The sequence below is a fragment of the Centropristis striata genome, chromosome 6, assembly GCF_030273125.1.
Source record: "Centropristis striata isolate RG_2023a ecotype Rhode Island chromosome 6, C.striata_1.0, whole genome shotgun sequence".
In the NCBI taxonomy this organism is placed as follows: Eukaryota; Metazoa; Chordata; class Actinopteri; order Perciformes; family Serranidae; genus Centropristis; species Centropristis striata.
This window is the reverse complement of record NC_081522.1, coordinates 2,266,506-2,410,684: the sequence shown is the minus strand read 5'-3', so window position 1 is coordinate 2,410,684 and position 144,179 is coordinate 2,266,506. Positions and strand designations below refer to the sequence as shown.

Here is a 144,179-nt window from a genome sequence, read left to right as displayed (position 1 = left end):
GTCTGCTAAAATGGTTATCCTCCCCACTTTCTGGACAGGATCTTGTAGGAGAAGTGCTTCTGTCTTTAAAGTTTCTTCCCACTTCTCAGAGACTTGAGGTTGGACTGCTTAAGGTCAGAACAGTCCTCACTGAAATGTGCTCAGATGCAGGTAAATAACAAACACCTTCATTTCATTTCATTTCATTTTTTTCATTTTATTAATTCTTCTTTTCGAACCGAAAAACAAAACAAAAAAACCCAACATAAACTACAACAGCGTAGGCTAGATGCATATACATATTCATACACATACTCACATAGACACCATTAAACAGATGTACATAAACATATAAACATTTACACACATACAGTATATAAAGCCCTATACATATACATGCATCTGCCCCGTTTAACCCATAAGAACCCAGACCTATTTATCCTTAAATGAAACTTATGGGGGATATACCACAGAACAGTGTTTATGTTTATGATATTTCTTATTTTAAAATTAAAAAACTAGACATTTTCTGCTTACAGAAACACAAATTTGCCTTTTTCTTTGCACTTCCACAACATATATCAAAATTGTGACATTAATAGTGCTGTTTAACAATACATTATTTTTCTGATTTATTTTTAAGTAACAAAATAAGAATAAATCATTAATAAAAACAAATAACTTTTTGCCTTTTTGTTTGCATCTCCACAACAAATATCAAAATTGTGACTTTAATTTGTTCAGTTCCCTATTAACAGAGTAGAATTGTTAAATGGGTTTAAACTTAGTCTTGTAACAAAAAATACGCTTTTTGAAGTTAGCTACTTTTTTCACATTCACATTCACACAGTCACATGACCACCACACCAGCGTGTTGAGTATACGTCGCTTAGGGATTTAATGAGTTAAAGGAACACTCCACCGTTTTTTCATATTAAAACATGTTATTCGGTCAAGTAAGACGAGTTGATACAGACCTCTTGCGTCTCAATGCGTGCACTCAATCGCCCTGGCGCACGGCGCCACTTGGCTAGCACTTAGCTTAGCCCAGTTCATTCATTAGGATCCAAACAGATGGACAGTTAGAAGCGACCAAACTCCTCCACATCATCACTCCTGAGGGGAGAAGATTTTTCAGGAGTGATGATATTACTGCGCCGAGTCAAAGTGCTCCCAAGTGTTATTCCGCCATACATTATAGTTATCCTTTTTATCCGCTTAGAAAAGCGCCACGTTTTATTTTGTGTCGCCATACTTGGTCGTTTAACTACTCGTGTAGCTGTATTTAAATAGGGAAAACGTGGAGGAGTTTGGTCGCTTCTAACTGTCCATCTGTTTGGATCCTAATGAATGAACTGGGCTAAGCTAAGTGCTAGCCAAGTGGCGCCGCGCGCCAGGGCGATTGAGTGCACGCATTGAGACGCAAGAGGTCTGTATCAACTCGTCTTACTTACCCGAATAACATGTTTTAATATGAAAAAACGGTGGAGTGTTCCTTTAAGGTGAAGCAAAAAAGCTGAATATGGGAGATTATAGAAGATTTAAAATGTTTGTTACAGGAACCCATGGGTGTCACCATGGGTTCTTATGGGTTAAGTAATAAGATAGAAATAAGAACCAGTTAACTTAATATTCAATACGCATTTCCTTATATCATTTTGGTTCGAAAAAAAAGGGAGTAGGCTGAAGTATAAAATACTTATCTAGGCCTCTCCCCTGATACTCAACACTTCAAAAATAAGAAATTATATCTCTATATATAGCCACTTAACCCATTGAGGCCTGAAAAATTGCTGGGCGATTTTAAAATAAGCCTCTAATTTTCTGGAAATTCTGGAAAATTCTGGGAAAAAAAGTGTCAGTTCTTCAACTAAATAATAGATTTTTCAGCCTCTGTAGCAGATAGAAATGAAATTCAAAAAGGTATTTGAGAGCTTATAAAAATACTACAAAACAACGTATCCGCTTTCCAGGCGTCAATGGGTTAATGTCAAATAAATATGTATTATTATTATTATTATTATCATTATTTATTTACTTATTTTCTTATTAGTCAACCATAGTATATCAAATGAACATATAACTGTCATACACTTCCAGTATAACACACAGTTCTGATTGTCCTTCTGTGTGTTGCACAGCCTTGTACGCCAGGATCAGTGTGCAGTGCAACCAGTGCAAGCTGAGGTACCAGAAAACCTCTGCTGTGGCCCACTGCCTGGTGACGGTCTTCAACGAGGTCCTCATGTTCTCTCTGCCTGAGTTCCCTCTGGAGCAGTGCAAAATACTGGTTTCTGTGTATCAGACTCACACGGTGAGAAAATCAGCCAAACATCTGATCGGACAGTTGACTGTGGGGAAGGAGAAGAATTCAGAAGACAAGCACTGGAGGCTAATGATGTGTTCAGTCCGCCAGCCAATAGCAAAGTGGCATGGTTTACTTATCTGACTTACAGTAGTGTTCAATATAATAGCAGTCCAATGTGACTAACCAGATTAATCCAGGTTTTTAGTATGTTTTTATTGCTACATGGCAAACAAGGTACCAGCAGGTGCAGTAGATTCTCAGAAAACCAACAAGACCCAGCATTGGTGATATGCAGCTCTTATGGCTGGGCAATTGGGCAATTAGTTGAAAAAATATAAAAATATAGCAGTGTCTGCTGTTGACTTTACAAACACACCCCTTTCAACTAATTACCTAACTCAGCTATTCTCAACCTTGGGGTCGGGACCCCAATTGGGGTTGCGAGATGATTTCTGGGGGTCGCCAAATCATTTTGGAAGTCAGCTCTGTCTCCACTGTGTTAAAGTGTTCATGTGTTAATGTGTTTTAGTCTTTTTGGTCACTTAATGTCTTTTTTTTTTGTCATTTTGTGTGTTTTTTGATCATTTTGTGGTCAATTTGTGTCTTTTTTGGTAATTTTGTTTCCTTTTTTTGGTCATTTTGTGTCTCTTTTTAGTCATTTTGTGTCTTTTTTTGTCATTTTGTGTCTTTTTTTGTCATTTTGTGTCTTTTCTGGTCATTTTGTGTCTTTTTTTGATCATTTTGTGTCTTTTTTGGTCATTTTGTTTCCTTTTTTTGGTCATTGTGTGTCTCTTTTTAGTCATTTTGTGTCTTTTTTTGGTCATTTTGTGTCTTTTTTTTGTCATTTTGTGTCTTTTTTTTTTGTCATTTTGTGTCTTTTTTTATCATTTTGTGTCTTTTTTATCATTTTGTGTCTTTTTTGATCATTTTGTTTCATTTTTTTGGTAATTTTGTTTCTTTTTTGGGTGATCTGAACTGTGTGTGTGAGATTGTGTTCAGTGAGCGGGGGTCGCGGACAACATGCATGTTAAATTGGGGGTCGCGACTCAAAAAGGTTGAGAACTACTGACCTAACTAATAGCAATAAAAAATATACTAAGAACCTGGTTTAATCTGGTTAGTCACATTGGACTGCTATTATATTGAACTCTACTGTATAAATACTGGCCTGCTCTTCTTGGCTGTGGATTGACTGACTGCCCAACTGAAACCTTGGGTTACTCAGTCTACTTATTCACTCACATCTCCTTTATTTCTTTTTCCCCCTTTTTTAAAGCTCAAAGTGTCACCATATTGAAAGAGTTCTAAATATCTGACTAACTCTTTAGTTGTGCAACCACTCAGTGCAACTGTGTTGTTTGTGTTACTGTTATATTTATCTTTAAGATGAGCTGTTTTCTTTTGTGCTTGTTTTAAAAGCTCATTCTGCATTATTAAATGTTGCAATTCTAATTGTTTTGCAATTCACTGTGAATAAGATAACTAATTAATGGCTTGTATGCAATATAAAGTAAATTATGAAATGCCAAAGAAGGGAATTTTAACTGAAAATCAAGCCGATGATAAGTAGACTCTTTCTGGAAAAAAGCTAAATAAAACCCAACACAATATTAATGCATTTAGTGGGAAATGTTTTACTTTTTAGGGGACTTAAATTTAGGGGATTTCAAGAGGCTTTTTACTGAATGCACTGATGACAGGCCTTTGCCGCCATCTATTTGTTTTGTTTGAGAAATCAGGAAACCTAAGCACTCTAATTCTGACCTGAGAGCAGACAGTACCTGTAATCAGTCACTCTGGGCTGGAACTAATAGTAATGACTGTTGTAAATTATACGTTTCATACTGTTTATTAACACATTTTCCATTTAGTGTATCAAATGTGAATACACTACTGGTCAAAAGTTTTAGAACACACCAACTTTTCCAGAATTTAATTGAAAATGATGCAGTTTAATGTCTCAGTGTACTCTGAAATTAATGCACATTTGCATCATTTAAAATTCTTTATTGAGCATGATAGTGTTTTGAAAGTAAAAAAAAAAGATTCAAAATCACATTTTATGTTGGACTAAAGGACTAAAAAAAGACACAAAATGACCAAAAAAAGACACAAAATGACCATAAAAAGACACAAAATGACAAAAAAAGACACAAAATGACTAAAAAAAGACACAAAATGACCAAAAAAGACAAAAAAAAGACACAAAGTGACTTACAAAGACATGAAAAGAATTCAAAAATGGACAAAATAGCCCAAGACTCCATAGAGTTAAGTTGTTAACCCATTTCTTGTTCCCTGAAAAAGGCCTACTTGTATAATTCTGAAATGTACATTATTTTTCAGTTTTGGTTAAGCTTACCTTTTTTTATTTACCTCTGGCAGTTCACCACTTACCTTTGTACCCTTTCAAGCTGTTCATTTGACTTGAACTGCTTGAATTTCAACAAAAAACTGGAAAAATTGGGGTGTTCTAAAACTTTTGACCGGTAGTGTATATTTGCTTCATCATCATTAATAAAGAAGTCCCACACTTTACTGCCCCTTCACTGTGCAGCTATTTGCAGGTGATGGATAGATGAAAGAACACACACCAAATGTTTTCTGTATTACATGCTCTGTAAAGTTTTATTTGATCTACTGGGTACTTTATCAAATTAAGATAAGACTGCAGAGTATACACACAGTCACTTATGTACTCAGTGTTAAATATGAAAAGGAACAAAAAGACAATTATATAAATAATATACTGCATAAGAGACCAAGGTTATAATAGTTTTGGATTTTTCATTAGTTTTAGTTTTAATTTCGTTGTGAATTTTTGTTTTCAAATTCAGTTAGTTTAAGTTAGTTTTTAGAGTGAGTTTTCTAGTTTTAGTTTAGTTTTTATTTTTCTTTTAAATGCTTGGTTTTGGTTTAGTTTTTATTAGTTTTAGTGTTAGTTTTTTGTAATGGGGTATTTGTTGGGTGCATGATTCAAAGAGGTCATAATAAATGTTTCCTTTATTTCCTTTGGTTTATCCATCTCAGCCTCAATAAGGTTATTAACTCTTACAGTTCTGGGTGTTTTGAATTTTGGTTCTAGTGTAAACATCCCAGTCTCAGTAAACATATTCACCATGTGTTGCATGTTCAAATAGAAACACTGAATTATGAATGAAAAAAGTTGACAAAAACGAAAACTAAGGACATTTTCACTATAATTTTAGTTAGTTTTAGTTAGTTTTGTAACCACACAATACAGTTTCAGTTAGTTATCGTTTTTTTAAAAACTCTCGTTTTTATTTTTATTTCAGTTAACGAAAATGTTTTTTCAATTCTAGTTTTCGTTAACTATAATAACCTTGTAAGAGACATATCCTAGGTATACTCGATATTTCAGTAAATTCAAATCAGTCATCCATCTCTGAGGCTCACAGGTCTGTGTACAAAATAAATGTGTTTTCTCCTTTTGTGACTACAAATTGAAAACACAAATAAACTTTGTACACAGACCCTCATAGCAGTTGTGAGACAAATTATTTAATGCATAATTTTACACCTCAAAGAAATGGAGATAGCTGGATGAGTAGTTTATATGCTCCAATCAAAATGATTACATTTGGTTTGTGTGAATGCACTGTGGTCATATTTGGACAAAGAATTTGTCACTAGAGAGATGACAACACCACCATAATATGTCAGACCTCCAAGGAACAGCAGGCTGTAACATTTCCATACTAGGTCATCATAAGATAGATAGATAGATAGATGGATAGATGGATAGATGGATGGATGGATGGATGGATGGATAGATAGATAGATAGATTACTTTATTCATCCCCGAAGGGAAATTCGGTTGTCACAGCAGTCCGGTATTCAAGTACAATAAAATACAATAGAATAACATACTGAGGTAGCATAAATAAAAACAACAATAGAAAAAAACACAGAATAGAACAAGGACACTTAATAAGTTAAAAAAAGAACATCAGTTGGTAGGATGGTTGACAAGATGATGGTAATAATTAAACTGGTGATATGATGGCAACAATGCTATAGTAACTAGACGGTATATAACAATAATAATAATAATAATAATAATAATAGAACAGTATATAATATGTAATAATAGATAACAATATAAAAATAAAATGAAAAATATAAATAAAGTAATAAGTAAAATAATATGATATATAATAATAATAATAATAGTAATAATAATAATAATAATAATAATATATGAATAAGGCCGGTATAATAATAATAATAGTAGTATATTACAGTATATAGTAATAATAGTAATGGCAGCAACAGTATATATAATAATAACAGTAATAATGTTGTCATTGAGACCAGGGGCTGGATTCACAAAGCATTCTTAGGAAGAAAATGCCAAAGTGCCACTTTTTTCTTAACTTTGCTCTTAAGACAAAATTTAAGATTTGGTATTCATGAAGAAATTCTTATCTTTTATTTAGTTTTTTTTTTCTTAAGTTTTTTTTCCTGAGATGGAGCTTGAGAACAAATGAGATTCTTGAAAACAAAGTTCTTATATTTATTTTTATATTTCTAAATAACTTTAAGAGAAGCCCCCATCAGTGAAAAGGTAAGTCTTGATATGGATTTATTTACACATTTGTATGACAATTATTTGATTTCTTTAATATTTAGTACAACCCTGGACAATGTAACAAATTTTGTTCATTGAAGTTGGTCAGTGAATGTATCACATAAAGCTTATTCTGGCAGTTGATATATAATAGAAATGTCCTTTAAGTCTGTGTGACATGTATGCCTGTTCCTAGATTACACTACGATATACTCTTAGTAAATGACAGAGGCAGCTGTTGTGTTTCATACTACTTAATTTTGTGTGCTTGCTTGCAAAAGCACACTAACTACTCTTCACCGGGCTTATTTTGTGTGCTTGCTTGCAAAAGCACACTAACTACTATTCACCGGGACTATTTTTATTATTATTTTGTGTGCTTGCTTGCAAAAGCACACTAACTACTATTCACCGGGACTATTTTTATTATTCTTCCGTTTCTTCCGTGTCATTTTTCGGTCGACTACTCCTCCCAGAGTTTTGCTCGCACATACACAAAAAAGGTATCAAATCGACCGGCTCGCCCATGACAAGTGTGCTATGACTTTTATAAGGGTTCCGACAAACGGTTTTCAAATTATTGGGCAAAAACACGTCAAAAAATCCCCCCAATGTAACCCTATGGAGAGTCTAGAGTGGGGATGTCATCAAACAGAGTGTAGAGGGAGAGAAGGAATTGTCAAAAAATAAATTTGAAAACTGCGCTCCAGGCCGCAAATTTCACTCTACAGAAATAATTTATACATAGAAACGTAGGAAAATTTGTCCTCTCACTCACAATCCTCTGGTAAAGCTGTTAGAGTTATAGTTTTGGCGCAGGACTCACAGATGCACAAACAAAACGCACCAACTGCCTCATTGGCTCCCATATTAAAAACGCAGGAAGATTTCATAAAAAAGTAGATGTAATTGTTTTTTTAAATCGCTCTAACAAAGCTATTTTTTCATTTTTCTTAAAAAAAAATATATGTAGACGTTGAGGAAGAACTCAGGATGCTCAAAGTGAAGTCGGATCAATGATAGGTATTATGGTTTTGCCAAAAATGCTTTCTGTTCGAGGCCAGAATTTTCAGTTTGTCCACCTCTGTCTGCGGAACTTTCTCCAACAGCAGTTAATTTCAGTTGATTGCTCTGCTCTTATTGGTCGACTCCACCTGGCCACCTGGTTGCTTAGCTACCAAAGCCTCCCCCCTCCCTCCAACACAGACATTCTAACTGATAACTGTCAGTTTACTCTAAGTAAACAGACTTCATAAAACATGAGACCTTATAACTTGACCATACATTGTCCAATCTTCCTCAAACTTGCCAAGCATGATGATGGTTCATCACTGACCACTTATACATAACAATGTTTCATAAATTCCCGCCCTTTTTGATTAGCCACGCCCCCTTTCATAACTAATGAACCGTTTCTCCTAGATACTTGTATGAGGTGTCTGTGAACTCAGGACAGAGTCCCTGTTTAACTGCTGATTCAAGCCACGCCCCCTTTGAGTGACCACGCCCCCTTTTACTAACTTGTGAACCGTTTGTCCTACAGACTTGTATGAGGTGTCTGTGAACTCAGGACAGAGTCCCTGTTTGACTGTTGATTTGAGCCACGAGAATGATGGTCCAGAGGCAAGCACACAATCAAAATTTCTTTAGAAATTTTCTAGTTATTTTTAATCTTCCGTTTCTTCCGTGTCATTTTTCGGTCGACTACTCCTCCCAGAGTTTTGGCCGCACATACACAAAAAAGGTATCAAACCGACCGGCTCGCCCATGACAAGTGTGCTATGACTTTTCTAAGGGTTTCGACATACGGTTTTCAAATTATTGGGCAAAAACACGTCAAAAAATCCCCCCAATGTAACCCTATGGAGAGTCTAGAGTGGGGAAGTCATCAAACAGAGTGTAGAGGGAGAGAAAGAATTGTCAAAAAATAAATTTGAAAACTGCGCTCCAGGCCGCAAATTTCACTCTACAGAAATAATTTATACATAGAAACGTAGGAAAATTTGTCCTCTCACTCACAATCCTCTGGTAAAGCTGTCAGAGTTATAGTTTTGGCGCAGGACGCACAGATGCTCAAACAAAATGCACCAACTGCCGCATCGGCTCCCATATTAAAAATGAAGGAAGATTTCTCAAAAAAAAAATTTAACAGTTTTTTAAAATCGCTCTAACAAAGCCATTTTTTCATTTTTCTTAAAAAAAAACATATGTAGACGTTGAGGAAGAACTCAGGACGCTCAAAGTGAAGTCGGATCAATGATAGGTATTATGGTTTTGCCGAAAATGCTTTCTGTTCGAGGCCAGAATTTCAAGTTTGTCCACCTCTGTCTACAGAACTGTCTCCAACAGCAGTTAATTTCAGTTGATTGCTCTGCTCTTATTGGTCGACTCCACCTGGCCACGTGGTTGCTTAGCTACCAAAGCCCCCCCTCCCCCCTCCCTCCTCCAACACAGACATTCTAACTGATAACTGTCAGTTTACTCTAAGTAAACAGACTTCATAAAACATGAGACCTTATAACTTGACCATACATTGTCCAATCTTCCTCAAACTTGCCAAGCATGATGATGGTTCATCACTGACCACTTATACATAACAATATTTCATAAATTCCCGCCCTTTTTGATTAGCCACGCCCCCTTTCATAACTAATGAACCGTTTGTCCTAGATACTTGTATGAGGTGTCTGTGAACTCAGGACAGAGTCCCTGTTTAACTGCTGATTCAAGCCACGCCCCCTTTGAGTGACCACGTCCCCTTTTACTAACTTGTGAACCGTTTGTCCTACAGACTTGTATGAGGTGTCTGTGAACTCAGGACAGAGTCCTAGTTTGAGTGTTGATTTGAGCCACGAGAATGATGGTCCAGAGGCAAGCACACAATCAAAATTTCTTTAGACATTTTCTAGTTCTTCTTCCGTTTCTTCCGTGTTGTTTTTCCGTCGACTACTCCTCCCAGAGTTTTGGTCGCACATACACAAAAATGGTATCAAATCGACCGGCTCACCCATGACCAGTGTGCTATGACTTTTATAAGGGTTTCGACAAACGGTTTTCAAATTATTGGGCAAAAACACGTCAAAAAATCCCCCCAATGTAACCCTATGGAGAGTCCAGAGTGGGGATGTCAGCAAACAGAGTGTAGAGGGAGAGAAGGAATTGTCAAAAAATAAATTTGAAAACTGCGCTCCAGGCCGCAAATTTCACTCTACAGAAATAATTTATACATAGAAACGTAGGAAAATGTGTCCTCTCACTCACAATCCTCTGGTAAAGCTGTCAGAGTTATAGTTTTGGCACAGGACGCACAGATGCACAAACAAAACGCACCAACTGCCTCATCGGCTCCCATATTAAAAATGCAGGAAGATTTCTCAAAAAAAAAAATTTAACCGTTTTTTAAAATCGCTCTAACAAAGCTATTTTTTCATCTTTCTTAAAAAAAAACATATGTAGATGTTCAGGAAGAACTCAGGACGCTCAAAGTGAAGTCGGATCAATGATAGGTATTATGGTTTTGTCAAAAATGCTTTCTGTTCGAGGCCAGGAATTTCAGTTTTTCCACCTCTGGCCACTCTTCCGGAACATTCCGTTGATTGCTCTGCTCTGATTGGTCGACCCCACCTGGCCACCGGGTTGCTTAGCTACCAAAGCCTCCCCCAGCCCCCCACTCCCCCCCCCCTCCTCCAACACAGACATTTTAACTGAAAACAGTTAACTCTAACTGTCACAGACATGGCATTTTTGAGACCTTATAACTTGACCATACATTGTCCAATCTGCCTCAAACTTGTTATGCATGATGATGGCTCATCACTGACCATTTCTACATAACAATATTTCATAAATTCCCGCCCTTTTGATTAGCCACGCCCCCTTTCATAACCAATGAACCGTTTGTCCTAGAAACTTGTATAAGGTGTCAGATTACTCGGCATTGAGTCCTTGTTTAACTGTTCATTTGAGCCACGAGGATGATGGTCCAGAGGCAAGCACACAATCAAAATTTCTTTAGAAATTTTCTAGTTAATCATTATGAACATATAATTTAAGTAGGCCAAGTTACTGAAACCACTCAAGTGATCTTAAGTTAAAAATTTAAGAACTTCCTAAGTGAGAAAACTAAGAAGTTCCTAAGACATACGACAATTCTTAACAAAAATAAATGGTGAATAGGATTTAAGAACGATTTAGGAACATCCTATTTTTTTTCTTCTTAATTTTTAACTTAAGAACTTTTTTTTTTTTATGAATCTGGCCCCTGGCCACCAACTTGAGGGTTTTTCTTAACGGTCTCAAAGTGTAAGTAAATGGACAAATAACCTGTATGACGGTGGATAAAAACATTTAGATAGATATAGATAGATAGATTACTTTATTCATCCCCGAAGGGAAATTCGGTTGTCACAGTAGTCCGGTATTCAAGTACAATAAAATACAATAGAATAAAATACTGAGGTAGCATGAATAAAAACAACAATAGAAAAAAACACAGAACAGAACAAGAACACTTAAGAAGTTAAGAAAAGAACATCATCAGTTGGTAGGGTGGTTGGCAAGATGATGGTAATAATTAAACTGGTGATATGATGGTAACAATGCTATAGTGACTAGACGGTATATAATAATAATAATAATAATAGTACAGTATATAATATATATATATAATATAATATAATATGTAATAGTAGATAATAAACAATATAAAAGTAAAATGAAAAAATATAAATAGAGTAATTACAAGTAAAGTAATATAATATATAATAATAATAATAATAATGATAATAAATAAGGCCTGTAAGGCCGATATAATAATAATAGTAGTATATTACAGTATATAGTAATAATAGTAATAATAATGGCAGCAACAGTATATATAATAATAATAATAGTAATAATATTAATAACATAGCAAAGTGTCGTGCATAGATTTAGTGAAACTAAAAAACTTGCCCTGTAGCCTGCAGGTCTTTATCTAACATCTTTCTGCGGCTGTTTCTGCTTATTTCTCCCTGCAGTTTTAGTAGACTTGATTTTACTGAAACAAAGCTGACAAAGTTTCACTTTGTTAAGAAAGATTTAATTTCTATAAACCTTTCACATTAAAACCCTCCCGTTATTTTATTATTTAGATGTTTTCTTTCGCGACAGCGCCACCTGCTATGCTATACTATAGCAATAACAATAATAATATGTGGATATAAATATGGATACATTGTGTTAATATATGGTTATATCTACAAGTATTAACAGATGAAATGAAGTGATGTATCGTTTTATTTATGTTTTACTAGTTAGTTGGTAGTTCCATTTATTATTAGCATAATTACATCATATTCTGGTACAATAAAGATGAAATAATATGCTATGGCCTTTGGTTTGCGAGATCTCCACTAGATATTTGAACAGAGGGAGAAAAGGGAGACACACATTCATGTCACCAATCTATCGTTTCCTCTTTTAGCGACTTCTTTTTAAAAATTGTAACCGAGCGTTTTGCCTATACTTCTATATAACAAATTGGAGGTGAATGTGCAGCCAAAATACCCTTTATTCCGCTCACCGTCAACAGTTTACCAATACACTTCCGGATGTTTGCCCTTCAAAATAAAAAAAAAAGGACTTAACCCTATAAAGCCAAGTGTATCATATTTGATACACAAGTTTTTGAGACCTATACATCATCAGTGTGATATTTTTTTCCTGAAAAACCTGATGTATACATGTGTTGAAGAAAAAAAATGAGCAACAAATTGCACAAAAATACAAGATATAGCAAAATGTATATGCAGGTTCCACTGGTGGATCAGTCATTGCTGCGTGAAAACTTCATATCAGCAGATGTTTGATGTTGTGTTATATGGAAAAAAATATTTTGCATGTTTGAGGAAAATGTTAAAAGAAAGTAAAGCCTTAAAAGGTTAAAAATGTTGGGTTTTATATGTTTTTGTTAGTTCAAGAAAAACAAACTGTGAGCAACAAATTGCACAAAAAGACCTGATGTATCAAATATGATACAAATTAGAATCATATATCCCTATTGTTTTTGGATTTTTTTTTTAAATTATCTGTCAGCAGGTTCAATAAACACTCCAGTTTAAAAAAAAAGAAGAATTTTCTGGAAATTATTTAATGGTTCAGGCTTTATAGGGTTAAATGTCCCGGACCGATATAATTCAGTCCATTTGATAAAAAATGGTAACAAAACCGCCCAAACACTGAAAGTAAAAGTTATAATCTTTGTTTAAAAAAACAACAAAATTCCTGCTGGCGTTTTTCACATACCGGTGTCGTGCCAAAAAGTGATTGCCTGCCAGAATCTGATTTCTGGCCGCGGGAGCGCGCACGGCAGCCCGTTGAGCGGTAGCGTAAACACGTCTGCTTTTCTCTGGATTAAACGGTCTTAATATGCAGATACACACAACTGTATTATAATGTAATTATAGCAAAGGCATGTGGCTTCCAAAGTTTAACGTTTGTTGTTGCGTAATTATTACAACTGTGGCCAAAAGAAGTGTAGTTTGTAGCGAAATCAGACATGGCAACTACGTGATAGACACGTCTATTTCAGTTTTCACCTCGCAAAAACTGATTGAAGGCATAGTATATTTACTGAGAGGTTATTTCTGCCTAAATATGACTTGATCTCATTCATGAGCTTCATAATGTAAACACTAGAGCTCACAGGACAGCTTGGAATCCCTTTAAAGCACCATTACAACACAAAATAGGCATTTTCACCTGCCAAAAATTGATTGAAGGCCAGATACAGTTACTCAAAGGTTATTTCTGCCTAAATATGACTTGATCTCATTCATGAACTTCATAATGTAAAGATCTGACCGCTCAACGGGCTGCTGTGCGCGCTCCCGCGGCCAGAAATAAGATTCTGGCAGGCAATCACTTTTTGGCACGACACCGGTATACCTCTTTTGTGTTAAAGGGGAAGGTTATTCTTTAACAAAATTGTCTACTTTCGCATATCTAACATTAATTTTACTGTGCAATTCAAGACACTATATTTTTTAGCATTTAAAAATACAACTCAATTCACCTTGACTCGCCGTTTGAATTTCAGCCCTTTTTTCTGGAGAAATGCAATTGTATCCCATCCTCCAAACTACGAGGCGCTGTCGCGAAAGAATGAGGGTACTGAATCTGCGGTCCTGAAACTGCAGCTCTCTGGTTGTCCAGGATCCCCAACTTTTTTTTTTTTTTTTTTTTTTTTTTTTAAATAAACTTTATTAAGGCAGTTGGGTGGGGTGTAATACAAAAAAATACATCAGAACGTCGCCAGGGGGTTTCAATAAATCATAAAGAGGTTGTCATACAAAAATATTATAAAAATTACAAATATTCAGAGTTTTAGCAGCTTTCAAATTAGTAGAGTCTTTAATAGAATTAATATACTGCCTGGTTTCACTTATAAATATAGAAAAGAGGGGATTTTTTTTTGTGTATCGAGATTTATGTATGTGATATTTTGCCAATAGTATAATTAGATTTATAATGTAATATTGATTTTTTTTTGTGTATGGGAAGTCAGTGAAACCAAACAGTATATTTTCAAAACAAAGGGACAAATTAGGTTCAATTGAAAAAAAAAGGAAGTTACAAATATCTTTCCAGAACTTAGACGAAAAAGGGCAAGACCAAAATAAATGAAAAATACTTTCAGGGTGCCCTTCACAAAAAAAGCAATTCAAATCTAAATCTTTTTTAAAACGTTGAAATAAAATTTTAGTGGGGTAGACCAGGATCCCCAACTCACGCTGTGCAGTGGAGGTATCACAGAGGGCGCATGCGTGCCAGACTTCCAGTTTGTACATACACCAGGAAATGCATAAAGCCTGCAAGTCACCGAAAATTCCAGTAGAGGGTGCTAAGTTTGGCTGCAAAATAAATCTGCCCATTCATTTCAGTGCTAAATTTGAAAACTTCTCACTTGATTTATTACCTCAGAAAAAAAATTTCAGGGACAACATTATGGTCTCAATCGCTAGTAAAAAATCTTCTTCAAGACAATTTGATGTCAATAGTTCTAATAATGGCCCCATTTAGAAGAAAATAGAAGATAAAGAATCGTATGATTTGGGGGCGGGGCTACCTTTGATTGACAGGTCACTGACTAGGCGAGCCGTCACCAGGAGAGAAGCAGAGCAATGCGTATCCATGGAAACGTGTCAATAAAGTTATATATAACGTTATATAGATAGAAAAGAGGACGTTTAGCGGTTTGGTCTCATAACTTTGACCCTTTCACACTGTATTTTCACTTAATGACAGTTTATTTGAATGTTTTGTTCATTAAATGTCTTGTTCAGTGTTTGGTTGGACTAACAGACACTCCAAGGAGTCGATGCTCAGTTTTCTGAGGTGAAAAAAAAAGGATGAATGAATCCTCTCAGTCAGGTTGAGGTGTAGAGAGGCTGTAGTCAGTGTCATCAGATCCCTCGCGCTCCGCCACAGTCCAATTATGGTCCGCTCCGCGTATCGGAAACAAGATGGCGACGAGTGTAACGCTGAACTCGAGGCTTCCAACGGGCAGTCCACAAACTAATGGGTGACGTCACGGTGACTACGTCCATTATTTCTGCACGCGGCAGAGGCGCCAACAGGCAAAGAACATTCCAGAACTTCCAGCTAATATTCGTCAAAGCCAAGAAAACAGACTGTTAAGTTTCAGACATTCCTATTTTACCTACTTAATGTCAGTATCATTAAGTTGTTTCTTTCAATACTCTTTTTCTATTTTCGTTTTGGCTAGCAAGTAAAGATGCTAATGTTAACTAAGCTTTGCTTAACTTAGCCAGCTGTTAGCTAACAGACAAGCATTAACATTGTAAAATATGTTGCTATGCTAATTAGAAAGTAAGCTAAACAAAGGCATAAGATTGAGTCAGTGTTAACCTTTTTAATTGAACTTGTTCTTAAAACTCATTAGTGCAACTCACATTGTTTTTAATTTAAAATTGAAAAAAGTGTGTATGTGTGTGTGTCTAGGGCAGCGGTTCCCAAACTTTTTTAGCCGTGCACCCCCTTCTATGTCCCAACTGGGTTGACGCACCCCCAATCGCCCACACCTTCAAAAAAAACAAAATGCAATAAGAGTTTTTATAGCCATATTAAAGGTGGAGGATGATGACAGGCTCAGGATCAGAGGTAGAAAGCTGATCAGTTGGGAAAATGTGATAATATTTGAGCTGCGTTGAACAAAAATTGCAGCAAATTTAAATGAGCGTGGAGTGAACACAACCCAGTCATCATAACACAGGTTGGAAAAATGATACAAGAACAAGAAGATAACTTCTATGCTTCATTATAAGATCAAAAACAGCCAAAAATAGATGCAAAAATGACCAAAGATGACACAAAATTATCAAAATAGACACAAATTGACCAAAAATACATGTAGAAATTACCAAACAACCAAAAAATAGATGCAAAAATGACCAAAATAGATGCAAAAATGAAATGTAATTGTGTCATTATCAGACCGCCATTACATTTTTCATCTCGCGCACCCCCTAGCAGCAGCTCACGCACCCCCAGGGGTGCACGCACCACACTTTGGGAATCCCTGGTCTAGGGTATATCTCGCTGACCGTCAGATTGACCTAAGATTTGTATGTGGCTTGCGCATGGCACGAAGGTGTGCATTCTCGATGTAGAAGATTTTTGAATGAATTTGAATTTCATTTTTCTCATCTCATCTGTAAGAATTTTTAGCCTACCTAACTTTCAGAGTTTTAAAGTGCGCTTCAAGGGTCGATTTGGCCATAATTGAAAAATCTACTTAATCTCCTACTATACTAATACATACTTCCTACGGGCACTCCACTAGTTACTATCTATTTACTTATTTATTTTACATATCTGATTCATGAATGCAAATTTCCTTGCCTAACACCCATCTCTTGGATGAACTAATACAATTAATACATAAAAAGAAATGGAAAAAAAACCCCAAGCAAACAACAATTTTAGAGTATCAAGAAAAACATTTATTTTCAAAGCATATTTCACTTCATATTGTATGATTAGAAATAGCTGATCAGGTGGTGTGCATTACTCGGCTGCTTCTTTTCCCTAAAAAGGCACAAAAGATTTAATTAGGTTGTATTACATTTAACTGACAATTACTTTCTGTCAGATTCATTTTACTGAAGTTTAAGGTAAATCTGATTAGTTTTTCATTGAAGAGAATTGGATATTTACCTTGCCAGAGTCACGGCTCTTGGCTCTCAGCTTGTTGACCTGGGACTCTGCAATGTCAGCACGCTCCTCAGCCTCCTCCAGCTCATGCTGGACCTTCCTGCACTTGGACAGGTGAGTATTGGCCTGCTCCTCCTGGAAAATTACATACATAGTTTATGTACATGGGATGCATTTTTGTTCATTATGTGTACAACATTTTGAAGTGTTTATTTTGACAAAATTACAAATTTTTAATGATTGCTCTCTACCTTTATGACAATATAGATATTGCAGGATAGCTTGTTGTCTTTTGTTCCTATCATTCTAGTAAACCTAATTTAATACTATGTTTATGTATACAGTATGTAATTGTGAATTGTAATATTGGTTAATTGGTTAATATCTTTTGTTTTTGAGAATCCATTTTAGTTATTCGTAATAATAAAAACAAAAACACCGGACCAAATAAAATGAATCTTCAACCTCACTTTAATAACACTTATTTTAGTTTCAGATGGCTCAAATTTGGCAGATAGCATGATACTCATTAATAACTAAAGTAAACAATTAATAAAATAATGAACTTTGCCCCTTCATTCATTTGAACAAATAAATCTATGCAAATGTAACTGTTTTGACATTATCTATCCATCAGTATGGAAAATATAATATGTCCTTACCGCCTCCTCAGCCTGCCTCTTGTAAGACTTGACCTTCAACTGCAGCTTGTCAACCAGATCCTGCAGCCTTGCAACGTTTTTCTTGTCCTCCTCAGTCTGTGATAGTAAGTACATTACATTAAATAGTAAATTTGCATCTTGAAATTGTTTATGTCCAAGATATTTTATATGGATCTGTACATGTAAACCAAAGTGACTGTACCTGATAGGTGAGTTCCTTCACCCTCCTCTCATATTTGCGGACACCCTTAACAGCATCTGCTCCACGTCTCTGCTCACCCTCAACCTCAGCCTCCAGCTCACGCACCTTAAAAAATCAGAGATACATATTGTTTGGATTTATGTTTTCCTACATTTATTCGAATGTGTAAATCTGAACATAACTTTCTTACCCTAGACTCAAGTTTCTGCAGCTGCTTCTTGCCACCCTTCATGGCCAGGTTCTCAGCCTCATCCAGACGATGCTGCAGGTCCTTGACAGTGATCTCAAGGTTCTTCTTCATCCTCTCCAGGTGAGAGCTGGTATCCTGCTCCTTCTTCAGCTCCTCAGCCATCATAGCAGCCTAAAGGAGACGAGTATGAAATGTTAATTAGAAGTATCTTGAAAAGACACATTAGAGATAAATTAAAAAGTAAAATTTCAACCCACATCGGTGATGGCCTTCTTGGCCTTATCCTCTGCATTTCTTGCTTCCTGAACAGTGTCATCCACCTCACCCTGGACCTGGACCAGGTCAGCCTCAAGCTTCTTCTTGGTGTTCAGAAGGCTTGTGTTCTAAAAGGTAAAAAGATTTAGACACTTAAGTCGTCATAGACGATTTTCACTTTTTAAGATCTCATTTGATTTTTGGAATTATTAAAGAAAATATTGGGTTTGTTCACCTGAGAGTGCAGAAGTCCAACACGCTCACTGGCGTCCACCAGCTCCTGCTCAGCGATTTTGCGGCTTCTCTCTGTCTGTTCCAGAGCAGTTCTAAGTTCCTCAATTTCAGCAACCATGAGACCGTTCCTGCGTTCCACCATAGCAGCTTGTTCCTTGAAGTCTTCCTGAGCTCTGACAGCATCGTCAAGGTGCAGTTGTGCATCCTAGTGAAATGATCAGGAAATGTTCAAATTAATTTCAAAATGTAAATGCACTGCCCATAGGCTGTGCAACAATTCTGCGCCGTGCAATACCTTCAGCTGTGACTGCACATTCCTGAGCTGCTTCTGGGACTCAGCAGCCTGGCGATTGGCGTGGCTCAGCTGAATCTCCATCTCATTCAGGTCTCCCTCCATCTTCTTCTTGATTCTCAGGGCATCATTCCTGCTCCTGACCTCGGAATCAAGGGTGTTCTGCATGGAGTCAATCACCCTCTGGCTGTTCCTCTTGATCTGCTCCATCTCCTCATCTTTCTCTGCCAGCTTCCTGTCCACCTCACCCTTAATCTGGTTGAGCTCCAGCTGGACACGCAGGATCTTAGACTCCTCGTGCTCCAGAGTTCCCTAATGATATCAAATAATGAAATATTAATCTCTGCCTTTAAACTTTTTATGATATATTTGTCCATGATTTGGTGTTGTTTTCTTTCAGAACATCTTCCTAGAAAAAAATGTACCTCAGCCTCCTCAAGAGCTGTCTGGATCTCAGACTTCTCTGTCTCCACCTGCTTCTTGGACTTCTCCAGCTCATGGATGCTCTTGCCAGTCTCACCAATCTGTTCAGTCAGATCTGAGATCTCCTCTGTAGAAAATACGTTTCATATTGTTTGGTGTTAAAATGTGAAATATAAAGAATTTAATCCGACACACACAATGTAGGAAATACATGTGTTTAATATAATGTAACTGTTGCATAATGTAGCACTCACGCTGCAGGTTCTTGTTTTCACGCTTCATGGTCTCCAGCTGATCCAGAGCTTCCTCATAAGAGTTCTTCATCTTGAACAGCTCAGTGCTGAGAGAACGAGCCTCCTTCTGTGCTCCCTCAAGCTCTGCCTGACCCTCCTCAAACTTCTGCTTCCACTCTGCCAACACCTGAATGATTATTAATGACAATTAATACAGTTCAGTTGGTTGTGTAGTGATGTAAAGACATAAAAATTTATATTTTGTAATTTGTATGGTTTGGCCACATAAAGTGAACAATGCTACCTTGTCAAAGTTCCTCTGCTTCTTGTCCAGGTTAGCAGCCAGTGCATTGGCCCTCTCCACATCAATCATGAGGTCCTCCACCTCACTGTGGAGCCTCTGTTTGGTCTTCTCAAGAGAAGCACACTTGGAATTCGTAGCCTCAATCTGCTCCTCAGCCTCCTGAAGGCGCTGAGCAAGCTTTTTCCTGTTTGAAAAAGACACAATTTGTTACTCTAAGAATCTTAAAGTTGCACATATTATTTTCAAGATATGTTTGCATGTATGAGATAGGAACCTAGATAAACATATGTAATTAGTATTGATACAAGAAAGGCAGTTCTCATTTGAGTTTTACTAAAAAGCAACACTTCTGACCTGGAAGTTAATTTTTTTGAATGTTACTCACTTGGCTTCCTCAAGCTCCTCAGTGCGCTGGATAGCATCAGTTTCATACTTGGATCTCCACTGAGCTACCTCACTGTTGGCCTTGGACATTCCACGCTGCAGCTCAGCCTTGGCCTCCTGCTCCTCCTCAAACTGCTCCCTCAGCAGGTCACAGTCATGGCGGGCTGATTGCAGTCCATGGGCAAGAGCATTCTTGGCCTGGAGAAAGAGATATTATTACATTTACAAAATTCCTAAATTTCCAACAAATATTCCCAATACACACTAATTGATATCTTACCTTAACCTCCTCTTCAATCTGTCTCTTGAGCTCCTCAATCTGCTGTGTGAAGGCCTGTTTGCCTCTGGTCAGCTGGGAGACAAGAGCTTCTTTCTCCTCAATTTGACGGCCGAACTCACCTTGTGGGAAGATGTTATGGTATATTAGTAGGTGTTACATTTCATAATAAAATACACAACATATTGTTCACTGATAGCTTGTAGATACCATTTTCTGTCAGGAGACGTGCTCTATGTGCACTTGTGTCATTGATTTGACGGACATTTTCATCATTCTTGGACTTCAGTTCGCTAAGTTGGTCCTCAAGAGTACGGCACATCTTTTCCAGATTTCCCTAAAGAGGAAAAGTCGTCAGACCTTATTTATCATGTGAATGTTCTTATGTACTATGCAATTTTGGGGATGTAAATAGCATTTAAAGTATTGTGCACCTTTGCTTTAGCAACAGCCTCCATGTTGCTGGAGAGGTCATCAATCTCCATCTTGTATTCACTCTTCTCCTTCTCAAGCTTCTGCTTGACACGCTGGAGGTTGTCGATCTGCTCTCCGAGTTCAGCAACGCTGTCAGCCTGCTTCTTGCGAAGAGCAGCAGCAGTGGCTTCATGCTGCAGAGTGGACTCCTCGAGGTCACGACGGAGCTTCTGGAACTCAGCTTCACGCTTCTTGTTCATCTCAATCTGAGCAGCAGTGGCGCCGCCAGCTTCCTCCAGCCTCTCGCTGATCTCCTCAAGTTCCCTGGAGAGGTCAGCTCTCTGCTTCTCAACCTTGGCACGAGCAGCGCGCTCAGCCTCAATCTCCTCCTCCAGTTCCTCAATACGGGCCTGTTGAATGTAGGTGTAACATCTTTCAGTAAACTTCCACCAAAACTAGGACATGTATGCAGCAATGTTTTGTGTAATACAATATGTCACCTGGAGCTCCTTGATCTTCTTCTGAAGCTGAGCACCCAATGACTGCTCATCTTCAATCTTGCTAAGGAGCTGACTGGTTTCAAAGTCCTTCCTGTAGGAATCAGAAAAAGTACATGGACATTTTACAATTGACCACATTTAAAAATAATGAATGGTTGTAGGGGAAATTAATAAGCTATTTTACTTCTTAATTTTCTCATCAGACTGCTGCTTGTCATTCTCAAGATCCATGATGGATTCCTGAGCCAGTTTGAGATCACCCTCCAGCTTTCTCTTGGCTCTCTCAAGGTCCATACGCAGCTTCTTCTCTTGCTCCAGGGATCCCTCAAGCTGAACATCAGTAAGAATTTTTAGTTATCATGTTTAAGAAGTATTTTTCCTGTCAATCAAAGTATTTGCAAACTTACATCATCCACTTGCTGCTCAAGCTTGGTCTTTGCTTTGGTCAGAGTATTGACTTTGTCTTCCTCTGCCTGCAGGTCATCAAGAGTCTGCTGGTGAGCCTCCTGAAGGGCCTTCTTTTCCTTGGTCAGCTTAGCAATGCTCTCATCCTGAGAGGCCATCTCCTCAGTCAGGTTCTTCACCTATGTGTGCAAGAAAGATGTTGTCATTAAAGGGTTATCATCATAATCTTACTTGATCTGCTGGGCAGATTATCATTTACAAACCTTGTTCTCAGTGGCATGTTTCTCCTTCTCCACTTTGGCCAAGGTAAGCTCCAGGTCATCAATATCCTTCTTGAGCTCAGAGCATTCATCCTCCAGCTTTCTCTTCTTGGCAGTGAGCTCAGCATTGATTTCCTCTTCATCCTCTAGTCTCTCATTTGTCTCTTTGAGTTTGGCCTCCATCTGAATCTTGCTCTTGATAAGTCCCTCACATCTCTCCTCAGCATCTGACAGATTCTCTCCTTCCTAATGGAATTAATGGAAATAGGTGTCAGCGCATCAACATTGAAACAGTCGAAACAGCACAACTTTGTGTTGATGTGTACTTACAGATGCTACTTGCAGCTGCAGATCATTCTTCTCCTGCAGAAGGGAGACCATCTTCTCCTCCAGTTCCTTCTTCTTGGCCAGGGCAGTAGCCAAGTCAGTTTTCATTTTCTCGTAGTTCTCCTTCATATTTTGCAGTTCCTTCTCAGTCTCAGCACTCTTCAGCAGAGGCTTGATCTTGTAGTACACCTTCATCCATGGCCAGTGTTTGACATTCATGAATGAGCGGACATTGTACTGGATGGTGTAAATGGATTCCCTGGTGAGAAGAAGGAGCTGTTATGGACAGTGTTATTTTTTATTTTTCATACCATCTTTCGGAACCAGATGTTTACAAACGTACCTCCTCTCCATCATCTTCACAAACACCTTTCTCATGACATATCCACGGCATAAAGCTTGAGTCATAGTGACCAGAGAAGCGAGTTTTTCATCTCTCATCTCCTCCAGGACACCCAGCAGGCCGGCCTTGAAGAACACCTAAATGAAAAACAAGCAAAAATTCATGTAGGACAAACTCAGATAGTGAAAACTTTACACCCTGTAAAACAGGTGTTTCATAAGTGACAAAATGTTGGCTACACTGGTTCTATACTAAACACGTTTTTCTTGGTACCAAGATAATTACAATCATGTCAGTAGTTTTTTAACAACGGATACATTTCTTCACCTCTTTGGTCATTATTTTTTAACCAAATAAGTAAATTAAGCTGCTTACCTTGGTGTGTCCGAATTTGTACTCATCATGGGGCACATCAATTGACCCAAGCAGCTTCTCTGAAGCCTTCTTGTTGTCAATGAACTGGCCCTCAGGGATGACACTGGCATTCAGTACCTTGTACCTGTTGTGATCGAGTGAATGGTCAGTGTGAGCATTTTCTTTTAAAAATCTGCTTCAAAATCCTATTAAAATATCCATTGATACCTCTGCTTGAAGTCACCATAGAGGATTCTGCTGGGGAAACCTTTCCTGCAGATTCTGATACCCTCCAGCACACCGTTACACCTGAGCTGGTGGATGACCAGGAAGTTCTCCATCAGACCTGTGAAAATGAAATTTATCCATTACTTCTACTTTGTTGAACCATCCAAAAATAAGTAAACAGTAACAACTAACACAACAAAACTATTGAGTTCATCTTCTTTGTGTACCTGGAGTCTTTGACTCATTGGGAATCAGGCAGCGCACAAAGTGAGGATGGGTGCTCCTCAAGTTGGTCATCAGCTTGCCCAAGTTCTCCTGTAGATCCAAAATGGTAGGTTTTATCATATGGGACCATTGTGAGTTTGAGTTGCAATGGGGACATGTAATACAAGTTTGCAAAGTTAAGCCTTACCCTAAACTGTGAAGACACAGTCTGCATAGAACCACCCTTCTTCTTGCCTCCCTTCTTGCCAGCCTCTGTTGATAATTTTAAAGTAAACATGCTTTGTTAGAACGATACTTAAAAGTTACATGAACAAATGCTAAAATATATAGCACTGACAACAAAGTGTGTTTAAGTTTGCTGTAGTTACTGACATACCTTCAACAACAGGGGGATACAGACTAGCCAGCAGTTTCACTGAGGACTTCTGGTACAGCTGAATAACAGAGTCATTCAGTGGGTCCTTGTTCTTGTCCAGCCAGCCAGCGATATTGTAGTCCACGGTACCAGCATAGTGGACCAGGGAGAAGTGAGCCTCAGCCTTGCCCTTGGCGGGCTTGGGCTTCTCAAATGCTTTGTTTTTGCCAAGATGCTGGTCATACAGCTTGTTCTTGAAGGATGTGTCTGTGGCCTTGGGGAACATGCACTCCTCTTCAAGGATGGAGAAGATGCCCATGGGCTTTAAAAAGTGAGAAGAAGTGTGTCATTGAGTGATTCGTTAAGTCAATGTCAGAACAATAAGAAATGATCCCAAAATGAAGTAATTACCTTCTCAATCAGCTCAATGCAGGCAGCCAAGTCCATGCCAAAGTCAATGAACTCCCAGATAATACCCTCCTTCTTGTACTCCTCTTGCTCCAGGACGAACATGTGGTGGTTGAAGAACTGTTGCAGTTTCTCATTGGTGAAGTTGATGCACAGCTGCTCCAAGGTGTTGAACTGTGAGGGGATGAATAAGTGGCATAATCTCTTGCAGGCAAGACAAAGGATTCTGTCATGGAAAGTATTGGCCGCTGAATTTAAAACATATATATGTAAAGCTTACATCAAAGATCTCAAAGCCAGCAATATCCAGCACACCAATGAAGTACTGCCTTGGCTGCTTGGTGTCCAACATCTGGTTGATACGGACGACCATCCACAAGAACATCCTCTCATAGATAGACTTGGCCAGGGCAGTCACTGAGTTCATAACCTGAATAAAAACAATAATACAATTTTAATAAAGTCAGTAAACAAGTATTTTTTTTAATTATTTTTTTTACCCCTCATGCATTACTGGTATTTTCAAGTTTTTATGAAATAATAACTGTATGTGACTCCTGGAAACAAAATAAGGGTGTGATTTGATTAAAGTTAAGCCAAAATAAAGTACATCTAAAATATCCTTGACTGATTTAGCATTATGCATTTAGCATTCACTCTATAAAACTAATCAAATGTAGTAATAAACATGAACTTCATTTCTAAATTAACCCTACACTACATCACTTTCGTAGAACTAACAGTAAATAACTAGTGAATAACTCGGATATACCTGAGGTACAGTCTGTCCCTTGGTGACATACTCATTTCCGACCTTCACTCTGGGATAGCACAGAGCCTTCAGCATGTCAGCGGAGTTCAGACCCAGCAAGTAAGCAACCTTGTCAGCCTCTGAAAAATAGTTTTGTGGTTTCTATCATGATTTGAACAGGATCCAGTGTGATTCAGAACTTTATTACTGTTGTTTTCCAGGTAATGACTTTGAGGTGACATTACTTACCATCTGAGCCATCTGGCTCAGCCTGCTCCTCACGCTGCTTCTGCTTGAACTTCATGTTACCATGGTGGAGCACAGCACCAGTATTCTTGTAAATGCTGTTCTTCTCCTCACCAGTGAAGCCCAGGATGTCAATGGCGTTCTGAGTTCAAAAGAGGTGTCCACACAAAACATTATCACTTCAAGAGATGTATCTGAGAGAACAGTTTTGACTCTTCTGAACCCCAAAAACATGACGGCGGGTAAGAAAATTATGCTTTCTTTAAAATATTACCAGAAATACACCTTTATCAGAAAAAGGTGTATTTCCCCCAACATTCATGACACCTGCACTTTTCCTTTTTATGTTTCATGGCAATATTACTGTGAGTTCTTCCAGTTTTAGCCATGATTGTGGTGATTTCATAGAGGTATTGCAGTGAAAAATTAGGCCATAGTGAGGAAAATGTGACAGGATAAAAAAAAACACCTCGAAAGTGCTTGGGTTTCAGAAGGTTAAAAGAGCAGTTTTGATATTGCATTTAATTCCTAATTTGTAGTGAAGAACACTCACATCAGTGGCTTCCAGCTCAACTTTGTCATCAATGCTGGCCACAGTGATCTGTCCCATGCTGCACATGGGGAAGTCGTAGGGGTTGGTTGTGATGAGTGACATTTCTGGGGGGAAAAAGGGTTAAAACATCTATGACTTTCTTTCATGTAGAAATTGTTAGTAGGTTAAACATGCAAATCCAGAATCTGCTTACCAATCAGCTCGGGTTTGTGGTTGGTCATCATCTGGTAGAAGATGTGGTAGCCTCTCTCATCAGGAAGCTGGAATGTCACTCTAGACTTCTCCAGCAGATCTACAAATATTGTTCATAAGTCACAGCATGGCCAATTCTATATTACAGTTATTTGTTTGTACTATAAGGATTCGTACTTACAAGTCTCAATATCAGCACTAGCCAGTTTACCAGTTGTACCGAAATGGATTCTGATGAATTTACCCTGTTTGGGACAAAGGACATTTTAATGTCTCTCGCCATTGGCAATTTTTAATAAGACTTCTCTTGTGTAGAAATTTCCCATACTTACGAAACGTGAAGAGTTGTCATTCCTCACAGTTTTGGCGTTACCATAGGCCTCCAGCAGGGGATTGGCTGCAATAATCTGATCCTCAAGGGATCCCTATAATCCAGGTTTAGAATTGATGTCAGAAAATGACTTTGTTTTTCCCCCTTGAACAATATACCACGGGTAAAAAACCCTGAATTTTAATAATAATAAATAACATACCTTTGAGGTGTCCCTCTTCTTGTCTCCACCAACTGAGATTGTTGCGAAGTACTGGATGACACGCTTTGTGTTCACAGTCTTTCCAGCACCAGATTCTCCACTAGGTATAGACAAAGACTTTTATCAATATCTATATCAATATTTATTTGACTATGTTAAACAAAGTCAACACATTTATATGTCACAAACTTACGTGATCAAGACGGACTGGTTCTCCCTGTCTGTAAAATAAAAAACAAAATAATTTACTATGTCTTACTGCAACAGAAACCTAATATACTGATATGTTCTCTGTTGCTATAGTAATGACTTACCAGTCAGCATGAACTGATAAGCGTTGTCAGAGACGGAGAAGATATGGGGTGGAGCCTCCATACGCTTCTTGCCTCTGTAGGCAGCTACACATTCAGAATCGTACACTGGGAGCCACTTGTAGGGGTTCACAGTTGCACAGAACAACCCAGAGTAGGTCTGAAAGTGAACATAGAGATTCAACAGTTTATGCTATGACTCCAATATGTGCAGCCATTTTCAATAGTATCTGTTCTTGGTGGACAGGTTAGCTTACGTAGATCATCCATGCTGCATAACGCTCTTTGAGGTTATACAGCACAGAGGCTTCATTGAGATGGGTCATCATGGCCATGTCCTCAATCTTGTCATACTTGGGGGGGTTCATTGGAAATACTTCTGTTTCTTTAACTGTCCTCTCCTGGAACAGGACATTTTTGACAATCAGAACTGATCAAAATGAATTCCCAGTTAAGTCTGCCTTTGCGATACGAACCTCAGAAGTTTCCAGGAGTTTGACGGTGACTTTGTCACCCTCTTTCTTCGTGATTGTGCCCTTCAGGTACAGCTCCTTAGTATCACACACGTAGCAGGCACTCTTGGCATCAAATGGTTTGCTTTGAGCCTCAATCCTCTCCCTCTCTGGCTTACGAAGGTAAATGGCAGCCTTGCCATAAGTGGCCATCTCCGCGTCGGTACTCATGGTGGCGGCTGTTGTCTGTCAGATAATTACAAACTGCCATCTTAGACTTATATTTTAAGTCTTTATAATTTAACAGCACTTAAAGTCCGGGTAAAGCATATATATATATATATATTTTTATATATATACTGTATATATATATATAGTTTTCCACACCATAGATTATTGTGCTTTTAAACACCAAGCCAAAATCTAAATCAGAAAAAAAAATCGCCATGTATTAAAAATATGGTTTTAAAATACTGAAAGAATGAGCAGTATTCTCTGCTCTGAAACACTGGGGACGTGTCTGCTGAAGGCAGGCACTGAAACCTGATATCAAATATCCAACTTCTCCGAAGACTTTCTGCATGCTGTCATATTGGCTCTCTAACTCTCTCAAAATGTCCATGCAAAACAAACTACGGAGAAGAAATCTTGTGTTTCACTTAGGGTGTTCTGCAGTGCAGAGATCTGACACTCTGCTCTAATGTTGAGTCTCTGTGCCTCTGTTGGCAGTCAGCCAAGAGAGGCGACCTCTGTAGACAATAACGGTTATCTTTAGGTTCATAAAATGCCCTGATTTAGCGCCTATGTGAGATATTACTTCAGACATTGTAATCTTCCGTCGGTATGACAGCTGACAGGAGTTAACGTTAGCTTCAGCAAACTAATGTACTAACTAACTTCAGCAAATGTATCAATGTTAGCCACTGTTGGTAAAAATACTTATAGTGTTAGGGGCAGATTTATGATAAGGACTTTCTAGTCCAAAATTCAGTCACATATAGTTATAAGTCTTTCTACATTATTTTGTACCTTGTAAAATATGTTTTCATACAAATCTCTGATTTGAACTTACCCGGACTTTAAACTTACATACTGCTGAATAGTAAACATAACCACACTGAAACCATGTCTATGTGTTGTTACAGGTGGGCTTCAACTTTAATCTAGACTAACTTGTTACAAAGATCAAATACTAATGTATGGTTCAGTACTGTCAGAATGAGTTAACTACTGTGGATATTCAATTAATGAGAAACATTTTGCAAATGTATCAAATGATAAAGAAAAGTTAAACATTTAAAAGTTGTCCTTACCTGAACACCCCCCTGTCAACAGTATTTCCAATCCTGTTAAAGAACAGCAAAAACAAGACTCACTAACAAATATTAACATAACTTATTTCATAAATGAAGAATACATTTGAATTGTCTCAAGCTTAAGAAAACACAGTCTTACCACAAGCAGGAACTCACAGGTCTTCTGTGTCGCACTGTCTTCACAAGAAGCCCTTTATATTGTATTGAGTTATGATGACATGGCAAAGTTAAATATGGTATACACTCCAAATGTGGAAAGGGGGATAGGCAGACATAAAACATATGTTGTAATTATATATCGTCTAATGTTTCAGGTTTCACTTTTTATGGCCAGGTCCTTACTTTTGCTCCAGCATTACTTCAATTAAAGTTTATTTTAGGCTCTAGAGCACCCTCCTCATTTTACAGCAGGTATACTATTTTAAAAATACATAAGTGTTCTATTTTTCCTAACCTGTGTCATTTATTATTTGATGAAATCAAGTGATTATGTTAAGAATACGTTTTTTGCAATCATGTCAGTTAACTAAATCAATCTTTTTAAATTTTGCTAGTGACATTATTGAGTCTTTCAGTTTCTTTGTAGCATGAGGTCATAGCACTAAACAAGCTCAGCAAGAAACCATATATAATACAATATAAACCAATAAGGAAAAAGAGATGTATCAACTAAATATGACAAAACAAACTTAAACAGTGTTAGTTAGTCATCTTCAGGCCAGCCCTCTTTCTTATCTGGAAGAAAAATATCCCTCTCTGAATGTCAAAGTTAATTTTTTTGATGAGAGCCAAAATTGAACCCTCAAAATGTGTTTTCTGGGATGACAGAGTTCATTGAGTTGTTGGCCACCAAAGAAAGACAGTGAACGAGAAGTTATCTTGAATGAGCCACATAATTATTCAGGCTCATGCATACTCATTTTTCATGCTGGGATTACAGTGACAGTAGTGCAACCCCCTTTCCCTCCTCATGGCATCTCCTCTGAGGTTCAAAAGTGCTCTCAGACATTCTTCATAATGAAGTCTTGGCTCTCTCTTATAAATGCTTGTGCTCGGGGCCTATAAATGTACTTTGGTGTCACATTCACACTAGTTTTCCATACAACAGACCTAAATGTTGAGTGTAACATGAGGTATATATTTTTGCTCAGTGTTAACTTTAAAACAGCTCATATCTGTACATCAAAAGGTATGCAGCATACTTTTTTATAGGATTAAATAGTCAGAAGATTGTTAAATGTTGTTTAGCTTTGTCACCAATGATTCAATTATCACTATTGCTCTCTCTAGAGGAGGACATGATTGGATCAAAAAACAAACAAATACAAACTATGCCGTTTTACAACAAACGATTTTATTGTGATATATTTCAAATCATGTTATATGATTAGAAATATCTCATTTAACAAAGTGTTTTACTGTGTTGTATCTTTTCTATACTAATAACAATAATTCACATCATACTGTCCTCTGAAAAGGTTTTCTCTAGCCCTAATTTTATAAAGCTTCAGGCATTAATGGTATTTTTTTCCAGGCATGAGGTATTTTTTTAATATAAGGTTGTGTTCATATGTTGTGGAATCAAAATCCACACACTACATATATCACATGACATGAACTTTAGTTCTGCTCTGTAAGGAATGCAACCGTGGGTGTGACCAGCGGCTCGTTTGTAACACAAGACACAATGTTTACTGCGTAGGTTTTACAGCACAGACTTATTATGTTTGTCCTCTGTTTGCATGCAATGTTTTGGCTATTGCTCTGTGTTCTGTCTGAAGTCTTTAATTTATATTCTAAATTCGATTAGTGTTGTAAAGTATTTCTACAGCTTCCATCATTAAATCATTTGCCAATTTTGTTATAATAATATAATTATGATTTATATATTATGTGATTACATTCTGGGTATGAAATTAGCATAAAACAGTTGCTTGACTGCATTATTGTTTATTAGCCACCAAAAGTATTTGTTTACTGGTCATTTTTAGTTGTGTTACAACTGTACAGACTCACATGTACTTCAATTTTAACACTGGGCAGCATCTACCTTTAGTTTAATTCCCCACATGTTGTTTTCTCTTTTGAAAAACTTTAAGTAGCGTATGGAAAAAGACACATGTAGGTTGTTTGCCTGAAAATTTTAGATATGTCGGTGAGAAAATATCTGAATAAAGGAGTGATAAGTGAAAAATCTTTCAATTGTGGGGACTCTCCCCTATCTTAAATTTATTTGTATTTCAAATATCAAAAGTGACTGTTCACTCATCTTTGGATAACAATAAGGCAACTAGAATCCATCTTTTTTAATAACTCTTTCTTCTGCTGTGCAAATATTTTACATTACTTTTTTACCCTTGACTCAAGTTTCTTGCCACCATTCGTGGCGAGATTCTCAGACTCATCCAGACGATGCTGCAGGTCCTTAACAGCAACATCCATGTTCTTCTTCATCCTCTCCAGATGAGCGCTGAATCCTGCTCCTTCTTTAGCTTCTCAGCCACTTGAAATATCTTTCCATCAGTGATGGTCTTCTTGGCCTCCTCAGCATTTCTTCCTTCCTGAATAGTCTCATCCACCCTGGACCTGGACCAGGTCAGCCTCAAGCCTTCTTGCCTGATTTTCCCATGTTATATAAAATTTCATTAGATTTTAGGGTTTGTTCACCTGACAGTGCCAGAAGTCCAATGTGCGCCCTGGCGTCCTCAGCGATTTTGCAACTTCTCCCTGTTCCAGAGGATTTCTCTGTTTCATCCAATATGAGATTGTTCCTGCCTTCCACCAGAGCAGCTATTTCCTTGATGTCATCCTGGGCTCTGACATAATCATTAACTTGCAATTGATTGTGAAACAAGTACAAATTCACAAAAGCTGCGGCCACGTACTGGCATTCATCCACGTTCACCTCACCTCGCACTGGACACTTGACCTCCAAGCAAATTTTTAGCATGTTGATAACTGTGGACGGACCAACTGACAGAGAAAACCATAGAAACATTTTTGTTCACACCTGATGAACCATCCTAACAAATCTGAATCTATTTCCACACAATAAGTCTGTGCTGTTGTTGCTTCGGCTTACTGAATACAGTTAGCTTTTGTTTACTAAAAAGTAAAGCTTTGCGTCCACCAGGAATCTCTGTAAATCCCTGAGCATGTGATATTATTTCATTATTGCTAAAAGTTATATATTTCTGAACCATCAAACACTGTTGTGTCCTTAAAAAGTCTTTCGAATGTCTCTTTGGATTGGATTGTATACAGTCCACGTAAGTCGGTGCTGACCTGCCGCCTCTGAGTATTGCTGTTTTATCTCACTGAGGTGGCTGGATGGATGGATTTAAATCTTGTGGTTGGTAAAGATGGAGTTTGTTTTACTTGTTTTTTCTATAAAATGCTTGTTGGCTTATTGTACATAATTATAAATAACTACAAATTTAGATTGCCTCTGGTATGTAGTGGACAAGCAGTATAAGGTAACATGAAATGGAAATACTACTAAGTAAATTACAAGTACCTAGAAATGGTACTTAAGCACAGTACTTGAGGAAATGCAGTTACTGAACATTGGTTGCATTCCACCATTGAAAATCTAGTTTTTAGGGTTAACTTATTCTGATGTGTCTGTCTGTTAGGTCAACGCCATCTCATGGTAACACTCTGCAATTACATGGATGGGTGTATTTACTGTGGAATCTTGGTATGCCACCAATAAACTGGTCGCCAGTTGGCTGGCAGCTGAAAGACCTTTGGCTGGGAGGGGAAATTCTTGGGGTAATTTCTCTAACTTCAATTGTGTTCAGGACCTACAAATGCACACTGTGGGCATGCGTACTAGTTTTCTGTACAACAGATCTCAGACAATAAATTTTGCAGCATTATATTATATACCAGTCATTCCAATATAAATCAGAGAAGTTTCTTTAGCCATGTGTTTTTGACACAGCCAAACAGTCAGGGAAACATTCAGGTCAAAATAACGAAGACAATGCAAATTAAATTCAAAAAATATTTTATTGTGGTTATTTCACATCATATTATATGATTGGAAACATCCCGTCTGCCGAACAGCTTTACTCAGCTGCCTCTTTTCCCTGGAAAAAAAAGTGGATATGAGAATTAATACTATGTACAAGTTTTGTGTGTCACAAATTTTATGGCGCTTCAGTCTTTTTTTTTTGAGAAATGAATAAAGTAGTGCGTGACATAAATTAGAGTAGGAAGGAATTACGTTTGATTTAATTTTCATGAAGCCAGAATGCGTATATATTTACCTTGCCAGTGTCACGGCTCTTGGCTCTCATCTTGTTGACCTGGGACTCTGCAATGTCAGCGCGCTCCTCAGCCTCCTCCAGCTCATGCTGGACCTTCCTGCACTTGGACAGATGAACGTTGGCCTGCTCCTCCTGAAATACAAGACATAGAAAAGTGTTTAAATGTTCAAAAATGTCCATAGGCCTACTGTAGATAAAATAACTTTGACATAGTAAAAAAGTGAATATGTTGTCCTTACCGCCTCCTCAGCCTGCCTCTTGTAGGCCTTCACCTTAAGCTGCAGCTTGTCAACCAGATCCTGCAGCCTGGTGACATTTTTCTTGTCCTCCTCAGTCTGTGATAGTTAATTTAAAAGTAAAGTCAAAGGCAAATGAACATGTTAACATGTTTGTTATGAAAATACTTTTGAGTTGATTTGTATGTGAACAGTTAAGGGAACTGTACCTGATAGGTGAGTTCCTTCACCCTCCTCTCGTATTTGCGGACACCCTTAACAGCATCTGCTCCACGTCTCTGCTCAGCCTCAACCTCAGTCTCCAGCTCACGCACCTTCAAAAAACAATAATACAATAAGTATCTGTCTTTCACTGTTGATTCAGCGGTAAAAAAAGAAGTTGACATGACTTTTTTACCCTAGACTCAAGTTTCTGCAGCTGCTTCTTGCCACCCTTCATGGCCAGGTTCTCAGCCTCATCCAGACGATGCTGCAGGTCCTTGACTGCGACCTCAAGGTTCTTCTTCATCCTCTCCAGGTGAGCGCTGGTATCCTGCTCCTTCTTCAGCTCCTCAGCCATCATAGCAGCCTAATGGAGACAATATAAAGTGTTAATTAGAAAATCTTGAAAAAACACACAAGTCAAAGTAAAAAGTAAAATTTCAACCCACATCGGTGATGGCCTTCTTGGCCTTATCCTCTGCATTTCTTGCTTCCTGAACAGTGTCATCCACCTCACCCTGGACCTGGACCAGGTCAGTCTCAAGCTTCTTCTTGGTGTTCAGAAGGCTTGTGTTCTAAAAGGTAAAAAGATTTAGACACTTAAGACACCAAATGCTTGATTTTCACTTGTTCAAAAAAAAAATCTCATTTGATTTTTGGAATTATTGAAGAAAATATTGGGTTTGTTCACCTGAGAGTGCAGAAGTCCAACACGCTCGCTGGCGTCCACCAGCTCCTGCTCAGCGATTTTGCGGCTTCTCTCTGTCTGTTCCAGAGCAGCTCTAAGTTCCTCAATTTCAGCAACCATGAGACCGTTCCTGCGTTCCACCATAGCAGCTTGTTCCTTGAGGTCTTCCTGAGCTCTGACAGCATCGTCAAGGTGCAGTTGTGCATCCTAGTGAAATGATCAGGAAATGTTCAAATTAATTTCAAAATGTAGGCACACTGCCCATAGACTGTGCAACAATTCTGCGCCGTGCAATACCTTCAGCTGTGCCTGCACATTCCTGAGCTGCTTCTGGGACTCAGCAGCCTGGCGATTGGCGTGGCTCAGCTGAATCTCCATCTCATTCAGGTCTCCCTCCATCTTCTTCTTGATTCTCAGGGCATCATTCCTGCTCCTGACCTCGGAATCAAGGGTGCTCTGCATGGAGTCAATCACCCTCTGGCTGTTCCTCTTGATCTGCTCCATCTCCTCATCTTTCTCTGCCAGCTTCCTGTCCACCTCACCCTTAATCTGGTTGAGCTCCAGCTGGACACGCAGGATCTTAGACTCCTCGTGCTCCAGAGTTCCCTAATGATATCAAATAATGAAATATTAATCTCTGCCTTTAAACTTTTTATGATATATTTGTCCATGATTTGGTGTTGTTTTCTTTCAGAACATCTTCCTAGAGAAAAATGTACCTCAGCCTCCTCAAGAGCTGTCTGGATCTCAGACTTCTCTGTCTCCACCTGCTTCTTGGACTTCTCCAGCTCATGGATGCTCTTGCCAGTCTCACCAATCTGTTCAGTCAGATCTGAGATCTCCTCTGTAGAAAATACATGTTTCATATTGTTAGGTGTTAAAATGTAAAATAAAAAGAATTTAATCCGACACACACAATGTAGGAAATACATGTGTTTAATATAATGTAACTGTTGCATAATGTAGCACTCACGCTGCAGGTTCTTGTTTTCACGCTTCATGGTCTCCAGCTGATCCAGAGCTTCCTCATAAGAGTTCTTCATCTTGAACAGCTCAGTGCTGAGAGAACGAGCCTCCTTCTGTGCTCCCTCAAGCTCTGCCTGACCCTCCTCAAACTTCTGCTTCCACTCTGCCAACACCTGAATGATACAATTAATACAGTTCAGTTGGTTGTGTAGTGATGTAAAGACACAAAAATATATATTTTGTAATTTGTATGGTTTGACCACGTAAAGTGAACAATACTACCTTGTCAAAGTTCCTCTGCTTCTTGTCCAGGTTAGCAGCCAGTGCATTGGCCCTCTCCACATCAATCATGAGGTCCTCCACCTCACTCTGGAGCCTCTGTTTGGTCTTCTCAAGAGAAGCACACTTGGAATTCACGGCCTCAATCTGCTCCTCAGCCTCCTGAAGGCGCTGAGCAAGCTTTTTCCTGTTTGAAAAAGACACAATTTGTTACTCTAAGAATCTTAAAGTTGCACATATTATTTTCAAGATATGTTTACTTGTATGAAATAGGAACATAGATAAAGATATGTAATTTGTATTGATGAAAGAAAGGCAGTTCTCATTTGAGTTTTACTAAAAAGCAACACTTCTGACCTGGAAGTTAATTTTTTTGAATGTTACTCACTTGGCTTCCTCAAGCTCCTCAGTGCGCTGGATAGCATCAGTTTCATACTTGGATCTCCACTGAGCCACCTCACTGTTGGCCTTGGACATTCCACGCTGCAGCTCAGCCTTGGCCTCCTGCTCCTCCTCAAACTGCTCCCTCAGCAGGTCACAGTCGTGGCGGGCTGATTGCAGTCCATGGGCAAGAGCATTCTTGGCCTGGAGAAAGAGATATTATTACATTTACAAAATTCCTAAATCTCCAACAAATATTACCAATACACACTAATTGATTTCTTACCTTAACCTCCTCTTCAATCTGTCTCTTGAGCTCCTCAATCTGCTGTGTGAAGGCCTGTTTGCCTCTGGTCAGCTGGGAGACAAGAGCTTCTTTCTCCTCAATTTGACGGCCGAACTCACCTTGTGGGAAAGATGTTATGGTATATTAGTAGGTGTTACATTTCATAATAAAATACACAACATATTGTTCACTGATAGCTTGTAGATACCATTTTCTGTCAGGAGACGTGCTTTCTGTGCACTTGTGTCATTGATTTGACGGACATTTTCATCATTCTTGGTCTTCAGTTCGCTAAGTTGGTCCTCAAGAGTACGGCACATCTTTTCCAGATTTCCCTAAAGAGGAAAAGTCGTAGACCTTATTTATCATGTGAATGTTCTTATGTACTATGCAATTTTGGGGATGTAAATAGCATTTAAAGTATTGTGCACCTTTGCTTTAGCAACAGCCTCCATGTTGCTGGAGAGGTCATCAATCTCCATCTTGTATTCACTCTTCTCCTTCTCAAGCTTCTGCTTGACACGCTGGAGGTTGTCGATCTGCTCTCCGAGTTCAGCAACGCTGTCAGCCTGCTTCTTGCGAAGAGCAGCAGCAGTGGCTTCATGCTGCAGAGTGGACTCCTCGAGGTCACGACGGAGCTTCTGGAACTCAGCTTCACGCTTCTTGTTCATCTCAATCTGAGCAGCAGTGGCGCCGCCAGCCTCCTCCAGCCTCTCGCTGATCTCCTCAAGTTCCCTGGAGAGGTCAGCTCTCTGCTTCTCAACCTTGGCACGAGCAGCGCGCTCAGCCTCAATCTCCTCCTCCAGTTCCTCAATACGGGCCTGTTGAATGTAGGTGTAACATCTTTCAGTAAACTTCCACCAAAACTAGGACATGTATGCAGCAATGTTTTGTGTAATACAATATGTCACCTGGAGCTCCTTGATCTTCTTCTGAAGCTGAGCACCCATTGACTGCTCATCTTCAATCTTGCTAAGGAGCTGACTGACTTCAAAGTCCTTCCTGTAGGAATCAAATGAAGTACATGGACATTTTACAATTGACCACATTTTAAAAAAATGGTTATAGAGGAAATGAGTAAGCTATTTTACTTCTTAATCTTCTCATCAGACTGCTGCTTGTCATTCTCAAGATCCATGATGGATTCCTGAGCCAGTTTGAGATCACCCTCCAGCTTTCTCTTGGCTCTCTCAAGGTCCATACGCAGCTTCTTCTCTTGCTCCAGGGATCCCTCAAGCTGAACATCAATAAGAATTTTTAGTTATCATGTTTAAGAAGTATTTTTCCTGTCAATCCAAGTCTTTGCGAACTTACATCATCCACTTGCTGCTCAAGCTTGGTCTTTGCTTTGGTCAGAGTATTGACTTTGTCTTCCTCAGCCTGCAGGTCATCAAGAGTCTGCTGGTGAGCCTCCTGAAGGGCCTTCTTTTCCTTGGTCAGCTTAGCAATGCTCTCATCCTGAGAGGCCATCTCCTCAGTCAGGTTCTTCACCTATGTGTGCAAGAAAGATGTTGTCATTAAGGGTTATCATCATAATCTTACTTGATCCGCTGGGCAGATTATCATTTACAAACCTTGTTCTCAGTGGCATGTTTCTCCTTCTCCACTTTGGCCAAGGTAAGCTCCAGGTCATCAATATCCTTCTTGAGCTCAGAACATTCATCCTCCAGCTTTCTCTTCTTGGCAGTGAGCTCAGCATTGATTTCCTCTTCATCCTCCAGTCTCTCAGTTGTCTCTTTGAGTTTGGCTTCCAGCTGAATCTTGCTCTTGATAAGTCCCTCACATCTCTCCTCAGCATCTGACAGATTCTCTCCTTCCTAATGGAATTAATGGAAATAGGTGTCAGCGCATCAACATTGAAACAGTCGAAACAGCACAGCTTTGTGTTGATGTGTACTTACAGATGCTACTTGCAGCTGCAGATCATTCTTCTCCTGCAGAAGGGAGACCATCTTCTCCTCCAGTTCCTTCTTCTTGGCCAGGGCAGTAGCCAAGTCAGTTGACATTTTCTCGTAGTTCTCCTTCATATTTTGCAGCTCCTTCTCAGTCTCAGCACTCTTCAGCAGCGGCTTGATCTTGTAGTACACCTTCATCCATGGCCAGTGTTTGACATTCATGAATGAGCGGACATTGTACTGGATGGTATAGATGGCTTCCCTGTGGACAAGAAGGAGCTGTTACGGCCAATTTGTTCATTATTTAAAATTCATCATTCCGAAAGAACTGCTTTAGACCTACCTCCTCTCCATCATCTTCACAAACTCCTTTCTCATGAGGTAAGCACGGCACAAAGCCTGAGTCATGGTGACCAGAGAAGCAAGTTTTTCATCTCTCATCTCCTCAAGGGTACCCAGCAGACCGGCCTTGAAGAACACCTGAATAAACAAAAGACATTATATTAATGTAGCGTGAACTTAGGTATTGAACAATATACACTGTAAAATAAAATAGCATCAAAGAGTGTTTTATAAATATATAAAAATGCGAAACGAAATATATATATCGTATATAACTAACAGAAAAACAATTTAAACACACTGGACTCAACAACCTCCTTGATTATTTTTCTTTAATAAAATAAGTAAAACAAGCTGCTTACCTTGGTGTGTCCGAATTTGTACTCATCGTGGGGCACATCAATTGAGCCGAGCAGCTTCTCTGAAGCCTTCTTGTTGTCAATGAACTGGCCCTCAGGGATGACACTGGCATTCAGTACCTTGTATCTGTTGTGATAGAGTGAATGGTCAGTGTGAGCATTTTCTTTTAAAAATCTGCTTCAAAGTTATATTGAATATCCATCGATACCTCTGCTTGAAGTCAGCATAGAGGATTCTGCTGGGGAAACCTTTCCTGCAGATTCTGATACCCTCCAGCACACCGTTACACCTGAGCTGGTGGATGACCAGGAAGTTCTCCATCAGACCTGTGAAAATGAAATTTATCCATTACTTCTACTTCGTTGAACAATCCAAAAATGAGTAAACAGTAACAACTAACACAACAAAACTATTGAGTTCATCTTCTTTGTGTACCTGGAGTCTTTGACTCATTGGGAATCAGGCAGCGCACAAAGTGAGGATGGGTGCTCCTCAAGTTGGTCATCAGCTTGCCCAAGTTCTCCTGTAGATCCAAAATGGTAGGTTTTATCATATGGGACCATTGTGAGTTTGAGTTGCAATGGGGACATGTAATACAAGTTTGCAAAGTTAAGCCTTACCCTAAACTGTGAAGACACAGTCTGCATAGAACCACCCTTCTTCTTGCCTCCCTTCTTGCCTCCAGTCTCTGTTGATAATTTTAAGTAAACATGCTTTGTTAGAACAATACTTAAAAGTTACATGAACAAATGCTAAAAAAAACTTTGAAGTATGTTTTAGTTTACAGCAGTTACTATCTTACCTTCAACAACTGGGGGATACAGAAGATTCAGCAGCTTCACTGAGGACTTCTGGTACAGCTGAATAACAGACTCGTTCAGTGGGTCCTTGTTCTTGTCCAGCCAGCCAGAGATATTGTAGTCCACGGTACCAGCATAGTGGACCAGGGAGAAGTGAGCCTCAGCCTTGCCCTTGGCGGGCTTGGGCTTCTCAAATGCTTTGTTTTTGCCAAGATGCTGGTCATACAGCTTGTTCTTGAAGGATGTGTCTGTGGCCTTGGGGAACATGCACTCCTCTTCAAGGATGGAGAAGATGCCCATGGGCTTTAAAAAGTGAGAAGAAGTGTGTCATTGAGTGACTCATTAAGTCAATGTCAGAACAATAAGAAATGATCCCAAAATGAAGTAATTACCTTCTCAATCAGCTCAATGCAGGCAGCCAAGTCCATGCCAAAGTCAATGAACTCCCAGATAATACCCTCCTTCTTGTACTCCTCTTGCTCCAGGACGAACATGTGGTGGTTGAAGAACTGTTGCAGTTTCTCATTGGTGAAGTTGATGCACAGCTGCTCCAAGGTGTTGAACTGTGAGGGGATGAATAAGTGGCATAATCTCTTGCAGGCAAGACAAATGATTCTGTCATGGAAAGTATAGGCCGCTCAAGTTAATACATATATATGTAAAACTTACATCAAAGATCTCAAAGCCAGCAATATCCAGCACACCAATGAAGTACTGCCTTGGCTGCTTGGTGTCCAACATCTGGTTGATACGGATGACCATCCACAAGAACATCCTCTCATAGATAGACTTGGCCAGGGCAGGCACTGAGTTCATAACCTGAATAAAAACAATAATACAATTTTTATAAAGTCAGTAAACAAGTATTTTTTTTTTTTTTTTTTTTTTACCCCTCATGCATTACTGGTATTTTCAAGTTTTTATGAAATAATAACTGTATGTGACTCCCTCTGCATCATGTATTCATTGTATAAGTAGTACAACTAATATAACCAATTTTCTTTCTTTTTCTTGATATAAATACACATATACTACATTTAAACTAAACAAAAAGATTGATACCAGTATATCTCCTTTACCTGAGGTACAGTCTGTCCCTTGGTGACAAACTCATTTCCGACCTTCACTCTGGGATAGCACAGAGCCTTCAGCATGTCAGCGGAGTTCAGACCCAGCAAGTAAGCAACCTTGTCAGCATCTGAAAAATAGTTTAGTGATTTCCATCATGATGTAAACAGAAACCAGTGTGATTAGGAACTTTATTACTGTTGTTTTCCAGCTAATGACTTTGAGGTGACATAACTTACCCTCTGTGCCATCTGGCTCAGCCTGCTCCTCACGCTGCTTCTGCTTGAACTTCATGTTACCATGGTGGAGCACAGCACCAGTCATCTTGTAGATGCTCATCTTCTCCTCTCCGGTGAAGCCCAGGATGTCAATGGCATTCTGAGTTCAAAAGAGGTGTCCACACAAAACATTATCACTTGAGAAAATACATCTGAAAGAATAGGTGTGACTTTGCATATTTACTTTATATAGTTAAATATTATGAAGTTAAGATAACTCACATCAGTGGCTTCCAGCTCAACCTTGTCATCAATACTGGCCACAGTGATCTGACCCATGCTGCACATGGGGAAGTCGTAGGGGTTGGTTGTGATGAGAGACAGTTCTGAAGATTAAAAAAGGATGAAAACGTAAGTACATTTGTTCAATATTAAAACTGTAATCAGGTGAAGTTTGTGCAGTTTCTCAACTTTCTTACCAATCAGCTCGGGTTTGTGGTTGGTCATCATCTGGTAGAAGATGTGGTAGCCTCTCTCATCGGGAAGCTGGAATGTCACTCTAGACTTCTCCAGCAGATCTACAAATATTGTTCATAAGTCACAGCATGGCCAATTCTCAATTACAGTTATTTGTTTGTACTATAAGGATTCGTACTTACAAGTCTCAATATCAGCACTAGCCAGTTTACCAGTTGTACCGAAATGGATTCTGATGAATTTACCCTGTTTGGAACAAAATAAGTTTTCATTTTAAGGCAACATTGGCAATCTGTGAGAAGACTTGTGTCATGTAGAAGTCGTTTCATACTTACGAAACGAGAGGAGTTGTCATTCCTCACAGTTTTGGCGTTACCATAGGCCTCCAGAAGGGGATTGGCTGCAATAATCTGATCCTCAAGGGATCCCTATAATCCAGGTTTAGAATTGATGTCAGAAAATGACTTTGTTTTTCCCCCTTGAACAATATTCCACGGGTACAAAACCTTGAATTGTAATAACAATACAATAACACACCTTTGAGGTGTCCCTCTTCTTTTCTCCACCAACTGAGATTGTTGCGAAGTACTGGATGACACGCTTTGTGTTCACAGTCTTTCCAGCACCAGACTCTCCACTAGGTATAGACAAAGACTTTTATCAACATCTATATCAAGGTACTTGAATATGTTACACAAAGTCAACACATGTAAATGTGCCAAACTTACGTGATCAAGACAGACTGGTTCTCCCTGTCTGTAAAGTAAAAGAAAATTAATGGACTATGTTTTCCTGTTACAGAGACCTCATATACTCATAATTTTTTTACATTGTTTTTTTTTTGTCATTAAAGTTTTTATTTAGTTATTCACACACACCTAAACATACAGTCAAACTAGAAAACAAACAGCCACCAACATCGACAGACAGTATATCCAGCTTACAGCCATGTACACAAAGACCTCCTGTATATCAATATTTCCTCTACAAAAAAATAAGTTCCCAGGCCCTCCTAACCTGTTCCTTTTCATTGTTAATTCTAGCCAACATGTGTTCATATGATGCAACTTCTGACATCATTTCCATCCAATTTTTAACATCTGGGGCGACTGTACTCTTCCATACTCTGAGGATCGTTCGAGCAGCTGTGATCATTCCAACTTTCAAAACCCCCCTTTCATGTTTAGGTATATTTAGCATTTCTGTTTGGTCCCCTAACAAACACAATCTTGGTGATACAGGTACCGCCACACCCAGCCACTTACTTACATGGTTCAGTACTTTCTCCCAAAACGGGTACACTAGTTTACATCCCCAAATCACATGTAAAAAAGTCCCTATTTCACTCTGACATTTCCAACATAAATTATTTCCTATTAAGCCCATTCGATGTAGCCTTGAAGGAGTGAAATAAAATCTATGGATTATCTTATACTGAATAAATTTCCCTTTCGCCTCTCTCATGTGTTTCCCTGTATTTGATAATATATTTAACCAGTCCTGTTCACTTAAATCACACCCTAGGTCTCTCTTCTACATTGTTGTAGTAATGACTTACCAGTCAGCATGAACTGGAAAGCGTTGTCAGAGACGGAGAAGATATGGGGTGGAGCCTCCATACGCTTCTTGCCTCTGTAGGCAGCTACACATTCAGCATCGTACACTGGGAGCCACTTGTAGGGGTTCACAGTTGCACAGAACAACCCAGAGTAGGTCTGAAAGTGATCACAGAGATTCAACAGTTAACTCTCTTGATAAAAGGTAGTTGCAGGAAACATAGTTTTCTTTTGTCATTAGCCAGGTTGTCTTACGTAGATCATCCATGCTGCATAACGCTCTTTGAGGTTATACAGCACAGAGGCTTCATTGAGATGGGTCATCATGGCCATGTCCTCAATCTTGTCGTACTTGGGAGGGTTCATTGGAGAGACGTCATCTTCTTTAACTGTCCTCTCCTATAACAGGACATTTTTGACGATTAGAACTGATCAAATTTTATTACCAGATAACTCTGACTTTGTGATACCAACCTCCTGAGTGTCCAGGACTTTGACAGTGACTTTGCCACCATCTTTCTTGATGATTGTGCCCTTCAGGTACAGCTCCTTGGCATCGGCCACGTAGCAGGCACTCTTGGCATCAAAAGGTTTGTTTTGAGCCTCAATCCTCTCCTTCTCTGGCTTACGAAGGTAAATGGCAGCCTTGCCATACATGGCCATCTCCGCGTCGGTACTCATGGTGGCGGCTTATGTCTGTGTAGTAAGTCAAACAATAGTTATCTTAATGTTTTCTGTCCATACCATTGGACACTGCCCAAATACTTGATGTTGTGATACCTGATACGACATTTGTCCATTTTTACAAATGGCCTTTTGCTTAGTTAACGCTTTTCAATCGGCCATACTTATTGTCTATACTATAACTGCATTATATGTCTCTATTTTGTACACACAACATCTATTGCGTGACCCCTCTAGTTGCTGTTCCTCGAGCTCCTTTCCTTTTCCCACATTAAAGCAGTCCAAATTAAGGCTCCAGGGTTTGTGGGTGTTATATGCTGTACAAATGCGAAAGTGCCTCGAGGCAAATTTAGGATTTGTGATGTTAGACTTTATCAATTAAATTGACTTGACTTAAGTAGACTAATAACCATTACTATTAACACTAATTGCTATTTTAATCAAATCGAACTGAATGCATAACACCTAAGGTCACTGATTAAACACACAAAACATATTTACAGTTTACTTCTGTCAGGGAGTCATAAATAAGAGTAATCTCATTTATATTTTTTAAAACTTTAAAAGTTTTATCAGCATGTGACTGAGCAGCCCAGAATTACAGGGCAATTAAAATAACACCACATTAAATTGATGTGAGTGCATCATCACAAGTGAGTTTACCTTCTTTAAACAAATGATATTTTCTACACTTAGGTGATAGTGATATTTTACAAAATTGGATGAATAAAAACTTTGCAACTAATCAAAGTTTCACATAAGATATATACAAATTAAAGATAATTTAAAAAAGAGTTCATACCTGTCCCTCTCTCTTCCAGAAGTCTGATATATTCAACAATCCTGTTGAGAACATATCACATGTTTTAATTACTGGTTAAGGTGTGAAAGCAAAGATTTGTTGAACAAATATTGTGATAATTGATTAATTAATTAAACCAATTCCTCAATTAATGAATACACTGAATTGCTCTAAAGGATGTAGAGGATAAGCTCACCACGAACAGAAGTCTCCGGAGTCTGCTACCACACACTGCTTTGTCCCGGTGGACTGCTTATATTGAATCTGCCTTGCTTACGCAGCAAAGGTTAAACATGGGCACATGCCAAATGTGGAGTGGACAGCAGACATCGATATGAACAGGTGGTCCCAGGACATATATCTTGTGGTTTGGATCTAAGCCAGTTCCCTTAAATTCCCTTTCTAAATGTTTTTGATCATTTTAAAACCTACTTATTTGTCTTTTTTAACATGGAAGGCAACATTTTTTACATTTTTTATCATTGTTGATGAGAAATTTTATATGAGGTATCTCCAAATTGCTTCTGACCACGTCCCAGTAATCAACACTGTATCACCCCAGTGAGCTTTCAGGCACTTTTTTCAGTTGCCCATCTGATGCACAGATGATGACACAGATATGCTTTCAATTTAATCAATGTAAATGTCTACAAATGGTGCAAGGCATCTCTCATTTCACTCATGCTGAAAGAATGCCAAGTCTACTTTCTGTCTCTCTAGGAGCATAACTTTGCTTCAATGTATTACTCCTCCGGTCGGAGGGCAGCCCAAATACAGGTTTATAATTATTATTCATCATTGTTGCCAGTAGTGTATATGTAGTATATATGTATGATTTAGAATAAATGATCCTTCTTCAAATGCTGAAATAAAATCCTTGACTAGTAACGATTCCATTCAAGAGAGTCCAAAATATGTTGGACACATTCATTATGAAGATGATTTGTAACTCTTTCGACCACCTTGAATGTCAGCCTCATTCCAGTTGATAAGCAATATCATTTTTAAATGACACAAGAAGTGTTGATCTTGCTGTGTGAAAAACACTTAGACAATTTCTACTTTAAATTATCACCCAATGAATTGACAAGTACATGTACCCAATCATCACTCACATCACTTCCAATCGATCCATCATTTCCTTTGATTACACATGGGCACATTCATTAAAAATGTGAAGAGGATTTGTAACTCTTCTAAACAGAATGGAGAATAAATTAGAATAGCTGCTATTATATGTGCAAACCTGATCAGCCAATTCAGTTCTGATATCTTACCTATACCCTTCAGAGACTGATGGAGGGTCATTCATTATATTGATAGAGATGTATTTTATAATACTGGGCCAACCTGGGCCAAATAGTTGCACTGAAATAGTTTTACTCTAAATAGTAAATGAAAGCTAAGAGTAGTAATTGGTGTTAAAGTATGACAATTCTTTAACACATACTAATCAAAAATAATCCACACATATAGAAGTGGATTATGGTGCAGGAATGCTTTGAAACAGTTAGGAACTGTGAACATTTTGATATATTTAGAAAATCTTTTTTTTCCTGTGACTCAGGGTCGCGTTTGGAATCTATTGCAGCTGCCGTGAATCCAAGTTGACTACAGCTGTCGTGAGTAGTAAATGAGTGGGATTTAAAAGTTTCAAAGGGAGCTTGGTAGAGCACAAGCCACTAAGGAGTCCCAGCAGATCCCGGTTCCAATCTGGACCTCGGTTCTTAGCTGCATTTCTTCCCCTCTGTCACTATCAATGAAGCATGAAAAAGCCTAACAAAAAACCCTGCATCTTTAAATCCTACAGATGGTCAGTATAGTGTGGGGAGTGCAGTGACACTCGGCTGGGATGCCAAGCATAGACACCCCAAAATATTTGGATACTGGGAACATACTCACTTTTTTTGTTCAGCACCAGTATTTCTGATGTTACTGATGACAGATTAGGATTTTTGGTTATTGTTTGTCTCTAAATTGTATAAGGAATAAACGTCACTTTTGACACTTGATGCAAGCTTTAAGAGAACTCATATGCTCTACAAAAACAGAGCAATATGAAACCCAACGAACCATACTTCTATTCTTCAAAACAACATTTCACTATAATACTAATATAAATTCCAATCTGTTTATCAGGGGAAAGTGTGATAAAAAAAAAACACAGGTATTCATCCATTACAACCGTCTTTTTTTGGTCATTTTATGTCTTTTTTTGGTCATTTTGTGTCTTTTAAAACTAATTATTTTGTGGTCAATTTGTGTCTTTTTTGGTCATTTTGTCTCTTTTTTTAGTCATTTTGTCTCTTTTTTTAGTCATTTTGTCTCTTTTGGGTTGAGAACTACTGCATTACAAGATCAGGTTTTATCTTGTCATTTTATTATTTGTGTTTAAAGTCAATGTGAACAAAATCCTTTATGAATGTACTGATTGCTGCTATTTACTTCTCAGTCTCACTCAGGTAGTGCTTGATGTACTTAGCAGCAACTTCCAGATTGCTTACATTCATTTTAATCATCACATGCCTGATGGGAACACATAATTTGATTTATGAATCACTTAATTTCTTTATGCACTCTCCAGCATCACCAGCTGCTCAAAGACTTTGCAACCACTTCTCTCACTCTCTCTCTCTCTGTCTATTTTAGAGGATCCCTTAGATCTTCAATTTCTGCCACCTGTTTACTGACTCTGCTCATGGGGGGATGTTAAATATCTGTTTTAATTGCACTATTACCATTAGTCAATGTAATTGAGAAGTACTAAACAGGAAACAGATTCACAATACTATGTGCATGTTCAATTTCAATAGTTATATTTCAAAGCAATTTATTGAGCCAAGACTCTAGTAACAACTTTCCACATATACTCAAAAATACCTCAATTCAATATTTACTTAATATGTCAATTTTGTGAAATTATTTAAACATTTGATGTGCATACCTATTTTTAAGTTATTGCAGGAAAAATACTTGATTAAGTAAATTTATTGAATAATACTAAACCAAATAACTCTTATACATCGTAGTGTATAACCGTGCTGTATATTTTGACTACTGTGATATAAAGCATCACAGTAAATCATTTCAAACCCCAAACATGAGTTTAATAGGTCTTCTAACACTCTTGCAGACTTTAATTGCAATCCTTGTCGTGAATGTATTTTTGTTTACACAGCAGAAGTTAAATCTGGGACTCATGCCAAATATGGTTAGGGTGGCAGCTGTTGCTTGTAAGTGACACTTGTTGCTGGCACATGCGTCTTAAATTTCAGGTTTCCATCAGCCTAGGTACATCCTGATTTAGTGATAATCTCTACTGGAAATAGGTAACTTTAATTTGAGGTGAACATGCATTCTAACCCATCTCCATTGAATTAAAATAGTTTCACAAGAGATAAATCACAAAAAAATATAGTACTACTCATATAACTGCTCCTTGTGAAAATGTAAGAGATCTGTCTTTGGTATTCACACTCATATGTCAAGCTATTAACACTTCAACTGACTCTGCAGACAGAAGTCCATTTGTGGCTCCTTGCAGTGCACCTTGAATGTCGGCCACATTCCAGTTGTTGAGCAATATCATTTCTAAACGTCACAAGCAATAGTGTTGATCTTGCAGTGTGAAAAACACTTTGAAAATTTCCACTTTAAATTATCACCCAATAAAGTGACACAATTTTTAAATTTGCAATCTGAAAAATCTCCTGTGATGAAGAATTACTTATATTCAGAAACACTGAATTAGCTTTGATAAGTACATGAATCCAATAATCACTCACATCATTTCCAATTGATCCATCATTTCCTTTGATTATATGTTTAAATGTGTTTGCATGTATGCACTGTTTGGAGGGTCAGGACACGTCCAAACAGCTGTTATAGAGCAACTGCCACAATGTCATATTTGATTAGCTCTTTTACCATGTAATACAGACATATTAAGTCAGGTTCATTCAATGCTTGGCTTTGTGGTGTGCTCAGTTCATACAAATGCTATTAGTATGGCCTGCCTGTTTTTACTCAATATATAATTTGATTGAATATATGGGGACATTTGTTGATTTTGACTGCTTTCTGATCTGGGACAAAAAAAAAATATATATATATAGAGTATACAAGTTGTGGTTCTGGGGTGCCACAGTTTTTGTGCTGTCTCAATCCCTGCATGTGACTTAGAAAGATAGCTCACAAGCGAGATCTCGACTTGGATTAGGTAATTCATTTAACGACTTTAATGCCTGTTTTGAAAGTGATGTTGAAAAGTGACTTTTAGTTACTTTTTTGCCCGTGTTTCCTTGTTCGCCACTAATTACCACTCTACCAACCCTCAAATGTTTAGGATAGCTTTAGCATTTTTAGTCACATGTTGGCTGAAAATCTGGTAATATACTATTGTAACCGTGATCTCATCTCAGGAGTTGTAACTAAGTATTACCAGGTTATGAATTGTTTCACTGACAAAACTAGTCTTCTTTAACTACTTATTAAAAAAGTGGGTTTTTGGGTTTTTTTAACATGATATTCATGCAAACAAACTGTTATTAAAATCTCACATCAATTACCCTTCATGGAAAACAAAGAGATGAAAGTATTACAGACAGAATGTTTAAGATCAACAGTTTAGGCTTTATTGTTTCAGCAAGAATTAGATCATATTATATGATTCAACACAGTGAAGCACAAGTGTGCTTTACTCAGCTGCTTCTTTTCCCTGTAAAAAACAGAGAAATGTTTTGTGAGTTTTAATAAACGTAAGATTACAATAATTTTGATTAGTTAAATTTTGCAGTATATAAACCTAGTGCTTTCTTAGGTTAATGTTATACTTCTTGAACATATTGACAGATATATATCAAAGGATAATGATTGCCATCTTGGTTATTTTTCACAACACTGATGCGTACTTACCTTGCCAGCATCACGGCTCTTGGCTCTCATCTTGTTGACCTGGGACTCTGCAATGTCAGCGCGCTCCTCAGCCTCCTCCAGCTCATGCTGGACCTTCCTGCACTTGGACAGATGAACGTTGGCCTGCTCCTCCTGAAATACAAGACATAGAAAAGTGTTTAAATGTTCAAAAATGTCCATAGGCCTACTGTAGATAAAATAACTTTGACATAGTAAAAAAGTGAATATGTTGTCCTTACCGCCTCCTCAGCCTGCCTCTTGTAGGCCTTCACCTTAAGCTGCAGCTTGTCAACCAGATCCTGCAGCCTGGTGACATTTTTCTTGTCCTCCTCAGTCTTTGATAGTTAATTTAAAAGTAAAATCAAAGGCAAATGAACATGTTAACATGTTTGTTATAAAAATATTTTTGAGTTGATTTGTATGTGAACAGTCAAGGGAACTGTACCTGATAGGTGAGTTCCTTCACCCTCCTCTCGTATTTGCGGACACCCTTAACAGCATCTGCTCCACGTCTCTGCTCAGCCTCAACCTCAGTCTCCAGCTCACGCACCTTCAAAAAACAATAAGATAAGTAGTCATAATCCATATTTTATTCAAAGTCCTGCTTCAGCTCTGCAAACTTTTACCATAACTTTCTTACCCTTGTCTCAAGTTTCTGCAGCTGCTTCTTGCCACCCTTCATGGCCAGGTTCTCAGCCTCATCCAGACGATGCTGCAGGTCCTTGACTGCGACCTCAAGGTTCTTCTTCATCCTCTCCAGGTGAGCGCTGGTATCCTGCTCCTTCTTCAGCTCCTCAGCCATCATAGCAGCCTAGAGGAGACAAGTGTGAAATGTTAATTAGAAGTATCTTGAAAAAACACAAGAGTCAAAGTAAAAAGTAAAATTTCAACCCACATCGGTGATGGCCTTCTTGGCCTTATCCTCTGCATTTCTTGCTTCCTGAACAGTGTCATCCACCTCACCCTGGACCTGGACCAGGTCAGTCTCAAGCTTCTTCTTGGTGTTCAGAAGGCTTGTGTTCTAAAAGGTAAAAAGATTTAGACACTTAAGACACCAAATGCTTGATTTTCACTTGTTCAAAAAAAAAATCTCATTTGATTTTTGGAATTATTGAAGAAAATATTGGGTTTGTTCACCTGAGAGTGCAGAAGTCCAACACGCTCACTGGCGTCCACCAGCTCCTGCTCAGCGATTTTGCGGCTTCTCTCTGTCTGTTCCAGAGCAGCTCTAAGTTCCTCAATTTCAGCAACCATGAGACCGTTCCTGCGTTCCACCATAGCAGCTTGTTCCTTCACGTCTTCCTGAGCTCTGACAGCATCGTCAAGGTGCAGTTGGGCATCCTAGGAAAATTATATCAGGAAATGTTCAAATTAATTTCAAAATGTAGGCACACTGCCCATAGACTGTTCAACAATTCTGCGCCGTGCAATACCTTCAGCTGTGCCTGCACATTCCTGAGCTGCTTCTGGGACTCAGCAGCCTGGCGATTGGCGTGGCTCAGCTGAATCTCCATCTCATTCAGGTCTCCCTCCATCTTCTTCTTGATTCTCAGGGCATCATTCCTGCTCCTGACCTCGGAATCAAGGGTGCTCTGCATGGAGTCAATCACCCTCTGGCTGTTCCTCTTGATCTGCTCCATCTCCTCATCTTTCTCTGCCAGCTTCCTGTCCACCTCACCCTTAATCTGGTTGAGCTCCAGCTGGACACGCAGGATCTTAGACTCCTCGTGCTCCAGAGTTCCCTAATGATATCAAATAATGAAATATTAATCTCTGCCTTTAAACTTTTTATGATATATTTGTCCATGATTTGGTGTTGTTTTTTTTCAGAACATCTTCCTAGAGAAAAATGTACCTCAGCCTCCTCAAGAGCTGTCTGGATCTCAGACTTCTCTGTCTCCACCTGCTTCTTGGACTTCTCCAGCTCATGGATGCTCTTGCCAGTCTCACCAATCTGTTCAGTCAGATCTGAGATCTCCTCTGTAGAAAATACATGTTTCATATTGTTAGGTGTTAAAATGTAAAATATAAAGAATGTAATCCGACACACACAATGTAGTAAATATATGTGTTTAATATAATGTAACTGCTGCATAATGTAGCACTCACGCTGCAGGTTCTTGTTTTCACGCTTCATGGTCTCCAGCTGATCCAGAGCTTCCTCATAAGAGTTCTTCATCTTGAACAGCTCAGTGCTGAGAGTACGAGCCTCCTTCTGTGCTCCCTCAAGCTCTGCCTGACCCTCCTCAAACTTCTGCTTCCACTCTGCCAACACCTGAATGATACAATTAATACAGTTCAGTTGGTTGTGTAGTGATGTAAAGACATAAAAATATATATTTTGTAGTTTGTATGGTTTGGCCACGTAAAGTGAACAATGCTACCTTGTCAAAGTTCCTCTGCTTCTTGTCCAGGTTAGCAGCCAGTCCATTGGCCCTCTCCACATCAATCATGAGGTCCTCCACCTCACTCTGGAGCCTCTGTTTGGTCTTCTCAAGAGAAGCACACTTGGAATTCACGGCCTCAATCTGCTCCTCAGCCTCCTGAAGGCGCTGAGCAAGCTTTTTCCTGTTGGAAAAAGACACAACTTGTTACTCTAAGAATCTTAAAGTTGTCCATACTTTTCTCAAGATATGTTTACTTGTATGAAATAGGAACATAGATAAACATTGAGTTTTGCTAAAAAGCAACACTTCTGACCTGGAAGTTAATTATTCTGAATGTTACTCACTTGGCTTCCTCAAGCTCCTCAGTGCGCTGGATAGCATCAGTTTCATACTTGGATCTCCACTGAGCCACCTCACTGTTGGCCTTGGACATTCCACGCTGCAGCTCAGCCTTGGCCTCCTGCTCCTCCTCAAACTGCTCCCTCAGCAGGTCACAGTCGTGGCGGGCTGATTGCAGTCCATGAGCAAGAGCATTCTTGGCCTGGAGAAAGAGATATCATTACATTTACAAAATTCCTAAATCTCCAACAAATATTCCCAATACACACTGATTGATATCTTACCTTAACCTCCTCTTCAATCTGTCTCTTGAGCTCCTCAATCTGCTGTGTGAAGGCCTGTTTGCCTCTGGTCAGCTGGGAGACAAGAGCTTCTTTCTCCTCAATTTGACGGCCGAACTCACCTTGTGGGAAAGATGTTATGGTATATTAGTAGGTGTTACATTTCATAATAAAATACAAAACATATTGTTCACTCATAGCTTGTAGATACCATTTTCTGTCAGGAGACGGGCTTTCTGTGCACTTGTGTCATTGATTTGACGGACATTTTCATCATTCTTGGTCTTCAGTTCGCTAAGTTGGTCCTCAAGAGTACGGCACATCTTTTCCAGATTTCCCTAAAGAGGAAAAGTCGTAGACCTTATTTATCATGTGAATGTTCTTATGTACTATGCAATTTTGGGGACGTAAATAGCATTTAAAGTATTGTGCACCTTTGCTTTAGCAACAGCCTCCATGTTGCTGGAGAGGTCATCAATCTCCATCTTGTATTCACTCTTCTCCTTCTCAAGCTTCTGCTTGACACGCTGGAGGTTGTCGATCTGCTCTCCGAGTTCAGCAACGCTGTCAGCCTGCTTCTTGCGAAGAGCAGCAGCAGTGGCTTCATGCTGCAGAGTGGACTCCTCGAGGTCACGACGGAGCTTCTGGAACTCAGCTTCACGCTTCTTGTTCATCTCAATCTGAGCAGCAGTGGCGCCGCCAGCCTCCTCCAGCCTCTCGCTGATCTCCTCAAGTTCCCTGGAGAGGTCAGCTCTCTGCTTCTCAACCTTGGCACGAGCAGCGCGCTCAGCCTCAATCTCCTCCTCCAGTTCCTCAATACGGGCCTGTTGAATGTAGGTGTAACATCTTTCAGTAAACTTCCACCAAAACTAGGACATGTATGCATCAATGTTTTGTGTAATACAATATGTCACCTGGAGCTCCTTGATCTTCTTCTGAAGCTGAGCACCCATTGACTGCTCATCTTCAATCTTGCTAAGGAGCTGACTGACTTCAAAGTCCTTCCTATAAGAACAAGATAAAGTACATGTAAATTTTGCAATTGACCACATTTTTTTCTCAAATGAATCGTTGTGGGGGAAATTAATGAGGTATTTTACTTCTTAAGTTTCTCATCAGACTGCTGCTTGTCATTCTCAAGATCCATGATGGATTCCTGAGCCAGTTTGAGATCACCCTCCAGCTTTCTCTTGGCTCTCTCAAGGTCCATACGCAGCTTCTTCTCTTGCTCCAGGGATCCCTCAAGCTGAACATCAATAAGAATTTTTAGTTATCATGTTTAAGAAGTATTTTCCCTGTCAATCCAAGTCTTTGCGAACTTACATCATCCACTTGCTGCTCAAGCTTGGTCTTTGCTTTGGTCAGAGTATTGACTTTGTCTTCCTCAGCCTGCAGGTCATCAAGAGTCTGCTGGTGAGCCTCCTGAAGGGCCTTCTTTTCCTTGGTCAGCTTAGCAATGCTCTCATCCTGAGAGGCCATCTCCTCAGTCAGGTTCTTCACCTATGTGTGCAAGAAAGATGTTGTCATTAAAGGGTTATCATCATAATCTTACTTGATCCGCTGGGCAGATTATCATTTACAAACCTTGTTCTCAGTGGCATGTTTCTCCTTCTCCACTTTGGCCAAGGTAAGCTCCAGGTCATCAATATCCTTCTTGAGCTCAGAGCATTCATCCTCCAGCTTTCTCTTCTTGGCAGTGAGCTCAGAATTGATTTCCTCTTCATCCTCCAGTCTCTCAGTTGTCTCTTTGAGTTTGGCTTCCAGCTGAATCTTGCTCTTGATAAGTCCCTCACATCTCTCCTCAGCATCTGACAGATTCTCTCCTTCCTAATGGAATTAATGGAAATAGGTGTCAGCGCATCAACATTGAAACAGTCGAAATAACACAACTTTGTGTTGACGTGTACTTACAGATGCTACTTGCAGCTGCAGATCATTCTTCTCCTGCAGAAGGGAGACCATCTTCTCCTCCAGTTCCTTCTTCTTGGCCAGGGCAGTAGCCAAGTCAGATGCCATTTTCTCGTAGTTCTCCTTCATAGCTGCCAGCTCCTTCTCAGTCTCAGCACTCTTCAGCAGAGGCTTGATCTTGTAGTACACCTTCATCCATGGCCAGTGTTTGACATTCATGAATGAGCGAACATTGTACTGGATGGTATAGATGGCTTCCCTGTAGAAAAGCAAAGATGTTACTGACAAAGTATTTTTTAATATTCAGTATAAATAATATTTGCTCCAAATAAGCTGTTTCCACATACTTCCTCTCCATCATCTTCACAAACTCTCTCCTCATGAGGAAACCACGGCACATAGCTTGAGTCATGGTGACCAGAGAAGCAAGTTTTTCATCTCTCATCTCCTCAAGGGTACCCAGCAGACCAGCCTTGAAGAACACCTGAATAAAGAAAAACATCAAATTTCAAGGTATGTCTGGAATAAAAATGTGTTTATACTAAATGTCAAAATACAAAGGATTTTTGAGCATGTGCATGGTACATGGCATGTAAAAAAACTGTAGACTGTGAAAGCCAATAATTCTTGATTGCTGACGGCACCTGTCTTTTTCTTCACTTGCCACATGGTGGCACAATTTCTCTACTTCTATCCCTTTTCTTGTTCCTTGGCCAATTATATCAGTAATCAATATCAATGCCATCAGTAATTTAAATTTGGTAATGTTTTTTTTTAAATGTACTCTGTTTATAATTTACTAGTACTGAGCATATCTTCTTAGCCCTCTTAAAATGTAATGCAAATTAATGCAATTGAGCGGCTTACCTTGGTGTGTCCGAATCTGTACTCATCATGGGGCACATCAATTGACCCAAGCAGCTTCTCTGAAGCCTTCTTGTTGTCAATGAACTGGCCCTCAGGGATGACACTGGCATTCAGTACCTTGTACCTGTTGTGATAGAGTGAATGGTCAGTGTGAGCATTTTCTTTTAAAAATCTGCTTCAAACTTATATTGAAATATCCATTGATACCTCTGTTTGAAGTCAGCATAGAGGATTCTGCTGGGGAAACCTTTCCTGCAGATTCTGATACCCTCCAGCACACCGTTACACCTGAGCTGGTGGATGACCAGGAAGTTCTCCATCAGACCTGTAAAAAAGACATTTCTACATTATTTATTTGAATAAACAACATCTTTGTTGAACCAGCCAAAAATTGTTAACCATAACAACAAACCCAACAAGACTATTGAGTTCATGTTCTTTGTGTACCTGGAGTCTTTGACTCATTGGGAATCAGGCAGCGCACAAAGTGAGGATGGGTGCTCCTCAAGTTGGTCATCAGCTTGCCCAAGTTCTCCTGTAGATCAAAAATGGTAAGTTTTATCATGATAGGTAACCATTGTGAGTCTGAATATAAACTTACAAGATAGCAATGTTAAGCCTTACCCTAAACTGTGAAGACACAGTCTGCATAGAACCACCCTTCTTCTTGCCTCCCTTCTTGCTGGCGCTAGCCTCTGTTGGAAATTTAAAGTTGACATGTTTTTTTAAAATGTTACGTTGAATGTCCAGTATATTATATGCTTTATGTTTTCTGTAGTTACTGACATACCTTCAACAACAGGGGGATACAGAAGATTCAGCAGTTTCACTGAGGACTTCTGGTACAGCTGAATAACAGACTCGTTCAGTGGGTCCTTGTTCTTGTCCAGCCAGCCAGAGATATTGTAGTCCACGGTACCAGCATAGTGGACCAGGGAGAAGTGAGCCTCAACCTTGCCCTTGGCGGGCTTGGGCTTCTCAAATGCTCTGTTTTTGCCAAGATGCTGGTCATACAGCTTGTTCTTGAAGGATGTGTCTGTGGCCTTGGGGAACATGCACTCCTCTTCAAGGATGGAGAAGATGCCCATGGGCTTTAAAAAGTGAGAAGAAGTGTGTCATTGAGTGATTCATTACATCAATGCCAGAACAATAAGAAATGATCACAAAATGAAGTAATTACCTTCTCAATCAGCTCAATGCAGGCAGCCAAGTCCATGCCAAAGTCAATGAACTCCCAGATAATACCCTCCTTCTTGTACTCCTCTTGCTCCAGGACGAACATGTGGTGGTTGAAGAACTGTTGCAGTTTCTCATTGGTGAAGTTGATGCACAGCTGCTCCATGCTGTTATACTGTGAGGGGATGAATAAGTGACATGAAGTTCTGGCAGGCAATAATTATTATTTTCTCATAAACAAACTGTTGGTTGTGGAATTATTGGAAATTAAACTTACATCAAAGATCTCAAAGCCAGCAATATCCAGCACACCAATGAAGTACTGCCTTGGCTGCTTGGTGTCCAACATCTGGTTGATACGGATGACCATCCACAAGAACATCCTCTCATAGATAGACTTGGCCAGGGCAGGCACAGCGTTATTCACCTGAATAAAAACAAGGATGTGATTTGATTAACATAAGTCAACCATTTTGTACAGTAACATTACAGAAATATCTTCCAATGAGGTTAATTACTTAACACTTTCATATTTTGTACTAGATTTATTAGTTCTTATATAAGGAGAACCACAAAAGTACAGTTAACTTGCTCACTGAACTGAATGTTATAAACCTATAAGAGACCAACAGTTAGGTGGAAGCTCACTTTTTTTCTAATATAAATACACATATACTACATTTAAACTAAACAAAAAGATTGATACCAGTATATCTCCTTTACCTGAGGTACAGTCTGTCCCTTGGTGACAAACTCATTTCCGACCTTCACTCTGGGATAGCACAGAGCCTTCAGCATGTCAGCGGAGTTCAGACCCAGCAAGTAAGCAACCTTGTCAGCATCTGAAAAATAGTTTAGTGATTTCCATCATGATATAAACAGAAACCAGTGTGATTAGGAACTTTATTACTGTTGTTTTCCAGCTAATGACTTTGAGGTGACATTACTTACCCTCTGTGCCATCTGGCTCAGCCTGCTCCTCACGCTGCTTCTGCTTGAACTTCATGTTACCATGGTGGAGCACAGCACCAGTCATCTTGTAGATGCTCATCTTCTCCTCTCCGGTGAAGCCCAGGATGTCAATGGCATTCTGAGTTCAAAAGAGGTGTCCACACAAAACATTATCGCTTGAGAAAATACATCTGAAAGAATAGGTTTGACTTTGCATATTTACTTTATATAGTTAAATATTATGAAGTTAAGATAACTCACATCAGTGGCTTCCAGCTCAACCTTGTCATCAATACTGGCCACAGTGATCTGACCCTGACTGCACATGGGGAAGTCGTAGGGGTTGGTTGTGATGAGAGACAGTTCTGAAGATCAAAAAAGGAAGAAAACGTAAGTACATTTGTTTCATATTAAAACTTTAAGGAGGTAGAATTTGTGCAATATCTCAACTTTCTTACCAATCAGCTCGGGTTTGTGGTTGGTCATCATCTGGTAGAAGATGTGGTAGCCTCTCTCATCGGGAAGCTGGAATGTCACTCTAGACTTCTCCAGCAGATCTACAAACATTGTTCATAAGTCACAGCATGGCCAATTCTCAATTACAGTCATTTGTTTGTACTATAAGGATTCATACTTACAAGTCTCAATATCAGCACTAGACAGTTTACCACTTGCACCGAAATGGATTCTGATGAATTTACCCTGTTTGGAACAAAATAAGTTTTCATTTTAAGCCACATTTGCAATCTGTGAGAAGACTTGTGTCATGTAGAAGTCGTTTCATACTTACGAAACGAGAGGAGTTGTCATTCCTCACAGTTTTGGCGTTACCATAGGCCTCCAGCAGGGGATTGGCTGCAATAATCTGATCCTCAAGGGATCCCTATAATCCAGGTTTAGAATTGATGTCAGAAAATTACTTTGTTCCCCCCCCCCCAATATTCCACGGGAAAAAATCCTGAATTGTAATAACAATACAATAACACACCTTTGAGGTGTCCCTCTTCTTTTCTCCACCAACTGAGATTGTTGCGAAGTACTGGATGACACGCTTTGTGTTCACAGTCTTTCCAGCACCAGACTCTCCACTAGGTATAGACAAAGACTTTTATCAACATCTATATCAAGATATATTTGACTATGTTAAACAAAGTCAACACATTTATATGTCACAAACTTACGTGATCAAGACGGACTGGTTCTCCCTGTCTGTAAAGTAAAAGAAAATTAATGGACTATGTTACAGAGACCTCATATACTCAGAATTTTTCTACATTGTTGTAGTAATGACTTACCACACAGCATGAACTGGAAAGCGTTGTCAGAGACGGAGAAGATATGGGGTGGAGCCTCCATACGCTTCTTGCCTCTGTAGGCACTGACAACTTCAGCATCGTACACTGGGAGCCACTTGTAGGGGTTCACAGTTGCACAGAACAACCCAGAGTAGGTCTGAAAGTGATCACAGAGATTCAACAGTTAACTCTCTTGATAAAAGGTATTTGTAGGAAACATAGTTTTCTTTTGTCATTAGCCAGGTTGTCTTACGTAGATCATCCATGCTGCATAACGCTCTTTGAGGTTATACAGCACAGAGGCTTCATTGAGATGGGTCATCATGGCCATGTCCTCAATCTTGTCGTACTTGGGAGGGTTCATTGGAGAGACGTCATCTTCTTTAACTGTCCTCTCCTATAATAGGACATTTTTGACGATTAGAACTGATCAAATTTTATTACCAGATAACTCTGACTTTGTGATACCAACCTCCTCAGAGCCCAGGAGTTTGACGGTGACTTTGCCACCATCTTTCTTGGTGATTGTGCCCTTCAGGTACAGCTCCTTGGCATCGGCCACGTAGCAGGCACTCTTGGCATCAAAAGGTTTGTTTTGAGCCTCAATCCTCTCCTTCTCTGGCTTACGAAGGTAAATGGCAGCCTTGCCGTAAACGGCCATCTCCGCGTCGGTACTCATGGTGGCGGCTTATGTCTGTGTAGTAAGTCAAACAATAGTTATCTCAATGTTTTCTGTCCATACCATTGAAAACTGCCCAATGCCTGATGTTATACAGTCAATACATCCACCCCACAATACTTATCCTTTGTGCGTTATTACAAATGGCCTTTGGCTTAGTTAACACTTTTCAATCGGCCATGCTAATTGTCTATACTATAACTGCATTATGTGTGTCTATTTTGTACACACAACATCTATTGCATGTCTGTCTGTTTAGGGCCAGAGACCCCTCTAGTTGCTCTTTCTGGAGCTCTTTTCATTTTTCTTGAATAAAGCGGACCAAATTAAGGCTCCAGGGTTTGAGGGTGTTATATGCAGTACAGATGCGAAAGTGCCCCGAGGCAAATTTAGGATTTGTGATGTTAGACTTTATTAACTTAATTGACTTGACGAAAGTAGACTAATTACCATTACAAATAATACTAGTGGTTATTTTAAGTGTGTCTAAATTAAATGCATAACACCAAAGGTCACACACAAACACACAAATACATACATGTTTAAAAATTAGTGTTTTATAGTAGTTTTTAGCGTTCACCGAGTTGTACATACCTGACTGTGACCCCTTGTGAAAATAATTATTTATTCCACAGACCTATTGAAAAAATATGAGTTTGTTAGTGCAGGAAACAACCAAAAATAAACGGCAAAAATTGCACACACCTACACATATTATATTATGAAGAAAATATTTTATAAATATAAGTTTCATCTTGAGTCAAATGAAAGCACAGAGTGCATTCAACAATAATACATAAATTACTCTGACATGACATTATGTTTTATAAAGAATTTTTAAAATGAGCACTGCATCTAAATGGTGCAATGCATAAGAGTAGACCACCTCACCACAAGCAGGAACTCCACTGAACTGGTCTTCCACCACACTCTCTCTGGCTGTCTTGGGGCCCCTTATATTCGGTCTGGTTTGCTTGCAAAGCAAAGGTTCAAGCTGACCAACATTCCAAATATGGTAAGGATGACAGTCGAGTCATGAAGCATTTGGAATATTTTGCCTGTACTAAATTTGGGAGAATCCTTTTCTTCGGTAAGCAGTTTTTAACTTTTACTTTTTCAAGAAATAAAAAAGATAAAATATTATTACCTCCAGCAGGAAAATGGTATTAACACCCATCTTTTAAGGTATACACACCTTTATGATGTTTGATGATAATGGTTTTTTTTAATCAAATATTCTTTAATTTGCGATTATTTTGTAAGATTTTAACATATTTATTACAAATTTAAATTGTGACAGTGAGACAACACAAACATGAGATGTAAATGACAATTGACATCGTGGTCTCATTTTTTTGTACTTATATAATTTCTTGCTTCCAAATAAACCTGCTTCTGCTAAGGTGAGTAGAGATGAGTAGATAGTTGTACAATTTAGTTTAGGATTCAGAGATTAGGGACACAGTAGATTGGTTACTTGTTTTAACACGATGTTACTCTTAATTTTCCAAGCAAATGGCAACCTTTATTAAAAGTAGACGAGTACAGAGAAAAAAAATCATGTTAACATTACATTTATTTTCTTAAATTGCTCCTATCCAACCTATATACAAAAGTTTAGTAAAGCAAGCATCTTAAGAAAGCATACTGAGCTCCACGACAATTATTTTCTTTTGAATAATCATGTAAAAAATGTTCACGTACATTGGAATTTCAAGGTATAATTTGTCATGTTCATGTACAGATACCTAAATATGACAGATATATATATACTTAATTTAATCAATAAATGTGCAAAAAAATATTTCATGTATTTATCTTTTAAGTAACAACTTTTTTTCAACTAGCAACATGATTTCCCATGAATGTCACTGTGTCCTCACATACATTCCAAGCTTTATAATGTCTTCTTGAGGAAATCCAGTCTGTTATTGAGTAAGTTTGATTTAGTGGCCAAAGTGAGCCAGTTGTCAGCTAAGTTGGGGGTGCAGTGAGGAACACAGCTCTCTGTGCGTCACATTTGTTAGGGGTCTCCTATCATCCTCCATCATGTAATCTGAGTAGTTTTGAAAGCTGCTGTGTGGAGGTGAAGGAAGTGGGCATGTCATCGGTGCACGAGATGTTGCAAGGCTTGCCCTGGATTGCTCAAGTGTATATTGAATAATCATAAAGAATGTTTCAACTGGAACAGCGTTAAACATTAGGGGACGCACTGTACTTGTTGCTTTGAGATTTACCTTGGATGTCACAAAATGTCATTCCGTGGTGTATTGACAACGTATGAAGCTCTGTCATGCAAAAGAAAAACACATAACTGAGTGAAATTATTTAATCACATCAAGTGTGAAGTACTGTAGAGTGAAATTACATCACAAGTCTGCTGAGATCTCATTGAATAGTTTAATGACAAAATGTTTTGTTTGATAAAAACACGTTTCTATCGCATTGGTCAACCCATTATTTAATTCAATGTGAGTATTAATTATTTTTTGATGTTCAGGTAACGACCAGTGAGCATGCAGCTGAGTGGTGGGCCATAGCCCTTCCTCTCCAGGGTTTACCTCACTTGGTCAGATGCTAGAGTCATGCTGTTTTAGCTTGTTCTAAAAAAAAAAAAAAAAATGCTCAGGTCTACTATTTTGTTTATCAATTCATGCATGCTCACTGAAGAACATGATTACTTGACAGAATTCTGAATTACTAGACTGAATTACGACTACATTCAAAAAAGAAGTTAACTTTTCAAAACCCAGTGATACCTGACAGAATTAGTTAATCAATTATTTGATTCAATTAAACATCTCTGGTGGCTCCTAGTGGTGTCCCACTAAGGGGGTAGCAGAGAACACTGTTATTACATGTTTGTGCTCATTTTATACAGCAGTGCCTACGCGGGAACAAGACTGCCACTCATTTTAGTAGTAAAAGCTTGTGTTGATGGTTTTTTTTATCATGTTTTCTTTCAAGCTCACTTAACCCTTCGTGTAGTGCATCTCTCATTACGCCAGCTCAATGTAATCGGATAGCTGTAGGACTACTGAGAAGGAAAAGAGAGAGTGGGAGGTCAGAGGTTATGCTGTGTGGTGGGGGTGGCCCTGGTGAGGCGCAAAGCAGTTGTTGGAGCTTCTGTAAAAAGGAAGTCTGCTGACTAATTACCAAAGTGAGATACTGTAGAAACACTTTGACCATTCATGGTATAAGCTATTTGTGTCTAAAATATGAGGATAAAAGGGTCTGTAGCCCTCCAAGGGTAGTAATGGTTAGTTAGGGCATCTTGTTTGTCTGGGCTCCCAGAGAGCACTTACAAATCATCTTTGTGGATGAGACGTCTGTTGGGATCCATTTTTGTTGTTGAGCAAATCAGGTCATAGATGCAAGAATTTATTAATATGGGTAGATTGAAGTCCAACTGCATAGCTGCACAATTTGAGCTAGAGCTCAAGAGTCTCCTCTGCTTCTTGCAGTGGATCCTGAGTCGACTGGCTTTTCAGCAAAACAGCACAAGGCACATTGCTGACTGTCAGCCTGTGCTTGAACATGTGCTTGGTTCTGTATGCCTGTCCCATTGGCTTTTTGCAGCAAGCTGTAAGCCTAATGAATAAAGGTAATGCTTAACATTCAATTATCGTTAAAGAAACATTTTGGTCCTAACTTAAGCTCAGGGTGAGAGGATCGATACTAAAGTAGATTGATAGATAGATAGATAGATAGATAGATAGATAGATAGATAGATAGATAGATAGATAGATAGATAGATAGATAGAGAGATAGAGAGATAGATAGAGAGATAGAGAGATAGATAGATGACTTTATTCATCCCCGAAGGGAAATTCGGTTGTCACAGCAGTCCGGTATTCAAGTACAATAAAACACAATAGAATAAAATACTGAGGTAGCATAAATAAAAACAACAATAGAAAAAAAACACAGAATAGAACAAGGACACTTAAGAGTTAAAAAAAAGAAGATCAGTTGGTAAGTTGGCAAGATGATGGTAATAATTAAACTGGTGATATGATGGCAACAATGCTATAGTGACTAGACGGTATATAATAATAATAGTACAGTATATATTATATAATATGTAATAATAAATAAATAGTAACAAAATAAAATAAAATAATTATAAATAAAAAATAAATAAATAAAATAATATGATATGTAAGTATCATCTCCAGATACTAGATTTTTATTTTAAAGATAGATTCTTGCATCAATAGGATCAATACCAAAAAAGGAATCGATTTCTCTTTTCTGAACATCAACGGTGGCAAAACTACAAATAACAAAAAAACAAGAGAAAGAGTTTTTGGAGCATCAAACATTTGTTTCAGAGGCTAAGGCGAAGAAGATCCAGATATATAATAATTTAGTTAAATCAGATCGTCAGCATTGGCTAATCCTTTGTCAAATTGTCAAATTTGTATTGGTCATTATCATCTGTTGCTACAGCAGACTCATTTTAATATAGTCTGCTGTAGTAACGGATGATAATTACCCATTTTAATTGCCTGCAAATTGTCAACCTGTTACCTAAATTATTTTTAATGGAATCGTGGGGGGGGGGATAAAAAACTATATGTAAATGAAACCTATAGCCATAGTGTGGTTATCATACTGGACTCTCTCTCTCTCTCTCTCTCTCTCTCTCTCTGCCTGCTGACTAAACATCCCCGACAGAATCTCACATTTTCATCAAAATAATTTTCCAGCTATGCAGCTCATAAAAAATAATATAATTCCCCACTGTATCTGTCTGTCACAGACCATAACTGCCTTGTCGCGATTATTTGAATCGCAGCAGCTGCGTAAAAACGAAACCAAAACTACCACATGCTCTTAGTTTCGTTTTTAAATAATAGATACTCTGGCTGCAGAGAGATGCAGTCTACGACAACAGTTGTTGGTGAGTGCTTATTTTGTTTAATAGTAGGCTATATGTTAACTTTATGGCGAATAATAGGAATTGCACCGTTTAGTGCAGCCTAAAAGCTGCGTCACTAAGATTGAGATAGATATAAAGGCGCACTGGGAGGGTGTCACCTTAAATGACCTCGGTTAGAATATAATTTTTCAGATAAAATTCTAGGACTGACTGAAGGATATCAGTCTGTCCTTACGGATGTTTTTTCTGAGATAATACATTTACATTGAAGGCATCAAACCCTAATTAATCCACACCAAACAACAAACAACGCACGCGCTGTTATGATGTGGGACATAGTTTTGCACAACTATATCGGTGTGCGGTTTCTTATTATTAACCCCTGAATGTACCTTAATTATAACTGAATTAACTAAATCACCTTAACAAATTAATAAAATGAAAAATAAAAAACAGAAGCAAATGTTCATTAATAGAAGTTATTTTGTTACTTATATGTGGGTTATACATGGAACTAAACATGCTCATTAACTGGATGAAGAAGAATATAGGCAAGAAAGAAAATATGGTCTAATAATGAATAATCCATTCAGTTATTATCAACTTGCACTGTGTCTAGTTCCTGCATATGAAATGGAATAGCCAACTTTGCAAACTGTGGCTTTCCTGTGTCATGATAATGTGGTGGTGAATAAGTTGCATTTTATTCCATAATTGTATTGTTAAGGCTGCTCCCTCTCAGTTGATTAGTCAAATATTTTTTCATTTTGGTCTGAATCAACTCATTATTCATGCTTTATACATGCAAAATCAATTATTGGCAAGTCATTTATGAGCACATCTCTGGTAAGTACAAGATTTGAAGGAATTTTTGCATAATTCTTCATGGAAAATCTTTATTGAGATCATTATTGTTGTTTGGGTTTTGTTACTCCATAACCACATTAAGAAACGTTTTATTTATTATTTGGGAAGTTTTTGGGTTAATAGCCCTCTGAGCAGTATAGTTTGTATTTTTGCTGACTAAAACAATAAGACATGTCCAGGTGCATCTCGATAAATTATAAAATATAAAAGTTTATGTCAGTAATTCTCTGCTCCCTTGCTCTGGAATTCCCCTTTCCCTTCGCAACATCACATCTCTCAATCAGTTCAAATCACAACTCAAGACTTACCTGTTCAGACTCGCTCACTCCATCTGATCCTGCGCACAAACTCCCCTCCTTTATTGTAATTTATTCTTAAATGTTCTGATTTGTTTAGATTGTATGATGTTCTGCATTGTTTATTGTGTTTTGTTTTTTTCCCATGTTGTAAGGCGACCTTGAGTGCCTTGGAAGGCGCCCTATTAAATAAAATGAATTATTATTATTGTTAATTCAATTAAAAAAGTGGAAATAACACATTATATATATAACACAAATATTACAATGATCATGGTTTACATTTAATGAAGACCTACAATTCAGTGTCTCAAATTTTTTTTAATATTACAAAAGACCAATTTTAAGAAGTATCTTTGATATGTAAATGTTGGCCTTTGAAAAGTAAGTCCATCTATATGACTCAATACTTGGTTGGGGCTGTTTGACTTGGACTATTGGATATGGACTTTTCCATAATATTCTAATATATTGATATGCATCTGTATGTGGCTCCCAATTACTAAATATGGGTTATTTAGTTTTGTTGCATATTTCTCCCAGTAAAGCTATCTTTGAGATATCAGATTGTGTGTAAAGTAATATATTTCTGTGCATTTATTTACATTTGATATTTTGTTTATCAGCTGATGGAGTCTGATCATGGATGAGGAGGTTGACCCTGACAACGAAAATGTGAACACTGTCTTGGTTCAGGAATCCTCAGAACTGTTTCAAGTCCTTAGCAATCAGACACCTGAACTCATAATGAATTTGTGCCAAATGATGCCCAGTGAATCTAGTCGCTCTGCAGCAGCACCACCAACAGAACACATCCAAGCCATGTTGGAGTATTTCACGGTGGCCAACGCTGAAGTTTGCCGCAACTTCCTTCAGAGCTTGTGTATGTTGTGTGAGAACATCCCCATGCGCCTGGAGTCAAGGCTCATGTCAGTTGCCGGATATGCAAATAGTGAGTATAAGATAACGAATGCTAACAAATGATGCCTCAGTTCACTGTACATGCCTTCATATTAACAATCATATACACAGACAGCATGTCTGAGTCATACATACAGCCAGTGGCGGTTCTAGACCAGTTTTACTGTGGGGGCCAAGGAGGGGTCAGTGTTTAATCAGAGGGGCACATTAGCACATGAAAAAATGGCAAAGATGATATTTAAGCATTCAAAATCTTTGAATGTTTTGAAAAAGACACAAAATGACCAAAAAAGACACAAAATGACCAAAAAAAGACACAAAATAACTAAAACAGACACAAAAAAGACACATAAATGACACCAATGACAAAAACACACAAAATGACAAAAAAAAGGACACAAAATAACCAAAAAAGACACAACAACAGACACAAAATGACTTACAAAGACACGTAAAGACATGAAAAGGATTCAAAAATAGACAAAATAGCCCAATAAGACTCCATAGAGTTAAACTATTATACAATGTTCACATTCTGGGTTCCTTTTGTGTACAATGAGATATTGTTTGAACAAAAAGGTTAGAATTGTTCCATTGTTCATTGTTATAAATCGATCATTTTATTATTAATTTGACACAGGGGCCACAGCAGGGGCCAAAGGCTTCTTCACAGGGGCAGTGGCCCCTGGAGGCCCCTGTGTAGAACCGCCACTGCATACAGCTCAGGGTTAAGGGGAAAGGAGAGCTCAGTCTGTTAAAGATAGTCTATTAAAGGCAGCAATGATGTAAAATGGGTAATTTGCTAAAATCTCTCTGGCTGCACTTTTGATTTCTGTGTGTTTTTCTGCACTATAGATGTTTGTGAAACCAGTCCCAGTGTAACAGATAAGAAGTCGCCATCGCCGCATTTAGAGCATCAAGTGCCCATCAAGCGTCCAAGGATTGGTAAAACATACACACCACACTTTAACCTTGTTACAGTGCAGCTACAAACTAACCTGGCAAATGGTCATTCCCTGGTTAAAGACCATGGATTTATTAAGAGAACTGGATACAGTTTGGTAGAGCCAGCTTGGCTTCCTGTACGTCTAACTGATGACTGCAGTACTGTTGAAATAACCGAAAATGACTCTGTGGGTTGAGAGGGATGTGTGAAATAGAAAGCAGTAACTTTGGTGTGGTCTTAGTATTTCACCAGTGCTACATTAACACCATCCTGTAACTACAACAAACAAACTAAGAAACCCAATCAGAATAAGATGTGTAACCAATTTGAACATAAAAAAAGCTTTCAGTTCTTTCGTTTAATTGCGTGTATGACTGCTCACAGGATTAGAACATAACAATTACCGTTTTTATGTCTGGCTGCACTGGCTTGCCTAAGTATGCCACCTACTTTTAACCACACACACAGTCATGCACAGTCTGACTGTGTGTGTGGTTGCATATTTGCAAATTTGCTTATGTTGCATATTTGCATATTGAGCAAAGCAGCTTCCAAAAAAGGTGTAGCTTACCATGAAGATTACAAATATTCAACACATTGTAAGTCAAGTGATCCAGTGGTCTGTTGAAATGTGAAATGTTTTTTGTTTTACTTTGTGTTTCTTCATAAAGCTCCCTTGGCAGATGCCAGATGTCTTTTTGAAAAAATGAAAGTAAAAGTCAGCAGCAACGATCAGCAGTTGTTTAGTAATCATATGACTTTTTTCACTTTGGGAATCCCCAAAATTTCTTTAGATTCTTTAAAAAAATGTTATCTCTAGATGATTAAGAAATTAAAAGTGAGAGCCTACGAATAGTGTGCAACACATTCTTGCAGTGCACTTGATAACTGATTAATCTTTTTTGGAAATTTTTGTAGTATTCCCTGGTATTTTTTATGAACTGTATGATTTCTGTGTGTTTTTCTGCACTATAGATGTTTGTGAAACCAGTCCCAGTGTAACAGATAAGAAGTCGCCATCGCCGCATTTAGAGCATCAAGTGCCCATCAAGCGCCCAAGGATCGGTAAAACATGCACACCACGCTTTAACCTTGTTACAGTGCAGCTACAAACTAACCTGGCAAATGGTCATTCCCTGGTTAAAGACCATGGATTTATTAGGAGAACTGGATACAGTTCGGTAGAGCCAGCTTGGCTTCCTGTACTGTTGTAATAACAGAAAATTATTCTACTGTTGTGTGTCCTTTGACCTCCTTAGTTCAGAGAAAACATTCTTAATGTGTTTTTGTTTTTTTCCAAAATATTTTTATTGTCAATTTTCAGAGTGACAAATAACATACATACACAAATAATAAAGATATTAATAAAAGGCAAATAAATAAAAATTAGACACAAACTATGACATATCAAAACAAAGTATACACAATATAATGTCAGAGTCGAATGTCCACTTAAGTGTATCAAATGTCACAATAGGTACATTTCAAGAACACACGATAATAATAATAATAATAATAATAATAATAATAATAATAATAATAATAATAATAATAAATAAATAAAATAGAAATATAGGTGAATAAATAAATGAGACAAAAACATTCTTAATGTGTTTGACATTTTTAAAAAAAATTATGAAAATATTAATAATAGTAACACATTTATTTGTAAAGCATCTTTCAGAACAATGTTACAAAGTGCTCGGCAATGGCAATAATAATAATAAAAACAGAATCCAATAAAATAACAATAAAATCAAGTATAATAAAATAACTTTAAAATAATAGTAAATTGCACTTGGTTATCAACTCATTATAATGACTGGGTACCATTTCTTAGCATTGTATCCATTTCTCATTTCTCATTATACAACCCTAACCCTAACCTAAAATCTCATTTATCTTTGCACATGTACATTTCAAACACTATAACACACTGTTCCTGATGCCTGAATATAAAACCCTTGTTCTGCTTAGACAGAGAGTAAGTAAGTGTTTCCTGCTACCAACATCAAGACGTAACCATAAAACTCCTTGTAAAATCACAAAATTCCACAGTAATTTGTTTGTCTTGGAACTAAACCAGGCATGCTGACTATGTTACTTCTGCTGAGTGTCATGTTAACAGGCTTAACCAGTTCTCATGTTCACAGGTGCTGAACCAAACCAGCTTACTTGAATGACCATGAGCCTAATCCCTCTGCACCAGTTGTAAATACACAGAATTTTGACTTTAGTTTGTGAGAGTTTTAAAAAAAATGTATTTGACAGACACACCGACTATCTCAAACCAAATTCTTGTGCTGTGCTTTTTCTAAATGATAATCTTAAGTGTTAGTACTAAAATAACTTTTGTGTGTGTGTATTTACATTTCAACAAAATGTTTCTATTGATATATTAGTTAACCCTCTATGGTACGGTGTTGCCCTCAGGCAACATATCAATTTTTGCATGTTTTTGAGTGATGCGATACTTTAAAAAAGAGGGAAGAGTATAGGGAACCAATAGCAATGCTTTACTTTGTCACATGACCTCCAGGAGGCCATATTGAAACCTTTTTTTGCAGACTTTTCCAAAGGAAACAACTTTGCCATTTTGCGCGGCAAAAAATTGCTCAAAACGTAATTTCCAATTTTCCATCTGGAAAAAATATATTCCTACTGATAGGTGAGTTAAATCTTCATTTTTGATAGTTTCATACACTTAGACTATTAAAGACAATCATTCCAATGGGTCGTTGGTTCAATGGTACAATGTTGCCTGCAGGCAACATTCAGACAGGAAACCGGTTAAAAAAGTTCCTTTTATAATGTTTTTAAATTCAAAATGTTATGTAGCCCTGTTGAAGCTACTGAATCTTTTACACATGTTTGTTAGGTAAATTATGTTAATATTACTTGTGGTACAATGTTGCCTACGGGCAACAAACCCCAAAAACTTCCAAAAGAAAAAAAGAATTATACAATTTCTTCAGATTATGTTTATTTAGTCTATTTTAAGACAAAAAAACCTAACTTTTTCCTAACTGGCATCATAATGCGTGCCATAGAGGGTTAAGAAAAAAAAAATTGAAGCAGAGAAACTGCCCTCTACAAATAATGTGTTCTACCCACAGATTACTGGGAGCAGTACATTACTGCAGTGATGCGTTTACTGCAGAGGAGGTGGAAGCAACTCAGTGAGTGCCTGGTAAAAGAGGTCGAGCTGGAGAATGTGTGGGTCAGCCTGAGAACGGCAAACAGAGGCAGGGACAGACCGGATCAAACCCCTGGACCAGCAGACAAAGGGGGCAGAACACCAGGTTAGCATGACTTCCTCTTCTTCTCATTGTGGATCAAGTATCTGCTGAGTTTATTTGAAAATCTAATCTTCATGCGCTACATGCCTTTGAAACCAAAATATTACAAAGGTAAACTAGAAAATTTCCTCTGGGGAAATTCTGAAAGGGCCACGGGGGCTACTGCCGGTGTGTGTACACTATGATGAGATTCTTCAGAGATTTCAAACTATTCCCTTTAACCTCAAAATGTGTGTCTGTGTGTGTGTGCGTGTGTGTAATTAAAATCACATAAAGTTACCTGTGTGTGTGTGTGTGTGTGTGTGTGTGTGTGTGTGTGTGTGTGTGTGCGTGTGCGTGTGTTTGAAGCATGTGTATGCATGTGTGAGGAGTGTGCGTGCTTACACGCTGTTCATTATTGTGCGGCTTGTTCAAAGACACAACACTGTCTAACTCATACATAATCACAGTCTAGTCTACATTGACCAATTATTTTCCCCAAACTCAGAGTCTGGTGGGGATTATGGGTCCATGGATTCAAGAATGACGTTGGAGACCTTCCTCCAGGGATGTGCAGGGAAGGTGACAGTTCTTGTTGGCCAGGCTGGATCAGGAAAAACTCTGCTGATGTCTCTATTAGGACAGCAGTGGGCACATGGACTAGTGAGTTTACATTTTCCTCACACTTGATTCGTTTTTTTAAAATATATATTTGCATCATTATAGGGGATGTTCTATGTCAGCTGGAATGGTGTTAGGGCTAATCATATTTTTACGGAGAATGATTGGAGGGGTTTTCTAGAAATGGTGCTAAACTTTCTAAAATGCATACTCTAATCAAGGTAGCATAACAAAAGTTTCAGACTTCTCTAATCAGGATTGGGATCCGTACATTTTTTTTTTTAAGAGTCAGAATCTTTGAGTCAGATAGCACAAAAAATGGTAAATGGCAAAATGATCTCAGTGGTGGAGTCTAACTAAGTACATTTACTTTAGTACGGTACTTATACCGTATACTTCTAGTCCACTACATTTAACAGGCAAATATTGTACTTTTTACTCCACCACATTTACCTGCCAACTTTAGTTACTTTTTTAGGTCAAGATCTAAAAGGAAAAATGTGATCAATTTAAAGTGACAAAATCAAACCACATAAAGTATATTACGTAGTTAAAATTAGCCCTAACAGTAAAATGCTGCTGAAAAAAGTGCAACAGCTGATACTTGTATTGGAGTCATTTTGTGTGCTATTAGTAATTTTTACTTCAGTAATGGATCGGAATACTTTTTCCGCCACTGCTGACACAAAACCGTTGTGAACCATTGATCCGTGCACCACATAGCTTCAGCTGTAGTGTAAACAGACTTTGATTTATAAAAATAGTGTCTGGAGTTCCCCTCCAACGGTTCATTCTTTAAATGTGCTTTGGCACCAGCAAAGCTGTGAATGGAGTAGTCAAATTATGTAGTCAAGTTTTCTGTCAATATTTTTGGCACAAATGTCCAATTGAACCGAAGGATGACCTGATTCGATTTTGGAGGTCAAAGGTCAAACACATTGTAATCTCCAAAATATGTTTTTGGTCAGAACGCAATAATTCATGTACTGATTATTTCACAATTGCCCACATATGTCTAATTAATAGGATACAATGAGTTGTAATTTTCTACCCAAGAGGTCAAATGTCAACTTCACTGTGACATCTTTATGTTGTGCAAAGACTTCTAATTCTAGTTTTGTCTTTATTTTATTCTCTCACTGTTTCTGTCCCCTTCATTCTCGTATCTCCAAGGGCCCCATCCCTTCATCCTTCCTGTTTGTCCTGCTAGAGTTCCGTCAGCTCAACGTACTGTCCCGCCCCCTCACCATGTCAGAGCTGCTTTTCCGACACTACCTACCTCTGAAAGGGGGCGATGATGAAAAGGTATGCAGCTAGCAGTACTAGACATTGCCTTATAAATCAGGATAGTTTCTGATGTTAAATATGAAAGGAGCACTTGAAATGGCAGATTATATTTATAGTCCGGCGGTTTAGGACCAGATTTGGGAAGAAAGGGGACACGTCGGACAAAAGCACCACATTTTTTCCACATGCTCTCTATCACTATAGGTTTCAATTTTTGGTAGGAGCCACTTCATCAAGATTGCAGATCGGAGATGGCAGCCATATAAAATCTATGAGAACCAGTATATCTTCTAAGCCACTTAGAAGATCAATCTTAGTGTCAAAATATACATTTTCTGGGTCAAAGAATAATTTAAAGCTACTGAGAATATCACTAGATGATCAAATAGATATGTTCATTTTGGCCATGTATTTACATAATTATTAGATTCCAAACATTTTCAGCTCAGGATTCCCTGCTGCAGCACTTGAAGCGAGTTGCCTACCAGTCTGGGTGAAAATGAACATTTCTATTTGATCAAATAATCATCTAGTGATATTCCCAACAGCTTTAAATAATTCCTTGACCCAGAAAATGTAGATTTTGACACCAAGATTGACCTTCTGAGTGGCTTGGAAGATGTATTGGTTCTCATAGACTTTATATGGGTGCCATCTCGGATCGGCCATCTTGATGAAGTGGCTCCTACCAAAAATTTAAACCTATGATGACAGAGAGCACGTGGAAAAAATGTGGTGCTTTTGTCCAGCGTGTCCCCTTTATTTAGCTAAGCCGCCTGACTATTAGCATGAGAGCAACAGCACTTCTGTACTGAAATCAATATTCAGACTGCTCTCAGGTTGATTGACAGGTCATTAGGGGCTGGTCGTATAGATACTTAACATGTCCACCAATCAAAGGCTGTATTTGAAACCACTTGTGACTTTATAAGGCGAATAAACCACACATGTTTTCAAACATAGACACTTTATTTCAACTTGATGAACTAATACATGACTGTTGTTGTTCTAACATCCTCATATATTCTGTGTTGTAAGCAGAGAGCTATTGTGGATTACCTCCTTTCCAATCCAACGCAAATCTGTTGGGTGCTGGATGGCTACAATGACTTTCATAGCAAAGTCACCCAACGAGAGATGCAGAGAGAGCTATTTGATCCAGAAAAGCCTCTGCCTGTTGCAGACCTCATTTCAGGGCTGATAAATCGTCAGCTTCTTCCAGGATGTACTGTGGTGGTCACCTGCCGGGTACGCAGTGCCATCGATTTGGAAGGAATATCAGATAAAGTGGGGCAGCTGATAGGGTGGGACCGCCATGAGATCAAAGAGTATGTGGACAGCTTCTTTGAAATAAAAGGTAAAAACGTGCATCATTTTACATTCACATTGTGGTATTTGTCAGGGCAGCTGGACCATTTCAGTGGTTTATTGATGAGATATTGCTTACAGGGAGGAAAGGCAGATTTGATCAGGCAAAAGGCAAAAGGCACACTGCAAAAAAAGAAAAGTTGGGTGAACTCAAAATTTCAAGGCAACAAACTTCGATAAAATTTTAAGTTGGACAATTAAACTAAATATTTTAAGTTTTGTTTTTGAGTTTGCTCAACTCTGAATTTCTCTGGCACGATTGTAACGCCGCTATGAATGTCAGCTAATGTTGTAACCACAATTTTGAGTTAGCATTGATACGCTAATGGCTACTCTTGTAGCTGTAACAAGCAGGGCCGCTAGCATCAGTTAGCCGCTAGCGCCAGTTAGCCGCTAGCGTCAGTTAGCCACTAGCTTTCGCTAATGACCAAATTTCACAAGAGAGAAATAAGAGTTCGCAGAACTTTTGTCCCTTGTTTTGAACCCCAACTTAAAGATATAAGTAACAACAACTCACCAACTTGTTTTTGAGCAGACAACTGGCTTCCTTTGTTGTGCTAACTTACATTATTGCCCTAAATGTCAGTAATTTATATTTCCAAGTTTTACCAACTTAAATCACTGTTTTAGGCCAAAAAATACAAGTTGGCTTTTTTGCAGTGCAGGAGTCCAGATCAGACAGGTAGATCAGGCAGGTGACAGAAACTCAAAAGCAATGATCGAAAAACACTTTGCAATTCAAATGGAGTGACAGTGGAACAATGATCTGGGCTGGTTTATGGAGAGTTGTTGATGAGGGAATGAGATGCAGTTAAGAAGGTTTGCAGGTAAGGCTAGGCTGAGCAGACAGGGAAGTGGGAACAGGTGAGGAGATGTATAGGTGGAACACCTAATGGCACCTGGTGGATGGATGGATAATGGCAATAACGAAGGGGCCTGCAGAGGAGACACAGAGAATAATATATCTGCATTGATCTATCTCAATGCTTAACTTATAGAGATAGATCAATGTACACTACCGGTCAAAAGTTTTAGAACACCCCAATTTTTCCAGTTTTTTATTGAAATTCAAGCAGTTCAAGTCAAATGAACAGCTTGAAAGGGTACAAAGGTAAGTGGTGAACTGCCAGAGGTAAATAAAAAAAGGTAAGCTTAACCAAAACTGAAAAATAATGTACATTTCAGAATTATACAAGTAGGCCTTTTTCAGGGAACAAGAAATGGGTTAACAACTTAACTCTATGGAGTCTTGGGCTATTTTGTCCATTTTTGAATTCTTTTCATGTCTTTGTAAGTCATTTTGTGTCTTTTTGTGTCTTTTTTTGTCATTTTGTGTCTTTTTTTAGTAATTTTGTGTCTTTTGGTGTCTTTTTTTTTGTCATTTTGTGTCTTTTTTTTGTCATTTTGTGTCTTTTGGTGTCTTTTTTTGGTCATTTTATATATTTTTTTAGTCATTTTGTGTCCTTTTGTGTCATTTTTGGTCATTTTGTGTCTTGTTTTAGTCATTTTGTGTCTTTTTGTGTCTTTTTGGTCATTTTGTGTCTTTTTTTAGTCATTTTGTGTTTTTTGGTGTATTTTTTTGGTCATTTTGTGTCTTTTTTTTAGGCCTTTAGTCCAACATAAAATGTGATTTTGAATCTTTTTTTTTACTTTCAAAACACTATCATGCTCAATAAAGAATTTTAAATGTTGCAAATGTGCATTAATTTCAGAGTACACTGAGACATTAAACTGCATCATTTTCAATTAAATTCTGGAAAAGTTGGTGTGTTCTAAAACTTTTGACCAGTAGTGTATATATAATATTACCTGCAATTTATTTGTGTGCAAGTCAGTTTGTTTGCCATCCATCCATCCATCCATCCATCCATCCGTCCTGCAGGTTGAAGGGGGTTGGAGCTGATCCCAGCTGACATTGGGCAAGGTTGTCAGTCAATCATAGAGCTGACACATGAATGCAGCCCCTCATGCTCACATTTACACCTACAGGCTATTCAGAGGCACCACTTTAACTAACCTGCATGTCTTTGTGCTGTGGGAGGAAACTGGAAACCCACACTGACACAGAAACATACACACTTGATGTAAAGTGACAGTGCTAATTACTGTAGCTTGATAATGTCACCCCATACCACATGCTGACTTGTATATGTATGAAGGGGAATTCCACAAACTGTACTTGTCATTGGGAGTCCTAGTTAGCCTTTGAGAACCGTTTTGAAATGTGTTCTGTTGCTTGCTAAAGCCCCTCATGATGGTATCATGGAGACTTTAAAATATTAAGCTGCATTATGCATTATGGAAGGTGTAACAGTCGATGTATTCAGAAGGAAATTGCTGAAAACATTGTCAAGAGAATGTGAGGACAGTGACAGCATTAACATTATGTCTATGACTTATGTATGGTGTTGAAGAGGCAACTACTGAAATTAGACCCTGATGTCACACAAAAACTCAGATTTTTTGTTAAAGCGGCTTTTGCAATGTTTAAGTTCCCATAGTTTTTAGCTCCCCCTCATTAAACCATTTAGGCCTAAAACGCCTGGAAAAATGCCTGTAAAACCTTTGGGGGATTTTAAAATGAGCCTCTAAAACCTGAAGTTTTTTTTAGTAACTATGTCTTTTTTTTGGTAATTCTGTGTCTTTTTTGGTAATTATGTGTCTTTTTTTGATAATTTTGTGTCTTTTTTGGTAATTCGGTATCTTTTTTTGGTAATTATGTATCTTTTTTTGGTAATTTTTGTGTCTTTTTTGGTAATTCTGTATCTTTTTTTGGTAATTATGTATCTTTTTTTGGTAATTTTGTGTCTTTTTTTTGGTAATTTTGTGTCTTTTTTTGGTAATTATGTGTCTTTTTTAAATTATTGTGTCTTTTTTTTGGTAATTCTGTGTCTTTTGGTAATTATTTGTCTTTTTTGGTAATTTTTTGTCTTCTTTTGGTAATTCTGTGTCTCTTTAAAATAATTTTGTGTCTTTTTTTTTGGTAATTCTGTGTCCATTTTGGTCATTTTGTGTCTTTTTTTGGTGATGATTTCAAAGTTCTGGAAAAGTCCCATGGGGCATTGCAACACTCCCACATGTATTATGATGCATTTTATTGGCCAAGAGACTGAAAATAGCTGGGAAAAAAACTACAAATACTACAAAACGACGTATCCGCTTTCCCGGCTTAAATGGCTTAAGCAGAGCATAAAAACTCTCATAAAAACCTGCTGTGCAGCATCTTTCTGCATTGACTTTGACCGTGCAAGTGTGCAGCACCAAATTGCCAGTGTACCCCTTTAAGACTGTAGGGGTACTAGAGTAAAATTAGCTTTTAGAACAAATTGCAAATGTTAAATTCGTTTTTAAAAGAGTTAATTTTGGGTTGAACTCAAACAATGAAATTCCCAGTGTGTTTTGAACATGTCTTTGCACACCTCACAAGTTATTCTTGTTATTTCTGCCCAGCTTGAGGTTAAAAGAGCTACAGAATACTGCGTATACTGGACATTAGATCACTAGACTTCATGTATTAAGAATGAACAGGTAGAATAAAGCATGGGAGTAACGATATGTCAATCAAGCCCCATCTGAACACGGCTACAGTCATTGTAGAGATCTGATCAGAAAAAATCAACACCTATGTCTGTCTCTCTTTAATTTCTGTGGGCTTAAACTGATTTTTTTGATTTTTATTACTTTATTGCAGGTTATGAAATTACAAATATTAATTCATCCTGCCACATTTATGCATTTTTTACAAGAGGCAATGCCAAAAGAATAAATAAATAAGTAAATAAGATATTCATTTTTAATTGTTTGCTTATTCAATGAATTGTTTCGTTAAGGAAAAGAAAGAGAAGAAGAAAAAGAAAAAGTACAAAAAAAACAATTATAAACGGCGGTTTCCATTACCATTTACTCTAGTTTCTTTTAAATTCTTCTTCTCTGTTTCTTAACTTGTAGGTGATTCTTTCCATTTCCTTAATCTCTTCTACTGTTATTTTCCATTTGTTGATGCATGGTGAATTAACGTCCAACCAATTGCGTGTGATCTGTTTTAATGCAGCTATACGTATCACTGTATACAGATATTTATCTCCTTCTTTCTCAATTTCGGATGGAATAATACCTAAAAGAATATTAAGTGGTTTTAATGGCTTCTTTAACCCTCTATGGTACAGTGTTGCCCTCAGACAACATACCCACTTTTGGCCTGTCAAATTTCAACAATGCATGTTTTTGAGTGATGCAATACTTTAAAAAAAGAGAGAAGAGTATAGGGAACCAATAGCAATGCTTTAATTTGTCACATGACCTCCAGGAGGCCATATTGAAATTCTATTCTGCAGACTTTTCAAAAGGAAACCGATTTGCCATTTTGCGCCACAAAAAAATCACTCGAAACGTCGAAACATCATTTCCTGTCTCTTTTCCATCTTGAAAAAAAATATATTAAACATTTATGATAGTTTCATCCACTTAAACTGTTGAAGACATTCATTTCAATGGGTCGTTGGTTCAGTGGTACAATGTTTCCTACAGGCAACATTCAGAGAAAGAGAACGGTTAAAAAAGTTCCTTTCATGATGTTTTTAAATTTAAAATGTTATGTATTATACCCTGTTGGTGCTACTGAATCTTTTACACATGTTTATTAAATAAATTATGTTAAAATTTATTTTTAAAACTCTCTTTTTTCACTTGCCTACGGGCAACAAACCCCAAACACTTCCAAAATTTAAGAAGAATTATAAAATGTCTTCAGATTATGTTTATTTAGTCTATTTTAAGACAAAAAAAAGCATTTTGTTCCTAACTGGCATCATAATGCGTACCATAGAGGGTTAAATAAAATGTACTGATGATTTTCTCCTGAACTGCCCTCCAGAATGTTAAGTTTAATGGCTTAAAGGAACACTCCACCGTTTTTTCATATTAAAACATGTTATTCGGTCAAGTAAGACGAGTTGATACAGACCTCTTGTGTCTCAATGCGTGCACTCAATCGCCCTGGCGCGCGGCGCCACTTGGCTAGCATTTAGCTTAGCCCAGTTCATTCATTAGGACCCAAACAGATGGACAGTTAGAAGCGACCAAACTCCTCCACGTTTTCCCTATTTAAATACAGCTACACGAGTAGTTAAACGACCAAGTATGGCGACACAAAATAAAACGTGGCGCTTTTCTAAGCGGATAAAAAGGATAACTATAATGTATGGCGGAATAGCACTTGGGAGCACTTCGACTCGGCGCAGTAATATCATCACTCCTGACGGAAGAAGATTTTTCAGGAGTGATGATATTACTGCGCCGAGTCGAAGTGCTTTAACTACTCGTGTAGCTGTATTTAAATAGGGAAAACGTGGAGGAGTTTGGTCGCTTCTAACTGTCCATCTGTTTGGATCCTAATGAATGAACTGGGCTAAGCTAAGTGCTAGCCAAGTAGCTCCGCGCGCCAGGGCGATTGAGTGCACGCATTGAGACGCAAGAGGTCTGTATCAACTCGTCTTACTTGACCGAATAACATGTTTTAATATGAAAAAACGGTGGAGTGTTCCTTTAAACTGATTTATGTCTCAACTGTGAAGGCAACGCAGCCAACAGAGCTCTTGGGATGGAGGCAACAGATCTCCTTCTTTCCAGTCAACATCTTCTCGCCATGTCATCCATTCCTGCCCTCTGCAACATCTGCTGCATCTGTCTGAAGCATCTACTGCTGGAAGGGAGAGACCCAGGAAAGACGCAGATACCGGAAGAAAGAGGAAGTGAGACGAGGAGAAAAGCGAGAGAAAAAAGAGTTAATATTCCAGGAGGAGGAGGAAGAAGAGAGGGTGAAGACATATTGATGGATGGGACAAATGGTGGAGCTCTGCTGACACAAGCTGAGATCCCCTCCACCCTCAGCCAGGTCTACCTCACTGTTCTTGGTGCCTTTCTGAGCTGTGACCCCAATACAAGTGGGAGCAATGACGAGCCAGAGACCACCACACTTCCACAGAGGTGAAGACTAAATAGAGCATTAAACACAACATACAAACACCATTTAACACCTCACAATTCACAGACCTTGTTGTGAGCAAGGTTATAATAGTTTTGGATTTTTCATTAGTTTTAGTTTTAATTTCGTTGTGAATTTTTGTTTTCAAATTCAGTTAGTTTTTAGAGTGAGTCTTCTAGTTTTAGTTTGGTTTTTATTTTTTGAAAATGCTTAGTTTTAGTTTAGTTTTTATTAGTTTTAGTTTTTTTTTGTAATGGGCTATGTGTTGGGTGCGAGATTCAAAGAAGTCATAATAAATTTTGCCTTTATTTCCTTTGGTTTATCATCTCAGCCCCAATAAGGTTATTAACTCTTACAGTTCTGGGTGTTTTGAATTTTGGTTCTAGTGTAAACATCCCAGTCTCAGTAAACATATTCACCATGTGTTGCATGTTCAAATAGAAACACTGAATTATGAATGAAAAAAGTTGACAAAAACGAAAACTAAGGACATTTTCACTACAATTTTAGTTAGTTTTAGTTAGTTTTGTAACCACACAATACAGTTTCAGTTAGTTTTTTTCAGTTAGTTTTTATTTTTATTTCAGTTAACGAAAATGTTTTTTCAATTCTAGTTTTGGTGTCATTATTCTATCAACATTTACTTCATAATGACAAGTTAAAGCAAAAAACTTGTCTGTTGTCACTTTAAAGGTATATATGCAGATTTTTCCTTAAAAAAAAAAACAATATTTAGATTTAGACAAAAATAACCTCTCTCAGTCATCACTTATGACCTGCTAGGAGCATGTAGAATGTGTCTGTATCTGCAGAAACCCTGTTCTCTAACTGTATTAATACAACATATACATCCCCGAAAAACATGAAGATGGTGAAGTGACACAACCAAGTGTGAGGGGCCAAGTTTGTATGTTGTGCTTACAAACATTAAGCAACACTTCCTGCATAGTATGCCTTTAATGATAGACTTGTTTAACCCATAAGAACCCAGACCTAGTTATCCTTAAAGGATGTGTTCTATAAGTGGACCACATAGAACACATTTCTGATGTTTTTAAAAAAAAAATACTACCTCTAAATGTCAAATATCTGTGATGTGCCATATACGTTACAGTGGGCGTTGGTGTTTATGTTTATGATTTTCTTATATTAAAATGTTATTTTAAAACTAGACACATTTTCTGCTTACAGAGACACAAATTTGCCTTTTTCTTTTGCATCTCCATAACATATATCAAAATTTTGGTAACACTTTACAATAACCATCATTTATAAATGATAAACAGATTATTAATGTTTAATCATCATTTATAAACTGTTTATAGACCATTTAGAATGGTAAATACGTAATTTATTCATGTTTAACTTACTTAATCATGTATAAATGGCAAATAGATGTATATTCATTTATAAACATGTCTATTAATGTAAGTTTATAGTTACTTTACCATTAACAAACAATAAAATTATAATGAATTGTTTATAAATAGTTTTAGTTGCATGTTTAACTTCATATTAAGTATGTTAATGATTTTGAAATGATTCCTATACCTTTAAGAAATTGGTTGAAAACATTTAACGATTAAATATGTAAAGCACTTTGTAAATGGTTAATAATTGGTTTATAAACCATCTATAAACATTATTTAGTTGGTTATTGTAAAGTGTTACCAAAATTTTGACTTTAATTTGTTCAAGAAATATGGTCAGAACAAGTTAAATGCAATACAGGACACCCTATTAACGGAATAGAATTGTTATATTGGTTTAAACTTAGCCTAGTAACGAGAAATAAGCTTTTTGAAAATTTTCACATTTCTGTTTCCAGTCACAGCCACATTTTGGAGAAGTCACTTCTTGTCAAAGTCACATGACTGTCACCACACGAGGGTTTTGAGTATGTGTCGCTTAGGGATTTAATGAGTTAATGTGAAGCATAAAGCTGAATATGGGAGATTCTAGATTTAAAGTGTTTGTTACACAGGTGTCACCATGGGTTCTTATGGGTTAACTGTTTATTTTTTACAGTTTCTACTTTCACATGATCTTCGATTATATAAAGAACCAATGCAGCAAATGCTTGTTGTTTGTTATTTGTCATTATTTTATTATTTCTGGGGGTTTTTTCCACAGTATTGTGCGCACGTTGACCACTCTGAGTCAATATGGATCTGAGTTGTGTGAGCTGAGTCAGCTGGCTTGGAAAGGCTTAGAGGACAGCAGGATCCTCTTCATGGAAGAAGACATTCCTCAAACTGTGCTGGAGTTCTGTGTGAAGACAGGGCTCTTCTCACAGGTCAGACTTGGCTCTTCACCATGTGTGAATGTTCTCTAAATATCTGTGACTGTGCAGGCCTTTGAAACTAGAGGGCGATATTAGTTGTGGTGGGAGGTGGGGGGGTGGTAATATGTGTTCAGAGGGCTGTGGGCTTTGATCCATAATTAGGTATGCTCAGTGTGCCAAACTAAGAATTTAGGACAGTTGTTGCTAAGCATTAAACATTTAATTACTAAAGACCTTAGCAATTAAATGTTCAATGCTTAGTAACTACTAAAGCAGCGGATCCCAAACTTTTTCAGCCGTGCATCCTCTTCTATGTCCCAACTGGGTTGACGCACCCCCAATCCCCCACACCTTCAAAAAAAAACAAAATGCAATAAGAGTTTTTATGGCCATATTAAAGGTGGAGGATGAAAGGCTCAGGATCAGAGGCAGAAAGCAGATGAGTTGGGAAAATGTTGAACAAAGCTGCGTTGAACAAAAATTGCAGCAAATTTAAATGAGCGTGGAGTGAACACAACCCCGTCGTCATAACACAGGTTGGAAAAATGATACAAGAACAAGAAGATAACTTCTACTACGCTTCATTAGAAGATCAAAAACAACCAAAAATACATGCAAAAATGACCAAAGATGACACAAAATTATCAAAATAGACACAAATTGACCAAAAATACATGTAAAAATTACCAAACAACCAAAATAGATGCAAAAATGAACGAGAAATGACACAAAATTGAATAGCCTGTATTTATTAATTAATTAATAACATGTCTTTATTGTGTGGGGGGAAAAATGTATAACATGAACCCCAACTTAAAGATATAAGTAACAACAACTCACCAACTTGTTTTTGAGCAGACAACTGGCTTCCTTTGTTGTGCTAACTTACATTATTGCCCTAAATGTCAGTAATTTATATTTCCAAGTTGTACCAACTTACATCACTGTTTTAGGCCAAAAAATACGAGTCGGCTTTTTTGCAGTGTGGTTAGTGACATAATAAATAATATGTTTATGCATATCTTCCTGTCAGGTGGCGCTCAGACGTGAGGATGGGATGCTCGTCAACGGCTACTGCTTCATTCATCTGACGTTACAGGAGTTTTTGGCTGCACTCAGAATCATGACCAGCGCTGATGTTAGTGACACACAGCTCAAGCAGAGGTAGGGAACTGAATCCAGAGAAGCCAAATGGAACTAAAAAAAAAACAACCTGGTCTCACAGGAATCCGTGAAATAGCCACGGATTTCGCTTAACTCAAAATCCGTGGAATAGCCACGGAATCACTCAAATTTCCGTGAAACTGACACGGATTTCGCTACAATGCAAGTTAATGACAGTCATATCCCGTGGCTATTCCAACATACAAAGTGATTATGTACATTCACTGAGTGAATATTTAGAAAATAAAACATATATTTCTCACTAGAAATGTGATCAAAATCCATTTTTATGCAGAAACTAAGTCAAAATATTGATTTTTTTCACAAAAAATGAGAGAACTGTCCGCCATGTTTTTTGTTCTGACCGCCGGGACCTTGAAAGTCACGTGACTTGGAACAAACCAATAGGAACAAATATCCATGGAATAGACACGGGATATGACTTGCATTAACTTGCATTGTAGCGAAATCCGTGTCAGTTTCACGGAAATTTGAGTGATTCCGTGGCTATTCCACGGATTTTGAGTTAAGCAAATCCGTGGCTATTTCACGGATTCCTGTGAGACCAGGTTCAAAAAGAAATATTAAATTTTTGAGCCAATTGTAGTCTTCCTCCAACTGTCGGCTCTATCTCATGTGTAATGATTAACTACATCTTTTGCTTTGACATTATAAATCATTATTAGTGGAGCAACTATTGAGTGATATTGTGATATGAGGCTAGATATCTTTATTGTTTTCTTTTCATGGTTTTAAAGGTTGTATTACAGTAAAATTATGTAGTTTTCTGAACTTTACAGACTGCTGCAGCTGTTCTATTATTTACCTTTACCTACTTAGTATATCCAAATAACTGAGGATTATTTATCAAAACTTCATTTTGTAAATTTTGTGAAAGCACCAATTGTCCACCGCACAATACCATCCTAATATTGATATTTAGGTATTTGGTTAAACATACTGTAATGTTATATAGCCCTATAACTAACCGAACAGTTAGCCACCCGTCTGGTTACAGGAGAAGCTCTTGTTTTTGAAGTGCTTCAGTGATGAAGTGTCAAGTCTGTATTCACTGATAAGTGAAGTTCTAAAACCTGTGTGATGATATGGTGGCTGGCTACACTGTAAAAAAAAATCTGTTTAATTTACGGTAAAACACCGGCAGCTTTGGTTGCCAGAACTTCACTGTAAAAAATACAGTGAGCGTATGTAAATGTAAATATCAGCAAAAACTGTAATTTATACTGAATAATCCCATTACTTTTAAGATAATTGTGTCATCATGGTATTTCTCCATTAATTTTACATCAAAATTTTACATTTTTACACTAAAAATGTGTGTTTTCTGCAGTTTATGGCAGTTGAATTTAAAGTTTTATGATATTCTTTGATTTACAGTAATTAAAAGTATTCACTACGGTGATGTACAATGTAAAAAATGTCTGTAGATTTTACGGTGAAAAACTGCTAAACCATGACAGTAAAAGACGTAAAATGATAAATGGGTTAATTCAGTTTCAGTAACAATGAAACACTGTAAATGTATATATCAGCCAAAACAGTATTTTTTACTCTTTAAAAAAAAAAAAAAAAAAAAAAAAAAACACACATTACTCCACTGTAAAATACACTGGCACCATGTTTGTAGCTAAAAGAAAATACTGTAATATATATACAATCCATAATTTTTGCATTTATCGCTTGTAAAAAAAATACTTTTTCTCACTGTTGAGAAAATGTACTAAACACCATATCTCTAACAAAAATTTACTGTAATATTTAATGGTAAAATCTTTAATTTATGCAGCATTTATAAAGTATTTTCTTGTCAATTATATGGCAGAACAGCGTTTCTTTGGATGGAAAAACTTTTTATTTTTTACAGTAAAATATGGAATAAAATGGCAATCTTTAATGTGAAATCAACAGTGCTAATATCATTTTACTGTGATATTAGAAAAAGTTGCACCATATTTATTTCGGTAAAGTTCTGGCAACCACAGCTGCCAGTTTTTTACCGTAAAAACAACAGGTTTTTTTTACAGTGTACAATGTTTAATTTGACAACCTATTTCTGATGCAATTTGACAGTGTTTTACTGTAATTTCTACAAAGATTTTTTTTACAGTGTATGGCTTCCTGGCATGCCTGTCCCGAGCATACAAGCATGCAAACAGCAAAAGTTATGTAATTTCCTTGCCCCCCTTGCGTGATTAGACATGTGTTGCACCTGTGCCCCATATAGATTCCACCTGCCACACTAATTTACACTGTGGTAAACTTGATGTAGGCTACAAACATAAACAGTTGTAAATACACAGATTTAATTAGGTTCCTATAATTAGTTTGCTCTGCATTTACTCGCTTTCCTGCAGGGTCAGCCCTATGTTAACCTCTTGATACCCAAGCTTTTGTTTGGTATGTATTGTTAGTTTCTCCTAGATATTTGATATTTTGGATTTGTAGGACATGATAAGTACAAAGACTAAGCAATGTCTTTGAACAGGAAGTAGTTTTTGAAAAAAAAAACCCAAATCGGATAATTTTACTGTATAATACAATTAATTCACCAGTGTATAAAACTTTTATTTCCTTACATTTACTCCCTCTCTTTGGAAGGATAGTAAAAGTCTATTCGTTCTCAGATGAATACTTCCTGATTAGCAGTCGTAGCTTGTTGCTATTGCTAAAAATAGTCAAACTTGCACAGAATATCAAGCTACAAACATTATTAAGCACAAATGAACAAGTTTTAACCATAAAATCTGATCAGATTTTGTACCTGGTCCACTTTTGTCTGGGGATAAGCTGTTGATTGACTTTAGCAAGGTGCTGCCATCTGATTTTTACACTAATTGATGTATTGTGATTTTTCTAGAGTGTGTACTACTGAGGACAACATGTTATAGTTAAGCAGAATTAAGTATCAGGTCCATAAAACCTAAAATGAAATGTCCACATATGAGGACGCAGGGTCACAGGAGGTTAAGGTAATGGTTAGGACAATGCCATTGGATTTTGTCACCCTTTGTTTGGTCCCAGTGAAACCGGAAGTTGTGAACAACTAAAATCTCCCACGGTTTCCAGGTATCAAGCTCCCTTGAATAGCAGCCATTTTTTCTAAAGGAGGACTGGACAATTTAAAGCTGCTAAGAATAATAATAGTCATTTTTCTAAGCTATTTTTTTCATCTGTGAAAACACATAAAAGAAAGGTGAAATTCTTTATTTTTGTTATTAATCTGGGCAAATGTAGGGCTGAGGGAGCATAGATACACATCTGTACCAGCAGACCCCAGAGGTTTACTTTTCATCATTCCAATTTTCATGGTTTTGTTGTCATCAGTACTAACATTCAGCAAGTTGTTGTTGTCATCAGTACAACATTTAAAAATACTAGAATTATGCCTAAGCAGTTTTCAGTACAGCACTTTCCTGAAATAATAATAACCTTTTTTTGTCTTCAGATTACATTAATTTAATAAATATAAAACATTCTGGAAAAAAAATAAGTAGACATCTTGCTGATAATGGATGTTTCTTTCAGTGGTTTATTCTCGGGGGTCCCCAGAGTCCCCAGTCAGAAGTTCTTATAGCCTCCTGTGACCCTGCGTCCTCATATGTGGACATTTAATTTTAGGTTTTATGGACCTTATACGTAATTCTGCTTAACTATAACATGTTGTCCTCAGTAGTACACACTCTAGAAAAAGAACAATACATCAATTAGTGTAAAAACCAGATGGCAGCACCTTGCTGAAGTCAATCAACAGCTTATCTCCAGACAAAAGTGGACCAGGTACAAAATCTGATCAGATTTTATGGTTAAAACTTGTTCATTTGTGCTTAATAATGTTTGCAGCTTGATATTCTGTGCAAGTTTGACTATTTTTAGCAATAGCAACAAGCTACGACTGCTAATCAGGAAGTACTCCTTTGAGAACGAATAGACTTTTACTATCGCTCTTCCAAAGAGAGGGAGTAAATGTAAGGAAATAAAAGTTTTATACACTGGTGAATTAATTGTGTTATACAGTAAAATTAACCGATTTGGGTTTTTTTTCAAAAACTACTTCCTGTTCAAAGACATTGCTTAGTTTTTGTACTTATCATGTCCTACAAATCCAAAATATCAAATATCTAGGAGAAACTAACAATCACCCCAAACAAAAGCTTGGCTCTCAGGAGGTTAGGTTCGATATGTTTGTAGGTTGAAGTTGCTCAGAACACCATTTTCTTTTTTTTATTAACATTTTTATTATTATACAACATAAGATAGACACAATAAAACCACAAACAACCACAGTATAATAGATCAGACATAACAAACCACAAGACACGCATACATACACATACACTCCCATAATTCCCAAAACTTGTTCCCAATTTATTCCAAAATTATCACCATTCATCAAATCGGTCATTCGCTCCATTCCAAGGAGATCAAAAAATTCAAGTAACCATTATTCTTTTGAAAAACAATTTCTCTTACGTGTCTTCCAATTCATCAAAATCATTCTTTTGGCAACCAAAAAGCCTCGGCCTGCTATGTTCCTATCTCTCTTTGACCTGAGTTGTGCAGCCCTGTACCCCCAACAAACAAATGAGAGAACTCAGAACACCATTTTCTACATTTTCTGAATTTCAACACCTTGCTCTGCACTTCCCTATTTGTATCAAAGCACTGGATGCATTTCAAAAGTGTGTGTGTGGGGGGGAGGGGTGCGGGTCATGGATGTGTGTATGTGACACTGTACATTTAATAACACAAGCCAACTTTAGCATTCATTTTTTCCTTCATATCAGCCCATCTAGGCAGTTTACACTTTGTTTTCTTCATTTACTCACGTTTCCAATGTGGAATGGAAATTGTCCGGTAACTTGTTGCAGTGTGTGCACTATGCCACCAAACTAGAACGTAATTTTTAAATAATTTATACGCAGGATAAAGCTTATATTTAAACTATATACTCTAAATTATTTATATATTATTTCCCTTTAATCATTAAAGAAAGAGAGTGAAGTACTTTTGGACACAAGGGTCAGAGTACTATAGAATTTCAGCTTATACTGTAACACTTTACCGGGAACATACCAGGAATAACCTCGCCACAGGACAAGATGAGCCGTGTAAGTTGAGCAGGCCAAGAGATCTCGGCCCTAAAAAGGACCGAAGAAATTTACTGATGTCGGCACAAAGCAGATGGTCCAATCACAGTCGAGGAGGCTCGGGGGGCCACAGCAGGTCACACAGCAGACGCCACGAAGCACGTGGCAGCCTCAATCAGGTCGTGTAGCTTAAGCCTTCTCATTTATGGTCACATTATAAATTAGAGTCTGCACTTTATTTAACCCATAAGAACCCACGGTGACACTTTAAATCTTCTAGAATCTCCCATATTCAGCTTTATTTGATTTGATTTGATTTTGATTTGATTTAAGTTTATTTCGAATATGAAAACAAATAATAATAAAATAAAAAAAGAGTCAGACAAAACATTTAACATGACAGAATACATATTCGAAAAGGAGTGAGAAGAAGTAAAACTTATAAACTCCCACCCCCTCTCCTTAAATATGACGAGTTAACATCCTTGTCTAAACATGTCTTGTATTACATAAACATAAATATAATTTACCTATACAGCGAAATTATACATACATACATACATACACGTGCCCACATTTGGATACATACCCAAACACACACACACATACCTATGAAAGGAGAAGAAACAAGAACACAAGGAAAAGAAACAACAACACAAGGAAAAGAAACAACAACACAAGGAAAAGAACAACAACACAAATGCTTCATCTTAACTCATTAAATCCCTTAGTAAGACTGTGTCACTGTGTGACTGTGACAAGAAGTGACTTCTCCAAAATATGTGTGACTGGAAACAGAAATGTGGAAAAGTAGCTAATTTCAAAAAGCTTTTTTTTGTTACTAGGCTAAGTTTAAACCCATTTAACAATTCTAATTCTAATATAAGTACATTTGACCAAATATAAACAAAAAATAATCTTATCCTATCCTGTCACAATTTCAATATATGTTGTGGAGATGCAAAGAAAAAGGCAAATTTGTGTTCATGTGAGCAGAAAAGGTGTCTAGTTTATTTATTTGAAAATAAGAAATATGTCTTTTTTTGGTAATTTTGTTTCCTTTTTTTGGTCAATTTGTGTCTTTTTGGTCATTTTGTGTCTTTCTTGGTCATTTTGTATCTTTTTTTGGTTATTTTGTGTATTTTTTGGTTATTTAGTGTCTTTTTTTAGTCATTTTGTGTCTTTTTATAGTCATTTTGTGTCTTTTTTTATCATTTTGTGGTCAATTTGTGTCTTTTTTTGTTATCTTGTGTCTTTTTTAGTTATTTTGTGTCTTTTTTGGTCATTTTGTGTCTTTTTTTGTCATTTTTTGTCTTTCTTGGTCATTTTGTGTCTTTTTTGTCATTTTGTGTCTTTTTTTGTCATTTTGTGTCTTTTTTATCATTTTGTGTCTTTTTATAGTCATTTTGTGTCTTTTTTTGTTATTTTGTATCTTGTTTTGGTTATTTTGTGTATTTTTTGGTTATTTTGTGTCTTTTTTAGTCATTTTGTGTCTTTTTTATCATTTTGTGGTCAATTTGTGTCTTTTTTGTTATCTTGTGTCTTTTTTAGTTATTTTGTGTCTTTTTTGTCATTTTGTGTCTTTTTTTGTCATTTTGTGTCTTTTTTTGTCATTTTGTGTCTTTTTTTGGTTATTTTGTGTATTTCTTGGTCAATTTGTGTCATTTTGTGTCTTTTTTTAGTCATTTTGTATCTTTTTTTGGTTATTTTGTGTATTTTTTGGTTATTTTGTGTCTTTTTTGTCATTTTGTGTCTTTTTTTGGTCATTGTGTGTCTTTTTTTGAACACTGTGTCTTTTTTTAGTCATTTTGTATCTTTTTTTGGTTATTTTGTGTATTTTTTGGTTATTTTGTGTCTTCTTTTGTTATTTTGTCTTTTTTGTCATTTTGTGTCTTTTTTTGGTAATTTTGTGTATTTCTTGGTCAATTTGTGTCTTTTTTTAGTAATTTTTTTTTTTTTTTTAGTCATTTTGTGTCTTTTTTTGGTCAATTTGTGTCTTTTTTAGTCATTTTGTTTCTTTTTTTGGTCATTTTGTTTCTTTTTTGGGTGATCTGAACTGTGCGTGTGAGATTGTGTTCAGTGAGCGGGGGTCGCGGACAACATGCATGTTAAATTGGGGGTCGCGACTCAAAAAGGTTGAGAACTACTGGTCTATACAGCTACATAATGAGAGTGTCCCTTTATCTTCATCTCAATAAATGATTGACTTTGCTCTATAAATTCTCTCTCAGATTCAGTCTAAAAACTCGCTGGACAACCAAGGCAGACCAGAGGACGGTCTTTACTGACTCCCTGCACCTGTTTGTATGTGGCCTGGCGTCCCCACAATGCACCTCAGCCTTAGTTCAATTATCCAGGACCTCTGATGGAACAGGAAGCCAAAGTTGGGTCCAAAAACGACAATCCCTTGTTCTGAAACTGCTAAAACAGCTTTGTAACAGCAACACCCTGACTGGACCAAAGGTAGAATATCAACTGAGAAATGCATAATATTTGATTTACCTTTAAATCATTCTCTTTTTTCCCCTCACTGATTCTTCCTTGTCACATCTTTCCAGATATTGGAGCTCTGCCGTTGTGTCCAGGAAAGCCAGGATCAGCAACTTGCCAAGCAGGTTGTGGGTACGAGACCCACGCTGGAGCTGCGTAACATTCGGCTGTTACCTACTGATATCGATGCTCTGGCGTTTGTAGTGAACTCAGTCGGTGATAATGGCATTGGACTGGACTTTGGGTCGTGCTCAATGGAATTGGAGTGTTTAGATGTCTTGCACAAGTGTCAGTACATCCACAACCTCAGGTAAGTCCACACAAATGCTGACACAAGCAAAACATACGTATAGGTATATGTCAACACACATATAAACCAACCTGGTCTCACAGAAATCCGTGAAATAGCCACGGATTTCCTTAACTCAAAATCCGTGGAATAGCCACGGAATCACTCAAATTTCCGTGAAACTGACACGGATTTCGATACAATGCAAATTTCATTAATTTCAATGTCATATTTTTCTGGCGAGATCTTCGCCACAAAGTGATTATGTACATTCACTGAGTGAATATTTAGAAAATAAAACATATATTTCTCGCTAGAAATGTGATCAAAATCCATTTTTATGCAGAAACTAAGTCAAAATATAGATTTTTTTCACTAAAAATGAGAGAACTGTCCGCCATGTTTTTTGTTCTGACCGCCGGGACCTTGAAAGTCACGTGACTTGGAACAAACCAATAGCCACGGGATATAAGTATCATTAAGTTGCATTGTAGAGAAATCCGTGTCAGTTTCACGGAAATTTGAGTGATTCCGTGGCTATTCCACGGATTTTGAGTTAAGCGAATCCGTGGCTATTCCTGTGAGACCAGGTTCATATAAACACTTATCTATTTACTGAAATAAACCCTTGTATCCCTTTAATAGGTTCCTCTTGTTAAACCAACTTTAATCCATCACTGCCAAATATTCATTCATTTAATTAAAAAAAACATCCACTTGTTATACCAATACCTTGGACGTCAAAAATGTCCCCTTCCTTAAATTACTGTACCAAAAAAAGGCTATATATTAATATTATTTGCCTTGATTGTAACTATCAAAGAATCATTAATTTGCAGATTTTAACCGCTTAAATGCTTGTTTGTTCACATAATGCCTTTTATTTTTTTCATAAAAAACTAAATTGCAATTATTTTATCTATACTTAATACTGGAGTTTATTTTTTAATGAAAAACAACATTGATTTTAATACTGCAGTGCTTCATAATACAGCAGTATGGCCCATTGTGGGTAATGGCCATTTAATTTAAAAAAATGGGGCTTTAATAGGTTTCAATGGGGAATTGTGTCTGTAGGTTTATTTTTGACTTATTGCAAGAGCTGAGGGGAAACTCCTAAAGCAAAATAGGCCCTATAATTGCATTGCTTCTTAAAATCAGAAGAAGAAATTAAAATGTAATATTTTAGATAGCTTTTTAAGCTAAATTTGTTCTACATTCCATATTATAATCATGTTTGGTGGTTTTTCTCTGCCATTAGTTATGTAAAGCGTTACATTTATCATGCTAGCAGCTAGTTGTAGGTCGTGCAAGGCTTAAAGCCATATAATAGGTGTATTGCCCTTGAGAAGTTGGAAACTTGTGTTGTAACACATGAACGGTAGAGGAAGACACACAGTGTTGAGCTGTGGAGAGTCTGAAACCTGTGTTTAAGCCAGCGGATGTTTAGAGAGCTGTTGGTCGTGTCTCTGGAAAGAGTTGCTGCTTTGCCTCCAGCATTCCTCAGCTGATTGGCCACCTGTTCCACAGCCTGTAAATCTGACTAAAGCTCTTTGTTTCCTGCTGTGTTCCTGTGGTCGGCTCAGTCTCTCAGTCACAAGAAGACATACAGTAGCCTGGATTCAAGAGCAAAAAGACCACAACTGAAAAACACCCTAGATCAGCTATTCTCAATCTTGGGGTTGTGTTACTGTGTTTTAGTCTTTTTTGTCATTTTGTGTGTTTTTTTTTTTGTCATTTTGTGTCTCTTTTTGATCATTTTGTGGTCAATCTGTGTATTTTTTTGTCATTTTGTTTCCTTTTTTTGGTCATTTTGTGTGTTTTTTGTCATTTTGTGTGATTTTTTTGTCATTTTGTGTCTTTTTTGGTCATTTTGTGTATTTTTTGGTCATTTTGTTTCCTTTTTTTGGTCATTTTGTGTCTTTTTTTGTCATTTTGTGGGTTTTTTTTGTCATTTTGTGTGTGTTTTTTGGTCATTTTGTGTCTTTTTGATCATTTTGTGGTCAATTTGTGTCTTTTCTGGTCATTTTGTGTCTTTTTTTAGTCATTTTGTGTCTTTTTTTTGTCATTTTGTGTCTTTTTGGTCAATTTGTTTCTTATTTGGGTAATTTTGTGTCTTTTTTTAGTCATTTTGTGTCTTTTTTTGATCATTTTGTGGTCAATTTGTGTATTTTTTGGTCATTTTGTTTCCCTTTTTTTGGTCATTTTGTGTCTTTTTTTAGTCATTTTGTGTCTTTTTGGTCATTTTGTTTCTTATTTGGGTAATTTTGTGTCTTTTTTGGTCATTTTGTGTCTTTTGTGGTCAATTTGTGTCTTTTTTTTGTCATTTTGTGTCTTTTTTTGATCATTTTGTGGTCAATTTGTGTATTTTTTGGTCATTTTGTTTCCCTTTTTTTGGTCATTTTGTGTCTTTTTTTAGTCATTTTGTGTCTTTTTGGTCATTTTGTTTCTTATTTGGGTAATTTTGTGTCTTTTGTGGTCAATTTGTGTCTTTTTTGGTCATTATGTTTCCTTTTTTTCGTCATTTTGTTTCTTTTTTGGGTGATCTGAACTGTGTGTGTGAGATTGTGTTCAGTGAGTGGGGGTCGCAGACAACATGCATGTTAAATTGGGGGTCGCGACTCAAAAAGGTTGAGAACTACTGCTCTAGAGGAATATTTTATCCAAAAGTAAAACCAAAAGTAGATTAAACTGAAACTTACCAGAGTGATGTTTCACAAAATGTTGATTACCAGCTGATCCTGGCTGAACTTGATTTCATAAAAGCAGTGTGGCATAAGTTATCATGGCTAACAGCCAGGCATGATTAATCCTTTAGTTCTTCTGTGTGTATTTTGCTTTTTTCTTAAATCAGCCATTCAGTTAAGTACTGGTATTATTTCAACATTGCTGCCATTCTTTAAAAAAAAAAAATACTTATTCATGTGATTATCATTACTACAGAAGAATGACTGGTAAGAGATCAATACCAAAAGATATATGATAGTTATAGAATTGTTTATTTTTTTACTCAATGTGTATTTTTACTTGGCATTGGTGATTATGAGGTTTTATAATTGTATAATCCTCCCAAATTGTAGTCTGAGTTCACTTCTTATTACTATGTGTCATGAAACAACAGATAGAAGACAACTCAATGACTGGATTTTTGACCTTTTATTTATCTTGAATCACTTGTCTGCTGGAAGCTTGCATTGAAAATATAGTTTCTGGATTTCCATGTCCAATTTCCCAAATGTTTATAAAAAGGAGACACAGCTGCTGTAATAAAACAGTGAGAGAGCGTGTCAGATAGTAGTGGAACGACTGAATGCCCAAGTGGCCTACAAATATGTCTGGCAGACCTATCGTAGTCATAAATACACCATGCAAGGAGTTACTTATCATTTGCAAAACAGTGGTATGTTAAGTTACTTGGGGAAATGTACCATAAAGATTCATTCCAAACACTTAATTCACTGTGCTAAAATATATGTGGTTATAATTAATCCCTATTGCAAATTTCCTGAGTAACATTAACATTTACTGTTCACTTTTAAGACAAAGTAACTCCTTGTCAGTATAATTATATACTAAATATATATATATATATATTTTAAAAAAGTCTATCTATCTATCTATCTATCTATCTATCTATCTATCTATCTATCTATCTATCTATCTATCTATATGATTATCTAATTATCTATCTAATTATCTATCTATCTATCCATCTATCCATCTATCTATCTATCTATCTATCTATCTATCTATCTATCTATCTATCTATCTATCCATCCATCCATCCATCCATCCATCCATCCATCCATCCATCCATCCATCTATCTATCTATCTATCTATCTATCTATCTATCTATCTATCTATCTATCTATCCATCTATCCATCTATCCATCTATCTATCTATCTATCTATCTACGGTATCTATCTATCTATCTATCTATCTATCTATCTATCCATCCATCCATCCATCCATCTATCCATCTATCCATCTATCTATCTATCTATCTATCTATCTATCTATCTATCTATGGCTGTCACACTTTACCTTGCTGTTTTATTACAGCGGCTGTGTTTCCCTTTAAAAAAAAAAAAAAATTACATCCTTTACTTCCTCATAAGGTTCCAAAAGAAGATGTTCCTTACTGGGTTTGAAGCAGAAAGCCTTTAATCCATTTCAACATCAATAAATCTGTCATCGACCTCATGGTCTGTTAAAGAAAGCCATCTTTATCCTGATTACTGTCACCTGCTCTGACCCAGTCACGCCGCCTCAGTCTGGATTGGCAAAATGAATCAGATGAAGCCAGGATAAGATCTCTGGATACACATTAAACTGCAATAATAACCGATTGTATTTGAAAAACAAACACAGCTTGACAGACAATTAAAAAAAACATGGATGTCTGCACACTAGACTTTGTGAACCTAAACAGCAGCATGTAAAGTTGTGCAATTTTCCAAGTGAAAGCAGTCAGTAGCAGCAGCAAGTGTTGCCAGAAGCACCAAAGCCCTCTGAGCCGTTGATGCCACTATCAGTATCACACAGAGCTGCTGTATCATCATGCTGCCTGCAGTAAACTTGTCTAGGAGATTAACATTTGCCAAGAGGGGGTGGAGCTCTCTTTAGGGGCCACTCTTAACCAATAATTAGCTTTTAGCTGCCTGCTTAAGGGCACTTTAGCACTTTAGGCCTGTCAGATTCAAACCGGTGACCCTCCGGTTACAAGCCCTATTTCTAACCTCTAGGCCAGGGGTGTCAAACTCAAATACACAATGGGCCAAAATTTAAAACTTGAATAAAATCGCGGGCCAATATTGAACAAATAAACCATTTAATATACACTACCGGTCAAAAGTTTTAGAACACCCCAATTTTTCCAGTTTTTTATTGAAATTCAAGCAGTTCAAGTCAAATGAACAGCTTGAAAGGGTACAAAGGTAAGTGGTGAACTGCCAGAGGTAAATAAAAAAAGGTAAGCTTAACCAAAACTGAAAAATAATGTACATTTCAGAATTATACAAGTAGGCCTTTTTCAGGGAACAAGAAATGGGTTAACAACTTAACTCTATGGAGTCTTGGGCTATTTTGTCCATTTTTGAATTCTTTTCATGTCTTTGTAAGTTTTTTTGTCATTTTGTGTCTTTTTTTAGTCCTTTAGTCCAACATAAAATATGATTTTGAATCTTTTTTTACTTTCAAAACACTATCATGCTCAATCAAGAATTTTAAATGTTGCTAATGTGCATTCATTTCAGAGTACACTGAGACATTAAACTGCATCATTTTCAATTAAATTCTGGAAAAGTTGGTGTGTTCTAAAACTTTTGACCAGTAGTGTATACCAAACATGTTTAGCTTTAACATTAAATATGGAACCATCAACGCTTATAAACATACAATATATAACTAAATAGTGCAGACATGCAAAATCAAATTTCAAATAAAAAACACATCAATGTCATTAATTTATTAAATAAAAATTAAATACAAATCGTATGCCTCTTTTCTATTTGCATCCTTCTGATTTAAATATCAAAATAAACTTTTTCAACAGGTTAATAAATTCTGCCTTTCTTTTCTCCATTTTTGGGAAGGGGTAGCTGGGAGACAGCTCTAGCTTGAGGTTGCTATGGCGACTGTCACAGAGGAGCGTTTCTGGGTCCTGTCCTGATTGACGCGCCAAAACAACAGCAGGGCATTGTGGGATTTGTAGTATTAGCTGTAAATGCGCCGTATAATACCGGCGGGTCAGTTTTTATAATACAATAATAAGATAATAATTTGGTATTGCCTCGCAATGTAAATAAAATTACACTGCGGGCCAAATTTGGCCCGCGGGCCAGAGTTTGACACCCCTGCTCTAGGCCATGGACTGCCATATATGATAAAATACAGAAAATAAAAAAAATTGTGAATGTTGCTGAAACTGAAATAAATACGTGAAAGTAAAAAAAACAGTTGCCAAGTGTTAGAGATATCTGCCCTCTCTCAAATATAATGGTATTAGAGGGCATTTTGCTTTTTTGATTTGTAATATTATATATTTGAGGAAAAAAACAACAATGTCTCCTTTCAGAAATCATGATAGATAAATTGATAAATACCAAGAAAAATGTGTATTTCTGATTTGGGGGTGAACTGTCCCTTTTAATTGTTCATTTCATTATTTGTGTCTCTTCAGTTTCCACAGCCGCAAATATGGTGACAAGTTGGCTGAGAAGTTGTCCTCCATTTTGCCAAAATTCACAAGCCTGAGAAAACTGGAGTAAGATTCAGATTTTACTTCTTCTTCCCGCTCTTTTTTCCCCCACAGTCTTTTGAATCTCCCTCCAGGTCATATCTAGCTTTTCAATAGTAGATTAGCCCATAAGAACCCATGGTGACACCCGTGTAACAAACACGTTAAATCTTCTATTTTTTGTTTGTTTGTAAATTTAAACCCATTTAATAATTCTAATCCGTTAATACGGTGTCCTGTATTGCATTTAACTTGTTTTGACCATATTTCCTGAACAAATTAAAGTCACAATTTAGATAAACAAAAAGACACATGGTTATTTGTATTTATTTATTATTGGTTTATTATTATTATGCTACTTAAAAACAAATCTAAAAAAATAATTTGTTGTTAAACAGAACTAATAATGTCACAATTTTGATGGATGTTGTGGAGATGCAAAGAAAAAGGAAAATTTGTGTCTATTTTTTTACATTTTAAAATACGAAATATTACACTGCAAAAAAAGAAAAGTTGGGTGAACTCAAAATTTCAAGGCAACAAACTTCGATAAAATTTTAAGTTGGACAATTAAACTAAATATTTTAAGTTTTGTTTTTGAGTTTGCTCAACTCTGAATTTCTCTGGCACGATTGTAACGCCGCTATGAAATGTCAGCTAATGTTGTGACCACAATTTCGAGTTAGCATTGATACGCTAATGGCTACTCTTGTAGCTGTAACAAGCAGCGCCGCTAGCATCAGTTAGCCGCCAGCATCAGTTAGCCGCTAGCATCAGTTAGCCACTAGCTTTCGCTAATGACCAAATTTCACAACAAAGAAATAAGAGTTATCAGAACTATTGTCCCTTGTTGTGAACCCCAACTTAAAGATATAAGTAACAACAACTCACCAACTTGTTTTTGAGCAGACAACTGGCTTCCTTTGTTGTGCTAACTTACATTATTGCCCTAAATGTCAGTAATTTATATTTCCAAGTTTTACCAACTTAAATCACTGTTTTAGGCCAAAAAATACAAGTTGGCTTTTTTGCAGTGCAGACTATACTCACAGATCAAGGTAATTGTCTTTGAAATACTGTAAGGAATGTAGTCGAGGCAGTCAGATCTTTAACACCTCCACAACAGCGATTGGCTGATTTGTTTATGTCTCTTTAAGGTTTTGTGTTACCAGTCTGACTGCCACAGGAGCGGCAAGTTTGGCCTCTGCTCTACCAAACTGTCCAGACATCACTGAAATCAAGTACGGTATATCTGCTACGACATAATTTCACTATTACATCTAATAGCACATCCTCTGAAATCACTCATTTCACTGAAAATGTGTAAATAGATTGTTGTGTTTCTGATACCTAATATAATAGTCTAGACGGATTTCAGAATAAAGGCCTCCTATAAGAAGTGAGGAGCATTTATGGGTACAAGTCAGGAACCGGCCTACCTTACATATCTCAAGGGTGCTGAGTCCAAAAAAAATGGTTCCCAAGCGAAATTTTGAGTTTTTGACCTTCTAATTTGTATCAAATGGCCACCAAATTGCCCATCTTGCACAGTCATTGGACCATTTCCCCTTAGTTTTATTGTAAGTAGGCAATCAATATGAGGAAATTAAATTTCTAGATCTATAGTCTAGAGTCAGAGCAAGGATATAGTGGAGGCTCAGTGTCTTTTTTATGCATATATATATATATATATATATATATATATATTTATATATATATATATATATATATATGCAAATTACCAACTGGAACATTTAAAAGTAAAATTGATTGAATATATATATAATACATATATATATATATATGTATTATATGTATGTATATATATGTATATATATAATACATATATATATATATATATATATATATATATATATGCAAATTACCAACTGGAACATTTAAAAGTAAAATTGATTGAATATTTATGTCGGCCTTAAAAAAATGACACAAATAATGCTTAATTTCACCTTAAAAGTTGGTATTTTGCATATATATATATATATATATATATATATATATATATATATATATATACATATACATAAAAAAGACACTGAGCCTCCACTATATCCTTGCTCTGACTCTAGACTATAGATCCAGAAACTTAATTTCCTCATCTTTGATTGCCTACTCACAAAAAAACTTAGGGGAAATGGTCCAACGGCCGCCATTTTGATATGCAAATGAGAAGGTCAAAAACTCAAAATTTCGCTTGGGAACCATTTTTTTGGGACTCAGCACCCTTGAAATAAGTAAAGTAGGCCGATTCCCGACTTGTACCCATAAATGCTCCTCACTTTCACTTTTTGGACAATTCCGTCTAGACTGTAATGGTGAAAGCTTTAAAAACTTTAAAACCAATTTTTTTCTTTTTGTGCTGCAGTCTGAGTGCCAACAATCTGAAAGATGAAGGTATCAAACACATTGCTGATAGTTTTACCAAACAACCAAAACTGATGTCGGTAATGTAAGTACACAAGAGATGCTATCTTTCAGTCACCACAGTATGTCAAGCTGACTTTGTTTATAAGAGATCTATGTGTGTGTGTGTGTGTGCAGGCTGGGTCAGAACAACAGCTCTCTGGAAGCAGTGAACTATGTCATCAGGAAAATGTCTTCATGTTCCAACATTCAACACATTCATGCAGAGTATGACCACACACATGCACACAAACCCAGTGTCAAATAGTTGTTGTTTTTGCATGAACACAGAAGCCATACACTGCAAGGTTATAATAGTTTTGGATTTTTCATTAGTTTTAGTTTTAATTTCATTGTGAATTTTTGTTTTCAAATTCAGTTAGTTTTAGTTAGTTTTTAGAGTGAGTTTGCTAGTTTTGGTTTAGTTTTTATTTTTTGAAAATGCTTAGTTTTAGTTTAGTTTTTATTAGTTTTAGTGTTAGTTTTAGTTTTTTTGTAATGGGCTATGTGTTGGGTGCCAGATTCAAATAGATCATAATGAATTTTGCCTTTTTTTCCTTTGGTTTATCATCTCAGCCCCAATAAGGTTATTAACTCTTACAGTTCTGGGTGTTTTGAATTTTGGTTCTAGTGTAAACATCCCAGTCTCAGTAAACATATTCACCATGTGTTGCATGTTCAAATAGAAACACTGAATTATGAATGAAAAAAGTTGACAAAAATGAAAACTAAGGACATTTTCACTTTAATTTTAGTTTGTTTTAGTTAGTTTTGTAACCACACAATACAGTTTCAGTTAGTTATCGTTTTTTGAAAAACTCTAGTTTTTATTTTTATTTCAGTTAACGAAAATATTTTTTCAATTCTACTTTTTCGTTATTTCGTTAGTTTTCGTTAACTATAATAACCTTGATACACTGTCATGCTTTCAACATTTGACTGCAATGTATTTACTGCATTTAGTTTGGTGCTCACAGCATTTCTGCAGCCAAACAATCTTCACAGTCACTTGCAACCTTGAGCTACTTAACCCATAAGAACCTATGGTGACACCCGTGTAACAAACACTTTAAATCTTCTATAATCTCCCATATTCAGCTTTATGCTTCACATTAACTCATTCAATCCCTAAGTGACGTATACTCAACACCCTGGTGTGGTGGTCAAGAAGTGACTTCTCCAAAATATATGTGTGACTGGAAACAGAAATGTGAAAAAGTAGCTTATTTTAAAAAGCTTATTTTTTGTGACGAGGCTAAATTTAACCCCATTTAACAATTCTAATCTGTTAATAGTTTGTCCTGTATTGCAATTAACTTGTTCTGACCATATTTCTTGAACAAATTAAAGTCACAATTTTGATAAATGCTATGGAGATGCAAAAGAAAAAGGTAAATTTGTGTCTCTGTAAGCAGAAAATGTGTCTAGTTTTTTTCTATTTTAAAATATTATAAACATAACTAACCATAAACGTCCATTGAAACGTTTATGTCACATCACAAATCTTTGACATTTAGGGGTAGAATTAAAAAAACAAAAACATCAGAAATGTGTTCTATGTGGTCCACTTTTAGAACACATCCTTTAAGGATAACTGGGTCTGGGTTCTTATGGGTTAAAGACCTCAGACCAATTAATTTAAAGGACGTCAAAAAGTAAGCGAGTAAACATAACTGTTTTGTTTTAGTATTGATTTTGTTTTGTTTTTGCAGTAAGAAGAAGGAATTGACAGTAACTTTCTACCCAAACTCAGACTCTGACAGGTAAGTTTATTGGTTAGATAAAGAGAATCAGTAAAAACAAAGCACTAATTAACTCTCAGGTGTAGCTCATCAAATGAATACTGCAAATACTAAAACTCTTGTTTATGAATTCCCCTCTGCAGCCATAAAACCAAGTCCGAACCAACAATCAGGTGAGACAATACACAATAAAACACTTATCTGATGTTGACCACTTTCCAGATCTTTACTAGCGTAGCCAGTTTCCTTGAAGAACTTTGCTCCCTTTTGAACAAGGTACTTATACCTTGGCTGTTTTATTTTTTTATTTTAACAATCATGACCAGAAATGGACTCTGAATCTGTTACAGAACTACTGCTGGAAGGCAGGATAATGTGTCAGTCTTATAAATGTGCAAAATGAACTGAATTTGATTCATATTAAGTTTTTTAGTTTTGATGTGTATGTTGTGTTCTTTTCATTTTTTTTAACATGTTTTTATTTGAAGAAATGAGTATTGACCACAGATATTCAACATACATCATTTTTCTTATTTCCCCCCCACCCATCCCCATCCTGCTGATGTTCTTTTCATTTTGATATGTTTTAATCTTGTGCTACAATCTGTTCTGCAGCTTGTTGAACCAGAAATGGAGTAAGCCCGAGATGCAAAAACTTGCAAAGTCGTTGTCACGTTGCCCCACCTTGTCTGTCCTGGAGTAAGTAGCACTAAATACAGTTCAAATTTAGGTAACCCCCTACGCCCTGGTTACTTAACACAGTGTAAGTAGATGAAAGAATACAGGATTAGATTATGCAAGCCATCACTTCCTCTTTTGGCCATCAGAGCAGGCTTCACCACAACTTTAGCACGACAGCTAGCATGTTAGCATCACATAAGTAGATCTAAAATATGGAACTGCTAGTCAGAGTAGACGATGGCTGCTCTGACTAGCAGTGCAAAATTGGGTCATTTGTAATAGCACCACACTGTGTTCCACTGAAACATATTGTGCATGTAGTCAAATAACATGCAAATAAAGTTCTCTCTCTCTCCCTCTGTGTGTGTGTGTGTGTGTGTGTGTGTATGCTAGTGTTTCTGGAGGCCATTTGGATGTTGAAACTCTGAGGGCACTGACTCAATGTTTGCCCAGATTCAGTGCCAACAAGATCATGTAAGACTGGTTTCACATCAAATTATCCACCACAAAGCACAGTAGTCTGCATCAGCTATTCTCAACCTTTTTTGACCCCCGCTCACTGAACACAATCTCACACGCACAGTTCAGATCACTCAAAAAAAGAAACAAAATGACCAAAAAAGTAAACAAAATGACTAAAAAAGACACAAAATGACCAAAAAAAGACACAAATTGACCAAAGAAAGAAACAAGATAACCCAAAAAAGAAAAGAAATACAAAAAAAAATGCAAATTGACCACAAAATGACCAGAAAATACACAAACCGACTAAAAAAAGATACAAAATGACTAAAAGAAACCCAAAAAATGACCAAAAAAAGACATTAAGTGACCAAAAAGACTAAAACACATGAACTCTTTAACTCAGTGGAGACAGAGCTGACTTCCAAAATGATTTGGCGACCCCCAGAAATCATCTCGCGACCCCAATTGGGGTCCCGACCCCAAGGTTGAGAACTGCTGGTCTACATAAACTACATACATAAACACATTCTACATAATACTGATTTTTACTTTGCTTTTTTTAAAGTTTTAGTTATCCAAAAAGTAGCATGAAGACATTAACCCATAAGAACCCATGGTGACACCTGTGTAACAAACATGTTGAATCTTCTATTTTTTGTTACTAGGCTAAGTTTAAACCCATTTAACAATTCTAATCCGTTAATAGGGTGTCCTGTATTGCATTTAACTTGTTCTGACCATATTTCCTGAACAAATTAAAGTCACAATTTTGATATATGTGATGGAGATGCAAGCAAAAAGACACATGGTTATTTGTATTTATTTATTTATTTATTATTGATTCATTGTTATTATGCTATTTAAAAACAAATCTGAAAAATAATTGATAAATGTTGTTAAACAGAACAAATAATGTCACAATTTTGATAGATGTTGTGGAGATGCAGAGAAAAAGGAAAATTTGTGTCTAGTTTTTTTTAAATTTTAAAATACAAAATATTAAAAAACACAAATACTATAAACATAAATACTATAAGCGCCCAATGTAACGTTTATGTCACATCACAGATCTTTTTAGGGATATTGTTTTTGAAAACACATCAGAAATGCTGGAATACCCCCCATAACTTTTCTTTAAGGATAACTGGGTCTGGGTTCTTATGGGTTAAATGCACTTTTTTAGTTTGTAGTGGTTAATGATGGCAAGGACAGAAAACAATGCTCAGCATCCATAAGAACTGAACAGCAGCAGTTTATTGAAGTGATGATTCTTGACTCTTCTCAGTGTGAATGACAGCTGCTCTTCAGTGGAGGGTTTGGTGATCCTGACTGCTTTGCTGTCTGAGTGTCCTGCTGTGGTGGAGCTTCATATCAGGTACAGACCAAGCTCAAAGTTCTGTCATGAAGGGGGGGATTAGCTATCAACAGGTTACAGAGGATATGCACAAAACTCCAACCCCCACAACTCATATTCCCTCACATAGGGTAAATCAAAATAGCTCTAATAATATGCACAGAAACACGAGCTTGCCAAAGTCAAAAAACGTGTTACAGAAAGCGAGATACCTTCCAATCTTAAGCGGGGGGCTGGTCCCTTTCACACCACTCAGAAAACCAAAATAATATCCAAACCTATACCCTCAACACACAACAGACATTGTTACACAGCATAAATAAGGAACAAATAAAACAGATGAGAAAAAAAAAAAAAAAAAAAACACATGAGGAAACAAACAGATGAGAAAAACAATCAAACAAAAAAGAACAGACAAACAAAACAAGCAAAAAAAAAAAACAAACACTCTCAGGTCTTTCCATTTTTACTATGCCTTATATTGACCCAAAGTGCTCTTAAAGTCAAATTCCATATGAGCTTGCCAAATTTTTAAAAAGTCTGAGGATCTGCCTTTACTCCTATAATATATATTACCCAGTGTAAGATAGCTAACATGTTTATTTCTGCTGTGAAGTTGGTCATTTGAATGTGTGGGTCAGTGGGGATTGACTTGCTTTTGGAGCCAGCCTCAAGTGCAAAAAAAGTTTTGCCACCTCTGCACTGGCTTCATTTTCAGCCGTGGAGGAATGCTTGTTACATGCACACTTGTGCAAACATACTGCACTAACATATGCATGACTATCATTACTCTTATCAGACAAGACGGTCATGCCATTCTTCTGCACCAGTCATACACTTAAATTTTTTTCCTTAGCCGAAATGTTCATGTTTTAATAATTTAATTATTCACAAATTAATATTTCTCTGGACTCTGGAACTGCCTCCCCCTCCACATCCGTGCAGCGCAGTCACTAAATGTTTTTAAATCCCACTTAAAAACCCACCTCTTTTCTCTTGCCTTCTATTAAAGTTTTTTTTCCCTCCGGCAAGTGCTAGGGAATAGTGTCCCCTAGTAATCCCACAGTGCTTTAAAAAAATATCCCATCTTCTTTTAATTTATTTTAAATTAAATTTTGTTTTGTTTTTTGTTTTCTTTGTTACCTTTGTCAATTCTGTATTTTATTGCACTTTCTTGCACTTTTATGTGAAGCACTTTGGTGCGGCTCAGCCGTCTGTAAATGCGTTATATAAATAAATCTGACTTGACTTGAATATTTAATGCTTAAATTAATTCTTAAATAGTGGGGTCACCACTGCCACACTAAATGTATTTCTTATGTTTTAGTCTCAAGAGTCCTATCCAGGTGTCCATAGTGTTTCCTGGAGGGAGAGAAAAACCTACAAATGAAGTTTCTAAAAAGCTCTGGTATGTATTATGTTATTGTCACTGTGTCACTGTGTAATGCCTCAGTATTTCCAGGTGTTAACCAGACAGGTTTTTGGTAAAAGTTCAGCTTTGCTCATGGGCAGAAACTGATAAAAGTCAACACTGGACAGCAAGGCAAGGGAGGGAAAATCCATCCAGTTGGGGAGCAGACAGGAGTTTATAGAGGAATCAACCAGCAGGGATGAAAGCTGGACACAAAGTGACACACAAAGTGGCCACAAAAACACAAAACGATGCAAAATGACTACAAAAAGACACAATAAGACAACAACACTTAAGTCTATCTCTGCCTCTATGTATCATATATGCTGGGTCCTTTTGCGTATCTGTGCCAAGGGGCCCATTGTCTCATAATGACTGTACACCTGCACAATCTGAACATTTTTGCATATAATCTGCACTCTGCACATTCTCCACTTAATTTGCACTAAATTGTATATAGTATATTATTAATATTTTTTTGTATATTTTGTATATTGTTAAATGTCTTTTCTTAGATTGTTTTTTTATCTTATCTTAAAATTGTGTGATTTTCTGCGGCTGTAACAAAGACATTTCCCCGCTGTGGGATTAATAAAGTCAAATATAATCTAATCTAGCCTTCTAAGGTTACTGCAGGGCAGGAGGGAGGGGCAGGATCTGAAATGACAAGATAACTGCTGTAGGAAAGGAAAAGGCATGCTGTAACAACTCATAATGAAACAGCCATTTCAGAACATCCTGTTGCAACAGGATGTTGTACTGGTATTTAATATCAAAATATCATTCAGTATAGCAATGCAGTATATGGAAGAAAAGGCTGTTTGGCTTGTTTGTTTTAGTCTTGTTTAGGTTTCTTTGTAATTCAACTATAGTTAAGAGATGGTAGCGACAAATAGCATGTGAAGGATCACCATCATTTAAACCTCTATGGCACGCATTATGATGCCAGTTAGGAAAAAGTTATTTTTTTTTGTCTTAAAATAGACTAAATAAACATAATCTGAAGAAATTTTATAATTCTTTTTTTCTTTTGGAAGTTTTTGGGGTTTGTTGCCCGTAGGCAACATTGTACCACAAGTAATATTAACATAATTTACCTACTAAACATGTGTAAAAGATTCAGTAGCTTCAACAGGGCTACATAACATTTTGAATTTAAAAACATTATAAAAGGAACTTTTTTAACCGGTTTCCTGTCTGAATGTTGCCTGTAGGCACCATTGTACCATTGAACCAACGACCCATTGAAATGATTGTCTTTAATAGTCTAAGTGTATGAAACTATCAAAAATGAAGGTTTAACTCACCTATCAGTAGGAATATATTTTTCCCAGATGGAAAAGGGACAGGAAATTACGTTTTGAGCAATTTTTTGTCGTGCAAAATGGCAAAGTTGTTTCCTTTTGAAAAGTCTGCAAAAAAAGGTTTCAATATGGCCTCCTGGAGGTCATGTGACAAAGTAAAGCATTGCTATTGGTTCCCTATACTCTTCCCTCTTTTTTAAAGTATCGCATCACTCAAAAACATGCAAAAATTGATATGTTGCCTGAGGGCAACACCGTACCATAGAGGGTTAAGTTTAAAGACATAAAGGTACCTAATATTAGTATTTGTGGTGGTATTTATGATGATGATGATGATGTTAATCCTGAAACCGTTGTCTCCGTCAGTCTCAGCTTCTGTGATCTGATGCCTGCTGATCTGGACAGAGTGTGGAGCAGCTTGGGAACCTCCTCTGATCTCACTTTGCTGGAGTAAGATGCACAAAAACACAATTTAACCCATAAGAACCCATGGTGACACCCTTGTAACAAACACTTTAAATCTTCTAGAATCTAAGATTAAACCCATTTAACAATTCTAACCCATTCATAAGGTGTCCTGTATTGCATTTAACTTGTTCTGACCATATTTCCTGTCACAATTTTGATATATGTTATGGAGATGCACAAAAACAACAAAAAGGCAAATGGTTATTTGTTTTTATTTATTATTAATGTGTTACTCAAAAACAAATCTGACAAATAATTAGTTGTTAAACAGCACTATTAATGCCACAATTTTGTTGTGGAGATGCAAAGAAAAAGTCAAATTTGTGTTTCTGTAAGCAGAAAATGTCTAGTTTATTCATTTTGAAATAATAAATATTATGAACACAAATACCATAAACGCCCAATGTAACGTTTATGTCACATCACAGATCTTTGACATTTAGGGGTAGTATTTTCTCAAAAACATCATAAATGTGTTCTATGTGGTCCACTTGGTCTGTGGTATATCCCCCATCATTTTCCTTTAAGGATATTTGTGTCTGGGTTCTTATGGGTTAAAAACACTTGTCATTAGTCTCTGCAGGCTAACGCCCATGCAGGATATATCATGGTAAATTCAGATATGGCCATAAATCATAATGCACTAATATTTTTATGATCTTTTTCATTGTGTTTTTATTTTCTGCACTTATGTGCTTAACCCATAAGAACCCACGGTGACATGCGTGTATCAAACACTTTAAATGTTCTAGAATCTCCCATATTCAGCTTTATGCTTCACCTTAACTCATTAAGACTGTGTGACTGTGACAGGAAGTGACTTCTCCAAAATAAAGGTGTGACTGGTAACGGAAATGTGAAAAAGTAGCTAATTTCAAAAAGCTTATTTTTTGTTACTAGTCTAAGTTTAAACCCATTTAAAAATTCTAATCCGTTACTGTCCTGTATTGCATTTAACCTGTTTTGACCATATTAATATATAGCTGTGACGTATGTGTCAGAAAAAGGCAAATTTGTGTTTCTGTAAGCAGAAAATGTGTCTAGTTTATTTATTTTAAAATAAAAAATATCATAAACATAAATTCAAACAAAATGAACGCCCAATGTAACGTTTATGTCACATTACAGATCTTTGACATTTAGGGGTAGAATTTTTTTTTAAAACATCATAAATGTGTTCTATGTGGTCCACTTGGTCTGTGGTATATCCCCCATAATTTTCCTTCAAGGATAAATTGGTCTGGGTTCTTATGGGTTAATGTATTTCGGCAGCTAGCCATGTTGTACTTTTTCTTGTCTCTGACATCATTATAAGCCCACATCGTTGTCTATCAGTCTGTCCAGTAACAGTTTAGGTAACAAAGGTCTGAAGACACTGTTGGACTTCCTACCTCGCCTTCGTAGCATCCAGGAAATAAAGTAAGACTCACACACAAACTGACATAAAAGACACATGGTGATCTTTATTGCAAACCCCCAATATAAAGTTGAATGAGTGACTTTTTTATTGAGGTAGGAGGAGCATTTTAAATGAAACATGACACACTGTTGTAGGATACACAGACCGGATCTACTCTTTGTGTTTGGCAAAAGCCAGGCTGTTATTATCTCACCAAACAGGTTCCAAACAAAGTGTGTCGGCACTGGCAGCTACTCCACTTGCCCCAGGGCATTATGTGCTATAAATGGCTCATTTACAGCTAAATGATGTCCTTCCGCCTGGCTCACTGTTTTTGTTAATGTTTTTCAGTGCCAGCAACAATGGGATTGGCATGGAGGGAGTGGTAATGCTGGCCGGTTCTTTGTGCTCCCACAACAACCTAACACAGATTCACATCAGGTACTCTTTGTTGTTCATTTTAGGCATTTCATGGTTATATTAGAGCAGCAGAGTGAGCTCCTGTTTGGCGAGCTGCCAGTTAGAACTGCAACAGCTAATGAATGCTGCTTAACCCTCTATGGCAGTAGTTCTCAACCTTTTTGAGTCGCGACCCCCAATTTAACATGCATGTTGTCCGTCACACGCACAGTTCAGATCACCCAAAAAAGAAACAAAGACACAAACTGACCACAAAATGATCAAAAAAGCCACAAAATGACCGAAAGAGACACAAAATGACCAGAAAAGACACAAAATGACCCAAAAAAGAAACAAAATTACCGAAAAGACACAAAATGACTAAAAAAAGACACAAAATTACCAAAAAAGGAAACAAAATGACCAAAAAAGGCACAAATTGACTACAAAAGAATCATAAAAGACACAAATTGACCACAAAATGATCAAAAAAGCCACAAAATGACCAAAAGAGACACAAAATGATCAGAAAAGACACAAAATGACACAAAAAAGACACAAAATTACCAAAAAAGGAAACAAAATGACCAAAAAAGACACAAATTGACCACAAAATTATCAAAAAAAGACACCAAATAACAAAAAAAACACACAAAATGACAAAAAAAAAAGAAATTAAGTGACCAAAAAGACTAAAACACATGAACACTTTAACACAGTGGAGACAGAGCTGACTTCCAAAATGATTTGGCGACCCCCAGAAATCATCTCGCGACCCCAATTGGGGTCCCGACCCCAAGGTTGAGAATAGCTGCTCTATGGTACGCATTATGATGCCAGTTAGGAAAAAAAGGTGTTTTTTGTCTTAAAATAGACTAAATAAACATAATCTGAAGACATTTTATAATTCTTCTTAAATTTTTGGAAGTTTTTGGGGTTTGTTGCCCGTAGGCAAGTGAAAAAAGAGAGTTTTAAAAATGAATTCTAACATAATTTATTTAATAAACATGTGTAAAAGATTCAGTAGCATCAACAGGGTACAATACATAACATTTTAAATTTAAAAACATTATAAAAGGAACTTTTTTAACCGTTCTCTTTCTCTGAATGTTGCCTGTAGGAAACATTGTACCACTGAACCAACGACCCATTGAAATGAATGTCTTCAACAGTTTAAGTGGATGAAACTGTCATAAATGTTTAATATATTTTTTTCAAGATGGAAAAGAGACAGGAAATTATGTTTCGACGTTTCGAGTGATTTTTTTGTGGCGCAAAATGGCAAATCGGTTTCCTTTTGAAAAGTCTGCAGAATAGAATTTCAATGTGGCCTCCTGGAGGTCATGTGACAAATAAAAGCGTTGCTATTGGTTCCCTATACTCTTCCCTCTTTTTTTAAAGTATCACATCACTCAAAAAGATGCATTGTAGAAATTTGACAGGCCAAAAGTGGGGATGTTGCCTGAAGGCAACTGTTCCATAGAGCAGCTATTCTCAACCTTGGGGTTGGGACCCCAATTGGGGTCGCGAGATGCTTTCTGGGGGTCGGCAAATCATTTTGGAAGTCAGCTCTGTCTCCACTGTGTTAAAGTGTTCATGTGTTTTAGTCTTTTTGGTCACTTAATGTCTTTTTTTTTGGTCATTTTGTGTCTTTTTTTGATCATTTTGTGGTCAATTTGTGTCTTTTTTCGTCATTTTATTTCTTTTTTGGGGTAATTTTGTGTCTTTTTTTAGGAATTTTGTGTCTTTTTTTAGTAATTTTGTGTCTTTTTTTGGTCATTTTGTTTCTTTTTTGGGTCATTTTGTGTCTTTTTTGGTCATTTTGTGTCTTTTTTGATCATTTTGTGGTCAATTTGTGACTTTTTTAGTCATTTTATTTCTTTTTTTGGGTAATTTTGTGTCTTTTTTTAGTAATTTTGTGTCTTTTTTTGGTAATTTTGTTTCTTTTTTGGGTCATTTTGTGTCTTTTTTGGTCATTTTGTTTCCTTTTTGGGTGATCTGAACTGTGCATGTGAGATTCTGTTCAGTGAGCGGGGGTCGCGGACAACATGCATGTTAAATTGGGGGTCGCGACTCAAAAAGGTTGAGAACTACTGCCATAGAGGGTTAACAGCTATTTTTTTCTTTTTTTTTGCATAAAAATGAATTGATTTGGAAGACAATAGTCTTGTTTTCCTATCAACTGGTGCTAAATGTGCAGATTGTTAGTCTGATAGTGCCCTGTTGGTTTTTCAGTGGTGTAGACAGAGAGAAGGTGATCCTGAAGTTCTGCCCCAACAAATGGTAAAAAAAAAAACTGCATCTGTAAAATCCTCCACACATCCTGATACTGCTGTCTGCATTTTCATGCAAATAAGCTAATTCTGTGCTCTTTTTTAGGGATGACAAACAGCTGCTAAAGATGTTCAGGTACAGTTAGCAGACACACATTTGACTTTATTTTTAATACGAACTCTCCGCCACATTTCATTATGTCAAAAGTTTTTTAAAAAAAGCATCCTCTCCTCTTTAATGCTGCAGGATAAACAACAGCCGCCTCCTGCCATCCAATATCACCAAACTCTGCAAACAATTGGTCGAGTGTCGCACCCATTTGGAGTTGGAGTAAGTTTTATTATTGTATATTGTATACACATTATGCAGTCATGATTAGGACAGAACAGGAAGACATTAATATACTGTTATGTTGTGACAGTTTGTCTCACAGCTCATTGACAGACAAGGCGATCGAGAGTCTGCTGAAGTTCCTGCCGAAGATGACGTCATTGAAAACACTCAAGTAAGACACACACAGATGCTTACATTAATTTGTGTGTATGGTTCTGGGTGTCTGTAAAGATTTCTCTCGTTGTGTGCAAGGTTATAATAGTTTGGGATTTTTCATTAGTTTTAGTTTTAATTTCGTTGTGAATTTCGTTTGGTCATTTTGTGTCTTTTTTTTTTGTCATTTTGTGGTTTTTTTTTGTCATTTTGTGTCTTTTTTTGGTCATTTTGTGGGGTTTTTTGGTCATTTTGTGTCTTTTTTTTGGGTCATTTTGTGTCCTTTCTGGTCATTGTGTGTCTTTTTTGGTCATTTTGTGTCTTTTTTTGGTCATTTTGTTTCCTTTTAGAGCCATTTTGTTTCTTTTTGTTCGGTCATATTGTGTCTTTTTTGGTCAATTTGTGTCTTTTTGTGGTCATTTGTTGTCATTTTGTGGTCAATTTGAGTCCTTTTTTGCTTAATTTTATGTAACTTTTTGGTCAGAGAGATGTTTTAGTTGTTGTCTGCTTCATTATTTGTCCAAAATTCATTGTATCAACTGAGTTTGTATGATCTGAACTGTGCATGTGAACCCAGTATTTATGTGTTGCTTTATTATCTTTAATAACCAGCTCCTCTTTTTAATTTGAGTCAGTCCTATCTTTTTGTCTTTAGTGTCAGCCACAGCATCACATCCACAGCTGAAGCACTGATGTTGGCCAGATGTTTGACTGCCAGTCAGAGAGTCACATTAGTGGAGCTCAGGTAAGATTTATTTTTTATTTGTTCTGTGTCCAGGTTGTACGCAAGAGGATTAGGGCCACACATTAAATAAAGAAAAATTTGAGTTCTGACTTTAAACTCAGAATTCTGTGAATAAAGTAAGAACTCAAATATTTTTTTCATGTGTGGCCCTAATCCTCTTCCGTAAGGTTGTCTGCCTTTTTTTGGCTATAATTGCTAGGAGCAGTGTTTCCCACACATAGACCATTCTGTGGCGCACCCCCACATAATGGAGACCGACCGCCACAAAATGATTCTGTTATTTTTTTCTCCTCTCTAGGACATTAAAAAAACTGTAACGTCTATAACGTTAGCCTACGCACAGAAGACACCGCATTCACATCAATAAATAAATGTTTTACAATGAACCGGGCCGATCTCAGAGCTGTCAAGACTCTCCGGTAACGTTAAGGCATATTGAATGGTTTCCTTAAATGCCGTTAACGGGACGAGAGCAGTCAAAGCGGCTGCTTCAAGCTAGCTACATCGAGGGTAGGTTCACTTCCTGTTTTCAAAGTAAAAGCACAAATTCTATCGTTGTAAAAGGCAACGGCCGTTTTATTTTTGTAAATGTAACCGGAAGTGCGTTGCTCACGATGGCTAGCTTGAGTAGCCTAACAAAAGTAAGTAATATATACATTGTTACGTCATGCCAATAAAGCCAATTGAATTGAATTGAATTGAATCAAAAGTGTAAACAGCTGGTATTTAGACAAATTAACGACGCACTGGGGATCGAAGTGGCTACTTTCTCGCCTAAAAATGTTTGAAATGTCAATAAAGTGATATATTTAAAGAATTTAGGACTTTACCGGTGTCAGTGGAGCACCACAAATTGCTATCTGGTCTGTGGGAAACACTGCTAGGAGTTAATTATATTAAATATTTCACTACAGTAATACTAGATATTTTGGTAAATGCTGATTCAAACTCCTTTCCAGGCCTAAAGCTGAATCCTTCATCCAGTTTGACAGTGTGAAAGCAGAACAAGCCAGCTGCAGGTCTGTGATCAGGAACTGTCGTTTTGTTTAGAGTGCACTGTCTCCTGGTATAAACAATAAGTACTAAAAATCCTGGTTGTGTGTACAGGTTAACTCATTGCAGCCTGAACACTGACGACTTGGAGAAACTGCTTGAGATCCTACAGCAGGGTCCCCAACTGTCTCACCTGGAGTATGTGCAAACCTAGCCCATGTACTGTACACCAGCTGTTCTCAACCTTGGGGTCGGGACCCCAATTGGGGTCGCGAGATGATTTCTGGGGGTCGCCAAATCATTTTGGAAGTCAGCTCTGTCTCCACTGTGTTAAAGTGTTCATGTGTTAATGTGTTTAAGTCTTTTTGGTCACTTAATTTCTTTTCTTTTTTGTCATTTTGTGTGTTTTTTTTTTTCATTTTGTGTCTTTTTTTGATCATTTTGTGGTCAATTTGTGTCTTTTTTGGTAATTTTGTTTCCTTTTTTGGTAATTTTGTGTCTTTTTTTGGGTCATTTTGTGGCTTTTTTGGTCATTCTGTTGCTTTTTTGATCATTTTTTGGTCTTTTTGTTTCCTTTTTGGGTCATTTTGGGTCTTTTTTGGTCATTTTGTTGCTTTTTTGATCATTTTGTGGTCAATTTGTGTCTTTTTTGGTCATTTTGTTTCCTTTTTTGGTCATTTTGTGTCATTTTGTGTCTTTTTTGGTCATTTTGTGGCTTTTTTGATCATTTTGTGGTCAATTTGTGTCTTTTTTGGTCATTTTGTTTCCTTTTTTTGGTCATTTTGTTTCCTTTTTTGGTCATTTTGTGTCTTTTTTGATCATTTTGTGGTCAATTTGCGTCTTTTTTGGTCATTTTGTTTCCTTTTTTTCGTCATTTTGTTTATTTTCTGGGTGATCTGAACTGTGCGTGTGAGATTCTGTTCAGTGAGCCGGGGTCGGTGACAACATGCATGTTAAATTGGGGGTCGCGACTCAAAAAGGTTGAGAACTACTGGTGTACACAACAATACTTACTTACACTCTGTTGGTACGGATGCTGAGTTATTCTTTCTTTTTCTTTGGACTGCAGTATATCAAGTAACCAACTGGAAGATGAAGCAGTGAAACATCTTTTGGACTCCCTAGAAAAACTTAAAATCTCCAACTACATGAAGTAAGATACAATTCCTGGAATATTGATGTTTTTGTCAGTCTTCATTTGTACCGGCTGTGTAAAACAAAACAAACAGCAAAACTGACTTTTTATTAACGGGTTGTTAAACACAAGATTTAATGTTGTACTGTAGACACATGCAGCTTGGCCTGTGGTATGGAATACTTCAAAATTACTTCAAAATTATTTAATAGATGTTTTAATACGACAATAGGTCACACACACTGTAAAAACGCATTTAGTAGATGATAGATGATGTCACATATTCAAGGCTGTCTGTCCAAAAAAGTTCTTAATCGACTGACTCTTGATTTTATCTGCTCATTGATTTGTTGATTTCACCAACAGATCTCTAAATATGGGGTGCTGTAGAGGTTAGCACACAAAAAATCTGCACTTCGGTTTAATTGGTGACTCTAAATTGCCCGTAGGTGTGAATGAGAGCGAGATTGGTAAATATATATATTTCTATATAAAAAGTGCTTTTATCCAAAGAGCTTTACACTCCAGACTGTGTTCATTCACACACACATTCATACTGGTGGCAGAGGCTACCGGGGCACGCTGGTGCCACCTGCCACCATTGGGAATTCATTCATACACTGATGAACGCTAGCCTGGGTATACCCATACTGCCTTGCGCACTCGAATTTCATTTCGAACCTCCATCCAGTCTGGCAACCAGGGAGGTTTCTTAGCCCTGTTTTAGGGATCCAATCACAGAGCGGGGAGGGACGGCAAGACGATGACGCGTACTAACCGGCAGACGGAAGCTTGTAGTTTTCTTACGGATCCAACATGGCTGCTGCAGACGCAAAACTCTCTTTAGCTGTAGATGGTGTTTTAAATAGTTTAGAGTGAAAGTTGGAAGGCGAAAGGTCTCTCAGCGGCTCCGCTGTCCCCCGGCTCGATCACCGGCGTTACGGTAGCGGGGCTATTAGCTATTAGCCCCGCTACCGTAACGCCAGTGATCTGGCTCCAGGAGGCCATATTGAAACCCTATATTGCAGACTTTTCCAAAGGAAACAGCTTTTCCATTTTGCGCCACAAAAAATCACTCAAAACGTCATTTCCTGGCCCTTTCCATCTGGCAAAATTATATAAACCTTCATTTTTGATGGTTTCATGCGCTTAGACTGTTCAAGAAATTCATTTCAATCATTGGTTCAATGGTAAGCCTACAATGTTGCCTACAGGCAACATTCAGACAAGAAATTGCTTTAAAAAGTTCCTTTTATAATGTTTTTAAATGTTATGTATTGTACCCTGTTGAAGCTACTGAATCTTTTTCACATGTTTATTAAATAAATTATGTTAACACGTTATGGTTCAATGTTGCCTACGGGCAACAACCCCCCCCCAAAAAAAAATATTCTAAAATTTCTTCAGATTATGTTTATTTAGTCTATTTTAAGACAAAAAAACACTCCAAACATTTTTTTCCTAACTGGCATCATAATGCGTACCATAGAGGGTTAAATTTATTTTTTTTTAAAGCCAACTTACTATTAGATGTTTTTCTTTTTAGTGTATTTCTCAAATATCAATATGGTAATTAACATGGACAGCATGTAGTTTGCACAATTGTTAACAGTGATATCACACATGATAATTAATGGGTTAAATATTGTAACACTTTTCTCATCTTCATCCACAGTTTGAGCAACAATGGCCTGACCCAGCAGGGACTAATGTATGTGGCCAGCACACTGAGTACCTGCAACATCTCAGGTGTTGAAGTCAGGTAAGTCTGTGCATTGTGGAAATGATTGAAAAGAGGCAAACAAGAAAGCAATTGAAATGTAACAATTATCAAAGTGTTCATCCCTGTTTACCTCTTTGTCGACGCACTCAACTTTTTGTCTCCTGGTAGTTTGGGAGCGGAGGAGAAGTGTCTCATCTGGTTTACACAATATGAAAGTTGTGTAAAAACGCTAAGGTAAGGACATCGTTTCACAATTACCTTACTTAAAACTTAAACTTAAAAACTTAAACAAATACATTTTAGTAAACTTTGAATTAATGAATTTTACATGAAATTACCATTTTAAACTGCTATGAATTACAGCTCTTATTAAATAAAATTAATGACAGTTTCTCTTTGTTTTAAATAAAATAAACCACTCTTTTTACAATGAATGCACCGTCTCCTCCTACCTCCTTCTGCTTCCAAGGGCGCTAAGTTTGAGCTCAGCCTGCTAGCAGCCCATCTTCCTCTCACACACACCTCGCAGTAACAGGATACGACATGTAAATAGTTAGTTTGCATGTTTTACCAACTCTGTAGCATCATTATCGTGCTGTTTTTTGCCGCGGCGAGAGCAGGAAGTTTAGTGTCTTTGATAACAGGAAGTAACAAAATAAGAGTGGTGCTCTTCAAAATAAAAGCACAAAAAATAAAGTGGCATAGAAATTATAGATGAAATTAACTGCCATTTACAGGAGGTATTTATCAAGTCAGTTTAAAACCTACAGTAGACTGCAGTCGGCACATCCCCAGTTTGGAGAAGCAGGCAGGCAATTCAACAAGACCACAAGCTAGGTGATGTTCTGCTATGGACGGAGGCAGCAGTAAAACCGTTTTTGGCCACCTAAAAACCTATATCCGTTCGAATAAGTGTACACTTTATTAAGAGTATTTTCACCACTTTGCCCCTTCTGATGGGGAACTGAAGCCACTCCATCCACCTAGGATTTCTTCAAACCAACCAGACTCCTTTGACAAAATGGTACTTTTTACCTTGCAGAACACTGGAGTTGCTGGTCTAGTATTGTCTCAATCAAGTTGTTTCATTGTTATATTGCGTTACTTTGGTCCAAACTAACACCAAAGAGAAACAATTGTACAAATAATCCAACCTTTGCACTACAAAAAAAGAAAAGTTGGGTGAACTCAAAATTTCAAGGCAACAAACTTTGATAAAATTTTAAGTTGGACAATTAAACTAAATATTTTAAGTTTTGTTTTTGAGTTTGCTCAACTCTGAATTCAGATTTTTGTCAACTCAACACGATTGTAACGCCGCTTTGAAATGTCAGCTAATGTTGCGACCACAATTTTGAGTTAGCATAGATATGCTAATGGCTACTCTATTCCGCTAGCATCAGTTAGCCGCTAGCTTTCGCTTCACCGATTTCCTGCATTTCACAACAAAGAAATAAGAGTTATCAGAACTATTGTCCCTTGTTGTGAACCCCAACTTAAAGATATAAGTAACAACAACTCACCAACTTGTTTTTGAGCAGACAACTGGCTTCCTTTGTTGTGCTAACTTACATTATTACCCTAAATGTCAATCATTTATATTTCCAAGTTTTACTAACTTAAATCACTGTTTTAGGCCAAAAAATACAAGTTAGCTTTTTTGCAGTGTGGAGGCTCCAGTAGACCAGCAGCTCTCCTGTTATGCAAGCTAAAAAGTACAGTTTTTTAAAGGAGTTTGGTGGCTTTAAAGTAAGCATAAATAACAATTTCAATTCCCCATCAGAAACGGCTAAGTTGGCCTTTATTTAGGAGGATAAAATGGGTTTTCCTGCTTCCCTCATCAGCAGTACATTGCATGGCTTCCATGCTGTTAGTCCTTCCTTCTACTCCAAACTGGGTGCATGCCGACTGCCATCTGCTGCAGGTAAAACACTTCTAATGGACAGGAACATCATACAAGCATACTTCAAATACAAACTACTACTACTATTCCTTATTTAGTAGCCAATTTAACTGATTACATCACTATAACTGTATAACAGTACAGGTTTACCATGGCTTTTCTACGTGGTTTAAACCTTGATAACTTTTATTTCTGCATGAGGCACGTCAGAGCTATCACCGAAGCACCTTACCCGCTTCCAAAGTAGCGAGCACTGACAGATGGAAACAGACAGGAAGTTACAAAGTTCACCGTCAGCCAAGAAAAGCATAAAATGTCACCATATGTTATCATCACATGGTGGCACATTGATGCAACAATAGGTCAGAGCACCACTTGTGTTTGATTTTTAGTTATTTATAGTCAGTTGTAGTTGTAGGTTTCCCTAACGATGTACTTTCAGGTTTCAGTGCAGATTGCATTATTCAGTTAGGCAGTATATGTATATATATATGTAAGTTTCCATGTATTGAGTGATTCATTGTCTCTTCTCTCCTCTATTCTTCCCTTCCTGCCAGTGTCAGAGACAGTAGTTTGCAACATGACCATCTGGTCAGACTAGCAGAGATTGTGTGTGTCTGTCCCAGTCTGACCAAACTGGAGTAAGTACTCCTCTATCTTCAGACCATTTTATACTGTAGCTGAAGTTTTTTTTTTTTTTTGGAATTTAGCTCATTTAGGCCCCGTTCACACGAGGACGCTTGCGGGTAAAAACGACTAAATATTTTATCGGAAGTGCCTTTCGTTTAGACGGTGACGGCGTTTTGGGGCTTAAAAACGCAAAAATCTGAAACCACCCTCCAAAGTGGAAAAGTTGAATCCTCTCCTCCGTAGCGTGTCGTCTACACTGACAAGACACAAAACTCTGATCTGATCTGCTCACGTCACGTATGTGTTTACGTCACATACATGCTCCAGTACAGGAAATAAAGAAACGTGGGATTATTTCCATGGTGGGACCTTCAAGCTGCTCTGGCAGCTCTAATAAACTTACAGGAGTCTTTCCACCAAATGTCCAGGATATGTACAGATAGTATTAGTGAACAGAGAAGGATCTGGAATTACCTCCATCACATTCTGGATGCAGCAATTGGTGGGAGGAGCCAGACGGCTGTGAACGAGACCTGGGAGATCTAGTGATGGAGGAGAACTTTGTGGAAGGAGTAGCTGATGAAAATGTGTGGCGTGAAAACTTCTGCATGCCCAAAGATGCTCTTATGGCTTTAAGTGATGCCGCCTGGCTGCATACAATCACATTTCACACACTTTTGCGTCAGATTTCCTCCTGAAAATGCTCGTCCAAACGAGGAATAAAAAGTGAAGACGCGACGCCACTTTTGCGTCTTCTGTTCAGACCGTCCTTGTGTAAACGGGGCCTTAGTTTAGATTTTTTTTTGTCTCATGAAACCCTTCAAAAATCTCCCTAACAAAGCCATTTTAAGCAGATTTAAGCAGACATGAGCAGTTTTTGATCGAAGAGACAAAGAAAATATATATTTTTATGCATTATTTATGTTTTCCCTGGAAATTGATTGATCAGAAGGACATCTGCTGTGAGTCTGTAATGTGATGCAGTTTGTGTTGAGGTGTCTCAGATTGTCCAGTGTTTCAATTATTACTCTAACTCCCCAGGTTGAAGAACAATTGGCTGAATTTGGATTGGATAGAAGACTTTGTGAAACGGCTAAACCGCAGTCAGAGAGGATTTAGTGTCAGGTGAGAAATAATACAGCAGATTTTTCATATTCCACTTCAATTTAAGTGATTTATTGATCTGAAAGTAAGTTGTGTGAGTATTCCTTCTGAAGCAGTGATGGTTGAAGAACATTTAGCTTTGCTCCTTTCTCAGTAAATAGTCCATATTGTGTTTAAGCTATATATGCACTACCGGTCAAAAGTTTTAGAACACCCCAATTTTTCCATTTTTTATTGAAATTCAAGCAGTTCAAGTCAAATGAACAGCTTGAAAGGGTACAAAGGTAAGTGGTGAACTGCCAGAGGTAAATAAAAAAAGGTAAGGTTAACCAAAACTGAAAAATAATGTACATTTCAGAATTATACAAGTACGCCTTTTTCAGGGAACAAGAAATGGGTTAACAACTTAACTCTATGGAGTCTTGGGCTATTTTGTCCATTTTTTTATTCTTTTCATGTCTTTGTGAGTCATTTTGTGTCTTTTTTTGTCATTTTGTGTCTTTTTTTGTCATTTTGTGTCTTTTTTTTGTCATTTTATGTCTTTTTTTGGTCATTTTGTGTCTTTTTTTAGTCCTTTAGTCCAACATAAAATGTGATTTTGAATCTTTTTTTAATTTTCAAAACACTCATGCTCAATAAAGAATTTTAAATTGCAAATGTGCATTAATTTCAGAGTACACTGAGACATTAAACTGCATCATTTTCAATTAAATTCTGGAAAAGTTGGTGTGTTCTAAAACTTTTGACCAGTAGTGTATATTGTTGAATACTGAGTTGTATCCCCCTGTTTTCCAGTATTGAGGAGTCTTGGATCAGATCTGAGGAAGCTGTTAGTTTGGTGTGTCGCTGTCTGAACCTCAGCAGCAACATACACACTATCAGGTGAGATATGCAAATGCATGCACGCTAGTTGAAAGATTGTCAGATTGTCAGATTGTCATTGTTGACTCAATGTAGAATTTCCAGCTTCACTTTATGTCTGTTCTGTCTAACGTTACTATACTGATTGCTTTGCAGGGTTCACCACACCACACTGCACCTGTCTTTGAAGAAGTCTGCTGTACTGACCTCAGTCAGGTGATATATTTAGGCTGCACATGTAAATTCAATTCCCCCTCCACTCAAAAACAGGTTGATGCTATTACACTTTTATCAATCAATCAATCAAATTTTTATTCAAGACTCAGGGTCCATAGGAGACAGATATTAAAAACAGGAACAATACAAATAAATAAATTACACAGCAGACAAAAATATGACAGAAACCAAAAAAATCTTATCTTTTGTTGTGGGAAGGAAGAGCTTTGTATGACAACATATTTTACAAGGTACAAAATAATTGCTGAAAACATGTAGAAATACTTATAACTATATGTGACTGAGACCATAAAACAGTTTTTCTCAGTTTATGGGGGATCAGAATTTTTTGGGCATGTCTAAAATCATGGCTCAATGATGCACTGGAGCTTCCTTATCATAACTCCATCCTACCAACTGATGTACTTTTTTTTAACTTCTTAAGTGTCCTTGTTCTATTCTGTGTTTTTTTTCTATTGTTGTTTTTATTTATGCTACCTCAGTATTTTATTCTATTGTTTTTTATTGTACTTGAATACCGGACTGCTGTGACAACCGAATTTCCCTTCGGGGATGAATGAAGTAATCTATCTATCTATCTATCTATCTATCTATCTATCTATCTATCTATCTATCTATCTATCTATCTATCTATCTATCTATCTATCTATCTATCTATCTATCTATCTATCTATCTATCTATCTATCTATCTATCTATCTATCTATCTATCTATCTATCTACCTACCTACCCTACCTACCTACCTACCTACCTACCTACCTACCTACCTACCTACCTACCTACCCTACCTACCTACCTACCTACCTACCCTACCTACCTACCTACCTACCTACCTACCTACCTACCTACCTACCTACCTACCTACCAACCAACCAACCAACCAACCAACCAACCAACCAACCAACCAACCTACCTACCTACCTACCTACCTACCTACCTACCTACCAACCAAGCAACCAACCAACCTACCTACCTACCAACCTACCTACCCACCCACCCACCCACCCACCCACCCACCCACCCACCCACCTACCTACCTACCAACCAACCAACCAACCAACCAACCAACCAACCAACCTACCTACCTACCCACCCACCCACCCACCTACCCTACCTACCTACCTACCTACCTACCTACCTACCTACCTACCTACCTACCTACCTACCTACCTACCAACCAACCAACCAACCAACCTACCTACCTACCTACCCACCCACCCACCCACCTACCCTACCTACCTACCTACCTACCTACCTACCTACCTACCTACCTACCTACCTACCTACCTACCTACCTACCTACCTACCTACCTACCTACCTACCAACCAACCAACCAACCAACCAACCAACCAACCAACCAACCAACCAACCAACCAACCAACCAACCAACCTACCTACCTACCTACCTACCTACCTACCTACCTACCTACCTACCTACCTACCTACCTACCTACCTACCTACCCTACCTACCTACCTACCTACCTACCTACCTACCTACCTACCTACCTACCTACCTACCTACCTACCTACCTACCTACCTACCTACCTACCTACCTACCAACCAACCAACCAACCAACCTACCTACCTACCTACCCTACCTACCCCACCTACCCACCTACCTACCTACCAACCCACCTACCCACCTACCTACCAACCTACCTACCTACCTACCTACCCTACCTACCTACCTACCAACCCACCTACCCACCTACCTACCAACCTACCTACCTACCTACCTACCCTACCTACCTACCTACCTACCAACCTACCTACCTACCTACCTACCTACCTACCTACCTATCTATAACAATTTAAGTTATAAGTATCTTCACCAAAGGTGGCTATCATTGATTCATCTACTTATTACGTTTGCTGAAGCTAACGTTAACTCACGTCAGTGGTCATAGCGACGGAAGATTGCAATGAAGTAATATCCCACATAAACGCTAATTCAGGAGCATTTTATTAACCTAAAAACGAAAGGCAACGGGTTTTCTTTTTTTGACACCTTTGGCCAACATAGAGACCCAACAAGAGAGCAGATCTCTGCAGAGCAGTACAACCGAACACAAAGACAGCATGACCATTTAGAGAGAGACGGAGAGCCAGTGTGGCAGGAAGTCACCGGAGAAGTTTGGATATCAGATATCAGGTTTCAGTAGCTGATAACAGCAGGAAATAAAATGATAGCACACAACCTGCTGGCAGTGGTCCAGGTCATGCAGGGAGTACTGTAGGTTTTAATCTCTCCTCTCCTCTCCTCTCCTCTCCTCTAGTGGCTGCACGTATTAAAATAGAGTTTGTGTATTATAAAACGGTGTCAGAAGTAGAAGAATTTATTTCTGTTTGGGGTATTGGAGGTGTTTTGTGCAGTATTTCGCTGGAATCACTCATCCTCAGTTTCTAAAAAAAAAAAAAAAAAAAAAAAAAGTGTGTATATGTATGTAAGTGTGGGTGTGTATATATATATGTATGATATATATGTATGTATATGTGGTGTATGTATGTGTGATATGTGTATGTATATATCTAGTATATATATATATGTATGTGTGATGTATGTATGTGTGTGTGTGTGTGCGAGCGAGTATCTGTATGGGTATACATATGTATCTATTTTATTTTATTTTATTTTATTTTATTTTTATTTATTTCTTTGGTTGTTTTTTTGTGGAGTGATGAGGGCGTATGTCTAATTTCCTTGCATTTGTTTTTGTGATTATAAAATTGGACCAATAAAAGGTTTGTTAAAGCTCTCCTCTCCTCCTCTCCTCTCCTCTCCTCTCCTCTCCTCTCCTCTCCTCTCCTCCTCTCCTCTCCTCTCCTCTCCTCTCCTCTCCTCTCCTCTCCTCTCCTCTCCTCTCCTCTCTCCTCCTCTCCTCCAGCCTTGTGGACTGTGCAGTAAAGGGTTACCATCTTGCATCTATGAAGAGCAGCATCCTGAGGTGTCCTTCAGTGACAGAGCTGGAGTTAGTACTCTCTATTTTCTGTATGAATATAATATGCACAAGGCAATAGAAGGAGTTTATTGTTTATTGTTATTGTTAAAAAGATCCCCATTAGCTGTCACCAAAAGTGGGAGGAGCTAGTCTTCCTGGGGTCCACAAGACAAAACAAAAATCACTTAACAGTTAAACATTGTAGACATTATTATATACGTCATCAGAAATCATTCAGAATAAGTTATTACATTCATATCTATTACATTAATTCTCACTTATATACAGTAAATATGTTAATTCACTACTCACAAATTTAAATAGTGCATTCTCAAGTAATAATTAAAAGATACTTTACTATTCAGTTCACGTATATTCAGTGGGCAATTATGTGTGATGTGTTTTTTAAAAACTAAATGGAAGAAACAAAGTAAAAAGGAATCGTGTTTGTTTTCATTGTTCACAGTTTTTCCAGCAACAGCCTGGGTTTAGAGGGAGCTGAGTTTCTCTATTCTGTACTGCCTTTGCTGCCAAATCTCACTTCTCTCAGGTGAGATCTTTTTTTTTAACATTTGACACGTTTGTTAAAACCTATTTTAAGGTTCCCACAGTACAAGCGACTTCCTTTGTCTTTGCAGTGTTGGCTCTAAAGAGGCTCGTGTGACGGTGGTTGAGAAGCTCTCAGAGGCCTTACTGCAGTCTGCAGCCGTTCAGTGCTTAAAGTGAGCAACACACACACACACACACAAACACATTTTATGACTTTTGTCTGGAAGATTTTAGTTTGCATGATATAGCAGATAGCCAACACAATTAATTTTTGTTCTGTTTATGAACTGAAATGAAATCTTCCTTTTTCCCTCTCCCAGTCTATCAGGTCATGTGATCAGTGACACTGCAGCCCACAGTATGAGCAGAATGTTGCCCCGTCTAAAAAAACTCAAGTAAGCAACAGTCATCATAACCCTCTATGGTACGGTGTTGCCCTCAGGCAACATCCCCATTTTTGGCCTGTCAATTTTCTACAATGCATGTTTTTGAGTGATGCGATACTTTAAAAAAGAGGGAAGAGTATAGGGAACCAATAGCAATGCTTTAATTTGTCACATGACCTCCAGGAGGCCATATTGAAACCCTATTTTGCAGACTTTTCCAAAAGAAACAGCTTTGCCATTTTGCACCACAAAAAATCACTCAAATTGTAATTTCCTGACCCTTTTCCATCTGGAAAAAAACGAATTCCTGCTGATAGGTGAGTAAACCTTCATTTTTGATAGTTTCATACACTTAGACTATTCATTCATTTCAATCGTTGGTTCAATGGTACAATGTTGCCAGCAAAATTCAGATAAGAAACTGGTTAAAAAAGTTCCTTTTATAATGTTTTTAAATTTAAAATGTTATGTATTGTAACCTGTTGAAGCTACTGAATCTTTTACACGTTTATTAAATAAATTATGTTAAAATTAATTTTTAAAACAAAACCTCCCCCCCTCAAAAAAAAAAAGAAAAGAAAAGAAGAAGAATTATAAATTTTTTTCAGATTATGCTTATTTAGCCTATTTTAAGACAAAAAAAACACTCCAAACATTTTTTTCCTAACTGGCATCATAATGTGTACCATATAGGTTAATGACATTTCTGTCAAAATGTACATTATTATTATGGATCAAAAAGAAAGTTCCTGTAATGTGGAACATCCCACTTCTTGGGATGATGTCAAATGTATCAACCATCTCGTATATCTACGTATATCAACATTGGACGATGTTACTTTTAAAGAATCTTTTTTGAATTTTAACAAGTGAAATTGACAAAGGACGAACAGCAAGCAGATCAATGAAAATAGATTAGGTCAATAGGGATACAATTCAAATAATTACAATAATAATATAATATATTATTATTATTATTATTATTGATCTCCGGAGGGAAATTCGGTAAATATAAAATAGTGGAAATAGCAGAATATATAGACTTAAGAAAATATACAATCTTAACATCAAAACATATAGACTTCAACATATCATTGCACAAGTGAGCAGCAGTACGCAGGTGAAGTCTAAAATATGATAATAGATGAAAGAAAATCATCTATCCCCTCATATTTAGAACGGGTTATTGATGGTGGAAAACGGCATTTTCCTTCCATTTTCCGAGAGCTATGAAAATAAAAATATAAAAATAATGCCAGTTGTGTGTAGTATGAGTTTAGACATGAAACATGTTTTAAATATCAACATTGGACGATGTTACTTTTAAAGAGTCTTTTTTGAATTTTAACAAGTGAAATTGACAAAGGACGAACAGCAAGCAGATCAATGAAAATAGATTAGGTCAATAGGGATACAATTCAAATAGTCACAATACAATCAACCAGAATACAAAGTGTTAAAGTGCCCACATAAACCTAATGTGCTAGACCAGGGACCAGAAGGCCTTTGCAATGAGGCAATTTCCTTCTTTTAATCAAATTTAGGCTTCAATCACACGTGTTTTAGAAGCCTGGGGCGGCTTTTTGTAATTATTTTCAATGGGATTGAATCTGAGAACCTTGCGGTTTTCCGCTCTAAGTGCCCTGAAGGCCAGCTGCTGTACTGTATCACCTGGATGACACCTGAGTTTTAAACAAGAAAGGCTCGTCTTACGTTTTGCTACCTGCAAAACAAGCTCTGTGTGATCGGGGACTTAGAAACACACCTTTTTAAATGAGTGTTTGCTGAATTATTTCCTTGCTGTGTATGCCTCATAATCACTTCTTTTTTTCCAAATTATTATTTTAATGTCATATTATACACTTTATTTAAGGTTTATTCTTACTTTAATGCCCTTTTTCGTAATTTTTGTGAGGCACCTTTTAAGCATTTTGTGAAAGCTGCTATACAAATAAAGTTTATTAATATTATTTGACTTGTCTTCTCTAGTCTGTCTCATTGTGTGTGGTCAGCGGCTGGTGGACTGCAGGTCGTCAGAGTACTGGGAGAGTGTGTCAGCTTGGAAGGGCTTTGGTAAGACGCGCACACACACACTACCGGTCAAAAGTTTTAGAACACCCCAATTTTTCCATTTTTTATTGAAATTCAAGCAGTTCAAGTCAAATGAACAGCTTGAAAGGGTCCAAAGGTAAGTGGTGAACTGCCAGAGGTAAATAAAAAAAGGTAAGCTTAACCAAAACTGAAAAATAATGTACATTTCAGAATTATACAAGTAGGCCTTTTTCAGGGAACAAGAAATGGGTTAACAACTTAACTCTATGGAGTCTTGGGCTATTTTGTCCATTTTTGAATTCTTTTCATGTCTTTGTAAGTCATTTTGTGTCTTTTTGTGTCTTTTTTGTCATTTTGTGTCTTTTTTTGGTAATTTTGTGTCTTTTTTTAGTCCTTTAGTTCAACATAAAATGTGATTTTGAATCTTTTTTTTAATTTTCAAAACACTATCATGCTCAATAAAGAATTTTAAATGTGCATTAATTTCAGAGTAGACTGAGACATTAGACTGCATCATTTTCAATTAAATTCTGGAAAAGTTGGTGTGTTCTAAAACTTTTGACCAGTAGTGTACATGCATATGAGTTAACATGAAAATGTCTTAAGTAGAAAGACTGGCTTTTGTTATATCTTGAAGTTCTAAGTGTTAAGTGGTTCATGTGTGTCTGTGTTTCTGTGTGCACCAAGTCTGGACTGCCTGCAGCTGAATGAGGAGATCACAGTGTCCCTGGCACAAGCAATAAGGAATATGACATCTATTCGCAGTCTCAAGTAAGAAACACAATCTGGCCTTCTGTGCTACCCTCATTACTTCTGACCTTTTCAGTTAATTTTAAAGGCTAATCAACCGTAATCTGCCCTGTTTATAGCAACCCATTATGTACATAGTTGTAAGTATTTATTATATGGAGCTAAGCCTGCCAATCTATTCAAGGCTGACGTCTCTATGTCCTACCCTCCAGTCTCCCCTGATGCACTTCACTCACACATATCCAGTGGCACTCAAATAATCTGGTCTATTTATGATTAGCTTTCCATGTAGCTGCCAGCTCACTCTCACCGCTCACATTGCAGCCATTGCAGTTCATCATTCCAGCCTGTCATCGGCTCCACATGATGTTCACATAAACAACCCCTCCCCCTGGGAGAAACTTACAATTCCCTCTTTCATAGTGCTAAGTTGTAAAGTATTGCCCACTGATGAGCTAAAAGGTCATAGGAGGCTAACGCTGCTCATACAGCATATAAATACATATCATTCTTACATGAATATAAATCCTCCTCACACGCAAGATATCCTCTTCTAATGTGGAGCCAATAAAACAATTTCACAGAGGATTTGATTGCTTGTTTGGGCAGTTGATTTGAGCCTTTTGTTTGTGCATTGTGTGTGTGTTGCCAGGCTAAATAAGACTGTTGCAGCAATGGGACCGTCAGAAGAGAACAGTGTGCTGGATGTCATAGCTGCTGCAGAGGGACTGACACGAATGCAGGAGATAGAGTGAGCATGCTGCACATAAACAAATGAAATGATCCCCATTATAGTCTGTCAAAACAAAAATATTCTCATCATGATGTGTTTATTGTCTTGTTGTGGCAGGATGGACGGCTGGAGGATGGCTGAGAGAGGAATAGAGCGGCTCACCAGAGTGCTTCGTATCTGGACGGAGCTGGTGAAGATCAGGTAGGCAAAGAAAGAGTAGATGATACACTACCGGTCAAAAGTTTTAGAACACCCCCTTTTTTTTCAGTTTTTTATTGAAATTCAAGCAGTTAAAGTCAAATGAACAGCTTGAAAGGGTACAAAGGTAAGTGGTGAACTGCCAGAGGTAAATAAAAAAAGGTAAGCTTAACCAAAACTGGAAAATAATGTACATTTCAGAATTATACAAGTAGGCCTTTTTCAGGGAACAAGAAATGGGTTAACAACTTAACTCTATGGAGTCTTGGGCTATTTTGTCCATTTTTGAATTCTTTTCATGTCTTTGTAAGTCATTTTGTGTCTTTTTAGTCATTTTGTGTCTTTTTGTGTCTATTTTTGGTCATTTTGTGTCTTTTTTTAGTCATTTTGTCTCTCTTTTTTACTTTCAAAACACTATCATGCTAAATAAAGAATTTTAAATGTTGCAAATGTGCATTAATTTCAGAGTACAATGAGACATTAAACTGCATCATTTTCAATTAAATTCTGGAAAAGTTGGTGTGTTCTAAAACTTTTGACCAGTAGTGTATATTTAACATACACTACTGGTTTATTGAAAATGATTCAGTTTAATGTCTCAGTGTACTCTGAAATTAATGCACATTTGCAACATTTAAAATTCTTTATTGAGCATGAGTGTTTTGAAAATAAAAAAAAGATTCAAAATCACATTTTATGTTGAACTAAAGGACTAAAAAAAGACACAAAATTACAAAAAAAAAGACACAAAATGACAAAAAAAGACACCAAAAGACACAAAATGACCAAAAAAAGACACAAAATGACAAAAAAAGACACAAAATGACAAAAAAAAAAGACACAAAATGACTTACAAAGACATGAAAAGAATTAAAAAATGGACAAAATAGCCTGAGACTCCATAGAGTTAAGTTGTTAACCCATTTCTTGTTCCCTTAAAAAGACCTACTTGTATCTGAAATGTACATTATTTTTCAGTTTTGGTTAAGCTTACCTTTTTTTATTTACCTCTGGCAGTTCACCACTTACCTTTGGACCCTTTCAAGCTGTTCATTTGACTTGAACTGCTTGAATTTCAATAAAAAATGGAAAAATTGGGGTCAAACTTTTGACCGGTAGTGTACATAATGTTGCATTTTGTTTACCTTAACCTTATCTTTGGTGTGAAATCCAGAGTCTGTAGGTTTACCCTGCAAATACCTGCATTGTGAAAGTATTATCACCAGGTTGTGTGCTCTCTCCACTTGATATTTTACACATATATACATCATGCATGTTATTATAATCCTGCAGATAATTATTGCATGGGTCTTGCTAGCTGCAGAGCCTTTGTCAAGTTGTAGAAAGAGTTCCTTGGAACATGTGAGCAATCTTTTTTGTACTTGTACTTTTTGTCTGTTGTGGGGTTGCAGCTGTATGAGATTTTTACGGTACTATTATTGTCTCAGGAAATATTAGGGTTTCATATGACACTTAAAACTGTATTTTTTTTAACAAACACTTAATATAAATGGAACTTTAACAAACTTTTTTTTTAAATAGAAGTATGTAAAAAATCTCCCTAAAATTTATTTTAAAAAATTCCTATGCCATAGACCAGCTATTCTCAACCTTTTTGAGTCGCGACCCCCAATTTAACATGCATGTTGTCCGCGACCCCCGCTCACTGAACAGAATCTCACACGCACAGTTCAGATCACCCAAAAAAAGAAACAAAATGACCAAAAAAGACACAAAATGACCAGAAAAGACACAAAATGACCAGAAAATACACAAAATGACCACAAAAAGTAAACAAAATGACCAAAAAAGACACAAAATGACCAAAAAAAGACAGAAAATGACAAAAAAAGAAACAAAATAACCCAAAAAAGAAAAGAAATACCAAAAAAAAGACACAAATTGACCACAAAATGACCAGAAAATACACAAAACGACTAAAAAAAGATACAAAATGACTAAAAAAAACCCCACAAAATGACCAAAAAAAGACATTAAGTGACCAAAAAGACTAAAACACATGAACACTTTAACACAGTGGAGACAGAGCTGACTTCCAAAATGATTTGGCAACCCCCAGAAATAATCTTGCGACCCCAATTGGGGTCCCGACCCCAAGGTTGAGAACTGCTGCCATAGACAAGCAACCGTCCACAGTACGATAATCCTCAATTCTTACACCATAGTATACAAGTACCTGACATGGTAAATCTGCAACTCCAGCATGGTGTGAGCTATAAATGCAGCAGTTATTGTACAAAAGATCATCCCTTTGTGCCTGTTTCTGCCGCACGTGTGAATTCCCACACTGCCGCGGTCCTTGAATGCACCGCATGCGCACTGATCGGCTCAGAGCAAACATTTTTGCTGTCAGTTTGTGAAATGTGACAACCAATTTGCCGCTAATAAGTGATTTGGAGCTAACCGCTAACTGGCAATAGCCTGAAAGTTTATGTTGCTATATTGCGAATTTCTGTTGATCATACATTGCATACTGAATGCTAATTGATCAGTGACAGTGAATGTCACTCTTATGTTGCATCTAAGCCTGTAGCTTAATGCTCATTTTGGTTTAATTGATTAATGCTGACTTGAATAACTAATCTTGAGCTGTATTTCATATGTTAGCTGGTTAGAGATATCTAGCTCAGTACATTTTATGTCTAAGTTATACTTTATTTCCTAATTAGTCTGTATTGTTGTGTTTGTATTGCAGCAACCACACACTCACACCCAAATGCCGATAAAACCGTTAGAACTTTATTAAAGGACTCTGCCTCTTATTAATGCACTGAGTTGAACATTACGATACATTACAAAACTCGTGCATTCCTTAATAAAACAAATCAGTTGCCTTTACCGCTCATAAATATTTTAAATGACACAATAATCTACTGCTTTGGTATCTTTGGTTAAACTTGAGAGTAGAGTTAAGTTGTAGATAAAGACTATAGGTTTGCCAACTGATGATTGAGCCTGTATGATAACTAGGACCCACCTTGAACTTGCCTTAGTTGGAACCACAGACTGTATATAAATAATGGACGTAGTCACCGTGACGTCACCCATTGGTTTGTGGCCCGTTGGAAGCCTCGAGTTCAGCGTTATACTCGTCACCATCTTGTTTCCGATACAGGAAGCATGACCATATTTGGACTGTGGAGGAGGAGAGGGATCTGATCACTGACTACAGCCTCTCTACACCTCAACCTGACTGAGAGAAGCTGCTGCTAATTCATGTTAGCATTAGCTGGAGCATTAACTGGGATGTTAGTTTTGGCTAGCAAAAAAACAAAAACAAAATGTATCTTTCTTACCTCAGAAAACTGAGCAGCGACTCCTTGGAGTGTCTGTTAGTCCAACCAAACACTGAACAAGACATTTAATGAACAAAACGTTCAAATAAACTGTCATTAAGTGAAAATACAGTGAAAGGGTCAAAGTTATGAGACCAAATCGGTAAACGTCCTCTTTTCTATCTATATAACGTTATATATAACTTTATTGACACGTTTCCATGGATACGCATTGCTCTGCTTCTCTCCTGGTGACGGCTCGCCTTGTCAGTGACCTGTCAATCAAAGGTAGCCCCGCCCCAAATCATATGATTCTTTATCTTCTATTTTCTTCTAAATGGGGCCATTATTAGAACTATTGACATCAAATTGTCTTGAAGAAGATTTTTTACTAGCGATTGAGACCATAATGTTGTCCCTGAAATTTTTTTCTGAGGTAATAAATCAAGTGAGAAGTTTTCAAATTTAGCACTGAAATGAATGGGCAGATTTATTTTGCAGCCAAACTTAGCACCCCCTGCTGGAATTTTCGATGCATTGCAGGCTTTATGCACTTCCTGGTTGGCCTCCATGCTCAGACACGGAGATTGCCGCCTGGTTTGATCTCGACTACAGACTGTAAGGTCCCTTGTTGGGACACTATCTCAATGACATTTTTACACACAGACAGACATATTTAAACACCTGGTAAGGTACGGTAGTTCCCACTACAGTAGGTGTCTCCCAGTGGTGGAATGCAACAAGTACATTTACTCTACTTAACTACAATTTTGAGGTACTTGTACTTTGCTTGAATATTTCCATTTTATGTAACTTTATACTTGTTACTTGTTATACTTAACTCCACTACATTTAGCTGACAGCTTTAGTTACTTTTCAGGTCGAGATTTAACATAAAAACATGATTAATTTAAAGTGATTAGATATTCTTTTAACCCATTGAAGCCTGGAAAGCGGATACGTCGTTTTGTAGTATTTGTATAAGCTCTCAAATACTTTTTGAGTTTCATTTCTATCTGCTACAGAGGCTGAAAAATCTATTATTTAGTAGAAGCGTTGACACTTCTGTTGAATTTCCAGAAAAACTTCAGGTTTTAGGGGCTTATTTTAAAATCGCCCAGAGGTTTTACAGGCAGTTTTACATACATAGCAATACCTCGGTTAAGTCATGGTCACCTAACAGATATATATGTTTAAAAAAAAAAAAAAAAAAAAAAAAAATTCTTCTTCTTTTCTCTTCTTTTCTTCTTTAACATATAGCACTCCTTAGCAATGACAGTTAGCTCTTAAAGTTGTGTACTTACTCGATTCCTATGGTCTATGTCTAGTACCATCAGGTTGAATGCACTTATTGTAAGTCGCTTTGGACAAAAGCGTCTGCTAAATGACATGTAATGTAATGTAAAAAACATGTAACATAGTTTTAATTAAACCTCATAACAATATATTAAGCAGTTAAAATGAGCCCTGTCTTTTTAAAATTAAAGCACTGACATAAAAGCATCAATTCAAATAATCTAATAATGTATTTTGAATATATAAAACAATCTGAGTGGGTCCATTCTGCATAACAAGTACTTTTACTTTTGATACTTTCACTACATTTTGATGCTGATACTTTTGTACTTTTACTTCAGTAAGGGATCTGAATACTTTTTCCACCACTGGTGTCTCCAAGAAAACATTTAGTCTGGGTGACACACACACACAAACACATGCAGTGTGATTTACCACACACATTGTGTATTGTTTTCAATACCAGCGTCGCTGTCATGACTGGTAATCACTCAAAACATACCAGCCATTTTATTTGACTGTCAGCACCTTGTTTATGAGGACCAGCTGCTTCTATTCACAGCAGGTACTTCCGTTTTAAGTGTTGGACACACAGCCACAGAATGTGTCTTTTAATAGGTGTTGCTGTATTCATCCATTAATGACATGTGGGATTGTTGAACATGTCAATCTTTTATAGTTTAAAACTGCAATTTGCTTCACAGCTCCTGACAAACAGTTCTGACTTCAGCACCACCCAGTGGTAGAATGAAAGAAAACACTGACCTCCTTTAATCAGTGGTGGAAGAAGTATTCAGATCCCTTACTTCAGTAAAAGTACTAATACCAAGATGTGAAATGACTCCACTACAAGTAAAAGTACTGCATTCAGAACTTACTGAAGTAAAAGTACAAAAGTATCAGCATGAAAATGTACTTAAAGTATTAAAAGTAAAAGTACTCGTTATGCAGAATGGACCCACTCAGATTGTTTTATATATTCTAAATATACACTACCGGTCAAAAGTTTTAGAACACCCCAATTTTTCCAGTTTTTTATTGAAATTCAAGCAGTTCAAGTCAAATGAACAGCTTGAAAGGGTACAAAGGTAAGTGGTGAACTGCCAGAGGTAAATAAAAAAAGGTAAGCTTAACCAAAACTGAAAAATAATGTACATTTCAGAATTATACAAGTAGACCTTTTTCAGGGAACAAGAAATGGGTTAACAACTTAACTCTATGGAGTCTTGGGCTATTTTGTCCATTTTTGAATTCTTTTCATGTCTTTGTAAGTCATTTTGTGTCTTTTTTTGTCATTTTGTGTCTTTTTTTAGTCCTTTAGTTCAACATAAAATGTGATTTTGAATCTTTTTTTATTTTCAAAACACTATCATGCTCAATAAAGAATTTTAAATGTGCATTAATTTCAGAGTAGACTGAGACATTAATTTCAATTAAATTCTGCATCATTTTCAATTAAATTCTGGAAAAGTTGGTGTGTTCTAAAACTTTTGACCAGTAGTGTATATTATTAGATTATTATTATTATTGGTGCATTTATATAAGCAGCGGTTTATTTTCTCAAGATAGGGCTCATTTGAACTATTTAATATATTGTTATGAGGTTTAATTTTTAAAAACTTTAAATGTATCTTATTTTTTATATTAAATCTCGACCTGAAAAGTAACCAAAACTGTCACATAAATGTAGTGGAGTAAAAAGTATAAAGTTATCTAAAATGGAAATACTCAAGTAAAGTACAAGTACCTTAAAATTGTACTAAAGTACAGTACTTGAGTAAATGTACTTAGTTACATTCCAACACTGCCTTTAATGTAATATTGTGTGTGTGTGTGTGTGTGTGTGTGTGTGTGTGTGTGTGTGTGTGTGTGTGTCATCTTTCAGCCTATCAAAGAACCTTCTCAGCGACCAATCAGGAGACGAGCTACTGGAGGCTTTGACCAGCTGTCCTCTCCTTGAAGAGCTCCAGTAAGGACATTTTTATATGAAACAAATTCCTGTAAATGCTGTTATATAAAACAGATTAATCTTATCAGCTCTACCATTTGTTATTGCAATAATTTGTATTGTGTATTTTGGTTAAAGACAAGAATAAGATAAGATAAGATAAGATAAGATAAGATAAGAAATACTTTATTCATCCCAGCAGAGAAATGTAGGTGTTCCAGCAGCCAACATACACACAACACAACACAACACAACACAACACATGTATACATACATATTCCACAGAACATGAGCCCACAATACATAGCCTAGTATAGAGGAAGTGGAATGGATGGTCCATGTGCATTAGTAGCTGTTACTCATAGAGAACAGTTACAGCAAGTGTGCAAATATACAGGTGTGTAAATACATAAACAGGTGTGCAAATATACATGTGCAAAAAACGTGCAAAAATACAGTTTGGTAAATACAGTATAAGTAAATTTAAATAAATGTTAAATAAATATTCTTCTGTCCTTACTAAAAGGGGAGTCATTATAAAGTGCAATCGCAGGAGGTAAAAACGTATTCTTGAATCTGTCCTTTTTGCAGCTTAGCAGCCGTAGCCTCCAACTAAAAACACTCTTTTGTTTACACACTAGACTGTGCAAAGGATGCGTGTTATTGTCCATAATACTCAACAATTTCTGTACCATCTTTCTCTCCATCACCACCTCCAGGGACTCTACAGCACAGAGCCAGCCCTCCTAATCAGCTTGTTTAGCCTTTTAGAGTCACAAGCCCTTATATATTAGCCTGGGTATACCCAGACTGCCTTGCGCGCTCAAATTTAATTTCGAACCTCCATCCAGTCTGGCAACCAGGAAGGTTTCTTAGCCCTGTTTTAGGGATCCAATCACAGAGCGGGGAGGGACGGCAAGACGATGACGCGTACTACTCGGCACTTGGAAGCTTGTAGTTTTCTTACGGATCCAACATGGCTGCTGCAGACGCGAAACTCTCTTTAGCTGTAGATGGTGTTTTAAACAGTTTAGAGCAAAAGTTGAAAGGCGAAAGGTCTCTGAGGGCTCCGCTGTCCCCCGGCGGTCTCGCCGGTGATCTGGCTCCAAGCCGGGGGACAGCGGAGCCCCCAGAGACCCGCAGCAGCTTGTTTATTGCCCATAAAATCAGTGGATGTGTGTGGCTGAATGACATGAGGGGGAATAAAGCGTGAAAATAAATAATCTTGCAGAAAGCGAGAACTGGAGAAGCAAAGCAGCAGCAACACTCTCTCACAGACACACATACAACAAACATCCATCTCTGTTGCTCTACTACGTCATCTGGTATAACTGATCTGATTGGCTAAGAGCTACCTACAGACGCTTTGATAGACATTCTAAGCGCCCAATAAACGGCTCCAGAGGATCGTAAACCACGCCTCCTCTACGGAGAAATACATTGCTCGTTGCCAGACTAGACCTCATTTGAGAATAGTCTGGTGTTAGCCAGGCTACTTATATATATAAATATCTCTTCTTTTGCATATTTATATCAGCACAAAATGAAACCAGCAACCTCCTGCTTTCTTCCAGTCTGTCTGATAACAGCCTCGGTGATGTCACTGCTGCCAGGATGGCCCTGGTCCTGCCGTCACTGACACACATCTCTGTGTTGGAGTAAGTCAAACACACATTCAAATCTCTCATTGACATGTATTACATTTGTCAGGCTTGCCTTGAGGTTTATGTTGTTTTTTTTACACGTGTATCTTACTTTTCTAGTATTTCAGAGAACTGTATTGGATCTGAAGGGGCAGTGAGTCTGTCCAAAGCATTAATGTGCATGAAGAACCTCACCAAGATTAAGTAAGACTCTTTAGATGCTCCTTTGTGTTGTGACTCCCTGTTTTGGGAGTCACAACACCAATGGGTGACTAGATTTATGGATTATAAGCTTTACACTAAATATTGTCTTTCTCTTTGTGTGTGATCTGGCAGTCTGACCTCTGTTGGGACTTCAGAGCTGTGTGCTGTAGCTGCCAGTCTGGCCTACTGTCCCCTCATAAAGGATGTGGGGTAAGATTCAAAATCATCATATAATACAGGGGTGTCAAACTCTGGCCCGCGGGCCAAATTTGGCCCGCAGTGTAATTTTATTCGGCCCACGAGGCAATACCAAATTATTATCTTATTATTGTACTATAAAAGCTGACCCGCTGGTATTATACGGCGCATTTACCGCTAATACTACAAATCCCACAATGCCCTGCTGTTGTTTTGGCGCGTCAATCAGGACAGGACCCAGAAACGCTCCTCTGTGACAGTCGTCATAGCAACCTCAAGCTAGAGCTGTCTCCCAGCTACCCCTTCCCAAAAATGGAGAAAAGAAAGGCAGAATTTATTAACCTGTTGAAAAACTTTATTTTGATATTTAAATCAGAAGGATGCAAATAGAAAAGGCATAGGATTTTTATTTAATAAATTAATGACATTGATGTGTTTTTTATTTGAAATTTGATTTTGCATGTCTGCACTATTTAGTTATATATTGTATGTTTATAAGCGTTGCTGGTTCCATATTTAATGTTAAAGCAAAACATGTTTGGTATATATTAAAAGGTTTATTTGTTCAATGTTGGCCCGCGATTTTATTCAAGTTTTACATTTTGGCCCATTGGGGTTTGACACCCCTGATATAATAGATTATCAGTAAATTCGGATAAAAGGGATGATTTAATTATTTTTTGGTGTGGTGTTTATATATGGTAGGTGTTGGTAGAGGTAGGCAGCAAAACTTATTTTAGCCAGCTAAAAATAATCGATGTCCCTTTAGGTTCAGGTGGGCAATTAATTTTCCCAAGGGGCCACATGACCAACACCACGAAGGTTGCAGGGACCGGACCAAAACTCTGAACTAAATTCTGCTCAATATTAATGTAATCGCTTTATAAAATACAGTAAATTATCTGGTTTTGAGCTGCTACTGATAGGAACACATGTTATGATGAGACTGTTAATGTGGAGTAAATCAAGTATAGCAGTAAAATGTCATTATCTCTGTTTCTAGTCTGGGATGGAATCACTGTGGTGATAAAGTGGCAAAGGAGCTGGCCAGAGTCATGCCTCTCTGCCAGAGGCTGACTAGAATAGAGTGAGCTTGTGAACACACACACACACACACACACACACACACACACACACCAGTGGCATTTTGGTATTTAGCATTTTTTGTGTGTTTCAGTTAAATTAGATTAAAAGGTTTTTTAGTTTGTTTTGGTGATACCTATAGGCAAAAACTTATGACTATTAGACTATTACTAAGAAAACATCCAAAATTAATGTTTATGTGGATTTTTTATTTATTTTTTATTTTTTTATACACAATGTGGTTCCTTGACAGAGAAAAAAAACATATTTCTTTCCCATTTTTTCATAGATTTTTGCATCTTTTTTTTCCCAATTTTCCAAGTTTTTTTTCTCATAACTTTACGATTTTAATCTCAGACCTTCTGATTTTCTTTCTATGAATATAATAATAAATTCAGTTTCTCTTTTAGTTAATTTAAGATTAAGATTAATTACTGCTAATTACTACTATCACAATGAGGAAATTCAACCTCTGCATTCAACCCATCCTTTTTTTTTTATAAACAAGTGCACACACTCACAACTGGAGGGAATAAAACGGTTTGTTTATTTGTTTGTATGTTTATTTATTCTAGTCTGGAGTCAAACAGTGTGACTGTTTGTGGAGCGGAGGCCCTGCTGAGAGCCTTACAGTCGTGTCCTGCTCTGCAGCTCATCAGGTAATCTCATCCTGTCTCTCAGGTTTGGCTCTTACAGGCACCTGTAGTTTCAGTTTATCACCTTCACTACCTGCAGAAGCTCATTAAACACTTTGCTGTCACACTCAATTTACAGTGTCATGCTAATGCCTGTTTTATATTCCAAATCAGCATTTTTTCTTCTTTTTAACCCTTTGATGCACAACATGGGTCTAAAGTGACCCGATATGTACACGTTTTTATTTTCTATATCTTTGAAATAAATTATTTTCATCATTCAGTATTCCAGGTTTTCCTCAATTAGTTTGTTCTTGATCATCATACATCCTAATTTTATATTTTCCTTTATTCATTTTTTAATAAAATACCTTTTTGTGTCACTACTCTTCTAATTCACAACATGGGTAAAAAAATGACCCAAATCCATTATTTTAGCTAAGTAGCTTGCTAAGCTACCTACTTAGCTAACTTCTTGGCTAAGTATCTAGCTAAGTATCTTGCTAAGCTAACTACTTAGCTAACTTATTGGCTAAATATCTAGCTAAGTAGCTTGCTAAGCTAACTACTTAGCTAACTTCTTGGCTAAGTATCTAGCTAAGTAGCTTGCTAAGCTAACTACTTAGCTAACTTATTGGCTAAGTATCTAGCTAAGTAGCTTGCTAAGCTAACTACTTAGCTAACTTCTTGGCTAATTATCTAGCTAAGTATCTTGCTAAGCTAACTACTTAGCTAACTTATTGGCTAAGTATCTAGCTAAGTAGCTTGCTAAGCTAACTACTTAGCTAACTTATTGGCTAAGTATCTAGCTAAGTAGCTTGCTAAGCTAACTACTTAGCTAACTTCTTGGCTAATTATCTAGCTAAGTATCTTGCTAAGCTAACTACTTAGCTAACTTCTTGGCTAAGTATCTAGCTAAGTATCTTGCTAAGCTAACTACTTAGCTAACTTCTTGGCTAAGCATCTAGCTAAGCTAACTACTTAGCTAACTTATTGGCTAAGTATCTAGCTAAGTATCTTGCTAAGCTAACTTCTTAGCTAACTTATTGGCTAAGTATCTAGCTAAGTATCTTGCTAATCTAACTTCTTAGCTAACTTATTGGCTAAGTATCTAGCTAAGTATCTTGCTAAGCTGACTTCTTAGCTAACTTCTTGGCTAAGCAGTTAGCTTAGCAAGCTACTTAGCTAAGTAGTTAGCTTTGTAATACTACAAAAACTTTTTTTCTTCATAAAGTATGAGAGGCAAAATAGAAATAATGATCTGTTGTTATCAAAAACAAGATATTTAAAGAATACTTGGAATATTCAATCATAAAATAAGTTGATATAAAAAGATAGAGCACAGAAACACACAGCAGCATTAAATAACATGAGAAATGAATGAGGGTCATTTTTGACTCATGTTGTGCATTAGAAGGGGGGTCAATATGTCGTGCATCAAAGGGTTAAATATACTTAATCATTGAAAATATATAATGTTTCACCACTTTTCACCACTTTTCAGGCTGTGGAAAAACAAAGTTTCCTCCAGTGAGGAGCAGAGGTTCAGTCTGAGGGACAGGAGGCTGAACTTCTCATCCATGTGATCAGTGAGGAGTTACATTCCCCTGCAGCTCCGGCCAAGTTAAAGATGCTAATTTAAATTATGTTTCGATATGATCTCCATGTAACATTTCAAGGTTAAAAGCCCCTTAACCCACTGAGGCCTAAAACGCCTGTAAAACCTCTGGGCGATTTTAAAATAAGCCCCTAAAACCTGAAGTTTTTCTGGAAATTCAACAGAAGTGTCAACGCTTCTACTAAATAATAGATTTTTCAGCCTCTGTAGCAGGTAGAAATGAAAATCAAGAAGTATTTTAGAGCTTATACAAATACTACAAAACAACATATACGTTTTCCAGGCTTCAATGGGTTAATCTGTGGTGCAACCAAAGCAGCAGAGTTCTCCAGAAAAGAGTTAAAAGAGCTAAAAGAGTTCTCATCCCTTTTGGAGGGAACAATTCAAGTACAGATGCACTGTTGAATGTTGTTGTTGTGAAAGGTTTTATCTGTGAGAAAATCAAACTTCTATTTTTGAGACTATTTAAAAGTATGACGCTGCACTAACTGGCCTCTAGTTTCACAGCGGTTAACTGGGGTGATCAGCTGACAGAGTGCTGAAGACACAATGTGCTTTTCAATCCAATCCCCTTTATTTATATAAAGCACAATTTTAGCAAACACAAGGTTCCCAAAGTGCTGCACAAACAATAAATACATAACACAATACAAAGAGATGTAGTAAACAATAGAACAGTAAGATGCAATAAGATAAAATCAATTAAAAATGGGATAAATATGCTACGTTATGTTAAAGATAATATAGATAAGAACAGGATGTGCAGTCTAAATACTGAACAATATAGACAACAGAGAAATGCAGAGACTTACTTTTGGAACATTCAAAATAAATAAAATAAGCACCTACATTGATCTTACAGCAACTATTTTAATCACTAAAATAAAAAATAAAATAACAGTCCCAACTGGGGACTTACTTAGGGCTTAGAATTGTATAAATAAGTGAACTAATGCTCCAGAAATGTATTTTTTTACTTGTTTAATTGATAATTCACTTGTTAATAGTGTTACCCGGCAGTGAACTTATTTATAAGATGATGAACTGTGTTTTAGCTGAAGGTAAGTATTAAAGAACTATAGGGGGAAAGTGTTGTGCTGGGACTCTTCACCTAAGTATAATTATTAACCCGTTTAAATCAACAATATCAATATAATCAAATGAACAGATTAATAGGGTGTATTTGCTGGTCACAAAGGGAGTTTATAACAGTAAGTGTGATGTATCTGCCTGGACGCTGATGAATCTTAGTGGTAGATTTAAATTCTACAGATCTCAAAGTTCTGTAGAAGTGTGATGAGGTTAAAGATATCGCTGTCTGAGATAGCAGCTGGAGGAACAACCCATCAAGCTTTTTATTTTGTATCAGCACCACCTGAAGCACCCACACCGCCATGAACCTAGAGGCCAGGATGTAAAGGATTCCCTAGTTTAGTTGTAGGTACAACACAGACTCTAAACCAGGGGTGTCAAACTCAAATACACAATGGGCCAAAATTTAAAACTTGAATAAAATCGCGGGCCAACATTGAACAAATAAACCTTTTAATATATACCAAACATGTTTTGCTTTAACATTAAATATGGAACCAGCAACGCTTATAAACATACAATATATAACTAAATAGTGCAGACATGCAAAATCAAATTTCAAATAAAAAACACATCAATGTCATTAATTTATTAAATAAAAAATAAATAAAAATCGTATGCCTCTTTTCTATTTGCATCCTTCTGATTTAAATATCAAAATAAACTTTTTCAACAGGTTAATACATTTAAAAATAAAATAACAATAATAAATCTAATATTAGAGGTAAATGCGCTGTATAATACCGGCGGGTCAGATTTTATAGTACAATAATAAGATAATAATTTGGTATTGCCTCGCGGGCCAAATAAAATTACACTGCGGGCCAAATTTGGCCCGCGGGCCAGAGTTTGACACCCCTGATCTAATACAATGAGTCACTTTGCACTATAATGTTTATTGGAGGCCACATAAGTGAAAACACAACAAGTCATTAACTTACAGTAAAAGAGTTACTCTGTTATCTCTTATGGTCATTCAGGTTGTGGTCTCTATCCATTGTACATATTTATTTTTCTGCTGTTGTCATGAAAGGACATTTTGTTTGTTTTCATTCAAACTAAGTTTCATTTTTATTTTATTTTATTTTTTACATAAGAGGATAATGCTTAACAATAATGAAATTTAACAAGAAATGTGAAAGAGCACAAACTGAGACATATTGCACTCAAACCACTGTCATGTCTCTAAACGTGATGATTTTATTACGATACTCTCATTCTGAGATAAATGCACCTTATTTCCATTTCTCATTCCTCTGTGTGTTTAATCTCCTGGTACTGTAGTTCATCTTTGAAAAGTGTTTTTTATTGTTTAAGGTTTGTGATAAAGTTTGACTTCTGCCAATATCTTACTCTTTCATTCTGACTTGCACTGAGATGTCAATTGACATTAAAAAGAAAAAGGATGACATAAAGTTTCGGTCTTCATTTACACTTTACACATTTGTTTTAGTTGTTTAAGAGATTTATGAAAAAAAATCTGAAAAAATATTGACGTATGGTGATTTAATAGCAGTTTTAGTGTGCATACGAGGGAGTTTCTGGCAATACACAAAAAATACTGATGCAATCAAATCAATTTTGTTGCTAATCTTTGACATATCCAAGACTCACCACCAAAACCCCAGCTCCCTGCTATTTATTACATGGAAAATAATACATGTTTTGTGTTTTTTTGGAAGAAATTATGGAAAAATTCAAATATATAAACTGGCACATAAAGGGTTAAAATTCTGAAAATGATTTAATGTTTGGTAGTTTGCAACAAGTCTGATGTTTTTTTTAAAGAGATTTATGAAAAATATCTGAAAAAAATATTGATGTATGGTGATTTTATAGCAGTTTTTTAGTGTGCGTGGCCTTTTTTGGCCACGAGAGGGTAATGAATTTGAGGAGGGCATAAGGGTTAATTATTTTATCTTAAAGTCAATATATTATATGTTATCAGTAAACTAACACATTTCCCACATACATTTATTACATTTTTTATAGTTAAGATGACCTGCCAATATAACCTAGTTTCTGGAGTATAACTCTGTTTATCTTCCTATACACTGCAAAAAAGCCAACTTGTATTTTTTGGCCTAAAACAGTGATTTAAGTTGGTAAAACTTGGAAATATAAATTATTGACATTTAGGGCAATAATGTAAGTTAGCACAACAAAGGAAGCCAGTTGTCTGCTCAAAAACAAGTTGGTGAGTTGTTGTTACTTATATCTTTAAGTTGGGGTTCACAACAAGGGACAATAGTTCTGATAACTCTTATTACTTTGTTGAGAAATTCGGTCATTAGCTAAAGCTAGCGGCTAACTGATGCTAGCAGCTAACTGATGCTAGCGGCTAACTGATGCTAGCAGCTAACTGATGCTAGCGGCTGCTGATGCTAGCGGCTAACTGATGCTAGTGGCTAACTGATGCTATCGGCTAACTGATGCTATCGGCTAACTGATGCTAGCGGCTAACTGATGCTAGTGGCTAACTGATGCTATTGGTTAACTGATGCTATCGGCTAACTGATGCCAGCGGCTAACTGATGCTATCGGCTAACTGATGCTAGTGGCTAACTGATGCTATCGGCTAACTGATGCTATCGGCTAACTGATGCTAGCGGCTAACTGATGCTAGTGGCTAACTGATGCTATCGGCTAACTGATGCTAGTGGCTAACTGATGCTATTGGCTAACTGATGCTATCGGCTAACTGATGCTATCGGCTAACTGATGCTAGTGGCTAACTGATGCTATTGGCTAACTGATGCTAT

General features: G+C 37.2%; 5 protein-coding genes and 1 pseudogene across 27 annotated transcripts in view; 2 read left to right on the top strand and 4 right to left on the bottom strand.

The window, feature by feature from the left end:
* Positions 1–2,825, top strand: part of syt19 (synaptotagmin XIX) — an 18,300-nt gene extending 15,475 nt beyond the window's left edge. The window contains exons 9-10 of the mRNA XM_059335535.1: positions 39–150; positions 2,121–2,825. Of these exons, the coding sequence (XP_059191518.1) occupies positions 39–150; positions 2,121–2,428 (420 nt within the window). The 3' untranslated portion in view covers positions 2,429–2,825. The remainder of the gene's footprint in view (positions 1–38; positions 151–2,120) is intronic.
* Positions 2,826–16,859: 14,034 nt separating this feature from the next.
* Positions 16,860–27,637, bottom strand: LOC131973177 (myosin heavy chain, fast skeletal muscle-like). Of its 2 annotated transcripts, none has more exons than XM_059335061.1 (39): positions 27,431–27,637; positions 27,212–27,355; positions 26,958–27,114; positions 26,837–26,864; positions 26,614–26,743; positions 26,443–26,535; positions 26,292–26,355; positions 26,112–26,210; positions 25,919–26,022; positions 25,369–25,507; positions 25,141–25,259; positions 24,649–24,798; positions 24,372–24,542; positions 23,974–24,282; positions 23,793–23,855; positions 23,608–23,695; positions 23,381–23,498; positions 23,174–23,297; positions 22,799–22,935; positions 22,459–22,714; positions 22,132–22,374; positions 21,871–22,047; positions 21,648–21,793; positions 21,464–21,554; positions 20,984–21,373; positions 20,760–20,886; positions 20,553–20,671; positions 20,274–20,470; positions 19,889–20,072; positions 19,606–19,771; positions 19,354–19,478; positions 18,932–19,240; positions 18,638–18,841; positions 18,405–18,530; positions 18,148–18,318; positions 17,958–18,062; positions 17,756–17,851; positions 17,097–17,228; positions 16,860–16,967 (listed from the first exon to the last, which is right to left on the bottom strand). In XM_059335061.1, exons 1-39 carry the CDS (start codon positions 27,635–27,637, stop codon positions 16,947–16,949), a joined length of 5,829 nt encoding a protein of 1,942 aa, XP_059191044.1. In that variant the 3' UTR covers positions 16,860–16,946. The 2 variants fall into 2 exon arrangements, with proteins under 2 accessions (XP_059191044.1, XP_059191045.1); XM_059335062.1 differs by having other exon boundaries at positions 23,793–23,857; positions 23,982–24,282; positions 26,644–26,743.
* Positions 27,638–30,916: 3,279 nt separating this feature from the next.
* LOC131972980 (myosin heavy chain, skeletal muscle-like) lies at positions 30,917–31,672 on the bottom strand (annotated as a pseudogene).
* A 1,123-nt stretch (positions 31,673–32,795) lies between these two features.
* LOC131973178 (myosin heavy chain, fast skeletal muscle-like) lies at positions 32,796–43,430 on the bottom strand. Its single transcript, XM_059335064.1, has 40 exons — positions 43,224–43,430; positions 43,005–43,148; positions 42,752–42,908; positions 41,922–41,949; positions 41,729–41,830; positions 41,659–41,671; positions 41,529–41,621; positions 41,376–41,439; positions 41,196–41,294; positions 40,999–41,102; positions 40,738–40,876; positions 40,510–40,628; positions 40,100–40,249; positions 39,823–39,993; positions 39,433–39,733; positions 39,251–39,318; positions 39,066–39,153; positions 38,839–38,956; positions 38,633–38,756; positions 38,272–38,408; positions 37,935–38,190; positions 37,608–37,850; positions 37,348–37,524; positions 37,125–37,270; positions 36,945–37,035; positions 36,465–36,854; positions 36,242–36,368; positions 36,034–36,152; positions 35,755–35,951; positions 35,370–35,553; positions 35,095–35,260; positions 34,841–34,965; positions 34,419–34,727; positions 34,125–34,328; positions 33,883–34,008; positions 33,630–33,800; positions 33,442–33,546; positions 33,236–33,331; positions 32,997–33,128; positions 32,796–32,816 (listed from the first exon to the last, which is right to left on the bottom strand). Exons 1-40 carry the CDS (start codon positions 43,428–43,430, stop codon positions 32,796–32,798), a joined length of 5,811 nt encoding a protein of 1,936 aa, XP_059191047.1.
* Positions 43,431–48,931: 5,501 nt separating this feature from the next.
* On the bottom strand, positions 48,932–59,135 carry LOC131973192 (myosin heavy chain, fast skeletal muscle-like). Of its 22 annotated transcripts, none has more exons than XM_059335102.1 (39): positions 58,826–59,135; positions 58,607–58,750; positions 58,354–58,510; positions 58,240–58,267; positions 58,047–58,146; positions 57,849–57,941; positions 57,697–57,760; positions 57,517–57,615; positions 57,320–57,423; positions 57,059–57,197; positions 56,831–56,949; positions 56,385–56,534; positions 56,112–56,282; positions 55,718–56,022; positions 55,556–55,619; positions 55,379–55,466; positions 55,139–55,256; positions 54,932–55,055; positions 54,412–54,548; positions 54,068–54,323; positions 53,741–53,983; positions 53,480–53,656; positions 53,257–53,402; positions 53,071–53,161; positions 52,591–52,980; positions 52,368–52,494; positions 52,160–52,278; positions 51,881–52,077; positions 51,534–51,717; positions 51,259–51,424; positions 51,005–51,129; positions 50,583–50,891; positions 50,287–50,490; positions 50,045–50,170; positions 49,790–49,960; positions 49,595–49,699; positions 49,389–49,484; positions 49,150–49,281; positions 48,932–48,952 (listed from the first exon to the last, which is right to left on the bottom strand). In XM_059335102.1, exons 1-39 carry the CDS (start codon positions 59,030–59,032, stop codon positions 48,932–48,934), a joined length of 5,796 nt encoding a protein of 1,931 aa, XP_059191085.1. In that variant the 5' UTR covers positions 59,033–59,135. The 22 variants fall into 22 exon arrangements, with proteins under 22 accessions (XP_059191085.1, XP_059191076.1, XP_059191087.1 ...); XM_059335093.1 differs by having other exon boundaries at positions 55,556–55,626; positions 55,722–56,022; XM_059335104.1 differs by having other exon boundaries at positions 55,556–55,624; positions 55,732–56,022.
* Positions 59,136–65,150: 6,015 nt separating this feature from the next.
* nlrc5 (NLR family, CARD domain containing 5) lies at positions 65,151–142,832 on the top strand. Its single transcript, XM_059335107.1, has 53 exons — positions 65,151–66,032; positions 66,857–66,946; positions 70,064–70,249; positions 70,734–70,888; positions 72,020–72,151; positions 73,175–73,490; positions 79,075–79,486; positions 81,618–81,780; positions 82,802–82,932; positions 90,272–90,503; positions 90,599–90,840; positions 97,003–97,086; positions 98,217–98,300; positions 99,443–99,526; positions 99,619–99,708; positions 101,193–101,243; positions 101,366–101,395; positions 101,838–101,921; positions 102,297–102,377; positions 103,654–103,743; positions 105,050–105,130; positions 106,804–106,887; positions 108,241–108,324; positions 108,656–108,745; positions 110,939–110,986; positions 111,083–111,112; positions 111,224–111,307; positions 111,399–111,482; positions 112,119–112,208; positions 113,168–113,227; positions 113,316–113,399; positions 114,271–114,354; positions 116,012–116,098; positions 116,228–116,293; positions 118,520–118,603; positions 119,634–119,717; positions 120,492–120,578; positions 120,714–120,773; positions 123,683–123,766; positions 124,203–124,286; positions 124,375–124,458; positions 124,606–124,680; positions 126,661–126,744; positions 127,411–127,494; positions 128,126–128,224; positions 128,324–128,407; positions 134,882–134,965; positions 136,519–136,602; positions 136,708–136,791; positions 136,924–137,001; positions 137,993–138,076; positions 138,648–138,731; positions 140,212–142,832. The coding sequence occupies exons 1-53, from the start codon at positions 65,723–65,725 to the stop codon at positions 140,291–140,293; spliced, it is 5,676 nt and encodes a 1,891-aa protein (XP_059191090.1). The 5' UTR covers positions 65,151–65,722; the 3' UTR covers positions 140,294–142,832.
* The last annotated feature ends 1,347 nt before the right edge of the window (positions 142,833–144,179 follow it).

Excerpts from the sequence above, each read along its gene's own strand:
- LOC131973177 (XM_059335061.1), bottom strand. The coding sequence starts at position 27,637 with ATGAGTACCGACGCGGAGATGGCCACTTATGGCAAGGCTGCCATTTAC. Across the intron at positions 23,499-23,607 it reads CAATGAGTCAAAGACTCCAG|GTCTGATGGAGAACTTCCTG; the intron begins GTACACAAAGAA and ends TCATTTTCACAG. Across the intron at positions 18,531-18,637 it reads TTGGACTTCTGCACTCTCAG|AACACAAGCCTTCTGAACAC; the intron begins GTGAACAAACCC and ends TTTACCTTTTAG.
- LOC131973178 (XM_059335064.1), bottom strand. The coding sequence starts at position 43,430 with ATGAGTACCGACGCGGAGATGGCCATGTATGGCAAGGCTGCCATTTAC. Across the intron at positions 43,149-43,223 it reads AAGTCCTGGACACTCAGGAG|GAGAGGACAGTTAAAGAAGA; the intron begins GTTGGTATCACA and ends GTCCTGTTATAG. Across the intron at positions 32,817-32,996 it reads AGAGCCGTGACACTGGCAAG|GGAAAAGAGGCAGCTGAGTA; the intron begins GTAAATATATAC and ends TTTTTTTTCCAG.
- nlrc5 (XM_059335107.1), top strand. The coding sequence starts at position 65,723 with ATGGATGAGGAGGTTGACCCTGACAACGAAAATGTGAACACTGTCTTG. Across the intron at positions 111,308-111,398 it reads CGCACCCATTTGGAGTTGGA|TTTGTCTCACAGCTCATTGA; the intron begins GTAAGTTTTATT and ends ATGTTGTGACAG. Across the intron at positions 114,355-116,011 it reads AAAATCTCCAACTACATGAA|TTTGAGCAACAATGGCCTGA; the intron begins GTAAGATACAAT and ends CTTCATCCACAG.
- LOC131973192 (XM_059335082.1), bottom strand. The coding sequence starts at position 59,032 with ATGAGTACCGACGCGGAGATGGCCGTTTACGGCAAGGCTGCCATTTAC. Across the intron at positions 57,424-57,516 it reads CCACAAACCCGAGCTGATTG|AACTGTCTCTCATCACAACC; the intron begins GTAAGAAAGTTG and ends TTTGATCTTCAG. Across the intron at positions 53,657-53,740 it reads AACATGCCACTGAGAACAAG|GTGAAGAACCTGACTGAGGA; the intron begins GTTTGTAAATGA and ends TTGCACACATAG.